The sequence below is a fragment of the Esox lucius genome, chromosome 9 (assembly GCF_011004845.1).
Source record: "Esox lucius isolate fEsoLuc1 chromosome 9, fEsoLuc1.pri, whole genome shotgun sequence".
Taxonomy (NCBI): domain Eukaryota; kingdom Metazoa; phylum Chordata; class Actinopteri; order Esociformes; family Esocidae; genus Esox; species Esox lucius.
In genome coordinates this window covers 1,736,404-1,855,170 of record NC_047577.1, presented here as the reverse complement: position 1 = coordinate 1,855,170, position 118,767 = coordinate 1,736,404, and the positions used below count along the sequence as shown (strand labels likewise).

The window sequence follows — 118,767 nt, the reverse complement described above, 5'->3', positions numbered from 1 at the left end:
ATCAATCATTCTCTGATTAATTTCAAACGATTTGTAGATTTTATTTAGAATTTTACTTAATGGACCTTTTTGTGTTGATCAGTGGCAAAAACTCCAAATGAACTCAATTTTGATTTCTTGTTGTAACAATAAAATGTGGAAATGTCCAAGATGTGAATACTTTTGTGAGCCACTGTATGAATAAAGGAACATCCAATTAGATGGATGACAATCAGAATGGAGGGTGAACAGATATGTTTCACAAACGCTGTCCCCTCTGCCATCTTGCAAATAATGTAACGTTGTTCTTGAGAGAAAAATGACAGTCAAAGAAATTCGCGGGGCAGTGAGTTTGGTGTCGCTGTGGCTGTCTCACATATCTTTTTGCTCGTGCATAAATAGTTTTGTTGTCCTTGACATCTTCGCGCCGGCGAGAAAACCACTTCATAGAACTTCCACTGGCATGATGACATTCAAATGCGTTGGGGAGGAGATTTTGGTTTTTTCGTGGCTACAACAGAACCAGGGAAATACACGTTCATAGTAACTGATAGTAACACTTGAAAACGCAACTAAATAACTAATTACTTGAATTGGAAAACTAACGCTTTTTTTTTTTACTCGTTACCGCAAAAATGTAATCTGAGTACACTAACAAGGTATTTTGTAACGCGTTACCCCCAACACTGGTTATGATTGATGTGTATCTATTTTATAGTATAGTCTTTTGTATCCTTTTATATATGATTTTTATAAATTAACTCTGTGACATCACACCAAGACGTACCGTAAATGTAATCAGAACTGTTATAATCTGATATTTTCTATGAATTAATTCTAGTCATGGAAATAGCATCCGTATAATAAGAAATACTGAAATCAGGTGTGACCTAGTTACTGATTACAAGTTACTGATTAGTGTCTGTAAGCTGCTTTGGAGCCGCATGTCTGCTGAATGACTAAAACTTCTCTTAGAGAAACTGGAAACCCATATTGGGCTACGTGGACATGTTCTAGCCTGGTTTAAATCGTATTTATCTGAAAGATATCAGTTTGTTAGTGTGGATGGCATATCCTCTGACAAGTCAAAGGTATGCTTTGGTGTTCCTCAAGGCTCGGTTCTCGGTCCATTATTGTTCTCACTATATATGCTCCCTCTGGGCGATGTAATTCGAAATCACAATGTAAACTTTCACTGTTACGCTGATGACACACAGTTATATATTTCAATAAAGCATGGAGAAGCCCCTAAATTAGCTACTTTGGAAGCATGCGTTTCAGATATTAGGAAGTGGATGACAGAGAATTTCTTGCTCTTAAACTCAAGGAAAACAGAAATGCTGGTTTTAGGACCCAAGAAACAAAGAGCGTTGTTATCAGATCTCACTGTGAACCTCGACAGCTGCAAGGTCGTATCCCAAAAAACTGTAAAAAACCTTAGCGTTACCCTTGACCCTGACCTCTCCTTTGAAGAACATATAAAATATTTTCATCTTCGAAACATTGCAAAACTTAGAAACTTTCTATCAAAAACTGATGCAGAAAAATCTATCCATGCTTTCGTTACTTCTAGACTAGATTACTGCAATGCTCTTCTCTCTGGTCAACCAGACAAATTAATAAACTTCAATTAGTGCTGCACACGGCTGCTAGAATCCTAACTAGAGCAAACACTGGCTGCCTGTTAGGGTTAGGGCTGATTTTAAGGTTTTACTCTTAACCTATAAATCAATACATGGACTTGCTCCTACTTACCTTGCTGAAATGATCCAGCCATACATACCTACACGTAACCTACGGTCGCAAGATGCAGGCCTTTTAATTGTACCTAGAATTTCTAAACAAACAGCTGGCGGCAGGGCCAGTCATGGATGTGTGGACAGTAAGGGATGTGTGGACAGTCATGGATGTGTGGACAGTCATGGATGTGTGGACAGTCATGGATGTTTGGACAGTAAGGGATGTGTGGACAGTCATGGATGTGTGGACAGTCATGGATGTGTGGACAGTCATGGATGTGTGGACAGTCATGGATGTTTGGACAGTAAGGGATGTGTGGACAGTCATGGATGTGTGGACAGTCATGGATGTGTGGACAGTCATGGATGTGTGGACAGTAAGGGATGTGTGGACAGTCATGGATGTGTGGACAGTAAGGGATGTGTGGACAGTCATGGATGTGTGGACAGTAAGGGATGTGTGGACAGTCATGGATGTGTGGACAGTCATGGATGTTTGGACAGTCATGGATGTGTGGACAGTCATGGATGTGTGGACAGTCATGGATGTGTGGACATGGCTGAACCGGCATTCTGATTGTGAGGACAGTGTTTTTTGGATAACCTATCAACATTCTGAGTTCTTAATATCAAGGTGTGCCAATGCTTTAAGGACGCTGGCAACATTGTGTGTGTGTGTATGCATTTATTGTGGCTTTGTGATATATTTCTAATAAAACAACCTATAGACATGCTAAAAGTTCTATCTTGGACATGAAAGCTTTCTTATCCAGGTGAAGATATTGACTTGAGAACAGAAGTGGCTTGAGCTTTGTGGCTTTGAAGTTCCAATCCAGATGAATTTTCTTTGTGTACAATGATGCATTGCATTTGTGTTATGGCATGTCAAGGGGCTTCCCGAGGCTGTGTATATGCCTTAGTCTTGGCAGAAAAATTATTGTATATGTTATTTTGACATAACTGGACAATTAGAATAATTATTTCATTCATATAGTAATGTATATTGATGCTTTTCTGTAGCATTCTTCAATCAGATCATTGCCATGATATGATTGTGCCTTTTAGCCAATAGTTTAGGGCATCTGGTCAAAATCGATGGAATTCTTAATGCTGATAAATATAAAAGGATTGTGATTCATCATGCTGGACCTGTGGGAAAATGACTGAATTACTATTCACGTAGTTGCAGATCTTCGTATGTCAACGTGGTGGACTCTGATACATGAATTCGACAGTCCAAGATGGAGCGACTACAAATCCTGTCACATTTCCTCTTAGCGTTGGCAGGTGAACGGAGCCTCAGAAAATCAACAGGTAACAAATGCAATGACAAAGGAAGGTACCTCTAATATCTGGTCACGCAGATAAGAAATTGATGATGAGATTAATATGTTATGAATATTTTTCGAAAAAACGTTACCCGTTCTAGTTTAGGTAGACCCTCTACCAAACAGATACCAACGGTAATCTCACAAGTGACGATTTGCGTGACGTATAATCTAGCGGACGGTACTCTGCTAGGCTGCCTACGCTTCAACAATTTATTCTATCACCTCGGTAACTTGCTAGCGAATGTAAAACACTGGACATCCTTGGACCGTTTGGTTAAAAACTCAGTGTTTTAAACCTTAACAAAATGTACCGGCTACCCAACTTTCAAACATATGTATATTGTTAATCAGGTAACTGGTTATAAGATAACCTTAGACTGATTTCAGGCGTTGATGCTAACTAGCTAGCTAAGCGGTCAGTATCCATAAAAATGAACTCACAAACTTACTCGACCTCAGCGAAAGAAGAGGTCTGCTGGAAGGCAAAAGAATCTCTGGGACTGAATATTGTCGTAAAAGAAGAATATGATGGTATCGTAGTGAAAGAAGAGAACGAGTTGACAGTCTTTATAAAAGAAAATAAAAATGAATCTCTCGGAAAAAACGTGGAGCAAGAGAATGCCATCACAACATTCAAAGATGTTACAGTGGAAGAAGAGGTAAAAGCTTTCGGAGTGAAAGACGAAGAGCACGTTACAGTTAAAAAGGAGCTAGAGGAAGAGAACCAGGGCACCGTTTTTGGAATAAAAGAGGAGGAGGAGGAGATCAGCATCACTGTCAAAGAAGAGAAAGACACATTCAGAGTAAAAGAGCCGGAGGATGTTTCAGTGATTGAGGGAGATCCCGTTTTTGAGATGAAAGAGGAGGAAACAGAGGATGAAGAGATTACTGTCCAAGTGAAAGAGGAGGAAGATGAGGATATAGAGGAGACTGGACATTTGGTTATCAACTGTGAGTATTATTCTGTACGGGTAGATTGTATTTCCCCCGTAGTACAGGATGACATACAATATAATCCCTACTAATCCCTAATTTAGTTGCCTATGATCTCAATGAGCCTCTGGGCTTGGTAGGTATTTGTCCTATAGTTGCCTTGGATGGTCTAGTGAGCTAATTCTCTGCCAACACGTACTGTAGCAGCATGGGTTGAAATCCATCCCATAGTTTTTTGTTTTCTTCAGGCATTTGTTATGCATAATTGAACAGAAAGCTGGTAAAAGATAAAGGTGAAAGGAGCAGGAGGTGAGATTCAATCCCGTACTGCAGCAGGGCAACAGCGAGGCTGTGGGAAGTAGGGGCGCCTGGGATCCTGCAGCCCCCGTCATAGACTCAGAAATCCCTCTGCTGTCCTGGACCAAACAGAGCTAGTTTGTTTTAATGGCCAGACAGTAATATTTTGTTTGCCAGGTAGCACCAAAGTTTAGAAACAGTTCTGTGGCTGGCAATTATGTTGACCATAACACAACCACATTGTAGACAGCCTCTCTATGAATTAGAGCACTAGCATCAATTGTCTTTATCATAAAAAATGTATTAGCTAAAAATGTACCACACAAGCAATTTGAGCAGGGAAGAGGGTTCAGTAGGCGATGTCACTATCGTAACGTTAAAAGTTATAACCCAAAAACGTTTGAAGTTTCTTGTCTAGATTAAACATCTCGGGAATATGTGAAATTTTTATTCAGGTCTCTGTCGAACTAATCATTCTTTTTATTTTTGACAGGTGGAAGACAAGTCTCAGAGGATCCAGACACATCCAAACCAGCAAGACCGCACCACTGCACCCACTGTGGAAAGAGTTTTACCAAATTAGGGAACCTTACAAGACATGAGAGGATACATTCCGGAGAGAAGCCTTACCACTGCTCCCAGTGTGGAAAACGTTTCACACAGTTAGGAAATCTGAAAAAGCATGAGAGAATACACACAGGAGAGAGATCAAAAGTAAACTCTGACATTAGGAAGAGACCTTCAAAGGAACCAGATCTAAAAACTGCAAAACCACCACAATGTTGTGGAAAGACATTAAGCCAGTCATGGCATCTCAGTGAAAATGAAAAAACACACACAGGAGAAAAGATTTTCCACTGCTCCCAGTGTGGAGTGAGTTTTAGGCGAATAGGAAACCTAAAAAGGCATGAAAGGACACACACAGGAGAAAAGCCTCATCACTGTTCTCAGTGTGACAAAAGTTTCACTGAGTTAGGGAACCTTAAAATTCATGAGAGAATACACACAGGAGAGAGGCCTTACAAATGCAGTCAATGTGGTATGAGTTTTGCTAAGTTAGGGTACCTAAAATCCCACCAGAGAACACATACAGGAGAGAAGCCTTTCCACTGCTCTCAGTGTGGAAAGGGTTTTACAGAGTTAGGCAATATGAAAAGGCATGAGAGGACCCACACAGGAGAGAAGCCTCATCACTGCTCTCAGTGTGGAAAGAATTTTACTGAATTAGGGAGCCTAAAAGTTCATAAGAGAATACACACAGGAGAGAAACCTCACCATTGCTCCCAATGTGGGAAAAGTTTTACAGAGTTAGGCCATTTAAAAAAACATGAGAGAACGCATACAGGAGACAAGCCTTTCCACTGCTCCCAATGTGGGAAGTGTTTTACTGCATTAGGGAGTCTTAAAATACATAACCGAATACACACTGGAGAGAAGCCATACCACTGCTTCCAGTGTGGAAAGAGTTTTACCAAAATTGGGAACCTGAAAATGCATGAAAGAATACACACAGGGGAGAAGCCTTACTTATGCTCACTATGTGGGAAGAACTTTACATCATTAAAGCAACTGAATGACCATGAAAGAATCCACACTAAGGAGAAACCTTATCAGTGCCCTTAATCTGGAATCATTTTTTTCCAGTTGGGGAACATGAGACCAGGTGGGAAATATGCTCGGAGTGTGGAATTAAATATTTACAAAATACTTAAAGTTTATGAGAGAACTCATACTGTTCCCTCACTTGACTGAGATTGTGTTTTTATGTCACATGAAATGCAGTTGTATTAAGTGTGTTTAAAAATACATTGGGATGTTTTTTTATATCAAGGCATGAAATTAATTGGGAATTTGCCAGTTTGAACGTACATGCTGTATGATTTTGGAACTGTGCTATCTGCTATTTCCCCCAATGTACGTTTGTGTTGGTGATTTGCAGAGTTTGACTAAGGAAACAGTACATTCACAACTGGCTTTAAAGAGAGAAGAGACTTCAAAGCTGTTATTGCAGCGAATGGTGTCTGTACCGGATATACACTCACCTAAAGGATTATTAGGAACACCTGTTCAATTTCTCATTAATGCAATTATCTAATCAACCAATCACATAGCAGTTGCTTAAATGCATTTAGGGGTGTGGTCCTGGTCAAGACAATCTCCTGAACTCCGGTCTGTATTTCACAATCTGCTCAGTTACTGGGATTTTCACGCACAACCATTTCTAGGGTTTACAAAGAATGGTGTGAAAAGGGAAAAACATCCAGTATGCGGCAGTCCTGTGGGCGAAAATGCCTTGTTGATGCTAGAGGTCAGAGGAGAATGGGCCGACTGATTCAAGCTGATAGAAGAGCAACTTTGACTGAAATAACCACTCGTTACAACCAAGGTATGCAGCAAAGCATTTGTGAAGCCACAACACGCACAACCTTGAGGCGGATGGGCTACAACAGCAGAAGACCCCACCGCGTACCACTCATCTCCACTACAAATAGGAAAAAAAGGCTACAATTTGCTCAAGCTCACCAAAATTGGACAGTTGAAGACTGGAAGAATATTGCCTGGTCTGATGAGTCTCGATTTCTGTCGAGACATTCAGATGGTAGAGTCAGAATTTGGCATAAACAGAATGAGAACATGGATCCATCATGCTATGTTACCACTGTGCAGGCTGGTGGTGGTGGTGTAATGGTGTGGGGGATGTTTTCTTGGCACACTTTAGGCCCCTTAGTGCCAATTAGGCATTGTTTAAATGCCACAGCCTACCTGAGCATTGTTTCTGACCATGTCCATCCCTTTATGACCACCATGTACCCATCCTCTGATGGCTACTTCCAGCAGGATAATGCACCATGTCACAAAGCTCGAATCATTTCAAATTGGTTTCTTGAACATGACAATGAGTTCACTGTACTGAAATGGCCCCCACAGTCACCAGATCTCAACCCAATAGAGCATCTTTGGGATGTGGTGGAACGGGAGCTTCGTGCCCTGGATGTGCATCCCACAAATCTCCATCAACTGCAAGATGCTATCCTATCAATATGGGCCAACATTTCTAAAGAATGCTTTCAGCACCTTGTTGAATCAATGCCACTTAGAATTAAGGCAGTTCTGAAGGCGAAAGGGGGTCAAACACAGTATTAGTATGGTGTTCCTAATAATCCTTTAGGTGAGTGTATATGAATTGGGGATTAAATATTTATGCATTTCTTTTCCTAAATACAGTGAGGGAAAAAAGTATTTGATCCCCTGCTGATTTTGTATGTTTGTCTACTGACAAAGAAATGATCCGTCTATAATTTTAATGGTAGGTTTATTTGAACAGTGAGAGACAGAATAACAATAACAAAAAATTGAAAAACACATGTCAAAATGTTTTACTTATTGCACTCATTTGCATTTTAATGAGTGAAATAAGTATTTGATCCCCTCTCAATCAAAGATTTCTGGCTCCCAGTTGTCTTTTATACAGGTAACGGGCTGAGATTAGGAGCACACTCTTAAAGGGAGTGCTCCTAATCTCAGTTTGTTACCTGTATAAAAGAAACCTGTCCACAGAAGAAATCTATCAGATTACAAACTCTCCACCATGGCCAAGACCAAAGAGCTGTCCAAGGATGTCAGAGACAAGGTTGTAGACCTACACAAGGCTGGAATGGGCTACAAGACCAGCGCCAAGCAGCTTGGTGAGGTGACAACAGTTGGTGCGATATTCGCAAATGGAAGAAACACAAAAGAACTGTCAATCTCCCTCAGTCTGGGGCTCAGACAAAGGAGTGGCTCAAGAAGAAGCACATTAAGGTCGTGGAGTGGCCTAGCCAGTCTCCAGACCTTAATCCAATAGGATATCTGTGGCGGGAGTTGAAGGTTGGAGTTGCCAAACGTCAACCTTGACACCTTAATGACTTGGAGAAGATCTGCAAAGAGGAGTGGGACAAAATCCCTCCTGAGATGTGTGCAAACCTGGTGGCCAACTACAAGAATCGTCTGACCTCTGTGATTGCCAACAAGGGTTTTGCCACCAGGTACTAAGGCATGTATTGCAGAGATATCAAATACTATTTTCACTCATTAAATAGCAAATCAATTTATGACATTTTTGACATGTGTTTTTCTGGATTTTTTTGTTGTTATTCTGTCTCTCACTGTTCAAATAAACCTACCATTAAAATGAGAGACTGATAATTTCTTTGTCAGTAGACAAACGTACAAAATCAGCAGGGGATGAAATACTTTTTTCCCTCACTGTATTTTCCAACATAAAACCAATATCACCTTACAAATATTTATATTTATTTTATTTCGATGTTTTAAAATAAAATATCAAAGAGGACTGTATATCTGTTTCTACAGATATATATTCATACAATAAGTAAAAGTCAACCTGGAAAATAATTTTTTCTTTATCTGCGTTAGCTGCTCTGATCACCCGACGGCGGTAGGCGCCTTTCAGGTAGATGCTCCAGCAAGACGTATAATCTAGTGGACGGAACAAAAGTTCCACAACAGTAGCCGCAACAGGTACAGTCAGTTGGCAGCGGGGCCAGCCATCTGTCGAAACGTCTCGTTATACTGTATGTCAACCACTGTGATTTAAGTAAACATCGAGTATCTACAAGTTACCACGTTTTGCACAGTATTTGCGTTGTTAGTAATTTGGCTGGTTAAATAAGCAGTAATAGGGCTAGAATGCTAACTAGCTAACATACAAGACCATGAGTTCCCTACGGTGCTACGTACCTCCTGCTAGACAACAGCTATGCTGGACAGAAAAGAAAACTGTCGTCAAAGAGGAGAAGGAAGAAGAGGCTATCACAGTAAAACACGAAGCAGAGGCTCTTACATTGAAAGAAGAGGACGACGCGTTAATCGAGGAGAAGGAAGTTCATTTGGAAGATGAAGTGGTGAAGGAAAATAAACGAGAAGATGCCACTGATGGAGTGACACAAGAGATAACTGTCAAATTAGAGGAGGAAGGGAAGACAGAAGATCAGAATAACACCAGTGACTGCGGGCTTAAAAATCAGGGTACAATCTCTGCAGGTGTTGAACTGATGTGTGGATTTTAAGTGGCGGTCTATCGAAGCGAATTCGTCTAAAGATGTACATTGAGTGTCTTTGAATTTAGAAAAATCTATTTTCTAAGTCAATCATGTTTTTTCCCTCAATGTTATCCAACTAATTATCTTAATCTATTTCTGACAACTGTCTGAATAAATGATACAGTTAATGTCAAACGTCCCAGTTGCTATGCCTCCATATTTAAAAACATATATACAGCTCTGGAAAAAATTAAGAAACCACTGCACCTTTTTCTTTCCCGAAAAAGTTGAAAAGGAAAGTTTTTAGTGAGGAACAGAAGCGTTCTATTTGCAGTGGTATCTTAATTCTAACCCTTCTGTTCCTCACTCAAAACCTTCCTTTTCGACTTTTTTGGAAAGGAAAGAAAAAGGTGCCGTGGTCTCTTAATTTTTTCCAGAGCTGTATATTAATGTTTATAACAGGATACATGAGGATAACCACACAACTCAACAAAGCTAATGAAATAAACAGAATTTGTTTAAAAAAAAAATTATGAGCATTTATTCTATTGACTAAAAAAAATATGTTATCCATTAATTTAAATAATTAAATCCGGAGAACCAAAAGCCTTGCGTATTTCCTCCCACTATGTTCCAATGTCCTTCTTAGCAGTTGCCTATAAAGGATAGAACATTGGTCTATCGTTTGTTCTGATTATAATTTTTTGTTCGGCACTATGAATTACGAGGGTTTTTTGTAGGTGTCTTGCAAAGCAGAGCTCTGTGGAACAACCCAGAATGTCATTCATAATTTTCGCACTAAAGTAAGTGTATAATGAAAAAGTATAAAAAACTAAATCTGTTATAAACCAAATTACTAAAAGCACTACGATACATTTACAGTGAATTTTAGTTGATGATTTGCATTGTGGTGCAGTGATTATAGTACTGTTAACAGGTGGTACTAGTAAATTGTAAATGCTTAATACAAAACAAAATACTAGCTTTTTAAATTTTTTACTTAACTCTTATCTTACCCCTTAAATTGACTGAGAACTTATAATATCTAGAGGAAAGAACCTCATGAGAAGACTTTTTCATTTTGGAAATTTCATTCAGGTTTCTGTATAAATAATTTCTCTGTCTTTGGCAGGAGAGAGACTAGAGTCTGACCCTCACAGCAAGAAGAGTCCTTCTGGGGAACCAGAGACGTCTAAACCAGCAAGACAACACAAGGACTTTCGCTATGGAAATTGATTATTTCAGTTAAGAAATGTGACATTTCCTGAGGGAACACACTCCATAGAGAAAGCTTTTCAATGCTATCATTGTGGAAAGAGTTTTCTGCAGTATTGGAGCCTGAAATCACATGAGCAAACACACTCTGTAGAGAAGCCTTTCCAATGCTCCAAATGTGGAAGTAGTTTTCCCAGGTTTGGCAGCCTCAAACGGCATGAGAGGACACACACAAGTGAAAAGCCCTACAAATGCTCTCACTGTTTACAGAGATTTACCCAGTCATCGTATTTGAAATATCATGAGAGAATTCACACGCAAGAAGAAACATTCCAGTGCTGTCAGTGCGGAAAGGGCTTTATCAGGTTTGCGAGCTTGAAACTGCACGAGAGAATACACTACATAGAGAAACCTTTCAAATGCTGTCAGTGTGGAAAGGGTTTTACTAGGTTTGGGAGCCTGAAACTGCATGAGAGAATACACACAGGGGAGAAACCATTCAAATGCTCCCAATGTGGAAAGAGTTTTGCCAGGTCAGCGATCCTGAAAAATCATGAAAGGACACACACTAGGGAAAAGCCCTACAACTGCATTCATTGTGGACAGAGATTTATACAGTTTTCTCATCTGAAATGTCATGAGAGAATACACATGCAAGAGAAACCATTTCACTGTTCTTAGTGTGGAATTGTTTTTACCAGGGTTGGGAGCCTGAAACTGCATAAAAGAACACACACAGGGGAGAAACCATTCATATGCTCAAAATGTGGAATGAACTTTGCCCAGTTAGGGAGCCTGAAAAAGCATGAGAAAAACAAACATGAGAAGCCATACTACTGTTCTTTGTGTGGAATGAGTTTTAGTCAGCTACAGAACCTTAAAGAACATGAGAGAATGCATGCAGTAGAGAAGGCCTACCACTGCTCTAATTGTGAAAAGATATTTCAAGCTTTGCTCTGAACTATGTTTTTGAATGAGAATTTAGGGTTTTATTAATGACTTATTAAATCACATTCGTATTTATGAATTAAAGCATGATACCAGAACCCCTAACATGTTGCATGTTTAGAATGTCTGTTTTTAATAGAAAAATGTTGGTATTGCAGCACAATTGTAAATACTCCGATCAGGTTAATTATTAGCAAAATGATTGCATTGATGGGATATTGCAAGATTATTGAATTTAAGCGTTAGTAGCTGTTTCTATTCAAGCCTTAGGCATAAAAAGCCTGTTTTGTGCAGCACTTGAGATAGAACTGAGTTTCCATTGAGTTTCCATTTTATTTATGTGTTTACTGAAAGTTTAAATGACAGGACCATCAGTACAGGTAAGTGTGTTTCCGAACGCACACAAAGTTCTGGAACCTTCCAGGGGCAGCCAGCAGGTCTGGGCCAGCCCCGCCCCCCCACAGCTGCACCCATTAGAAACCTCGTCTCGGGGGCATAATGCTGCCCTCACCGTGGCTCGGCCCCAGCCACACAGGAGCAGAGAAAGACAGGAGGAGGGCCGTTCCAGGCCCTGCTGCCCTCACCGTGGCTCGGCCCCAGCCACACAGGAGCAGAGAAAGACAGGAAGAGGATGAAGGGTGTAGGGGCCCATTCATCTCAATCTGCCGCAGGAGCGCGCCCCAAAGGTGGCTTGTTTTTTGGTGGATGATTTTCTTCCTTTAACCCCTCCCCTCATAATTATACAGGTGCTGGTCATAAAATTAGAATATCATAAAAAAGATGATTTATGTCAGTAATTCCATTCAAAAAGTGAAACTTGTATAATGTATACATTCATTCCACACAGACTGATATATTTCAAGTGTTTATTTCTTTTAATATTGATGATTATAAGTGACAACTAATGAAAACCCCAAATTCAGTATCTCAGAAAATTTGAATATTGTGAAAAGGTTCAATATTGAAGACACCTGGTGCCACACTCTAATCAGCTAATTAACTCAAAACACCTGCAAAGGCCTTTAAATGGTCTCTCAGTCTAGTTCTGTAGGTAACACAATCATGGGGAAGACTGCTGACTTGACAGCTGTCCAAAAGACGACCATTGACACCTTGCACAAGGAGGGCAAGACACAAAAGGTCATAGCTAATGAGGCTGGCTGTTCACAGAGCTGTGTCCAAGCACATTAATAGAGAGGCGAAGGGAAGGGAAAGATGTGGTAGAAAACCCTGGAGAGGATTGTGAAACAAAACCCATTCAAAAATGTGGGGGAGATTCACAAAGAGTGGACTGCAGCTGGAGTCAGTGCTTCAAGAACCACCACGCACAGACGTATGCAAGACATGGGTTTCATCTGTGGCATTCCTTGTGTCAAGCCACTCTTGAACAAGACACAGCGTCAAAAGCATCTTGCCTGGGCTAAAGACAAAAAGGACTGGACTGCTGCTGAGTTATGTTCTCTGATGAAAGTACATTTTGCATTTCCTTTGGAAATCAAGGTCCCAGAGTCTGGAGGAAGAGAGGAGAGGCACAGAATCCACGTTGCTGGAAGTCCAGTGTAAAGTTTCCACAGTCAGTGATGGTTTGGGGTACCATGTCATCTGCTGGTGTTGGTCCACTGTGTTTTCTGAGGTCCAAGGTCAACGTAGCCGTCTACCATGCTTCCTGCTGCTTACCAACTTTATGGAGATGCAGATTTCATTTTCCAACAGGACTTAGCACCTGCCCACAGTGCCAAAGCTACCAGTACCTGGTTTAAGGACCATGGTATCCCTGTTCTTAGTTGGCCAGCAAACTGGCCTGACCTTAACCCTATAGAAAATCTATGGGGTATTGTGAAGAGGAAGATGTGATATGCCAGACCCAACAATGCAGAAGAGCTGACGGCCACTATCAGAGCAACCTGGGCTCTCATAACACCTGAGCAGTGCCACAGACTGATCGACTCCATGCCACGCCGCATTGCTGCAGTAATTCAGGCAAAAGGAGCCCCAACTAAGTATTGATTGCTGTACATGCTCATACTTTACATGTTCATACTTTTCAGTTGGCCAACATTTCTAATAATCAATTTTTTGTATTGGTCTTATGTAATATTCTAATTTTCTCTCTCTCATCTTCATAGACGTTAGAAACTAAACGACACCTCTTCCTGAACTACGTTACCAACTCCAGGCAGCAGATGACACTAAACGAAAAGTCTTTCATGCGATGTGAGCGTTAGCGTGACGTATAATCGAGTTGACGGAACTCTTAAATAACAACAGCCTCTGAACTTGCGTAGAGCGTTAGGGAATATAACACCGACGTTATTTAGATCGAGAGTTTCAAGAACGTTTAGTATTGAAACGAACGAGTTTTACGTTGATGTTAGTCAGCTAGCTGGCTGGTTCATTTAGCAGTAGCCTAACAGCTAATAATTGCGTGTTAACGTTTTACACCATGACCTCAATGAGCTACTCCCCTGATAAAGAAGAGAAGGTCTTCTGGACGGAGAAAGTACCGCTTGTGAAAGAGGAGAATGAAGAGGAGGCTGTTACAGTTAAAAAAGAAATAGAAGGCGAGGCTGTTACAGTGAAGGAGAAAGAACTAAAAGTAGAACACGAACACGCCTTCAGAGTGAAGGAAGAGGAGAACGTTATTCTGAAGGAAACGGACGTTGTTGTGAAAGAAGAAAACAAGGAGGAGAAAGAGGAAGCCGTTGTTGCAGTGAAGGAGGAGGGAGAGATTACTGTCTCATTGACAGAAGAGGAGGACCAAGAGAAAGAGGAGAATGCAGGTTTTGAAGGGAAGGTGGGGGAGATCACTGTCACATTGACAGAAGAAAAAGAGGAGGAGAGTGAACATCTGATCGACATCAGTGAGTACCCTACTTGCTCTAGGTTTTGTGTCGCTCACTTAGTATGAGCATAGTGCTTGACACGCCAGGGTTGTGGGTTCAATTCCCACAGGGCTCAGTATGAAAATGGATGCACTGTTCAAGCCACCTAAATTAGGATTTTCTATGGTTCCGATCTGAGGCTGTCCCAGAAACGCTGAAATACCTCGCTAACCGGATGTCTGTCTCTGTCTGCTAGGGTTTCTCAACCTGGTCCCTGTCTGATTACTGATCATATGATCTGGTACACTTCTGCTCCATTATGTTAATTAGAGGATGGATGGTTGATGGGAGTCCATCTTTTGATGGGACAGATGTGTTGAGCTGTCTTTTGAGTTGACTTTTGAGTCATTAGAAAGACTCATTCAGAAACATTGATAATAATGCATTGTGAAGGCCTTGTATACTGCTGACGAAAGGCATTCAGTTTTCCTGACTAAATACTCTGTCTTTGGCAGGAGATAGGCCGTACTCCTTGAATCCGGGGCAGGAGACGTCCAATCCAGTGAGACCCAAACAGTGCTCCCACTGTGGAATGGGTTTCAGTCGGTTGCGCGACCTTAAAAGCCATGAGAGAACACACATTGGAGTGACCCCTCACCCCTGCTCTCAGTGTGGAAAGGCTTTCACCAATTTTGGGAACCTCAAAAATCATGAGCGAAAACACACCGAAGAGAGGAAGTCCTTTCACTGCTGTCAGTGTGGAAAAGGGTTCACCCAGTTAGGAAGCCTGAAAACGCATCAGAGGTTACACTCTGGAGAGACACCTTACCACTGCAACCAATGCGGAATGACATTCACCTGGCTAGGGAGCCTGAAATCACATGAGAGGACACACACAGGACAAAAGCCCTACCAATGTGACTTGTGTGGAAAGAGTTTTGCCCATTTAGGAAACCTGTCTTCTCATGAGAGAACTCACACAGGATGGGATAAGACGTATCACTGCTCCCAATGTGGGGAAAGCTTCATCCGGTTGAGGCACCTGCGTAAGCACGAGAGGATACATGCACAGGAGGAGGTGTACCACTGCTCTCATTGTGGAAAGATATTTTCCCGGTCAGAGGACCTGAAATCACATGAGAGAATAGAGAAGCTATGTTCTGACTTAAGTTTTTAACAATTTTCTTTTTTTAATGCAAAACAGTTATGACTGTTTACTACACTGCTCAAAAAAATTAAGGGAACACGTAATCATCACATGTATTTAGCAGTAACATGATGTCTCTGTAACATTTTGAGAAAGCCATTGAAAATGTAAAGTTTTAAATGCTTCTCTAATATGGTGTAGCTGCTTAACTGGGAAACCAAAGGCTGTGCAATGTGTGACCCTTCCTTCTGAAGTATACATCATTGATTTGAAGCATCTAGGTCATTTAATTAGACAGCTACTGAAATGTTAAACTGTACATTGTTTTAATGTGTTCATAGAAAATACATTTGTATCTATATTATCCATAAAAAAGTTTAGCAATCTATGAAGAGCAGTCCATTTTCCTTTCTTCCTGAACAGTTTAACATTAGTTTGAGGTTCATGGGTGATGTAGTCAAAGAGTTGTTGAGTTTTGAAAATGTCGATGATGCACTTTTTTGACGCTCTCTTTTGCGACGTGCTTTGGCTATGTGCAGACTGACTCCAATATTTGTATAAATGTCTCCGGCAATTTGAAAACGACCGTCGGAATCGAGAAAACCAGACCTCTTCAGTGTTGTCCAGCTTTTATTTTTTTTATTTTTTTTTAACCCGGGGTTTGTATCTTAAATTGTTTGCGAGCTTTTGAGATTTGAACGTCTGAAGGTCTGTCAAATATCAAACTTCAAACTATCTTAACACAGTCAAAGGATTTTTGCGTAATGAATTTTAATGTCCTCTGTCTCGTTTTGACCCGCATATGCTGCTGCGATTCTGTCTGCGTTCAGAACACCAACCTGATTATTGAAATCAGAGGAGTAACCACTAGTATCATTGACCTGTCAGTTTACAATTTGAATAAATCGCAGACTGTCAGCCATGCTTGATGACTCTCGAATATAACCTGCTCCGGAGCAGGTTAGGTGTGCAGCATAAGTTACCATGGCGATGTAACCCGGTAACAAGTGAAACACTGACAACCCAGGGTTCAATCTGAAGTTAGTTCGCTAACCCCAAATCCTGCTTCGTAGTACAGGCCTCGGGTCTCCCTGTTCTGTTGTCCCTGATGAATTCAATCACACAACACTGTCAGCCTGTGAGTTTATTAAAGGTATACACTGATTACATGGCAGTTTATAGAGCAACAGCTATTTTTCTGGATAGAGTAAATAACAGTAAAATAATCTGTGGTCACATGAAACACATGGATTATCATGTCAAAATGACCTTTTAAAGTCAATCATGTCATTGTGATATTGATTAACTTTACTTAATTATGGATTAACTGATTTGCATACAACACAATCTATAATATATCACAGCTGCACTAAGGACAATACTGTCACTCTAACACTTATCATTATCTGTGGTAAAAATAACATCACAACTATAACCTGGATTATAAACAATAACAGAAAACCTTAAACAAAATAACAGCACATCATCTGATAAAAACATCATCATGCAAAAATCAAGTAAAACTATGATTTCTTTAAAAAAAATTCTTGTTTGAATTAAATCTGATCATGAGTTATAAAAGTTATATAAGGTTATTGATTTCAGGTTGATTTCCTAATCAGCATGTAGGGTCACCAGGGTCATCCTACTCTTCTCCAGGCCCTTCTTCAGTTCTGGTTTCCATGGAGACGGTCTCGGTGACTTTGGATCTGACAGAAGATCCATGCTGGGAACCCTATTCACTCTCTCCTGCCCCCTGGTGGTCTAGAGAGATACCGCACCAAGAGTTAGACATTTACTGCTCTCCTCATTCTCTCTGTCACTCTATATTTTCAAAGACAAATGTCTGTTTGGAGAAATTACATAAAACCACAGGTACAGACATATTTCTCTGACTATAAAATTGAGTTTATGTCACAATTTTTTTTAATAAATTTGGCCCCGATTACAAATCAGGATATTGGTCAAATGACTTGTCTAAATAAATTTACTATGAATGACTTTACCTTAAACGCACAAGCAATAGGTATCTTTATTCATAGATTAAGTTAAACTTCAACCAACAATTTCTATACAGCAATATCAGACAAAATAAACGTTCTATAATCAGTGTTTTAAACTGACTTTCAAAATAAACTGTTTTTATGGTTCAATCTGTTTATTATTGGAAAATATTTGTAAGGTTGAAACAAAATAAATACATTGGAGCAGAATATAAACATCACTGTTCGTTTGTTTTGATATTATTAAGGAGTTCATGTCTGCTTAGCTCAGTGACTTTCATTGAAACACAAAAAAATTTAAAGCTTGAAGTCTCTCTCTTTCTGACGAAGCGGCCTGAGTTCTGCTGTAAACCAGGGTTTTTGTGTGGAAGGTTTGCTAGTGATAGAGAGGAAGTTTAATTAATTAAGCAAACCAATTGAACATAATTAGAATATATTGTAATTACCTGAGCAGACCACAGACAATGAAAACAAGTTCGTAGCCAACCGAGTGAGACAGTTCCTCAGTCGAGGCTCAGACCCAGAGCATTGACATCCAGTCCCATGAATTCTCTTTGCAGGTGGGGATATTGAAACAGTAGAACCACAACCCAACTGTCTACAAACTACAGCAGCTACTCGCTTCCTGAAACTGTTCATGTCCACAGTTCCCACAATCCTCCACTCTCCATGATAGTACCACTCCACTTCACCAGCACAGTGACTATCTCCACCCACCAGCCTCACATCATCAGTCCCTGAGAAAATAAAAGAAAGACACTAATATTAATATTTCCTCATGAAAACACACCTACTGTCTATTTCCTCTCATATTGTTAGTATTTTCCCCATTCTTATTCTTCCTTTGTTTGTTTGTTTCCTTCTCTCTTCCTGTCCATTATTTTCAGAGTGAACATCTTATCGACATCAGTGAGTACCCTACTTGCTCTAGGTTTTGTGTAGCTCACTTAGTATGAGCATAGTGCTTGACACGCCAGGGTTGTGGGTTCAATTCCCACAGGGCTCAGTATGAAAATGGATGTACTGTTCAAGCCACCCTAAATTAGGATTTTCTATGGTTCCGATCTGAGGCTGTCCCAGAAACGCTGAAATACCTCGCTAACCGGATGTCTGTCTCTGTCTGCTAGGGTTTCTCAACTTGGTCCCTGTCTGATTACCGATCATATGATCTGGTACACTTCTGCTCCGTTACGTTAATTAGAGGATGGATGGTTGATGGGAGTCCATCTGTTGATGGGACAGATGTGTTGAGCTGTCTTTTGAGTTGACTTTTGAGTCATTAGAAAGACTCATTCAGAAACATTGATAATAATGCATTGTGAAGGCCTTGTATACTGCTGACGAAAGGCATTCAGTTTTCCTGACTAAATACTCTGTCTTTGGCAGGAGATAGGCCGTACTCCTTGAATCCGGGGCAGGAGACGTCCAATCCAGTGAGACCCAAACAGTGCTCCCACTGTGGAATGGGTTTCAGTCGGTTGCGCGACCTTAAAAGCCATGAGAGAACACACATTGGAGTGACCCCTCACCCCTGCTCTCAGTGTGGAAAGGCTTTCACCAATTTTGGGAACCTCAAAAATCATGAGCGAAAACACACCGAAGAGAGGAAGTCCTTTCACTGCTGTCAGTGTGGAAAAGGGTTCACCCAGTTAGGAAGCCTGAAAACGCATCAGAGGTTACACTCCGGAGAGACACCTTACCACTGCAACCAATGCGGAATGACATTCACCTGGCTAGGGAGCCTGAAATCACATGAGAGGACACACACAGGACAAAAGCCCTACCAATGTGACTTGTGTGGAAAGAGTTTTGCCCATTTAGGAAACCTGTCTTCTCATGAGAGAACTCACACAGGATGGGATAGACGTATACTTCAGAAAGTATTCAGAACCCTTCATGTTCTCCACATTAGGTTTTGTTATCTAAATCATTTGTAATTTTCACATTTTATCAATCTACTCACAAATACCCCATAATGACAAATTGAAAACACATTTTATGAAAAACTTAAATATGTCTCTTACTAAGTATTCAGACCCTTTGCCATGACTCTCCAAAATGAGATCAGATTCATCCTGTTTGATAATGCATTTGATAATGCTTGGGACATCTGTAGAACGTGATCAGAGTCCAGATGAGAATGTGAATTTGTCAAATTCAAATTCAATCAGTTGGACTTGATTTAGAGAAGCACACTCCTGTCTATGTAAGGTCACACACTTCACAGTGCATTTCAGAACACAATCTCGGACATGCACAGTTTGTCAAGTTAGACAACTTCTCCTCCTCCACCCTGATCCTGAACACTGGTGTTCCACAAGGCTGTGTGCTGAGCCTCCTCCACCCTGATCCTGAACACTGGTGTTCCACAAGGCTGTGTGCTGAGCCTCCTCCACCCTGATCCTGAACACTGGTGTTCCACAAGGCTGTGTGCTGAGCCTCATCCACCCTGATCCTGAACACTGGTGTTCCACAAGGCTGTGTGCTGAGCCTCCTCCACCCTGATCCTGAACACTGGTGTTCCACAAGGCTGTGTGCTGAGCCTCCTCCACCCTGATCCTGAACACCCACGACTGCGTTCCTGTACACAGTTCCAACACCATCGTCAAGATTGCAGATGATACCACGGTGGTAGGCCTGATCAGTGACAATGACAAGTCAGTCTACAAGGAGGAGTTCAAGTGCCTGGTGGCATGGTGCACTGACAACAACCTGGCCCTCAACGCAAAGAAAACCAAGGAGCTCATTATAGATTACAGAAAGTCTAAAGGCTGCAGTCACGCCCCTGTTCTCATCGATGGCACTGAGGTGGAGCGTTTCCAGCTTCATATTCCTGGGTGTCCACATCTCCAAGCACATCTCCTGGTCCATCAACACCTCAGCCCTGATCAAAAAGGTGTGGTAGCGCCTGTATTTCTTGAGGAGGCTGAAGAAAGCTGCCTGTTTTCCAAGATCCTTGTGGACATCTAATGCACTATCGAGAGCATTCTGACTAACTGTGCCACAGTGTGGTTTAGTGGTTGCTCTTTGGCAGGCCGGATAGCCCTGCAATGGGTGGTGAAAACTTGTACTGTTCAATGACAATAAAGTTGAATCAAATCTAAATGAATCTAAAATAGCTATGACATCGAAAGAACTCTTCTAGACCTCTGAAAATTGTATCAAGATACAGATCTGAGGAGGTTTACAGAAAAGTGCTAAACCATTGAATGTTCCCAAGAATACAGTGGGCTACATCTTTGTGAAATGGAAGAAGTGTGGAACCAACTTCTTAGAGTTGGCCGTCTACCCTCACAAAGTTACCGGGCTAGAAGTGCCTTGGTCAGAGAAGTGACAAAGAACCTGATGGTCACTCTGACAGAGCTCCAGTGCAGGGATCACATCATTGTCTTCATGATGTATTATTTGTACAAACCAACTGTGGGACCTCCCAGAGACAACTGTGTCTTACCTGAAATTATGTGAAACACCTTCATTTCACACAGATGGACTCCATTAATCTAATTATGTGACTTTTGACCTTGGGTGGCACCACAGCACATTTTGGTTTGTCATAGCACAGGGGGTGAATACTTGTGCAATCAATAAATTTTTTGCTTAGTATAGGTAATACATTTACAACAATTTGCACATTTTATTTTTCACTATGACATTATGGATCAATGTCAAAAACTCCTGATTGAATACACTTTTATTTCAGGTATTAACAACATATAATATCAAAAGGGAGTGAATACTTTAGAAAGCCACTGTGGATCTGTATGAAAACTGTCAATGATATGGTTAAGTCTGGTTTATGTTTACTTACTTGTGACGGTGAGGAAGAGGAGCTGACTCTCACAGTAGAAGTTATGAGAGAAAACATAATTGTAATAAACACATCTGTAGTTTCCTTGGTGGGAGTCGTCTGCAGCAGAGAAGAGGAAGACAGCTGAGTGATTGACAGCTGGCTGGGTCTGGGTCTGGGTTCTGTTGGAGCCGATGAACGTGAGGAGGAAGGAGCCTCCTGGGTACTGTGGCTGAGTGGAGCAGGTGATGGTGAAGTTGGAGCCCCTGAACATCTCAGGCTCCTGGTGGCCCCTAAAGACCCCTCCCATTGAGTCAGTCAGGTAGATATCAGGCTGGACTGTAACAATAAAATAAAACAATAAAAACCTTGTGAAGTCATTTCCAATAGATAAAACGCCAGGCAAAGTCATTCCAACCCCTGACTAATTTTGTCATATTACAAGCACCTATCATACTCAGATATACCAGCAATGGATCTCTTCATTCATCAATTTAGTGCAACTTAAAATATTTCTTTATTGCCAAATCAGACAATATCAATGTTTCATTGTCAGTGTTTTAAACTGACCTTCAAAATCAATTATTATATTGTAAAATTGGTGTTATGTTGAGAAATATGGGTTAATAAAAATCCAAAAGGGATTAAAACAACATAAATCCATTGAATCAGACAGTAAGCATCACTGTAGTCTGAACCAATGATGGTTGGCACTCTAAAGACAGCTGACTCTGTTACAGTCAAATTATAAAGATCTTGGCCACTTAGCTCACTGACTTTTATTGAAAAACAAAAAGAGGGAGCTTGAGGTCTTGCTTCCTCTTCCATCTCTGCTCAACGCTCCACTACAGACAGGATTTGTGCAGCTTGGTGTAAACTATTAACTAGGGGATATGGGAGAGGATATTTACTGAACATCTTAAAACAGGAGGCATCTGAGGGGTCATGTGCCCCAGTTCCCCCAAAGGGCCTGATGTCTCTGATGTCACTGACATGAAACTGAGATAGGAAGCAGCAAAGATCCCTGAGATAACACTACAGTATGAAGCATTCTGGGATATTTACGTTGGATACGATTCCTATTGGTCTGAGAAATCCATTAAAAAAAGAGGATTACAAGCTAAAAATATGTAATGGGAGGAAGAGAGGACGTTAAAGAATTAAAGTAGGAAAATAGCAAAATAAAATGAGGTTATTACCTGAGCAGATAACTGTGAATGAAGACAAAGTAACATTTAGAATAGAATCCTTATCTATCCCACATTCCCTCAGTGCAGACTCAGTCCCAAAACAGGAAACTCCAGGCTCTCTAGTGGTGTTTCCAGGTATGACTGAAACACTGGAGCCACAACGCATCTGTCTACACACAACTGCAGATGCATCTGTCCTATAACTGTTATCGTCAGAAGTTCCCACAATCCTCCACTCTCCATGATAGTACCACTCCACTTCACCAGCACAACGACTGTCTCCGCCCACCAGCCTCACACCACCAGGCACTGAGAAGAAATAGACAAATGTATTCATATTTATTTTCTAAAGTGAGAAGGAAATGTTGATTGGGTGACAAACTGTTTCTTACTTGAGCAGAAGATTCCAACAGTTTCACAATAACTGCAGGTGCGGTTTTTTCTGTCTGAGGTTTCACAGTCCAGAAGACGGGTCTCATGGCCTTTACACTGGAACTCTTCATCCCAGGTCTGACCCTCACCTGCATAGAGCCCCCCCCATAGGAAGTGAGGAGCCCCACAGCCAAGCTCCCTACAGACCACCTCTGCATCCTGCTGGTCAAATTCAGCTTTGCACACTGAGACCCAGGTCTGATTGGACTTCACCTCCACCCTCCCAGAGCAGATAGTAAGTCCCGGCACAATCCTCACAGATTCTGGAGAAAAATATTTCTTTGATCATTTAGTCAGTTCTGTTGATGACTGTGTAAAGAGTTAAACTGCTGCACTAACTGTTTTATAAACAGAATGAAATTATATACAGCCATCATGACAGGTAGAAAGGAAGCTGAATTTAATTAATGATATTAGTTGAATATAATTAAAATGTGTTGTCATTACCCCGGCAGATCACTGTGAATGAATAGGAAATAACATCCTGTTGGATCAAACATTCTCTCAGTGCAGTCTCATGTCCTTTACAGGAAACAGCCGTCCCTCTAGTGGTGTTTCCAGGTATTACTGAATCAGTGGGCCACAACCCAACTGTCTACACACTACTGTGGATGCATCCTTCCTGAAACTTTTACTGTCAGTTACAGTTCCCACAATCCTCCACTCTCCCTGGTGGTACCACTCCACTCCACCAGCACACCGACTGGCTCCTCCCACCAGCCTGACATCACCAGGTTCTGAGAAATGAAAAAAAAGATACATTTAAATATTTCCTCATAAAACCACATCTATATTTCCTCTAATAGTCTAAACATTTCCCCGTTAATTTCTCCTTTTATTTCCCTTCTGTAGTCTTTTTTTCTTTATCTCTTCTTCATCTCTTCTTTCCCTCCCATTTGTTTTTATGCTTCCTTCTTTCCCTGAACCAACCAGAACAGCCGGTCCTCCACATCCAACCTCAGACATCCATTGTCTTATAGTCCAGTACCTGCAGCAGACTGGTTACATCTATACTCAAGTATTAAACTACTATCTACTAAACAAACGAAACCACCCTGATCCTACCTCTATTCCTACCTCTATTCCTACCTCTATTCCTACCTCCATTCCTACCTCCATCCCTACCTCTATTTCTACCTCTATTCCTACCTCTATTCCTACCTCAATTCCTACCTCCATTCCTACCTCCATTCCTACCTCTATTCCTACCTCTATTCCTACCTCTATTCCTACCTCCATTCCTACCTCCATTCCTACCTCCATTCTTACCTCCATTCCTACCTCCATTCTTACCTCCATTCCTACCTCCATTCCTACCTCTATTCCTACCTCTATTCCTACCTCCATTCCTACCTCCATTCCCACCTCTATTCCTACCTCTATTCCTACCTCCATTCCTACCTCCATTCCTACCTCCAATCCTACCTCTATTCCTACCTCCATTCCTACCTCTATTCCTACCTCTATTCCTACCTCCATTCCTACCTCCATTCCTACCTCCATTCCTACCTCTATTCCTACCTCCATTCCTACCTCCATTCCTACCTCCATTCCTACCTCTATTCCTACCTCCATTCCTACCTCCATTCCTACCTGCAGTAGACTGGGTACATCTATAATATACTGTTGTTTAGAATGGAACATATGGGCCCATTCAGTTTATTGAACTGCTATAATATCTGTAGATTTATACTCTACCACCCTGGGGAGTTGACACTTTGACTCTGGAGATCTGAAGAGACTGAAAGAGACAGAGAGGAGAGAGGAGAGAGGAGAGAGGAGAGAGAGAGAGAGAGAGGAGAAAGGAGAGAGAGAGAGAGAGAGGAGAAAGGAGAGAGAGAGGAGAGAGGAGAGAGGAGAAAGGAGAGAGGAGAGAGGAGAAAAAGAGAGAGAGAGGAGAAAGGAGAGAGAGAGGAGAGAGGAGAAAGGAGAGAAGAGACAGTTAGACAAAAATAATGACTTTCCAGAAAATATTCTAATAGCAGGAACATCAACAACATATGTAAACATAAAATCTACCCAGACACCACTGATCAAGAACAAATAACTACACTAACCTCAGTGTAAACATCAACAGCACTGGTTACTTTAACAAGGTTTTGAATTACATAACAGACAAGGCAGGAAGGGCCTTCTAACCATCAACAAGAACACAGAACTAGACATCCCAATTAGAATCTGGCTTAAACCCGTCCAGTCAGTCATAAAACGCATTGTCCTTTATGGACGTTAGGTCTGGTATTACCAGCCAGTAATTTACATTATGGGACAATCAGTCATAAAACCCATTGTCCTTTATGGACGTTAGGTCTGGTATTACCAGCCAGTAATTTACATTATGGGACAATCAGTCATGAAACCCATTGTCCTTTATGGACGTTAGGTCTGGTATTACCAGCCAGTAATTTACATTATGGGACAATCTGTCATAAAAAACATTGTCCTTTATGGCTGTTAGGTCTGGTATTACCAGCCAGTAATTTACATTATGGGACAATCAGTCATAAAACGCATCCCTCCAAAAACATACAAATAAAATTATACAGTAACTACAGCACATTGAAAGAGTATGGTAATAACTGTGGTTTAGGAGTTGTTTCTGTTTTTCAGGAAGGGGGTGTATTGATTGTAAAACCCAGGGCCCCGGAGGAACAAAACCCTGATCTACTATTTTAATGATTCAGAGGTATACTGTACACACAATGATCCCAATTAATCATGTAATAGGTTATGTGTAATAACAACATGGTAGATATATATGCCTTTGAGTCACACCAAATATTGTAAGGCACTGCTGGAAAGACAAGACTCTCAGCTTTCAGCAGACACCCTGGATACCCACATAGGCCCTACCGTTCTTGTATAAGACTGAATTTAATAAAGTAACAGAGTTACCCCAGTTCTGGGGTACATACAGTTGGTATAGAAAAGAATCACCCCCCTTTAAAATAATCACATTTTGTTGCTTTGCAGCCTGAAATGAAGACAGAGTTTTTGTTTCATTCAGCTGTATTTACTCAGTGCAACTTACAACATCCAAGTGAAAGATATAACACCAACATGTCAGAAAAAAAATATTAAAACATTATCACTGAGTTGGAAAAAGGATCACCCCCATGTGTCAGTATTTTGTTCAACCACATTTTGCTTTAATTACAGCCTTTAGTTTGATGGGATATGTCTAACTTTGCAAATCTTGGAGTTGCAATATTTGACCACTCTTCTTTGCAGAACTGCTCAAGTTCAGTTAAATTTGATGGTGACCGTTTGTGGACTGCTGTCATCAAGTCATTCCACAGATGTTCAATGGGGTTTAAGTCCGGGCTCTGACTAAGCCATGCAAGGACATTCACCTTTTTATCCTCCAACCACTGTGTGGTCAGTTTTACTGTGTGCTTTGGGTCATTGTCATGTTGGAAGGTAAATCTTCTTCCCATTGACAACTTTCTGGCTGAGAACAGCAGATTTTCCTCAAGAATTTGACAGTATTTTGCCCCATCCAGCTTTCTGGCAGAGAAATACAGTTAGGTCCAACAAAATCATGAGAGAACAAAAAAGAGAACCTTTACACAATGGCCAGCTAGACTTATAAACATAAACAATTTATCATAAAACTATTGTAAGTGTTAACTTTGCACTGAAAACGATTGAATAGAAAATGAATGTTATTATCGTTTGTCACTTTAAACTGCTTGCTTGACGAGCCAGATGATCCACTGAATCAAATGTATGACCACGGACATCCTGACTGACCACCCAGTAACCATAGCAACTCTAATGAATCAAATGAGCAATACAAGATTTTTGTCAAAAATGTTTCTTCGTGCAAGAATAGAATATTATCAATAAATGTATCAAACAATCGTTTTGGAGAAAATCAATGTTTTCTTGGAGCATCATTGTCTTACTATTGTGGTGTTTGGCAGGCCAGGGTAGAAGTATAGATGTAATAAAAGTATCCTAAGTATGAAATAAGTGGGTCTATTTGAAGAGTCCAGTCACACCTGGGTCCACTAACTGCTCTGTCTCCTTCTATTTGGGCTGCCTCCAGACATCAGTCTCCTGGAGGAGGTTACAGGGAGAAAGCAGCCGTTCCCTTTAAGACGACTTATCATATCTGGATATTGCTGCTGTTGCTGATTACTGATGGTCAGAGGCTTAGTTGTTTCCCTGTTGATCCACAGGCTTGAATAGGATGTTTACATTTGACTTTTGTATTTTTTGGATATAAATAGCTGTTTATACTTGTCGGGAGTCGATGTGAACAGAATAGAAAGCTTGGTTTTGTGCACCTGAATGTTCAAACCACCATAATACTTCTAGTTAATTAATACTTAAATAGTATTGAATTACTCTTTAGTGTAGTGAAGTTGAAGTTAGTCTTTGCAAAATAATACACTAAGTATTTTTTGTCCCAAGATGGATACCAAAGCCAATGTAAACAACTTTTAGAAGCGATCACTTTACTGGTCTGCTTTGAAATACAGTTTTACTGTCCACATCCAGTTGTATGTCACTAACACAAGTGTATATCAGTATAACATCATCCTACCTGTATTCCAGAAAAGAACGATCATCAGTATCACTGTAGGTTCCATATCTGTCTCTAACTGGAGATCCACTGAACTGAACAATCTACTGTAATGAAGAGTGGACTGAAGAGTGGAAAATACTGTTAGGTTCAATCACTTCTATCTTGTTACTTCCTGACAGCTATGCCACGAGTTTAACCTAGTAACTTGGATGAGTGGTTTAACCCAGCGATTTATAGTTAGCTGAACAGGAAACTGTTGTCATAGCAACAAATTTTCTCTTAGTGCTCTCAGAATAAACTCTGGAACTTGAGGACAGTTCTACTATGTCTTCTCATTCCAACTCTCTAATCAGGGTCTCACATTATCCTGGGACACCAGGTGGGGAATGATTAGGTAGAACAGAAAACCAGCAGGATCTGAACCTCGTAGGGTAAGAGTTCAATACCCTGCATGCACTGTAACATTTAATCAAACTAGGAAGTTAAGTCCTGATTTAGGACTAGTGAAGTTAAGTCCTGATTTAGGACTAGTGAAGTTAAGTCCTGATTTAGGACTATTGAAGTTAAGTACTGATTTAGGACTAGTGAAGTTAAGTCGTGACTTCAGATTGGTTTATACATTTTCATATTTTCATTTTTACCTTTTTTCAATTCAACAGAGACTTATTTCTCTTACAGCCAATACCTGAGTTACAACATGAAACCCCTTCAAATCCTGTGTCCATTACAATGGACATTACATAACAGTCCAATGTTCTTTGCTTCTGGAGCATTTCACTTCATTGAAAGCCTGAAGTCCATGAGATTGGACACTTGTAAACCAATGAAGTGGCAGTATGGCTCTGCATGTTGTAATTTGAAATACATCCACTACTGAAGAGAGGCATGGCAACACGTTGCTCCGGACACCGTAATAATTTACATTTTCAACAGTTTTCAACATAAAACATATTTATTGAAAAGAAACTCAAAGTGTAGACCAACAATTTGATGTTGGTATGTTGTTTGTGAAGTACAAATGTTTGGACCTGACATCCACTAAAATAGACCCAAAACAAATTATACAATTGAAGAGTTTAAATTTGTATTATTATTATTTGGTCTAATTTATGGATGCCTCATGAAAAACTATATTTTTTAGCAGTGGTACATAATTCAGGTCTGAAAGGGATAAAGCATTTCTAGAAAGGGAGAGATTAAATACACACATTGAGAAAAATAATCACGATTAACAATAGAAAATGAATTTATGTTGATCTGCAGGAAATTCCATGAGCGTGGGACATACATATGAGGTTTGAAGATTTACCCTGCGGTATCTCTAGAAAGTCTTGACAGCAAGCTTGATATTTTCTTTAATTCTGTACAAAAAAATGTCCATCTAAGATTGTTTTTCTTTCTAATGCTAAGTCCTACTACGCCCTGTTAGTCAGAAGTCTTGTTTCCTGTTTTTCACATATTGTTTTGCTTACATGGCAGGTATGATATCTGTTGAGTCTTTAATAAAGAGGGGAGTTCCGTGTTATTTCTTCAGGAAGTGTTGCAATGTAACTGTTGTTCTCATGCTGAATATATTCTGAATACTGACCATAAGAGTAGGGGTATTGACCCGATGTCAAGGACGTTTACAAACATGGCCACCTAATGATATCCCGGCTTCTAATTGGTTCATTCATTATCCCACACTTGTCCCCAGTCAGAGGCAACTCTGGGATGCTGGCCCTTTTCCCAATTTTCCTCTGTCCAGTGTCTGTGTTCTTTAGCCCAACTTAATATTTTCGTTGTATTGGCTAGTCTGAGGTATGACTTTTTCTTTGAAACTCTGCCTAGGTCAGCATTCTGTTAACATTGGGACTGGTGTTTTGCAGTTACTATTTAATCAAGCTGCCAGTTGAGGAGCAGTCCGGTGTCTGTTTCTCAAAATAGAGACTAATGTATTTGTCCTCTTGCTCAGTTGTGCATCGGGGCCTCCCACTCCTCTTTCTATTCTGGTTAGAGACAGTTTGCGCTGTTCTATGAAGGGAGTAGTACAAAGTGTTGTACGAGATCTTCAGTTTATTTTCTCACATGGAATAACCTTCATTTCTCAGACTGAGAATACACTGATGAGTTTCAGAAAAAAGTTCTGGTTTCTGGGCATTTTGAGCCTGTAATCGAACCCACAATTGCTGATGCATCAGAAATTAATCCAAAGAAAGACAGTTTTATTGCTTCTTTAATCTACACAACAGTTTTCAGCTGTGCTAAGATAATTGCAAAAATGATTTCTTATGATAACATAACCATTAAAATTCCAAAATCTGATTAGCAAACAAAATGTGCCATTGGATCACAGGGCTAATGGTTGCTGATAATGGGCCTATGTATGCCTATGTAGATATTCCATTAAATATCTGCCATTTCCAGGTAAAAAAAAGTAATTTACAACATAAAGAAAGTCTACACTGTTTTTCTGATCAATTTGATGTTATTTTAAAGGACAAATCAAATCTTTTCTTCTTTTAAAAACAAGGACATTTCTAAGTGACCCCAATCTTTTGAGCAGTAGTGTTTCTGTATATCCTACCGCACTCCCTGTTAGTCAAAAGTCTTGTTTCCTGTTTTTCACATTTTGTTTTGCTTACATGGCAGTTATGATATCTGTCTTGTTTCCTGTTTTTTATATTATTTAGAGTTTAGGGTCACTATTCATTGTTTCTTTTAGCTTAAATATTGTTACAAAACTCTGTTCCTTTATCTCTCCCGTCTCTCTGTCTTTCTTCATTTGTATGTCAGGTCTGGTCTGGTCCTACACTCTGATATAGTATCAACACCAAGTCCTGTTCAGTGTGTCTGGTCTGGTCCTACACTCTGATATAGTATCAACACCAAGCTGTCGTATAGATGATGTATAGGTGTTGTGTGTTTTCACTCTGACAATAAGGAGGTTTTTGTGTTGATCGGTGCCAAAAACTCTTAATCAAATATCGTATATATAATATCGTACAAGTGGGAGTGAATACTCTTCATAGCCACTGTATATAATATTTTAAAATGCAAAAAAACTACCTGCAATGAGTTGAAGGCTTTAGACAGACAAAAGATGATGTTTACATTCTAGAGGTCCTGGTCAGTGCGTCTTTCTGACTTAACTATATACCAGAGACAAAATGTCTTCTGTTATGATTGTTACCACTTACAACCATCATGTAGATGTTTTCACCAAAATAATTTTTCTGATGTTCTTTTGTTTTTACCTGCTTACCTTTTAACCTCTTTGATTTCTTTTTAGGAATATACTGTCTCTTTAACCCAGCTGGGCTACACTATTGTGCCAGTAAGACATGACAGAGTAATACATGACAGAGTAAGACATGACAGAATAAGACATGACAGAGTAAGACATGACAGAGTAAGACATGACAGAGTAAGACATGACAGAATAAGACATGACAGAATAAGACATGACAGAGTAAGACATGACAGAGTAAGACATGACAGAGTAAGACATGAAAGAGAAAGACATGACAGAATAAGACATGACAGAGTAAGACATGACAGAGTAAGACATGACAGAGTAAGACATGACAGAATAAGACATGACAGAATAAGACATGACAGAGTAAGACATGACAGAGTAAGACATGACAGAATAAGACATGACAGAGTAAGACATGACAGAGAAAGACATGACAGAATAAGACATGACAGAGTAAGACATGACAGAGTAAGACATGACAGAATAAGACATGACAGAGTAAGACATGAAAGAGAAAGACATAACAGAGAAAGACATGACAGAGTAAGACATGACAGAGTAAGACATGAAAGAGAAAGACATGACAGAATAAGACATGACAGAGTAAGACATGACAGAGAAAGACATGACAGAATAAGACATGACAGAGAAAGACATTACAGAGTAAGACATGACAGAGTAAGACATGACAGAGAAAGACATGACAGAATAAGACATGACAGAGAAAGACATGACAGAGTAAGACATGACAGAGTAAGACATGACAGAGAAAGACATGACAGAATAAGACATGACAGAGTAAGACATGAAAGAGAAAGACATGACAGAATAAGACATGACAGAGTAAGACATGAAAGAGAAAGACATAACAGAGAAAGACATGACAGAGTAAGACATGACAGAGTAAGACATGACAGAGTAAGACATGACAGAGTAAGACATGACAGAGAAAGACATGACAGAATAAGACATGACAGAGAAAGACATTACAGAGTAAGACATGACAGAGTAAGACATGACAGAGTAAGGCATTCTTAGCAGAATAGATTGATTGTGTTCAAGAAATCATTCATATAATTCACAGTAGCCTAGATGCTGGGAGATCCACTCAGGCCTTATTTATCGACTGTGCATACGCACAGTAAAATAAGGGAACTACTTCTCAAACACAGATTAATTAATGTAAATAATAGAGTGGATCTTTTTTGTATTTTATTTATTGTCCAAGTGAATTCATGCAATGTTCCTAAGCAGTTTTTCTTATAATTTGCCTACATCAATTGAGTTGTAATAATAATGTTAAATACAGTCACCTGTTAAATTGAATTAATGTGTAAAAACTTTGTTGAATTATTATAACTGACTGAGAAAAGGGGAAATTAAATGCTGGGCTGGGAAATTGTAAGCCTGCAAAGCTATCATTTTCATAGCCTTTCCAAACACTATTGCTCAATAGGGTCAGGGGAGTTTGTTTCTTATACAGCACAAAATTAGTCAAAGAATAGACAGCACCCAGAACAACATAGTAGTACCAGCTAGTATGTGAACAAAACCAACTTTCACTTAATTTGCAGGTGATACATAATGCATAAAAGATGCAGCAGATTCTGGTTGCAAAGCTGACTTGTTCATTCTCCAGAACCTCTGATTGCTTTTGTATCTCGGCAACATGAGGGAGCTGTTGGTCGTTGTAGAATATTGTAAACAACATATATCTGTATGCTGAAGACGCATCTCCTAATTCTCCTCTCTTTTGCAAACTTTACATTTTGCAAACTTTACATTTTGACTGAAAAACCGAGTGCGACCTGTCCCACCCATTAACTCAGTGTATCTAACTATTTTCCTGTTTGAATATGATGGACGGATTTCTTATAAAACAGATGTGAAGCAGTATAGCGTGTTTCTTATTAATAACTATACATTTTCACATGCGTTTTCTTGGCATGGCATGGCATCATCTACCGCTTATCCGGGGCCGGGTCGCGGGGGCAGCAGTCTAAGCAGGGATGCCCAGACCTCCCTCTCCCCAGACACTTCCTCCAGCTCTTCCGGGGGGACACCGAGGCGTTCCCAGGCCAGCCGGGAGACATAGTCCCTCCAGCGCGTCCTAGGTCTTCCCCGGGGTCTCCTCCCGGTGGGACGGGACCGGAACACCTTCCCAGGAAGGCGTTCCGGAGGCATCCGAAACAGATGCCCAAGCCACCTCAGCTGACCCCTCTGCGTTTTCTTATTACTCCAAAATGTAAATAAATGACTGAAAATATTTTTTTTCGCTGTCAGTAAAATATTTAGCCAGACTGCGATACCATTTTAGTCAGCAGGTGGCGAAGTGAATCGTACCGCTATTTCTGCCTCTGCTGAAGTGACGTATAATCTAGTGGACGGTTCTTCAACATACACAAACAACTGATCAGTACCTTCAGTACTTTTGTTTGCTAGTCAACATGGTTGTACAGTTTTAGCTCTTTATACTCTTGGTGTGCATTAACTATCTGTTTTAGTTAAGCACACAGTTGTCGTATAAACAGAACGGTGTTTATATTATATTTACGTTGTTAGCAAGCTAGTAGCCTGGTAGCGAATGGTTTACAGCTAGTCAACATCGAACATGAATTCACTAAACCCCTCTCCTTCTGCCAAAGAAAAGGAGGTACGCTGGACAGAAAAACAGGGTCTTTGGCTTAATATTGTGGTGAAAGAAGAGGAGGAAGAGGAGGCTGTTACGGTGAACGGAGACGACGAAGGGTTCAGAGTGAAAGAAGAGGATGCCGTTTTCGGGGTGGAGGAAGAAGACATTTCTGTTACATTGAAAGAGGAAGAAGAGGAGACTGAGAATCTTATTAACATCAGTGAGTACTAACATTAAAGCAGGAGCAAAAACTTTGCAGTTGTTGAGTTAATGTGTGATTTCAATGAAGCAATTAAGAATTTCTTACAAAAACAACAACATGGCCGCCATGACACTTAACTTGGTTAGGGAAACAGCGTATGAGGAGATGGTAACCAGGGCCCAATTGTACAAAAACGTTTAATCTAATAAAAGATGAAACTTATAAAGATTAAACAGATAAAAGAATGATCCATATTTGGAAATCTTGTGTTTTGCTATCCCATGAAATATTCTGTTTTTGCAGATGTGATATAGAATCAGTATGCTTTTTATGTGTTCCTGCAAAAGTTATTTTCATAAGAAAAGCCATTTCTATATTAACTGATTTGCCTCAGACCAAGATATCTGTTCTGTGTTCCCATTCCCAATGAGACCCTTCAGCGGACACTGTGGCCTCCAGATTACCAGTGCTCTAAATGGGACAACATATCTCAATGTAGGCTACTAGATATTTAAAGAACAACAGGTAGAATAGCCTTTAAGTTAGGGCGACCAGCGCTTACACGTGCGTGTGCATTAACTTAAGGTTACACAAGGGTCCCAGTTTGGGGGTTCACCCTACTTAGTGTTTTATTTGAAGAGTCAGAAAACCACACAATACAACAATACAAACATCCCCTTCCATTTTCGTTTTATTTTCAACAGTCAGACCCCTCATCTGACCCCCAGCAAATTAATAAAAACAAATAAACACTACATATCTAATCCAATTTTAGAATATTGTTCTGTTGAACAACCTGTTTTCTAGATTTGATCCAATCCGATAGTCGTAATCCGATAAGATTACTTCTGGACATCTGGAGCCAGTAGACAATGCCTTTGAATACACTGACTACAGGGGTTTGCTCACATCACAATTCAATTAATTCTCATCTATCTATTCAAATATATACAGTATACTGCAGGCTGAGGGAGCCTGAGGCAGGCTGAGGGAGCCTGAGGTAGGCTGAGGGAGCCTGAGGCAGGCTGAGGGAGCCTGAGGCAGGCTGAGGGAGCCTGAGGCAGGCTGAGGGAGCCTGAGGGAGGCTGAGGGAGGCTGAGGGAGGCTGAGGGAGCCTGAGGCAGGCTGAGGGAGCCTGAGGCAGGCTGAGGGAGCCTGAGGCAGGCTGAGGGAGCCTGAGGCAGGCTGAGGGAGCCTGAGGCAGGCTGAGGGAGCCTGAGGCAGGCTGAGGGAGCCTGAGGCAGGCTGAGGGAGCCTGAGGCAGGCTGAGGGAGCCTGAGGCAGGCTGAGGGAGCCTGAGGCAGGCTGAGGGAGCCTGAGGCAGGCTGAGGGAGCCTGAGGCAGGCTGAGGGAGCCTGAGGCAGGCTGAGGGAGCCTGAGGCAGGCTGAGGGAGCCTGAGGCAGGTGGAACTACTTGCCAACAGGAACCAGCCACAGCTTGAGGATGTTGTCGCAGTCCCTTTACAGAAGATGTACAGTCTGGCTGGCATCCCCAGAATGTCACTGCCATGCTCCCTGACTTAAATTAGCTAACACCGTAGGTGAAAATAAGGAGATCTTGGGCTTTGCTAGAAAGCCGGGCCAAGTAATCAAGCTAATGAAACAAAAAAAACATGTTGGAACGATAAATCAGTGTTTATTCAACATTGCAACAAGCACAGAGTTACTCTGTGGAACCAGTTTGACACATGTGCTAGAGAATTGAAGATAGTTTGTAATGAAGACTAAATAAAAAAACTAGTTTTAATGACCGTTACTTGAACTCCCACTATTTAATGACGTTTGTCATGTAAAGGTATGTTGATGAATATATTAAGATGGTTTTGGAAGTTACATTGTTTCCGTGATGCTCTTCATCTGTAACTGCCAGTCTGTAACAGGCCCAGCTGTGATTGAACAAAGTAGGATAGCATTCACAGCCTACCAGCAGTTCCCTGGGGTCCAGCATGGAGCAATGCAAATCACTTCCTGGTTGAAGGAGCAGCGGGATCTGTTTTTGGATCATCTATAAAAAACTGAACCTGGGCTAAATGAGTCTGAATTACTCATTAAAAAAAACAGATTTTTTATGTGGGTGTTTAATTTAAAGCTAATCTCTCTTTTTTGCTTTGGCAGGAGAGACACCTGAGGAGCCAGAGACGTCCGAACAGACGAGAAAACATCACTGTTCCCACTGTGGAAAGAGATTTAACCAGTTAGGGGACCTAAGAAAACATGAGAGAATACATACAGGAGAGAAGCCTCACCAATGCTCACAGTGTGGACAATTTTTTACCTGGTTACAGAATCTGAAACAGCATCAGAGAGTACATACAGGAGAGAAGCCTTACCAATGCTCTCAGTGTGAAAAGACTTTTACCAGGTTAGCACACCTGAAAGAACATAAAATCGTGCACACAGGAGAAAAGCCTTTTCACTGCCCCCAGTGCGGGAAGAGCTTTACTAGGTTAGGGATCCTTAAACAGCATGAGAGGACACACACAGAGGAAAAGCCCTATGACTGCTCCCAGTGTGGAAAGAGCTTTTCCTTAACAAAGTACCTGAAAGAGCATGAAAAAACACATACAGGTGAAAAACCTGGAGAGAAGATTTTCCTTTGCTCCCAGTGCGGAAAGAGTTTTACCCAATCAACACACTTAAAATCACATGAGAGAACGCATACAGGAGAAAAGCCCTACGAATGCTCCTTTTGCGGAAGAGGTTTCTCTCAATCAAGTTGTCTAAAGAAACATGAGAGAATACATACAGGAGAGAAGCCTTACAAATGTTCCCACTGTGGAAAGAGTTTTACTCGGTTAGATTACTTAAAATCACATAACAGAACACACGCAAGAAAGAAACTAAAGCAGAATAAAGAACGCTGTGACCAGTAATGTATTTCAGTGGTCTTCAGAATGAACTGGTTACATTGTTTGCTGTCTGATTTACATTAAAGTTTACAAAAAATATATATAAATATATATCTTGTGACATGAAGATAAAGTACATTTCTTTGAATGTAGTGTTGATTTGTACTCTGTGATTAAATTTGCCTTTATAAAACTACTGTGTTCATGTGTCTGTGTCTTGGAGGACTGCAGATAATCGTGTTTGTAAACTTCAGGGTCCAGTTAATCAGAAGTAATCTTGATTTTGATCAGTCTTGGTTTTGATCAGGATCCAACCTTCAGTATGGGTAGTTCAAAACATTTTAATAGGATTGGGATCCTGATCCCAGCCCAAGGGTGGATTTCAGGAACAAAATCTAATAAAACTTCTGTCAAAATTGGTCAAATAATATAGCATCTGTATCATGTAGTATATTTGCACTTAAATTATATTTATCAATATTAATGACAATGACTCAATCATCAGAGCTGAACCCGTCATTGAAGAAGGTGGATACTCACTAGTAGAGCCAGTAGTTACTGGTCATTAAGGAAGAAGGTGGATCCTCACTAGTAGAGCCAGTAGTTACTGGCCATTGAGGAAGAAGGTGGATCCTCACTAGTAGAGCCAGTTGTTACTGGTCATTGAGGAAGAAGGTTGATCCTCACTAGTAGAGCCAGTAGTTACTGGCCATTGAGGAAGAAGGTGGGTCCTCACTAGTAGAGCCAGTAGTTACTGGTCATTGAGGAAGAAGATGGATCCTCACTAGTAGAGCCAGTAGTTACTGGTCATTGAGGAAGAAGGTGGATCCTCACTAGTAGAGCCAGTAGTTACTGGTCATTGAGGAAGAAGGTGGATCCTCACTAGTAGAGCCAGTAGTTACTGGTCATTGAGGAAGAAGGTGGATCCTCACTAGTAGAGCCAGTAGTTACTGGTCATTGAGGAAGAAGGTGGGTCCTCACTAGTAGAGCCAGTAGTTACTGGTCATTGAGGAAGAAGGTGGATCCTCACCGGTATGAAGAACTCTGATCGTTTCATATTTTTTTAACTATTGGACTATTAAGCCTTTTTATGATTTCAAACGTGTTCAAAACGTCCAATATCACAAATATTTTTGCAAATAATGTTTATTTGTTTTTATTTATTTGTTGGGGGTCTGAGGAAGGGTCTGACTGTTACAAAGAAATAAAAAATGGAAGGGGATGTTTATATTGTTGTATTGTGCTGTTTTCTGTCTCTTTAGAATAAAAACACATAAAGTGACCCCCAAGTGACCCTATTCTACCTGTTGTTCTTTAAATATCTAGTAGTCTACTTTGAGATATGTTGTCCCATTTAGAGCACTGATAATCTGGATTTGGTAATCTTTAAATGTTTGTATCTGGATCAGGGGTCTCCAATCCAATGTTGCTTTGAAAAACTGGTACAAAAACAAGTTGGATTACCTGATCCTGTTTAATAGATACTGTTATACATTCTCACTCATAAGAATTGTCCATGTGACAGAAGGCCACAGTGTCCGCTGAAGGGTCTCATTGGGAATGGGAACACAGAACAGATATCTTGGTCTGAGGCAAATCAGTTAATATAGAAATGGCTATTCTTATGAATATAACTTAGCCGCAGACAACAAGAACCCATGAAAAGCATACTGATTCTATATCACATCTGCACAAACAGAATATTTCATGCTGACGCTGAAGGACAACATTCAATACTGCAGTGTTAACTATTTACGTATGAAACACACGCTGCAATTTCTTGGAAATAAGTGCATACACGGGGTCAGGTAAAAGGTAATACATCTATCAATCACATTTATTTATAAAGCCCTTTTTATATCAGTAGTTGTCACGGTGCTTTTATAAAACACTCGGCCTTAAATTGATTAATTATTGTTTGGTTAGAAAAAATTATTAAATCATTTTGAATTACGTGGCCATTGAGTTCCATAACAGCAAATGCCCGATCGTGTCCAGAACATACCAATCTATTTCGCGGAGAAGATAACCCATTACAAAATAATATACAGAAAAGCGGTGAAAGCTACCACAACTTTTTAACCCGTCATCGGATATACTTTTGAGATGGGAAAAATCTGGATAATTCTTAATGCTATGGGATATTAAACATGTCAATACTCCGTGCACTGTGTCACAAAATTTGTGGTCGTATATTGAGAGCCGTGGTCGCAAGTCTGACGCTCAAATCTGTCATTACGTTTTGCTAGCTTGTACATTTAGGTACGAACAAGGTTAAATTTAGTTTGTGTTGCAAGCTATATTTGACAAGCGTGTAGAATTAAGTTTGAACATATTTGACAAACTCGCAATTCTGTAACCAAACATTTGTATAAACTCAATTCGAACATCAAGCATATTTTATTTTCAGATTTATATAAGACCCTTTACCGCGACAACGTTTTTGCTGTGAGGCTCAAATGCACGAGCGGATCAGTCTTTGCGCGCTCTCGAAATGTTGGTACGTTTACAACGTGGACAAGTTGAACAATATTCGCACTACGCCCTTAGGTCTTCCGCGAAAAATGCACAATGGTTGAAAGACCAGGACAAATTTTGTGACACAGTGCACGGAGTATATTGACATGTTTAATATTCCATATAATGCCCATTGATTAAGTTAACCCGTAGACAATTGGCAGCATGGTGCATTTTTTGTAAGTTTGAGACAATGAGTAAATGGGTTGAAACTGAGGCACTAGCTAAAACCCCAGTTGATGATAATGTTATGTGACGATTAAGTAGTGTGACGCAGCATGACAGCCTTAAAGCGATTGGCCGACCATTAGCTGGGTGGGAGTTTTAAACATAATTATTGGGATCTCTTTCTATAAAATTTCTGTCGTCATTTCTTTCATGTACTGAATGTCTCGGTAAAATCGGGGACTAAAAACAAAATATTGAATCTCTTTGGAAAATGTTTGCTTATATGAATTTCAGCGTTTAAAAAACAATCCGGTTTACTTCTGGTGATGAACGACATGTCCATTTTGATTTTGCAAACGTGTTAAGATTGATAAGATAGCATTAGCTTAGTTGCTAATGGTCGCTAGATAACATCCCTGAAAATGAGCTTTCTAAACTCCCCTGTTAAAGAAGAGGTATGCGGGACGGAAAGAGAAAAGAAGAGGATATTACTGTGAAATTAGAGTAACATGCTTTCAGAATAAAAGAGGAGGAAGAAGAGGCCTCGGTCAGTGTCATAAAAGACACTGGAGAGGGTGTTACGCTGAAAGAAGAGAATGAACCTTCTGAAGTGAAGGAGGAGATTCAAATTAAAAAGGACGAGGAGGCCCTCAAAGTGAAAGAAGAATTGGAACCTTTTGGAATTAAAGAGGAAGAGAAGGCTGTCTCAATAAATAAGGACAACGTTTTATTGCGGAAAGAGGAGACAGATCTGAATCTAAAGAGTGAGTATTCCTGAGTAGTATTAGAAAACGTACTATATTACCCTATATTGTACTTTATTGCGGTGGACGATTCAGACGGGAATATGTATTTATTTTGACCCAGACAGAGCACTTACTCTACAGATGCGTTTTAGGCTATAGATGAGAAAGTTTCCCTATGTTTCCCTATGTTCATTAAAATGGCACCAAATGTAACCAAAATACACAAAGGCACCAAAATACACACAGGCCCTTCATGTGCACAACAGTAAGCTTTCTTTTGTTAGTATTTTCTGTACAGTTCCATTCATGACACTGAGCCTGTGGTTTCTGTACAATTTAATCCATAACAGTGACCCTCTTCCCCATTTAGCATCTGGTGAGAGCCAAAATTCATGGAGAGAGGAAAGTAAATGATGACACCTTCAAAGAAAAGGAAAGAATGGTTGAACCAACTCATCCCCATTCTCAGCCTCCAGGTCCAACCAGCTCATCCCATCCTCACCCTCCAGGTCCAACCAACTCCTCCCCATTCTCAGCCTCCAGGTCCAACCAACTCATCCCCATCCTCAGCCATTAGGTCCAACCAGCTCATCCCCATCCTCAGCCTCCAGGTCCAACCAACTCATCCCCATCCTCAGCCTCCAGGTCCAACCAACTCATCCCCATCCTCAGCCTCCAGGTCCAACCAACTCATCCCCATCCTCAGCCTCCAGGTCCAACCAACTCATCCCCATCCTCAGCCTTCAGTTTATTTATATAGTACAATTCATACACAGAAGCAATTCAGTGTGCTTTATAAAGAAAATAAAAATATAAAAATGCAATAGAATTTAAACAGTCAGATTGTTACAATTCTCTATCTCAGCTGTCTCCAGGGGGACTGCGTGAACTTCAACACCCGGGTATCTCAATCCTCACATTCCAGCGCTAGGAAGAACCCATCAGGCCTTTTTGTGAGATAATCATTGCATCAATGTCTTACTTGGCTCTCTCCAGGGGGACATTTATGTCATGTCTGTACATGCATTTTATATTAATCCTCAATGAAATACAGTTACCATAACTGTTTGCTGTACCACCCCGGTATCTCAAACCTCTCGCTTGTCAGTCCTTTTGTGAGATAATACCCTACATCGATGTCTAAACAGCAGCACAAGAACCTGCATTATCCATCATCAGCAGATTGTTACATTTACACAGAGGTTATTCCTCTGATAGCATCAGAACTTGCATTACAAACAACAATTGGTAAAATATGGCAAAATAGAAATATAATAATGAAATAAATCAAAGAAAGAGAAGTATAAAATACATCATAATAATCTAGCAATATGCTTTACAAAGAAAAATAAAAAATATAAAAATACATTAGCTTAAAAACAGATAAAACATAGAATAAGAAAATAGAAATAGAAAAACGGGATAAAAACATAGGAAGCTATAAAAGCTGTATGTCTAAACAGTGTGGTTAAGATTAGGCGCTCAGTCATCGAAAAAAGAAAAGAGAAATATTTTTAGAAATTGATACGTTTGGGGCACTTCTAAGATCTTTGGTAGTTCATTCCAGTTGTGTGCAGCATAACTGCTAAACACCGATTGACCATGTTTAGTTTGGAATCTGGGTTCCACTAGCTGACCTGAGTTCATGGATCTAAAAGCCCTGCTCGGTTTTTATTCTTCAAACATATCAGAAATGTATTCAGGGTCTAAACCATTCAGTGATTTATACACTAAAAGTACCTCTTAAAAATCTATAAAATCCACCTTAAAATCAATACCCGGTGCAGACCGTTTTATTTTAATGTCTGTTTTTATTAGGGTAACAGTTCATTACCAAGCTGTAATTGTTTTCAGTTAAAGTTGTTAGGGTCCTCATAGGTGGCAGAGCAATCTAGGGTGCTCTTTCATAACACAAAGCTGACCTCTACACTGTAGGTTAGGTTCAAGTCCTAGGATCAGGCTGTGGATTGGCTACTGAGTCCAATGCTCTCACCTGTAGCCCCTCCCTCAGCTGATTGCGGTTGTGAGGTGAGCAGGGGTCACGGGGTCATGCCCTCACACAGGTTGACACGCGTCCTGATTAGAGAAGTTTAATACAAAAACAACAAATCTGGTTATTTAACTGACTGGTCAAGGATGTTTGCTAGCACTGTCAGGTTCTACGCTCGCTTTGACTGGGACAACAAAGATCCAGCCATTAAAGCCCCCTTGGGTTATCCATCGTGGGCAAGGCTGCGGGTCCTGATGGCGTCCCCGGGCGTGTGCTCAGAGCATGTCCTGGGCAGCTGGTCTTTACTCACATCTTCAGCCTGTCACAGGCCCAGGCGGATGTCCCCATGTAACCATGGTGCCAGTGCCGAAGCAGTCAGCTGGGTCAAGCCTGAATGACTTCCGACCTGTCGCATTCACCCCCACAATCATGAAGGGCTTCGAAAGACTAGTTCTGGTCCTCCTTAAGTCCTGCCCCCCCCCCCCCCCCCCCAAACACTGGATTCCTACCAGTTTGACTACCAATCAAACAGGTCTACAGAGAACACCATCTCTACAGCTTTATACTCTGTCCTGATCCACCTGGACAAAACCAACACCTATGTGAGAATGCTGTTCATAGACTTTAGCTCAATATTCAACACGGTCATCCCCTCAAGGCTGGTCAACTAACTCCATGACCTGGGGATCAGCCCCTCTCTCTACAACTGGACTTTGGACTTCCTAACCAACAGACCCCAGTCTGTCAGGTTAGACAACCTCCTCCACCCTGATCCTGAACACTGGTGTTCCAGAAGGCTGCATGCTGAGCCCCCCCGTACTCCCTGTTCACCCATGACTGCGTTCCTATATACAGTTCCAACAGCATCGTCAAGTTCGTAGACGACACCGCGGTGGTAGACCTGATCAGTGACAATGATGAGTCAGCTTACAGGGAGGAGGTCAAGTGCCTGGTTGCATGCTGCGCTGACCACAACCTGGCCCTCAACACAAAGAAAACCAAGGAGGTCATTGTGAATTACAGGAAGTCAATCAATCAATCAAATGTATTTATAAAGCCCTTTTACAACAGCAGTTGACACAAAGTGCTTTTACAGAAACACCCGGCCTTAAACCCCAAGGAGCAAACAACAGTAGTGTTGAATTTCAGTGGCTAGGAAAAACTACCTAAGAAGGCCGAATTTTAGGAAGAAACCTAGAGAGGACCCAGGCTCAGAGGGGTGACCAGTCCTCTTCTGGCTGTGCTGGGTGAGATATTAAGAGTCTAATTGGAATAATTAATAAATGCATGTGGGCTAAATCCAGAGTCTATTTAAATTTAGACTAGGTCAGAAGTATGACCAGCTGGACAAGGACAGCAACAGGCTCGCTCATGCACATTCAGAATTTCAGTGACATTCTAGAGCATAGCATAGCATAGCATAGCATCATCTTCCGCTTATCCGGGGCCGGGTCGCGGGGGCAGCAGTCTAAGCAGGGATGCCCAGACTTCCCTCTCCCCAGACACTTCCTCCAGCTCTTTTGGGGGGACACCGAGGCGTTCCCAGGCCAGCCGGGAGACATAGTCCCTCCAGCGTGTCCTAGGTCTTCCCCGGGGTCTCTTCCCGGTGGGACGGGACCGGAACACCTTCCCAGGAAGGCGTTCCGGAGGCATCCGAAACAGATGCCCAAGCCACCTCAGCTGACCCCTCTCGATGTGGAGGAGCAGCGGCTCTACTCTGAGCTCCTCCCGGGTGACCAAGCTTCTCACCCTATCTCTAATGGATCGCCCAGCCACCCTGCGGAGAAAGCTCATTTCGGCCGCCTGTATCCGGGATCTTGTCCTTTCGGTCATGACCCAAAGCTCATGACCATAGGTGAGAGTAGGAACGTAGATTGACCGGTAAATCGAGAGCTTCGCCTTGCGGCTCAGCTTTTTCTTCACTACGACAGACCGATACATCGACCGCATTACTGCAGAAGCTGCACCGATCCGTCTGTCAATCTCCCGTTCCATCCTTCCCTCACTCGTGAACAGGACCCCTAGATACTTAAACTCCTCCACTTGAGGCAGGCACTCTCCACCAACCTGAAGTGGGCAAGCCACCCTTTTCCGACTGAGGACCATGGCCTCGGATTTGGAGGTACTGATTTTCATCCCCACCGCTTCACACTCGGCTGCAAACCGTCCAAGTGCATGCTGAAGGTCCTGGCTTGAAGGGGCCAACACGACAACATCATCCGCAAAGAGCAGAGACGAAATCGTGTGGTCCCCAAACCTGACACCCTCCGGCCCCTGGCTGCGCAGTGCAGTGTTTCCCAATCATGGGAAACGTTTTTGTTTTTGCCCAATCACTCACACGCCTGATTCAGATTAAAGGCTTGATGATAGGTTGATTACGTCAATCAAGTGTGTAAGTGGTAGGGCAACATTTGAATCAGGTGTGTGAGTGCTAGGGCAAAAACAAAAACGTGCAACCCTTTGGGTCCCGAGGACCAGGATTGGGAAGCACTGTTCTAGAGTGTCAGGAGTTTTTCCTGAGCGAAACACCTTTTCTGTGTTTCCCAGCACTAACCATACACACCCGCCCACCGCTTAGACTGGCCTCTCAGGGACCTTGTTGCAATACTCTCTTTGTACTACTGGCATTGCTTTGTACAGTCTGATAAGGATGTTTTCAGTTGTTACGGGTACATGTCTACCTCAGGAACCCTATTGCTGCTATCCCTGCATTTCAGTTACACATGATACCTTGCTTTCAATTTGCCTTCATTGCACATTGCTCATTTCCTTGCTTCACTTACATTTTCTCAATAAAGCTTAATCCAATCTAAAGTTGAATCGAATCTAAATGGGGAGGAGAAAACTAAAAACTTGCTGTTTGAGGTGTTTGGAACTCTTTCTTATCTGTCTATTAAACATTATTACACTGGTGATTTTGGGTCTCTTTAATCAATAACTGTTTGTATTTGACAGGAAGGAGATCATACTCACAGTCTGACAGCGGTAGGAGTACTTCAGAGGGACCAGACCCAGAGACATCCAAATCAGCAAGACAACACCACTGCTCCCAATGTGGAAAGAGTTTTTGTTGGTTAAACAGCCTGAAACGACATGTAAGAAAACACACAGGGAAGCCTTACAAATGCTCCAAGTGTGTGATGGGTTTTAATGAGTTAGGGCTTCTTAAAGACCATAGGGAAACACACAATGAAGAGAAGGCTTACCACTGCTCCCAGTGTGGGAAGAGATTTAACCGATTAAGGCATCTGAAAGACCACGAGAGATCACACACAGGGGAGAAACCTTATAACTGCTCCCAGTGTGAAAAATGTTTTAGACATTCAGGATCTCTAAAAGTGCATTCAATGACACACACAGGAGAGAAGTCACACCACTGCCCCCAATGTGGAAAGAGTTTTAGCCATTTGGGGAGCCTGAAAATGCATGAAAGAACACACACAGAGCAGAAGCCCTATCACTGCTCCATATGTAGAAGTAGTTTTAACCAGTTTGTGCACCTGAAATTACACCTGAGAATACATACTGGAGAAATGCCCTACCAATGCTCCCAATGTGAAAATAATTATTTCTCTTCAGGGGCACTTAAAAAGCATGAAAGAACACACTGTAGAGTTGTGGAAATACATTTTCATGATCAGGGAAATAATTGAGAAGCTTTGTTCTTGAATGTGTTTTTTGCTGTTGCCACATGGAATTAAAAAGTCCTGGTGAATTTCGAAATTAATGTGTATGTCTTATTAATGCACTGTATGTCTTATTAATGCACATGTCTATAACAATTTGAACTCAGATGTTACACTCTGCTCATATTTTGAGTAAAATCAAGCTGATATATGACAATTACGTTTGATAAACGACAGTTACAGGTACTGGTAGAGTCCTGACTGTTCCTTGTCCTAGTGCAGTTCTCTGTTGACAATAAAATGATAATGTATCATAGTTGACATCAACCCAAGGGGGCAGGGAATCATTATCTTTACACCACTTAATTTCTGCTTTAGGTTGACAATCTCTTAACCATTTCTAAATGGCTAATTTCCTTACAAAATGTAAGAGGTCTTGTCTATTCTTATCTATAGTAATTGCTGGTGATTTTACTGTGTATATACTCTTATATGTCATTTCTAATTCATTTTATTAAGTAATATTAAACCTTATCTGAGTTTACTCAGAACATTTGTTTTACAGTAAGGTGGTCTAAAATACTTGGATGTAAATATACAGGAGAAAGGGATTTACAAAGACTCTCATATGGACTTGAACGAACATTAGAGAATACATTGAGATGCACAGGAAAACCCGTACCTACCAATGATCCCAGTAAGTGTGAAAGACGGAACGTCTGCAATCACATGACAGAATAGAGAGGTTGTGTTCTGACGTGAGAATTTGGGGTTTTCATCATAAAATAAAATTGAAGTATTACAAGTGTTTTTCAACATCCGATCCCTGTTATTACCGTTCGTAAGTTACTGCAGTATTTCAATCAATCAATCAAATTAATTTATAAAGCCCTTTTCACATCAGCAGTTGTCACAAATTGCTTTTACAAAACACCGGCCTCATATTTCATAACAATGGAACTTTTATCATCCACTCTGTGTTTAACCGTTAGCTATACCATACATTTGTATCATTGGTTTGACGAGTTTCTGTTTCTTTGAATTCTTCTTTGTGCTGCTTGGTTTTATACATTATTTTGTTAGCTGTGCAATGCCATTGGGTATGTATATTTAAGAATATAATTTAGGTAGATTGTAATTGACCTCACACTCCGGCACAGTATGTGGCAGTGCATGCCCCATAAAGATGCTATCTGCCAACCTCAGAAGAGAAAAACGGTTGTCGCGGAGGAGTGACGCAAACAATGCAGTTTGGGCGTAAAAAAGTGACGCTTCGGGCCTAGGTCTGCTTGGGGAAAAACATTGGAGCTCTTTAAACGCTTTCGCTGACCATCACTTCGTTCAAAACACGTGTATACCTTATTAGCTGTTTAACCTAGTTAATATAGTCGTTACATTTTACTCATATAGCTAGCTGCTTCAGTTAGCTGTAACGCTTATGCCATCTAGCTACAATTCCCGGCGATGAGCTCAGTAAACAGCACTGTGACGGAAAATGAGATCTGCTGGACGAATAAAGAGGGCCTGTGGCTGAATATTGTCGTGAAAGAGGAGAATGAAGAGGACAAGGACAGAGTGAAAAGAGAGGAAGGAGAGTTAAGAGAGGAAGAGGAGGTGGAAGCTACTGTGAAAGAAGAGGTGGAAGATAAAGAGGAAGATGCGGTTTTTGGAGTGAAGGAGGAGGGGGAGATTACTGTCACTTTGAAAGATGAAGATGAAGAACAGGAGATCGGAGCTCTGATTAATACAAGTGAGTACTGACTTAAAAACTGAAACAATGTTCAACTGATGGGTGTAGATTTTAAAGGGGCGGTCCACGGTTCGAACAAAAACAAAATGGCTGCCCGTATTCGTGACTGTGGATACAACTTTTCTTTTCAGTAACTTGCTAAATATTCAGAAGATCATAAAGTATTAATACCTTTTTGGTTCAGCAGGTTGCATGTCAAATCCCAGAGTAGACCAGGCGAATAACCAGTCGGTTCGGACCCTGAGCAAGGCATTGAACCCCATGGTTGCTCCTAGGTCTCTGTCCGTAATTAGTTCTCAGTAATCTTACCTGGTAAAATTTTTTAATATTTAAAGACATATGACCCAAGGGAGCCAGAAATCAAGTCAATAAGAATAATAAATCAATCAAATGTACTTATAAAGCCCTTTTTACATCAGCAGATGTCACAAAGTGCTTTTACAAAACACCTGCCCTTAAATCCCAAGGAGCAAACAACAATAGTGTTGAATTTCAGTGGCAAGGAAAAACTCCCTAAGAATGCCAACATTTTGGAAGAAACCTAGAGAGGACCCAGGCTCAGAGGGGTGACCAGTCCTCTTCTGGCTGTGCCAGATGAACATATTAAGATTACAATTGTAATAATTAATAAATGCATGTGGGCTGAGTCTAGAGTCTATTTAAACTTAGTCCAGGTCGGAAGCATGACCAGATGGACAAGGACAGGGACAACACAGGGGAGGGGGGAGGTGTCACACTGTGACCCTATCTGGGGGAGGCCCCGGACAGGGCCCAACAGGCTGGAAATCAATCCACCCACATTGCCAAGCATCAACCAAAGGGTAACAACTCTTCCCAACCCATGTTACTGTCCTGGGGTTTCAGTTCAAGAACCACATTGGCCCTGTGTCAAAGTAGCATGTAATGAGGACATTGTGAAGATATAGGGACTGTACAGTGTACAGTCGCGGCCATCGCAAACCACGAACGCGGTTGTTGCGCGAGTTCCTTAAGCCATCCCAGCTGCGTTGATGTCAGCTCGCATCGGTTCCACTGTACGTGGTGCCACGTAGCTGGATCACAGGACACAGTAAATACAGTGTTAATACAATAAAAAGCAACATACAGTTTTGTCCAAAAGGTAATTCATATCTCATGAGATGACCTGGATGAAATGTCATGAAGTACAAGAGAGAAAATGCAGTGGGAGACCCAAAACGTTGTTTTCGTCTGAGGCCTTAAAGGTCACTTCCTTAAGTCTCAAAATGAAAGCACCAAAGCACATGGTTGTGCATAGAAGACTTTGTGAATTGTGACAGATTCTTAGCGCTAGCTAATGTGATACTAGCTATCTATTTGCAAATTTTCTGGCACCTTTCTTGTAATGTTTAATGTTTTGGATCATTGTAATATGATTTATCTGCCTCATGATGGCCAGCTTGATTTGTATTGACTCTTTGATCATCTTGTTGTCAGAAACCAGTTATAGACTCTGACAGCAAAGCATAAAAATGACATAGACAACTTTCTTGTTCAGAAATGATGCAAACGAACACCTGCCTAAAAAGAAGCTGTTGATTTTTCAGATACTTTTGGTATCCTAAAATGAGAGGACTATGTACTATACGTGCTGTGTTTTTTTCAATGATTAATTAGATTTATTAATCCTGACAGCCTGCACTTCAAGCCATTTTATCACTTCGATTTTCGAGTGTTGAAAGTGTTAAAAATGCCAACATCACTGTCCAAATATATATTTCAAATTTATCCTAATTTTTTAAAATCATGTGTAGGTTTATTCAGGTCTTAGCTATGTAGTTAATTAAATATGCGCTTGTCTTTGCCAGGAGAAACTCCACACTCCCCCTCTGACAGCAGAAAGAGTACATCAGGGGAACCAGATATGTCCAAACCAGCAAGACGGCATCACTGCTCCCAATGTGGAAAGAGTTTTATCTATTCATCACATTTGAAAGATCATGAGAAACTACATACAGGAGAGAAACCTCATCAATGTTCTGAATGTGGAAAGAGTTTTGCACTGTCATCGCATTTGAAGAAGCATGAGAAAACACACACAGGAGAGAAACCCTTTACATGTTCTGAGTGTGGAAAGAGATTTACCCAGTCTGTGCACCTGAAAAGGCATAAGACCACACATCTGGGAGAGAAGCCCTTTGAATGTTCCCAGTGTGGAAAGAGATTCACCCAGTTAGAGCACCTGAAAAGACACAAGACAACACACCTGGGACAGAAGACTTACCAATGCTCCCAGTGTGGAAAAAGAATAGATACAGGAGAGGCGCCTTACCATTGCACCCACTGCAGGAATACTTTTGAGTTACGATACCTGAAAGAGCAAAAGAGAACCGACACAGCAGAGAAGATTTATCACTGCTCCCAGTGTGGAAAGAGTTTTTCAGAGTTAGGGTCCCTAAAAAGGCATGCGAGAATACATACAGGAAATAAACCTTTCCATTGCTTGCAGTGTGGAAATTATTTTACCTGTTCAAGGAACCTGAAATCACATGAGAGAATACACACAGGAGAAAAGCCTTTTCACTGCTCACAGTGTGGAAAAGGATTTAGCTGTTTACAGACACTGAAAGTTCATGAGAGACTACACACAGGAGAAAAGCCTTACAACTGCTCTCAATGTGGAAAGCGATTCATCAGTTTAGGGACCCTGAAAAAGCATGAAATTATACACACAGGAGAGAAGCCCTACCATTGCACCCAGTGCGGAAAGAATTTTGCCCAGTCTGGACACTTAAAAAGGCATGAAAGGACACACACAGGAGAGAAGCCTTACAACTGCTCCCACTGTGGAAAGTGTTTTGCGGCACCAGGTTGCCTCAAAAAACATGAAAGGACACACACAGGAGAAAAGCCTTACAAGTGCTCCATGTGTGAAAAGACATTTACCCACTCAGGGAGCCGGAAAAAGCATGAGAGGCAACACACGGGAGAAAAGCCTTACAATTGCTCCCACTGTGGAAAGTCTTTTATCACTTCAGGGTGCCTGAGAAAACATGAGAGGACACACACTGGAGAAAAGCCTTATAAATGCTCCCAGTGTGAAAAGACATTTCCTAGATCAGGGAGTTTGAAAAAGCATGAGCGAACACACACTAAAAAATTAACCACTGTCCTGACTGTGGGGAGAAAAAGTAGGGGAAATGTAGGGAACCTGAAAACACAAGTACAGATGTAAGAGAAGCCTTCCCAGTTTTCACTGTGGTAATACCTTTACTGTGTTTTAGTTACTGGTATCATATTGTAAATTACAGTTGAAGTTGGAAGTTGACATACACCTTAGCCAAATACATTTAAACTAAATTGTTCAAAATTCCTGACATTTAATCCTAGTAAAGATTCCCTCTTAGGTCAGTAAGGATCACCACTTTTTTTTAAGTTGTCAAATGTCAGAATAATAGTGGAGAGTGATTGATTTTGTTTATTTCTTGGTTATGCTTTAAGTACTTTTATCAAATTTTCAGTGAGTCAGAAGTTTACATACACTCAAAAAAAGGTATTTCTTGGGTCAAACATTTCGGTAGCCTTCCACAAGCTTCCCACAATTATTTGGGTGAATTTTTGCCCATTCCTCCTGACAAAACTTGTGTAACTGAGTCAGGTTTTTAGGCCTCCTTGCGCACACACGCCTTTACAGTTCTTTGTGATGGTCACTTCAATTACTTGACTTTGTTGTCCTTAACCCATTTTGCCACAACTTTGAAAGTATGCTTGGTCATTGTCCATTTGGAAAACCCACTTGTGACCAAGATTGAACTTCCTGACTGGTGTCTTGATGTTGATTCAATTAATTCGCAAATTTTCCTTCCTCATGATGCCATCTATTTTTTGCACCAGTCCCTCCTGCAGCAAAGCACTCCCACAACATGATGCTTCACAGTTGGGATGATGTTCTTTGGCTTGTTCCCCCTTTTTCCTCCAAAAATAGCGATGGTCATTATGGCCAAACAGTTACATTTTGTTCCATCATACAAATGAACATTTCCCTAAAAAGTACAATAGGTCCTTTGCTGTTGTTCTGGAATTGATTCGTGCTTTTCGCACCAAAGTACGTTAATCTCCAGGAGACAGAACGCTTCTCCTACCTGAGCAGTATGACGGCTGCGTGTTCCCATGGTGTTTATACTTGCGTACTATTGTTTGTACAGTTGAACGTGGTACCTTCAGGCATTTGGAAATTGCTCCCAATGATGAATCAGACTGGTGGAGGTCTACACACTTTGAAATACATCCACAGGTACACCTCCAATTGACTCAAATGAAGTCAATTAGCCAGTCAGAAGCTTCTAAAGCCATGACCTAATTTTCTGGAATTTTTTTAGCTATTTAATGGCACAGTCAACTTATGTAAACTTCTGACCAACTATAATTGTGATATAGTGTATTGTATGTGAAATAATCTGTAAACAATTGTTGGAAAAATTACCTGTCATGCACCAAGTTGATGTCCTAACCCACTTGCCAAAACAATATTTTGTTAACATGAAATCTGTGGAGTGGTTGAAAAATAAGTTTTTGACTTCAACCCAAGTGTATGTAAACTTGCAACTTCAGCTGTAAATGAATAATTTATATTAAATCTATGTTTTAAAATCAACACTTCAAAGTATTAATTTCTGTTCTGTTATTTTAGCTAGACAATAAAAAATTAGAAAAAATCTTTCATAAATTGTACCTTTGTAAGAAGGGATTTCAGTTCATAATAATTTTCAACTCTTTTATTGGGTCCAAAGACGCCGCTCAGACCATAGCTCCGCTGTACACACCTCTATGCAGGCAATCTATAACACCAGACCAGGTACTTGGTATTTTGTATTGCGGATTGTTGGCTGCAATTAAAATTATGCATTTGGAATATGTTGCTTTTTTGAAAGACGTCCCTGTGCATGTTCAAATATCAATGGCATCTGGAGCCTTATGAACGCCCCCTGCTCAGGTACCAATACCTTCCCATGTTTCACCCACATTTTGTGAATGTATGTTGGCAATCAGCACCCGTCTTTGGAGGTCGAGCCTATACATTTTGTTAATCAAGTTAAATCTGTGATGGAGTTGCATAAATGTAGAATATGCAATCACATTCCAACCTACCATTTTGTTTGTCCTGCTTTTTTTAAAGCCTGTGGGTCAACTTTTGAAATTTGGTCCTAGTTGAGAACCACATTTGAGTGTCAATTAACGTAATATCACAATATTCACAAACCAGTTTTGGTTTCCTCATTAATTTTAAGTTTGTCCTGAAAATCCTGTTGCTCAGCCCCTCCCGACGAGCCTCTTATTTCTGTTTGAGTGTGTGCCTACACACAGGGAGCAGGTTGCAAAGCAGTGCATTCCTTTCATCATTAGGGTTTTTTATTCATACAATCTTACAGCTTCGTAGGTTAGTGTGAACATTTATGAACGCACGCCTTAACAGGGTGCGTTTACAAAGCCCTTGTAGGTTTGTGTGAACACTTCATATGAACTTGCCTCCACAGAGCCACAGAGAATCATTTAGGCCTTGACTCCTACACGATCAAGTGCCCCCTGGGAACTTTTCCAGAACCTGGGCCAATCACAGCTCTCCTCACGGGCAGCTTGATCTCAGGTTGTCCTAGGCCCTCTTAGTATCATTAGGAAAGGTAGAAATGTCAGCTGTTGGCATAGAGAACACTGAGGGTTTAAAGCTTATTTCCTGCTATACATTTTGCCACAGGGAACTAACCATTGTCAGGTCTGTTTGATGATGTATGTGATTGTGTTCAGTGTATTGTTTTGTGTGTCACATGTTGTATTGTGTTCTATGGTCACCCTGGCGTCTCCCTGGCAACATCTTGTCAGGTCTCCCTGATTGCAGAGGCTTTCAAGCTCAAGGGTCTAGTTGAATAAAGTTTAAATACATGTCTAATAAATCACTGTTTATTTAAGAAGGGCTGATCAGTGGAAAAAGTAGCCACCTCACAGTACAGCTGCAACGTTGTGGCCAGGCATTCAGGCCAGTCATTCAAGCCAAGCGTTCAGGTCAAGTGTTCAGGTCAGGTGTTCTGGTCCATGCATTGCTTGGGGGTCCAACACAGGGTGACACCAACTGGCCCACCCCTCCCTGTGGTGGATTTCCTGCTGAGGAGGATGCATTGCCCATCCAACCACCACCCAACAGATGTTGCAACTGGCCTAACTGGGCCTATTGAAGCGTGGATGATGGAACTCCTGTTGCTATGCATTATGAAAAGAGGAAAATTGCTACAGAATCTCCTGATATTTTTGGTTTACCTGGAAAGAGCTTTCATTCTTTTCTGAGGGCCATGCTGATTTATTAGTGTGTTAGGGATATTGTCGACCCATGAACGAATTCCCCAGTGTTGGCCACAAAGCTCTCAGACCTTTTACCTGCTCCATCGTCAGGTTTCGAGGTACATCCTGATCTCGGCAGGGTCTTGATGGTGCCACACCTTTAAAATACATGAATGTCTTTCCACACTTCTGTCCTTTAGTTGTTTTGTGTCCTAATTGAAATGTGTTTGCTATGCAATTCACTACGTAACAGGAATTCACTACGTAACAGGAAACCTACAGAGATTAATGAATTCACTATGTAACAGGAAACCTACAGAGACTAATGAATTCACCACGTAACAGGAAACCTACAGAAATTTATGAATTCACTATGTAACAGGAAACCTACAGAGACTAATGAATTCACTACCCAGCAGATGAAAACTACAGAGACTAATGAATTCACTACCCAGCAGAGGAAAACTACAGAGACTAATGAATTCACTACGTAACAGGAAACCTACAGAAATCTATGAATTCACTATGTAACAGGAAACCTACAGAAATTAATGAATTCACTACCCAGCAGAGGAAACCTACACAATAATGAATGTGTGAACCTCTGAGCCACTGAAGATGTTTTTGGGGTGAAGACATTAAATAGGCTTTATAACTATCTTCTGGTGTGTAAATGAGGAGTCCTATATTATTATTTTTTCTAACAAAGTTCAAATAAATGCATTTACTTAAATTTATATTGTTTTATTCTCAATAGTGTTTATTTTGTTGAATGTATATATTATTTATGTGGTTCTGTCCATGGTTTTGTCAAATTGTAATTGAATGCCTTTGATCAGACGCAATAAAATGCAATAGAATTTCATCAGAGCAACTCAATTAGTGTACAATTTTAAATAAAATATAGCTCATGTTTGTTTTATTATTTGTTTTGTTCATCTTAATCAGAGGTGATATAAAATAATAGAGAATATTTCAGTTAGGGAACGCGGACTGAACGTTCTGCGTCAACTTTCCTTGTAGGTATTCCACTCCTGGCCAGTGGGTGACAGTATGCATCCAATTTCGGTTCCCTTTGTAAAATCCAAAAAAGAAGAAAACTGACTGATTTCCGCTGTTTGCGGTTGATCGAAGGTTTGTTTGTTAGCTGACATGTTGGAGCATTTTAGGTGTTTTCTGTGTACATTAGTCGCTGTGTCTTAAATTCCACGGGCCTATCTACCCATTAATGTCGTATCTGCATTTTAGTCAGCTAGCTGACTAGTTTAGTTAGCTGTATAACTACGCTTATCTCTTCTGCTAACTAGCATCACCGGCCATGAGCTCAGCAAGCTACCCGCCTCCTGCTGAAGAACAGGAGGTCTGCTGGACGAACAGACAGGGCCTGTGGCTGAACATTGTCGTGAAAGAGGAGAAGGAAGAGGAGAACGTCACCGTAAAAGCAGAGGAAGGAGCGTTTGAAGTGAAAGAAGAGAAGGAAGAGAGACGGGAGGAAGCCGTTTTGGGGGTGAAGGAGGAGGGAGAGATTACCTTGACATTAAAAGAGGAGGAAGAACAGGAAGTGATTGGAGGTGTGAGCAACACCAGTGAGTACTATCGTAAGAACCACAAACAGCTAGTACAGTGTTACACGAATGTGTGGATTTGAGAGGTGAAATAATGCCCGAGAACTCTCTTTAACTACAGCGAAAAATGGCATGATAAATTAAAACGTAGGATGATAGAGATAACGGAGAGACAGAAAGGGAGCCGTGGGAGAGAAAGGAGAATAGAAAAGGTGAATATTTATAACTCCTTTTTTTAAATCAACAGATACCAGAAACCTAGCCTAAAGAGCAACATCAATACGTTGATGTATTGTGGTTAGGATGAACACATTTTAGTTAAATATTACATTGCAAAAATTGTCTCTGATTGGTTTATTGCCCTCTTAGTGGGCAGCTAGGCTGGCACTGATATAATGGGCAAAATGGCTGGCACTGACACCTCTTAGGTCCTACATGTAAATTAGGTCCTACAAATGAATAAAATATAGTTTGCTGTGTGTTACATTTACAATAGTTGTTTAGTTAATAATGTTTAGTAAATTATTGAGGTATCTAGTCTGGATTAACTTTCATAGGAAGACAGTTTTGTGATGTGTAGGTTTTATTCTGGTCTCTGCTTAGTAATTCATTAAATAGTCTGTGTCTTTGGCAGGAGAAGCACCAGACTCTAACTATGGGAAGAGTCCTTCAGGGGAACCAGACCCAGAGACCCAGAGACTCAAAACAGCAGGACAGCACCAATGCTCCCAGTGTGGAAAACAATTTATCTATTCATCACACCTGAAAGATCACGAGAAGTTACACACAGAAGTAAAGCCTTACCAATGCTCCCAGTGTGGAAAGAGGTTTGTGCTGCCATCAAATCTGAAAAGGCATGAGAAGACACACACAGGGGAGAAGCCGTTTGAATGTTCCCAATGTGGAAAGAGATTTGTTTTGTCATCACAACTGAAAAAGCATGAGAAGACACACACTGATGAGAAGCCTTATGAATGTGCCCAGTGTGGAAAGAGATTTACCCAGTCTTTGTACCTAAAACGACACCAGACATCACATATAGGCGAGAAGCCCTTCAAATGTTCCCAATGTGGAAAGAGATTTAAGGAGTTGGGGTCCCAGAGAAGGCATGAGAGAATACATACAGGTAAAAACACTTTCCATTGCTCCCAGTGTGGAAATGATTTTACCTGTTTAAGGAAGCTTAAGTCACATGAGAGTATACATACAGGAGAAAAGCCATTTCCCTGTTCCTACTGTGGTAAGAGGTTTATATTTTATTCACGTTTGAAAGATCATGAAAAACAACACACAGGAGAGAAGCCTCACAAATGTTCTGAGTGTGGAAAGAGGTTTGTATTGTCATCACAACTGAACAAGCATGAGAAGACACACACAGGAGAGAAGCCGTTTGAATGTTCCCAGTGTGGAAAGAGTTTTACTCAGTCATCACACCTGAAAAGACACCAGACAACTCACCTAGGAGAGAAGCCCTTTGAATGTTCTCAGTGTGGAAAGAGATTTACCCAATCAGTGCACCTGAAAATACATCAATCCACACATCTAGAAGAGAAGCCATTTGATTGCTCCCAGTGTGGAAAGAGTTTTAAAGAGTTGGGGTGCCTGAAAAGACATGAAAGAATCCACACAGGAGAAAAGCCTTTCCATTGCTCCCAATGTGGAAATTATTTCACTTGTTTAAGGAACCTGAAATCACATGAGAGAATACACACAGGAGAAAAGCCTTTTCACTGCTCCCTGTGTGGGAAAGGTTTAAGCTGTTTACAGACTATGAAAGCTCATGAACGCGTTCACACAGGAGAAAAGCCGTACAATTGCTCTCAATGTGGAAAGAGTTTTGCCGCGTCAGGGTACCTCAAGACGCATGAGAAGACGCACACGGGAGAGAAGCCTTACAAATGCTCCCAGTGTGAAAAAACATTTCCCCAATTAGCAAGACTGAAAAGGCATGCACAAACACATGATAAACAATAAACCCATGTTCTCTTTGTGAAAATAAGTTAGTAGGAATTTGTTTAACCTCAAACCACATGTGCAACCACACTCCAAAGGAACCAATCAATCATTCAAATTGACACAAAGTGCTTATACAGATGCCCAGTATAAAACCCCAAAGAGCAAGCAGCCACATGAAACTGAAGCACAGTGGCCTGGAAAACCTCCAAGTAGAGTTGGAACCTAGGAAGAAATCTAGAGAGGAACAGGACTCTAAGGGGTGGGCAGTCAGTTTCTGGATGTGCCGGGAATGATTATTAGAGTACATGACCTTTTTGTTCCAATATTTTGCATGTTTAGATGAGCAGCAGTTCAATAAATACAAATGGGCTGTGTCCAGAGTCTTTAGGCAGAATCCAGATCAGCTGCACAACCAGGTGGACAGGGACAACCAGTTGGACGAGGACAACCAGGTGGACAAGGACAGGGATGACCAGGTGGACAGGGATGACCAGGTAGGCTGTGGGCAGTGACCGCAGGAATCATCAAACAGAAGCTAGATCTGCAACACAACCAGGAGGATTCTGGATGGGTTTACCCAGGAATCGCCTGGCCCGGTAGTCTTAAGATCTGGTCCAGGTTGTCCTGGGGTGTGGTCCAGGTTGTCCTGGGGTGTGGTCCAGGTAGTCCTGGGGTGTGGTCCAGGTTGTCCTGGGGTGTGGTCCAGGTAGTCCTGGGGTTTGGTGTAAGAACTGGTACTCCTAAAATGTCTCTTAGTTTCTGTTAAAGTCTGACTCCATTCCAAAGCAGTTGAAGTTCTGGCAATGAGTCATTTAGGAAAGGGCTTTTTAGATGAGGCTGTGCATCGCCCACGTGCAGAGTGAGGTGTGCCTACTGAACTCACTGACCTGATGACCCTCATGATGTCAGACAGGTTAACAGTGATACAGACAGGAAGTCTTCCACTCGGCCAGATGACCTGGAGAGTTCACAGCCTTTGACTCAGTTGCCCATATTTTTTATGTGGCTTTGATCTCTGGAGACCTCCTAGTTAGCACCCTGATTCAAAATGATATTGTCCAACAAAGATTCTAGAATTATTGGTGAACATACAGCCACGCCCTTTCTGAACCCTTTCCAACTGAACATTCTATTTTGAAAATATGTCAGTCTGGGTTTGGACATGGCCAAAGCACTGTGATATTGGATGAGATGTTATTTTAGGACTATTCATGTGTGATAGAGCTCTGACTGGTGTGACTGAAGTGGTCAAATCTGAATTTCTGGACGTGCGTAATGGCATTCCCTCTGGTTCAAGCTGTATATAATTGACATGGAGAAATTCTGAAAGATTTTATAATTCATTTTAATGCAGACCATGAAGTACTATGTTCCATGGCACATTTTATAAACCAAACAATTGCATACTTTGACTACCAAGTCACTTTTAGATCTTAAATTAGTGCAAAATGCAAAACATTGCAAAATAAATGATATTCTGAAGTGCACTCAGATGCAAGTCCTCTACCTTGGACAGATCACAAATTGAATTGAGTCTTTGTGACAAGTTGTCGTTGCAAGCGCAACGTAAAGATACTGAAAATCAAGCGTCTATTACAGAAATAGAGACTGTCTGTCCCTTGATAGAAGAAACAAATGGATGCTTTTATGTCTGCTCATTTGGATTATGGGGATACAATCTACATGCAAGCAGCAGTTTTACACTTGAACCATTAGATTATGTATTTAAATGTCAATGCCAATGTTACAGAAGGAGATAAAACCGATGTTTTGGGGTTCACATGATATATTTTTAAACCGTGTTATGTGTTCTAATGACATAACGTTGGCATTGTGGGAACAATAGAAACAGATGGATGAGGTTGGACGACAGACCCACCATAGCAGGAGAGACCAGTTGGGGAGCAGCCAGGAAACATGTTTGTGTGTGTGATAAGACATTTTATTAAGGATGTGTATTCTATCTACACAGGGCTACAGTGTTGAGATCTGTGTGTAATAAACCTTTTATTGAGGATGTGTGTTATATATTTTCTGCCATTAAATTGCTATACCTGCACTGTCTAACTCTTGGCTTGGATTGATTTGTCACTGTATTTTCACTCTACACACTGGAGGATTTGTATTTGTGTATTTCAGATACAGACATGCATTGGTTGCATATATTTGACCTGGGAATATATTTTTAAAATATATCCATATATTAAAATAAACATTAATCATTGTTAATGTTTGGATAGTCTTTTGAATTAATCCTGAATGAAAACAGTTTTGTGACTGTATTACTAAAAGCTCACAGACTTATATTTTGCAATGTTACAAAAATGTGGTGACCGGGAAGTGTTTTTATAATGTTGCTCTCCAGACACTAATGCTGTGTTGTCAGCTAGGTTAGTTGTTTGTAAGCCAACATGCATTTGATTTTAAAGCACTATATTGTTTACTGCACAGTACTCACTGTGTTTAATACACTTCTGTTTTATTTGCCCTCATTTAAATTATTTGCTAGTTAGCTGCCTCACTGGTAGATGTAGCCCTAGGTTACAGGTAATGCTAAATAGCGTACATCCCTGACCATGCATTTACTATGCTACACCCACCCTGCCAGGGCTGGCCCTAGGCATAATCGAGATAGGAGATCGCTTAGGGACCCCGACCCGTACCACTAGGGGAGAGGAGGCCCCCAAATAAAATCTTGCTTAGGGCCCCCAAAAAGACTAGGGCCAGCACTGCCCCCGTGCTAAAGAAGATGAGGACTGCTGGACGAGGAAAGATGCTTGAATTGCTTGTATGAATGAATTGTGCTATATAAATAAACGTGCTTGCTTCACAGTTAAAAAACAAGTAAATGAGGCTGCTTACAGTGAAGGAAGAAAATAGAGAAGGGGAGGAGGATGTTACTGGGGAGGAAGAGGAGGACGTCACTGTGAAAGACAGAGGTATAACCTGAAGGTATAGACTACCTCTAATATTAACCTGGAGGTATAGACTACCTCTACGATTAACCTGGAGGTATAGACTACCTCTAATATTAACCTGGAGGTATAGACTACCTCAAAGATTAACCTGGAGGTATAGACTACCTCTAAGATTAACCTGGAGGGATAGACTACCTCAAAGATTAACCTGGAGGTATAGACTACCTCTAAGATTAACCTGGAGGTATAGACTACCTCTAATATTAACCTGGAGGTACAGACTACCTCAAAGATTAACCTGGAGGTATAGACTACCTCTAAGATTAACCTGGAGGTATGGACTACCTCTAAGATTAACCTGGAGGTATAGACTACCTTTAAGATTAACCTGGAGGTATAGACTACATTTAAGATTAACCTGGAGGTATAGACTACCTCTAATATAAACAGACAACCCTGTGAAGTGGTATAGATGTTGATGTGATCGTTTTCGTGTTTTAGTAATTCCTTATGACTGTGGGTTGTAATATTCAATTTGTAACCAAACCTGTTTTCTATGGAGATGTTAATGAAGGACTGTTCATGTCAATTGGCAGAATGATAGAACTATTAGACAGCTAGGTACCCCATGTCCACTATAAAGGAATGTTGTTTCCCTTTAAATATGCTTGTATCCTAAAATGCATTCTGGGATATATCTACATAACTGTCCATCAAAAGATCAGAGGTGTACAAAGAGGTTTTTCTCACAACTGCAGACAATGTTTTGGCTAGCTCCATTTCTCAAAGTGTTTGGGTATAAGATGCACTTGTTTCCTTTCATAGGCAGTTTTACCACTTTTTTTTTTAACTTCATCGTGGTAAGTGGTATATTTAGAGTCTTAGCTATTTATGTACCCAGGGCCTGATTTATGATGGACAGTAACTGTTTCTGTCTCAATTTGTCAGTTATTTACCTTTGTCACGGTGATACATGACAAATGGATTTTACATTGTTGTTAAGTACTTTTTTTTTTTATATACCACAGTGAAACAGGAAGCAGTGGAAGCCCTAGCGGTTCCTTGAGACTGAGATTAGTTTTATTTTTCCGTTATGGATAGCCTACTCTGACCATTCTTTTCAGCAAGCATTTCTAGGTGTTTAGACCTGACCTTTAGCCAGTCCAACTCCAGTCCAGTTGGTGGCGGTAATGCACCTTAAAGTTAGTTTTTTGAAGCGATAAAAAATTGAAAGAACAAAGCCGTCCGCGGTTAGATGGTTAGCGAACAAAACTGTAAAATTCGAGTTGTTTAGATACATTTGGTGTGCATTAGTTACTATGTTTTAAACACACCTGTCGCATCTACCCAATTTAATGTAATATTTACATATTAGTCAGCTAGCTGGCTGGTTAGATTTGCTGTAGGAATAGTCTAATCGCTTATGCTAACTAGCTAGCCAACATCCCCCGCCATGAGCTCTGTCAGCTACTCCCCTCCCGCTGAAGAAGAGGTCTGCTGGACGAATAAACAGGGCCTGTGGCTGAATATTGTCGTTAAAGACGAGAATAAAGAGGAGGATATCACAGTGAAACAAGAAGAAAAGGAGGATGTCACAGTGAAAATAGAGGAAGGAGCGTTTGAAGTGAAAGAGGAGAAAGAAGATATTTTGTATGATTCCGCGTTTGGACTGAAGGAGGAGGGAGAGATTACTTTGACATTAAAAGAAGAACAACAGGAGGAAATCGAAAATCGGATTACCACCAGTGAGTACTGTTTTTTTTTAATTGGGTTGTTGAGCTCTGGTGTGTTTGTTCTGCCAAACAGAACGTCCCCATTGCATAACATGACACTGGTAGGACCATGGAAAGAAAATATTCGTGGCAGTTTAAAATAGTACCTGGCATGTTGAAGTAAGGCACAAGGTCGTGTGGTGTGATATTAGGCCAAGGTATAACAGTTAAGACGTGGGGCTTGAAATCCGACCGCACGTATATGTGGTATATTCATAGACTGCACGAATTCGTCTGTCTTTGACGACATTCTCTCCGTGCTTGCAGCTACTGCAAACATTCTTTGTCAGACTAGTAATTTTATCCAAACTGCAACAAGAACAGGCAACACAAATGGCTGATGTTCTGTACATTATTTTAATAAATACTGTTTATTGTTTAAAGTTCCTTCAGTTGTATTCTATAAATAGAGATGTTGATGTGCCTTGTTGACAGTAGGTCCATCTTCTGTGCTGGTCGCTCATAATGGTTATTCGTTATTCCGTCAAATTTGTATTTACTACAAACTGGTTTCTGAAACATTGGTGCTTAATTTAGGTGCATCATGTCTAGCACATTATGCTACAGTTCAGTGAAACAAGCTAAGGCCACTGCATGCTTGAGCAGGGCAGGTAACTCAGATTGTTCCCAGGTTGTTGCTGAAACTGAGAATGTTTTCTATCATACCTGCATGGTCAGATACGTTTTTATGTTCATACATTGTGTTCTTTCAATTTGTTTCTTTCTTCCCAAATAAAACTCCTAGTATATTCTTGGTTAAAATCCCTCTACAGCTCATCTGAATGACATGATTTTATTTTTTTAAGTGATTGAGGAATCTATTCTGGATAGACCAGGGAAGGCAGTTTTATCATGTGCAGATATTATGTAGGTCTCTGCTTAATAGTTCATTAAATTCTCTGTATGTCTTTGGCAGGAGAAACACCAGACTCTCAATCTGAATGTGGGAGGAGTCCGTCAGGGCGACCAAACCCAGATACGTCACATGAGATACTACACTCTGGAGAGAAGCATCACCAATGTTCAGAGTGTGGAAAGAGATTTGTGCTGCTTTCGCTACTGAAGAAGCATGAGAAGACACACACAGGAGAGAAGCTTTTTGAATGCTCCAAGTGTGGAAAGAGATTTGCAGAGATTGGATTTCTAAGAAGGCATGAGGGAATACATACAGCAAAAAAAACGTTCCATTGCTTCCAGTGTGGAAATGATTTTACCTGTTCAAGAAATCTGAAATTACATGAGAGTATACATACAGGAGAAAAGCCGTTTCCCTGTTCTCATTGTGGGAAAAGGTTTATCAATTCATCGCGTTTGAAAGGTCACGAGAAACGACACTCTGGAGAAAAGCCTCACCAATGCTCCCAGTGCGGAAAGAGATTTCTTCTGTCATCACATCTGAAAATTCATGAGAGGACACACACAGATGAGAAACCCTTTGAATGTTCCCAGTGTGGAAAGAGTTTTACCCAGTCAGCCCATCTGAAAAGACATCAGACAACACACCTAGAAGAGAAGCCCTTTGAATGCTCTCAGTGTGGGAAGAGCTTTAAAGAGTTGGGGTCACTAAAAAGGCATGAGATAATCCACACAGGAAAAAAACCTTTCCATTGCACCCAGTGTGGAAAGGATTTTATGTGTTTAAGGAACCTGAAATCACATGAGAGAATACACACAGGAGAAAAACCGTTTCACTGCGCTCAATGTGGAAAAGGTTTTAGCTGTTTACAGACCCTTAAAGTTCATGAGCGACTACACACAGGCGAAAAGCCTTTTCGCTGCTCTCAGTGTGGAAAAGGTTTTCACTGTTTACAGACTATGAAAGTTCATGAGCGACTACACACAGGAGAAAAGTGCTACAACTGTTCTCAATGCGGAAAGAGATTTGTCAGTTTAGGGACCCTTAAAAAGCATGAAATTATACACACAGGAGAGAAACCCTTTCATTGCACCCATTGTGGAAAGAGTTTTTCCCAGGCAGGACAGCTGAAAAGGCATGAAAGGACACACACAGGAGAGAAGCCTTACAAATGCTCTCACTGTGGAAAGGGTTTCGCAGAATCAGGATGCCTGAAAAAACATGAGCGAGTGCACACAGGAGAAAAGCCTTACAATTGCTCTCACTGTGGAAAGGGTTTTGCTGCATCCGGGTACCTGAAAACACACGAGAGGACACACACAGGAGAAAAGCCTTACCACTGCTCCCAGTGTGAAAAGACATTTACCAATTCGGGTAGCCTGAAAAAACATGAGCAAACGCACAGTAAAAAATAAACCACTGTTCTCACTATGGGAGAAAATTGACATTAAGAGAGCCTAAAACACCTTGTGTAAAGACACCAGAGAAGCCTGTCTCATTTCCATGTCAAGACCCCTGTTATATTCAGGGGTGACACGTTTGATCGCAAATTACTGTTTTGAATGTTTGTTTTTGGGCTAGAGTCCAAATGAGCATTCTGCTCACTGCATCCTCAATGGGAGCTGATGAAGATTTGGTCTAAAGTTTATTACTAATGCAAATAGTAGCTAAACCTTTCATCATAATTCTAATGCCATCCATTCAAAGTACACTTATAATATTACAATATGATGAGAGCCAGTGTTTTTGACTAAAACTGTAATTAGCCCATTTAAGATCACTAGTTCAATGTCTGGTCATCCCTTTGACTACAGCATTTGTGGAATGTTGGTGACCATGGAAACGACGCAACCAACTGACTGAGGTGAAATCCCTAAATAGAAAAGGGTAGCCTTGTCATCCTCCCAGGATACATATTTATTTTGCTGGCAGTGTCAGCATATACAATACAATTTGGTTTTTGTACAGACACTGGTATAATGGAGGGATGTAATATGATTTATTGCTGGTGATATTGTATGTTAATGTGTTACATAAGGGTTTATTTAGAATGACACCCTAGTCTTAATGGTGACTTTTAAAAAAATGTGTTGAATAAGAATAAGTTGCGAAAGGAAACAATAACATGATAAAATACTGGGAAATTTGGGCTGACCTGGGGACAGTTTGGGTGGTATAGTAAGGACATTAACAGTGAAGAGTGGAGGTTATTGGGAATAATTATTACAATAATTGATGGTTTTAAAATGTAATATTTATTAGTTAGATTAAATTATATCTTGTATAAAGGATGTGTATTCCATATACACAAGGTTGTAGTTTTAAGGTGTGTCTAATAAGACCTTGTATTTAGGACAGTGTTGTGTGTGTAATAAAATAATCTTTCTGCCATTAAACACACTTTTTGTAACCTTTTTGGATTTGATGTTTTCTGAGATCCCTCTTGTACAATTGAGCAATTGTTTCTAGATTTGAACTTGATTTCCCATTATCTCTCCCTGATAAATGGTAGTTGAGGACAGCGTCCACTGACTGGGACACAAAGTGGAGATGAACCAAACACTGTTACCTACAATTATAAGCTCCCTTGATAAATATTAGCAAAAAAGGTGTATATAGTAAACTACGGTAATGAAATGTATATTGTAATTTTCCAACATGTGGGATATATTTAACTTAATGATTAAGTAATTAACTAAACTAACACGTCTCTGTATTTTTTTTCTCAGAAAGATATATTTCTATATACATTTATTTTTCAAAAAGGTTTAGAATTATTTAAGTGCTTGTTTTCAATAATTAATGTACTCACCCCTTGCAAGGGTATTGAAACTGAGCTTTTTAGTCAAAATGTTTCTAAGATTCAAAAACACTGTTCTAAAAGGGTGTTCTCACTTTGTCTGAAAGTGACATTGCCTTGTCTCAGACAGATCACCACCATTCACAGAGGTTCAGTAATTTAGCAGGTTATTTGAGAAGGGGGAGGCACTGGTTTCTATTTTAATTGACTAGAAGTAGTCAATCTTATTTTATCATCAAACATCCAACTTAAACATCCATTTAAATCCAAAACCCACTGTGGCAGAGCTTGGACAAAGGACATTTTTGGTGTTGTCTGGCTTTTGCACCAGATTCCAATTAAAGTGTTGATGCCATTTATGGAACTCCCGGAGCTCACATTACTTGATTGTTCTGAATAAGGACTTCTGGCAACATTTCATGCAAATTAATTTATTGCAATTGTATTTACATGAAACCTTTGAGGTGGCACTAAGTTTGAGACCTTGGAAATGAAAAAAAAATTCTCAGTTCATTTTTATTCAGTATTAAATGATATACTCCTCCCCTATTTTAGGGGGATAAAATATGACAAATTAGTTGTGTATAATTCATACCTTTTTGCCCTAATCTTTAACATTATGTTAATCATTTTGTAAGTCGCTGTGTAAATGGGGGAAATGCGTTATATGATAGCATTTTAGAGTCCTGATGTTTTTTTGCTCTTCTTTTTCAAAGGTGACATTATTATTATCCTGGATACCATTTTTCCTTCAGAGCCCTCATGCTCTTAACATTTCCCAAGACACTAAACATTGCCCGTGGCGGGTCCACACTCCACACCATTTAGTGGCAGCAGAGTATCTTAAATTTGGTTGCAACCATGTAAAGTCCAAAGAAGAGGAACACTCTCCCAATCTGCTGTTGCTCCCAGTTTCTCCAAGAATCAGAATCACAATCAGCTTTATTGGCCAGGTATCTGTACACATGCGAGGATTTTGTCTGTGGATTATACAGGCTCATGATGTGCTTACTCATAAAAAAAAAAACGAAAGGACACGCAACAAGAGTCACCAAGGAATTGAGTGTTAACCAACATATCTGTATAATTTGAGTTTTTTTATATATAGATATGTTCGGTTTACATTCGTCACTGCATTTTAAACACATCTGTCGTATCTACCCAAATTAATATTTACATATTAGTAAGCTAACTGATTCGTTTAGTGAGCTGTAGAAGGAGCCCTGTCACCTACGCTAACTCGCTTAACATCCCCGGTCATGAGCTTAGTTTTGCTGCTCCTGAAGATGAGATCCGCTGGACAAATAAAGAGGGCCTTTGGTTGAACATTGTCGTGAAAGAGGAGAATAACGAGGAGGAGGTCACAGTGAATGGAGGAGAAGAGGTTCATGTTATGATGAAAGCGGAGGAAGGAGTGTTTGAAGTGAAAGAGGAGATGGAAGAGAACAAGGAGGATTCAGTTTTGACACTGAAGGAGAAGGAGATTATTTTGACCTTCAAAAAAGAAAAGTCGGCGACTCTGCATCTGATAAGCATCAGTAAGTACTGTCCCATGTACGTTGTACATCCCATGTACATTTTAACCATGTACGACAATGAAAATAATTACATTGAACCAAAGTCAGGTAACTGAAATATAACATTGTATACCATACCATTGTTCTCAGTGTGGAAAAAGATTAATCCAGTCAGCACACCTAAAAAAGCACGAGAGGACACATATAGGAGAAAAGCTGTATGACTGCTCCCTGTGCGAAAAGAGTTTCACTGAGTTAGGCTCCCCGAAAATAAATGAGGTAATACACACAGGAAGAAAACCATTCCATTGCTCCCAGTGTGGAAAGGATTATAGCTCTTTAAGGAACCTGAAATAGCATGAGAGAATACGCACAGGAGAACTGCCATACTACTGTTCTGAATGTGGAAAGAGTTTTATATGTTTGGGGACCCTGAAGAAGCATACATGCACAGGAGAAAAGCCTTATTAAAGATCCCAGTGTGAAAAGAGATTTACAGGTGCCTGGAAAAAACATGAGCAAACTCACTAAAGGAAATGAATTGACTAACCTGCCACAGTTCTGAATAAAATTACTTGACTAACCTGCCACAGATCTGAATGAAATGACTTTACTAACCTGCCACAGATCTGGATGAAATGACTTGACTAACCTGCCACAGTTCTGAATGAAATGACTTGACTTACATGCCACAGTTCTGAATGAAATGACTTGACTAACCTGGCACAGTTCTGAATGAAATGACTTGACTAACATGCTACAGTTCTGAATGTGGAAGACGTTGAAGGAATTTAGGAACACAGATTGCTCCTTCAAACCCCTGTGTGTAAGATTCTGCTAAATTACTTTAAATGTTCAAACATTAAGTTCATAGGAGCACACCAAATGTGGAATGGAATGAAATCTAGGAGTATATGTTTGAGGAATTATGGTGTAAATACATTTTTTGTTTTGTTTTTTTGAATCCAGGAAGTATTGCAATTACATCCAAACAAAATGTTAAACTTTAAACCCTTGTTGACTAATATAAAAATATATATTTTTAATTACCCCAAAAACTAACCTCATTAATGAGAATACTGAATTGTAGATCTTCCTATTAAGTGTTTTTACCGATAACTGTTGTAATTCTTTAAAATCATTAACTAAATTACTGTAGTTGGATTGGTGAATGACAGTAGTCGCAAACCATAGGTGTCCTGTGTCATCCCTTCACTGATGAACTATCATTTCCAGATCACTTCTGCCTCACCATGTCTCACCATGTTTTCCCCACTCTGTCTCACTCTCTCTGTCCAGTTAACATCACCCGATGTCCATGGTTGCGGATAAGTTGTTTAAATGTGGTCAGTTCAAAATACAAGTGTAAACGTCAGAACCAGTTATAGACGTCAGATTTCATTAGAGTGAAGAAGAGCAAAATTTCTTAACGTAAGGATCGCTGACGCGTTGATGTCGGGAAAATTATTTAACTAATTACTGGAATGAATTTGGCTAAGCAACTGCGCACGCCGTTCCAGGGGAAACGTATATTATCTTTGTTCTTCGTGCCAGGACGTAATTAGTGATGTTCTGGTGAGATTTGACCAATCATTTTATACCAATTCAGTGCCAGCTGTCAGCACTAACGAGTCAGAATAAAAAACGATATATTGTATTTTTACTGCACCGTCATTCTTAATTTGTGGATAAAATAAATCGGAACTCATACGGGTGTTACTTTATGTCTTGTTGTTAACAGTATGTTGCTTACTTTGGTAACACTTGGAAGCATAATGTCAATTTCATGATAATGTAATAACTGTTATGAAACGTTTTGATCTATTGTGCCGTATACTGCGGGATTTCGTGCCTGGTCATAACATATTATATAACTGAAAATATCCAGTAACTTCGCACCACAAGTCACCGTTCGTATGGTGTAACCAGAAGGACATTCCAGAGTAATATCTAAACAACGGACCCTGAATATACAGGTGCTGGTCATATAATTAGAAAATCATCAAAAAGTGTATTTATTTCAGTAATTCCATTCAAAAAGTGAAACTTGCATAATGTATACATTCATTCCACACAGACTGATATTTTTCATGCGTTTATTTCTTTTAATTTTGATGATTATAACTGACAACTAATGAAAACCCCAAATTCAGTATCTCAGAAAATTTGAATATTTTAATCTATGGGGTATTGGGTTATCATATATAAATCTATGGGGTATTGTGAAGAGGAAGATGCGATACGCCAGACCCAACAATGCAGAAGAGCGGAAGGCCACTATCAGAGCAACATGGGCTCTCATAACACCTGAGCAGTGCCACAGACTGATCGACTCCATGCCACGCCGCATGGCTGCAGTAATTCAGGCAAAAGGAGCCCCAACTAAGTATTGAGTGCTGTACATGCTCAATACTTTTCATGTTCATACTTTACAGTTGGCCAACATTTCTAAAAATCTTTTTTTTTTATTGGTCTTAAGTAATATTCAAATTTTCTGAGATACTGAATTTCCGATTTTCATTAGTTGTCAGTTATAATCATCACAATTCAAATAAATAAACATTTGAAATATATCAGTAATGAATGAATATAATATACAAGTTTCACTTTTTGAATTGAATTACTGAAATAAATCAACTTTTTGATGATATTCAAATTGTATGACCAGCACCTGTATATATGGGGCTTCCCTTAATTAACGAGATGGGTCGCTAATTGTCGGTTCGGGCAGGTTCTCGGTTAAATCACAAGGTTAAGTGAAAAGCAGATTGGTTGATCCTACGACTGGCGCACAAGAATTTTTAAGATTGACCAAAAATATTTTAGTAGTGTGAAACAAGAAATAATTTTTACCCCCTACAACGATGATATGTTTTCTACAAACTATTTTAAATTATATTCTTAATTAGTTTCAATCTTCTGCTGGAACGTTTTTGCTACCGTGGGATTACAACTATAGAATACGTGTTTTGGCCATGTCCCTTTACTCAATTTACTGGCAGTTATTTTCACGCTTCCAGGCTTCGAACATGGCCTTTGCTGTAGCAGTGGAGCGCTGATTTTCGTGTTCAACTACAGTATTTTTTCTGTCAAAGCGACCTGCGTAACTTCCTCGTATTCCTGGGTGATTTGGTAAGCAAAGTGCTGTAAGTGTGACGTGTAATCTAGTGGACGCTTTTAACTAGTGGGCCGCTACTCATGTTGCTTTTTTGCGATCATACCCCAAACTCGTATGTTCTTTAGACGTGCACATTTGTCCCTGTGTTTTAACAATCTTATTGCATTGTATCGAACGTAGAGAACCAATTTGCTTAATTAGTTTCGTGTTAGCCTCGTCACTGATGCTAACTAGGTTGCTAGCTAACAACCCCGACAATGAGTTCTCCAAGCTTCTCCCCTCCTGTTAAAGAACAGGTCTGCTGGACGGAGAAAGAAACTATGGTGAAAGAGGAGAAGGAAGAGGGTTTCTCAAATAAAAACGTAAAAGATGAGACTTTTACCGTGAAAGAAGAAGACCGAGAAGTTAGCGTAAAATACGTTTTTACATTAATAAAGGAAGAGGTAACTGTGAAAGAAGAGAAGGACGTTGCTGTGAAAGAAGAGAAGGACGTTGCTGTGAAAGAAGAGAAGGACGTTGCTGTGAAAGAAGAGAAGGACGTTGCTGTGAAAGAAGAGAAGGACGTTGCTGTGAAAGAAGAAAATAAAGAAATGGATGATGTTTTTGGAGTGAAGGTGGAGAGCGACGTCTCATTAGAGGAAGAGGAGAAAGACAAGGCACGATGTCAGAATAACAACAGTAAGTATTTTTTGTAAACAGGATACCAATGTCTACACTTGTTCAGTGTAGCCTACACTTGAAAAACGTAGAAGTAGAGTTTTTCATTTCATCTTACTTCTTTAGGTATAGATTTCCTAGCACATCTGGTCCTGTTCTTAAGAATGATTAAATAATGAAGATAATTTAATAATGGGTGTTTCCTGTGTTTCAATTTACATTACAATGTTTTACATGTGTGTTGCTTTACTTTGAGGTGGTGCAAGCTGAAGTTCACAATACACAATCCAATATACTAGCTAGTTGAAAAACAGTATCTCAAGCAAGCTAGCAATATACTAATATATATTATACTAATATTTGATTGTATGCTCAATATTAACAAAATAACCCCAAATAAAGTAAAATAGTTCATACAGATAGCTATCTAACTACAGCTAATCACACTCCTAGCTATCTTCGCTAATTTATGACTATTCAGCATATTCAGTTGGAGGGCAGTGCTTGCAGCAAATTGAGTAGGTTTCCTTTCATCCCCAAGATTATTCCCAATAATCCCTTTGGAGAAATACTGTCCCAATAATGTAATCTTTGAGAATCTGATGGAAAATGAAAAGCAAATATAAAGAGCGTTCTTTTGCAGAAGTTACAGATGAAGACATGCATAGATTATGAAAAGCTCAAAAATAATATCCATTGCTTGGGTATCCCCAGTGTTGGATCAATAATTCGGAAGTGCAAACGGCATCACACCATCCAGACATTGCCATGAAAATGCTGTCCCTTCAAACCCAGCACTCTCACAGATTTGTGAGAGAAGCCACACAGAGGCCAACAATCACTTTGGAACTACAGTTCAATGGCTAGTGCACCAGGATGCTCTGCAATATACTGGCCTATATGAGAGGGTGCCATGAAAGAAGCTGTTACTCAAAAAGTACCATCTAAAACATTAGTGACCAAGCTGCAATTTGGGAGGTTATTGTGTTAGGTGACACCAACATAGCCAAAAATGAAAGTGTTGTGTTGCACAAACCTAATGCTGCCCATGCCTCAAGACATGCCACCTTTACTGTAAAGTATGGTGGTGGCAGCATCAAGTTGTGGGGATGCTTTTCATCAGCAGGACTTGATTTAGCAAAATACGGGGAAATAATGCAAGAGTATTTAATTCACTTTTGAGGAGGACAGTAATCCCTAGCACAAGGCCAAAACAAGTGTTTTTTTAAAATGGTAACTATCTGCCTGAATTATGTGTCATTCTGTGACTTGAGCAAATACACTAAAATATTCTGGTATCTTGACTTTTTTTTTTTGGGGGGGGGGGGGTCCTATTCTTTATTAAACATCATAGGAGGACAGTTTTATCATGTCAAGATCATATTTAAGTATCCCTGTATAATGTATCCCAGTATGAAACACATTGTTTGTCTTTGGCAGGAGAAACAGCTGACTCTCAATCTGACAGCGGGGAGCGTCCTTCAGGGGAACCAGATACAGAGATGTCCACACCAGCAAGACCATGCCAATGCTCACAGTGTGGGAAATGTTTTATGTGGTTATGTCACCTGAAAAGGCATGTGAGGACACACACTGGAGAGAAACCTTACAAGTGCTCCCATTGTGGAAAATGTTTTACAGAACCAGGGAATTTGAAATCTCATAAGACAACACACACAGGAGAGCATTATGACTGCTCCCATTGTGGAAAGAGTTTTAGATACTCAAGGAATCTAAAAGTACATGAAAGAAAACACACTGGAGAGAAGCCATATCAATGCTCTCAGTGTCAAAATACATTTATTTCTTCAGTGCACCTGAAATCACATGAACGAATACACACTGCAGAGTCTTACCACAGCTCCTGGTCTGAAAAGGATTTTAAACAATCAGGGAATCTAAGGGTGCATGAACAAAGTCACATGGGAGAGAAACCATATCAATGCTCCCAGTGTGAAAAAAGATTTGTTCAGTTACGGAGCCTAAGAGACCATAAGAGAACACACACTGGAGAGCGGCCGTATAAATGCTCTCAGTGTGGGAAGGGTTTTAGACAGTCAGGAGATCTAAAAACACATGAAAGAACACACACAGGTGAAAAACCATACAAATGCTTGCAGTGTGGAAATACATTCATTTCATCAGGGGGCCTGAAAAGGCATGGGAGGATACACACAGGAGATCGGCCATATAAATGCTCTCAGTGTGGAAAGGGTTTTAGTCACTCAGGTAATTTAAAAGTCCATGAAAGAAAACACACTGGAGAGAAGCCATATACATGCTTGCAGTGTGGAAATACATTTATTTCATCATGGGGCCTGAAAAAGCATAAGAGAACACACACAGGAGATCGGCCATATCAATGTCCTCAGTGTGGAATGGGTTTCAGACATTCAGCGGATTTAAAAGTACATGAAAGAAAACACACTGGAGAGAAGCCATACAAATGTTCTTACTGTGAAAATACATTTTACAAATTAGGAAATCTTAAAGAACATGAGCGCACACACTTTGCAGATAGGCCTTTCCACTGCTCTCAGTGTGGTAAGGGTTTTAAACGCTATGAGGGTCTAAAGAGGCATAGAAGAACACACACTGGAGAGAAACCATATCAATGCTCTCAGTGTGGAAAGGGGTTTATGCAGACAGGGAATCTAAAAGTACATAAAAGAATACATACTGGAGAGAAACCATATAAATGCTTGCAATGTGGAAATACTTATATCTCATCAGGGAGCCTGAAAAAGCATGAGAGAAGAACACACTGTATAGAGAAACCTTTCCCATGTTTTGTGTGTGGAAAGGGTTTTACTGAGAAAGGGAACCTGAATAAACATCAGAGAATACACACAGAAGAGGTCTCCACTGGTCCCATTGTGAAAAGGGTTTTAGTCCCTTAGAAGGCCTGAAGCAGACAGGTCAAAAATGTTGGGAAATTTGAAATATGGAGAAAAGGAATCGTCACACCAACTCATCCGACCATCATTAGAACCCACCCCCTTTCCGAGCATGTTTGGAACCCGCCCCCTGTCCAAACATGTTTAGAACCCACCCCCTATACAACCATGTTTAGAACCCACCCCCTTTCTAAGCATGTTTAGAACCCACCCCCTTTCCATTAATGTTTGGAACCCATGTTTAGAACCCACCCCCTTTCCAACCATGTTTAGAACCCACGCACTTTCCACACATGTTTGGAACCAAACCCTTGTCCAAACATGTTTAGAACTCACCCCCTATACAACCATGTTTAGAACCCTATTAAATTATATTAGCATGTAATTTAAATATAACATCAATAAAATAGTTGTATATATACAATATGTGCTATTCCATTGTAGCTTGTTGTTTATTATTCCTGCCTGTATTTTTTGTGAGAAGTAGGTTTCTGCAGATCAGCAAGTCTAATTATGGAAATTGATTTCAGCCCCGCAATAAACCTACTGTAAATCATTAATTATTAAAATGTTATGTTTTTCTCTAATCAATGAACACATGCTCATTTAGTATGTCTTGCCAGTGTGACGTATAATGTAGTGGACCGGACTAGGCATTCACCCGAGGCATACAATTTCTTATCTGGCAATTCGGTAGTCTGATAGCTTGCATTCCTGGCCCAATAATTAAAGTCTTTGGACCATTATAGTATATATTTGCCTCTGTGTTTTCGCCACTCTTCGTGGCATTTATTTAACTTTTTTCTTTGTTAGTAGTCAGCAAATTGGATCGCTAAATTAGACTAGTACTAACCTAGTCACTAATGCTAACTAGCTAGCTAACATCCCGACCATGCGCTAACTTTGTTCTCCTTCCCTGGCTAAAGAGGAAGTCTGCTGGATTGAGAAAGTAGCTTTCATGAAAGATTAGAAGGAAGAAGAGTTTTTAACAATCAAAAACAAAGTAGAAAGTGGAGCTGTAACAGTGAAAGAGGAGGGTTTTGTGAAAAAATAGGATGTTTTTATGAAAGAATAGTACGATATTACTGTGAGGGAAGAGAAGGATGTTATTGTGAAAGAAGATAAGATGGAGAAAGAAATTCAATAAATTTTTAAAGGAGTAAAGGAGAAGGTTATTGTCATGTTGGAGGAAGATGATGAGGATGAAGCAGATGAGGAGGAGGAAGCAGATGAGGAGGATGAAGCAGATGAGGAGGAGGAGGAAGAGACAGGAGATCTGATTAACAATGTATGCTGTTTGAGGGACTAGTCTGGATTAAAACTGTTAGGAACAAAGTGTTACTGAAACTTATGTTAAAATAACACTGTCTTTGGCAGGAGAGACTTCAGCCTTTCGCTCTGAAAGTGGGAGGAGTCCTTCCGGAGAACCAGACCCAGAGCAAAACCCAGCAAGACCACATCACTGCTCCCTATTTGGGAAGAGTTTTATCTTATGGTTTGAGCTGAAAATTTACAAAAAGAGTTTACACACAGGAGAAAAGCCATATGAGTGTTCCATGTGTGAAAGACGTTTTACCTATTCAGCGAATCTGAAAAAACATGAAAATGCATCCAGCTGAGAAGCCTTACCACTGTGTGTACTGCGGAAAGGGATATAGTAACCAGTGGTATGTAGAGGTTCATGAAAGAATACACACTGGAGAGAAACCTTATCAATGCTCTCAGTGTGGGAAGGGTTTTACCTATTCAGGGAATCTGAAAAAACATGAGAGAGTTACCACTGCTCCTATTGTGGAAAGGATCTTAAAACCCCAGAAAATGTAGAGATCCATGAAAGAACACACGCTGAGCAGGAGTCAAATAAATGCTTGCAGTGTGGAAAGGTTTATAAACATATAAGAAGTCTAAAAATGTATGAGAGAACGCACACTAGTGAAAAACCATATCAGTGCTCTCAGTGTGAAAAGAAATGTATCTCATCAGCATATCTGCTGTCCCATGAAAGGAGACATGTAGCAGTGAAGCCTTTCCAGTGCTCTCTATGTGAAAAGACATTTGTCACATAGTCAAGCCTGATAATACATGAGAAAACACACAAATCTGAGAAGCCTGTTTTTGTGGAAAGAGTTTTAGATACCGACGCAGTGTAAAGGAACATGAAATAAGACATACTACAGGTAATGCAAAGGTGTGTAACATATTGGAGACAACAAAGGAGCCTTACCACTGCTTCCAGTGTAAAAATACATTTAGAACCGTAAACATCCTAAAAAACCTCAAGAGAACCCATACAGGAGAGCCCTATAAATGTTTACTGTGTGGAAATAAATATTTTTCATACAGGAGCCTCAGAAACCACGAGAGAACACATTGTAGAGAAGCACATTTTTTTTTATGTTTAGGGAATTATACCCACACCATTGTCATTATTTTGAATTGTTTTAGGGAAATGTATTTTTTAAAAATTAAGCATTTCAGTTTTTGGGATGCATACATGATTACTGTGGTCATGTTTTGAGCATGATCATCTGTGCCTATTTGAAAATGAAATTGTTTTATGATCATTGAAATGCCAAAATGATAAATACGTTGCTATTTGATTTAACTATTGAGTACGAATTGTGACACAATAAAATGTAATAAAACAGGTAATTGTCCTGTTTTACAAACCAAAAATAATGACATTCTTATTATGTAACTATAATAATCATTCATATATTTTGTTAATACATTAAAAAATAAATGATCAGTTGTTTCATGGATATATACTATTTACATTTAAAAAAGGTATCTTTTCGGCTACAGTTGGAATTGGGAAACATATACTGTACAATTCAAACGTTTGGCCTCACCTAGATTGGATGTATCCAAATGTTCGCCAGGCACTCTTTATTTGGTACACAACATAAAAGATGTAAAATCTAATTTAGGTTACAGTGCAGAGGATACATTACAAAAACAGTGTCGATGGTTTTATTCAGAAGTCAGTCGTCGATCTCATGTCCAGCCATCAGAAGTCACGGTAATGTAGTCGTAAAAAACCTTAATAAAAAATAATAATACTTCCTCTTTTTAATGCAACAGCTGGTCAGCCACATCGGTAGGGACGACTTTCTTGTCATCATAGCCGAACCACTTCGGTCTTTAGTCGACAGATGGCAATGTACGTCTTTCAGGCTATGCTGCAAGTGTGACGTATAATCCAGTGGACCGGACCCTCAGAAGTAATTCAACAACGACGGGTCGCTTGCCGTCATAGTCGCGTAACTCAAAGTCTTCTGGCAATTTTCGTGAAAGTGAGCGTGTGGGTTTTAAACACTATACTGTGAACGTTTCGTTGTAGTAGTTGGTTTGATTGCTAAATGACCATTGTAATAGCCTGTCGCTAACGCTCACGAGCTTTGCTACCTAACATCCTCAACCATGACTAATTTACCCCACCTCAACCCTTCTAAACAAGAGGTCTGCTGGACGGAGAAAGAAACTCTAATTAAGGAGGAGAAAGAAGAAGAGGCTGTTACAGTTAAAAAAGAAGTTACAGAGAAAGAAGTTACAGTAAAATACATTTTCAGAGGGAAAAAGGAAGAGGTTACTGTGAAGGAAGAGAATGTTGCTGTAAAAGAAGAGGATTTCCCTATAAAAGATGTTACTGTAAAAGAAGAGGAGGCGAAATATACAAACATTGAAGCGGTTTTTGGACAGAAGGAAGAGGGTGAGATTGTCTGCGTGGAGAAGGAGGAAAAGGTCAATGGACTGGAGGGGGAGATTACAGTGAAACTGGAGGAGGAAGGAGATAAAGCGGCAGAAGTTTATTTGAAAAAAAGTGAGTACTGTCGTTCTGAAATACAAACCATTTGTTTGCTTTTTAACTAATGTGCGTTTTTAATTAGCATTTGTTGATGATTTAACTGGTTATCTGACTCTTTTCATCAGTGAAAATTGATTCTACGTTTAAAAATATGAAACACTATCACTACTATTATTTTGGTGGTGCAAATTTGCGGGAGGTATTGTACCTTCTTAAAGCGGGTCAGTCAGTTAAAACCATTTGTTTCGGCAAATGTTTTCTCCTAAAGGATACTTGGTAAGGAGGTGCATTTATTTTTGTTTCAGCCAAACAACAATACATGTATTTATTTTGGACATATTCAAGTCTATCTGTTCCTGATTTGCTGATTTGTTAAATTATACGAAACAGGTGTTTAATGTGTTTATCAACATTGAGACCTGGTCCAGAAGAACGCTACCCATCAGTTTAAAAAAAATAAAATATCCTGACTGTACCTGTCCCAGTTTGTTGTGCGCTCTGACTTCCAAGTTCTGTTTCTTTGACATAGACTTCCCATTTTCAGAGTTTAGAAGTTATCATATTTTTTGTTATCCACTTCCTTATGGCTGAAACACAGGCTTTCTTATAGGAAGACAGTTTAATCATGTAAATATCTTAATTGGGTATCTCTGTATGAATGAACTGTTTGTCTTTGCCAGCAGAGACACCAGATACTTGCTCTGACAGCGGGAAGATTACTACAGGAGAAACTGACCCAGCGATGTCAAAACCAGCAATACTACGCCCCTGCTCCCAGTGTGGGATGAATTTTAGGTGGTTATACAAACTGAAAAGGCATGAGAAGAGCGTCCACTCAGACAAAAAGCCTTATAAGTGCTCCATGTGTGGAATGGGTTTTAGATGGTTATATGAACTGAAAAGGCATGAAAAGAGCGTACACACAGAAGAAAAGTTTTACAAGTGCTCCAAATGTGGAATAGGTTTTAGGCAGTCACGGAGTCTAAAAGTGCATTACAAAACACACACTAGAGAGATGCCTTACCACTGCTTTCGGTGTGATAAAAGTTTTAACAAGTTAGAGCTGCTCAGGGTACATAAAATAACACACACAGCAGAGAAGCCACATGAATGCTGCCTGTGTGGAAAGAGATTTGCCTGGTTAGCAAGCCTAAATGTACATAAGAAAGAACACACAGGAGAGCATTCTTATTACTGCTCCCATTGTGGTAAGGGCTTTGGACATATAGGGAATCTAAAAGTCCATGAAAGAACACATACTGGAGAGAAGCCATATCAATGCTCTCAGTGTGGCAAGAAATGTATCTCGTCAGCATACCTCAAGTCTCATGAGAGAACACACTTAGCGAGGCCTTTCCAATGCAGTCAGTGTCAAAGTAGTTTTTTCTCATCATCACACCTGAAATCACATGAGAAAACTCACATGGCAGAAAAGCCTTACCGGTGCATCCAGTGTGGAAAGGGTTTTAGACACCCACGGAATGTAAAGGAGCATGAACGATTACACACTGGAGAGAAGCCATATCAATGCTCCCAGTGTGGAAAGCCCTTCAGCCACGTTGCAAGCCTTAAAATACATGAGAGAAAACATTCTGAAGAGAAGAGATATCAATGCCCTCAGTGTCAAAAGATGTTTTTCACATTAGGAAACCTGAAACAACATGAGAGATCACACATAGCAGATAGGCCTTTTCGCTGCTCCCATTGTGGAAAGGATTTTAAACACTCCAAATATCTAAAGAAGCACCAACTAAAACACCAGACAGAAAAGCTATATAAATGCTTAGAGTGTGGAAATGGATATAGTTTGTCAAGGGATCTGAAAATACACGAAAGAACACATACCGGACAAAAGGTATATAAATGCTCCCATTGTGGAAACGAATATTTCTCATCAAAGGGCCTGAAAGCCCATGAGAGAACACACTCAGTAGAGAAGTCATACTACTGCTCCCAGTGTGGAAAAAGTTTTCTGTGCTTAAGTTTACTAAAAATACATGAAAGGATACACACAGGAGAGAAGCCTTACCACTGTTCCCAGTGTGGAAGGAGATTTACTCGGTTAGATAACCTGAAACAACATATGACACGCACCCATGAAAAAAAACACATGCATGTTGCATGAGAGGACAAATAGAGAGAGGCCTTTGTGTTTATTTTTTTCTTAAAAATTATTTTCCAACATTGAGTTAGAATTGGCCACACCCTCAAGGGATTTTGCATTTAATTAAAATTATATGCCATTTAGTAATTTGCTGAATAAATTGACTATAAATAGACTTTGTAATGTAACTCAGATGTTCAACAGGATTTTTCTTTGCCATGTGATGGTTGATTGTTAACTTAAAGTGTTTCTTTCAAGTCATTTGGGTAATTATGAATTATTCTAGGTAACCCACAATATAATCTTATAAAATTTCCAGACCACTGTTATTATTTTATTTATTCTGGGGAAATTAAAAATGTCAGCCCTTTATGGTGTGGGTAACTAAACATTTTTACTATGGATATGTTTATGGAGGTTGCACACAAAGAAGTAGCGTCCTGTTTCTATTCATATAACTGAAGGTTTAGTGAACTTAAAAGGTGAGGTCTTTATGAATTGAACAATCTCATCATAAACTCTAGGAATAACAGATGATTAGCCACTGGCAAATGAAGTCTTGTGATTCAATATAAATTCCAAAATGAGCTGGGTTGGAACAACGTTTAACCATGGTCTTGTGGTTAGTGTCCCGTGTGCTGCCAGTCTGCTGCGGTGAGGACAACTCTGGCTTTATTCGGGAGTAGATGCTGATGGTGTCAGCTGTAGGTAGATGTGAGCTCTGCAAACCGGGCTCCGTTTCTTGTGACGGGTCTCTTCTGCATGACTGTCATCCTCAATGCCTGGCCTAGCTTGTAGAGTAATTAGTGACAATACGGGTTCACCGGCCTGGGCTCCAGCATCCTCACCGGCCTGGGCTCCACCATCCTCACCGGCCTGGGCTCCAGCATCCTCACCGGCCTGGGCTCCAGCATCCTCACCGGCCTGGGCTCCACCATCCTCCACCGGCCTCCCTCTCACCCTAGAAATAGACCATTCAGAACTCTCCCCTCTTGCAGAAGGTTGAGGTCTATCAGGACCAAAACCACTGGCCACAAGAAGTAATTCCTACAGCAGTAGGCCTCGTGAACATGCCCCAGAAGCCAAACTGACTATAACCCCTCCCCACATACACACACACAACCCCCAACTGGACAAATCTATAACCCCTCCCCACATACACACACAACCCTCAACTAGACAAATCTATAACCCCTCCCCACACTGAACAATTTTTGCACCTTACATAATTGTATATTTTTTTAGTATTGTATTAATGCTCAGTCTACAGTTTTTATGCTCAGTCCACTATTCTTTTTTGTTTTTTATTTCCTTTGTACCAGTTGCTCTACCAACGGACCACAACAAATTCCTAGTTTGTTGTGAAACTTACTTGCCAATAAAAAAAAAATCTGATTCTGATAGGTGGTCTGCATATTACTGTGTCGGCCTGGGGGCTGTGGGTTTGTCAAGATGCTTCTATTGAGTAGACGTTCTTTACTCGCCATGTTGTGTTTATGCTGTTTCTTACTCCTCCAACACCTCAAGCATTCCCAAAGTGTGGGCATATCTTTACTAATTCTTCTGTGGATACATATATTGTCTGGCAGTCTGATAAAGGATCTTGTATTTTGTTATATTGGAGATTGAAAGTGTTCTGTCTTATTCTGGCTATTCTGTTCTAGTATTTTTAAGCCTTCAGAAGAATGCATTATAAAGTTTACATGTATGCTTTTAAAACTTACTTACACTCACATACTTCACTATTTACATTTATTTAATGACACTGTTTTGTAATTAGTGAGACTACTCATCTACGAGTAGACTGTATTTAATAGAGACGTTTTTATTGTTACATTACACCCCCCAGTCAGCAGACGGCGATGCGAGTTTTTCTTGCTATGCTGCCAGTGTGACGTATAATCACAGGGACGTGATGACGTGATGCTATTTCAATAACAACTGCAGACCTTTCGGTTGCTTGCTACAATTCAAGATCTTTAAAACAATTCGGTGTGTATTCTCGGCTGTGTTTTATACAGGCTTCTGTTGAATTTACCTGTTACTCAGTTCACTTCATATACACCGTGTTGTTGTTAGTCTGTCGTCTGACTTTGCACATGCTTATTTGCTTATGTTAGCTACCATGAGCTCACTGAAATACTTAACTCAAGCTAAAGAAGAAGAGGTCTTCTGGACAGAAAAAGAAACTCTCGTAAAAGAGGAGAAGGAGGAAGAGGCTGTAACAGTTAAAATAGAAATACAAGGTGAGGTTGTTACAATGAAAGAAGAGAATGAAGCATTAGGTGTGAAAGAGGAGGAGGGTATTATTGTGAAAGAAGAGGAGATTAATGTAAAAGAGGAGGATGACGAAGTTATTGTAAAAGAGAAAGAGGAAGATGTTACTGTGAAAGAAGAGGAGGAAAATAACGCTGTTTATGAATTAAAGCCACAGGGGGTGAAAACGGTCACATTCAAACAGGAGGAAGATGAACTGAAGACAGGAGACCAAAACATCAGTAAGTTAAATCTTTTTTTTAATGTAAATGCCACAACTAAGCTTCATGTGCTTCCATATGAATGTTGTCTGCATAACACATTTGTAATATAAATCACAAACAAACTCATCTCCCCATCTGATAATGTACATCCATGTGTATTTGGATCGGGGGGCATTTGTTGCTTTGACTGTGCACTCCAAAATATTTTTGCCATCAGTCTTGTCTTGTGACATGCTTGGTTGGATTGAACTTCTGTGACTGACTTGGCAAGAACGTTCTACTTTTTGGAAACAATAATTGGATGGTTTAGTATTTTCTTAGAGGGTGATTGTTCTGCTGTGAAACCTGAGTGGATAAGATTTCTGAACCCTTCAGAACACATCCATTGCTAAGCTAACCAGTGATTTTTTTCTTAGTACTAAAAAGTTGATAGTGGCACATCTAATGTTTTGGTAATGTCTCTTGTCACTCCAAATTACAGTGTGCCAGAAGCTGTGAGGCGTGTCAAGGTGTTGTCGGGCATATTGTAACTAGGCTTGTTTGAGGCATTGGCGCAGTAAAGGCTTCTTTCTAGCAACTCGACAATATAACTCATTTTTGTACAAGTATTGTCGTATTGTGCTCCTTGAAACAACCACACTGTCTTATTCCAGAGGTTTTCCAGAGGTATTTCTCCTGAGGTTACCTTTGGGTTTTTCTTTGTATCCCAAACAATTCTTCTGGCAGTTTTGGCTGAAATCTTTCTTGGTCTACCTGACCTTTGCTTGGTGTCAAGAGATCCTCAAATTGTCCACTTCTTAATAAGTGATTGAACAGGACTGACTGGCTATTGCAAGGCTTTTGATATCCTTTTACACATTTATAAAGTTCCATTACCTTGTTATGCAGGTCATTTGACAGTTCTTTTCTGCTCTCCATGGCTCAGTATCTAGCCCGCTCAGTGCATCCATTGACTATTTATACATAGACACTAATTGCAATTTAAAAAGCCACAGGTTTGTGAAATTCACCTTTAATTGTCATTTTCACCTGTGTGTGTCACCTTGTGTGTCTGTAACAAGGCCAAACATTCAAGGGTATGTGAACTTTTGATCAGGGCCATTTGGGTGATTTCTGTTTTTATTATGATTAAAAAAGGAGCCAAACAACTATGTGATAATAAATGGCTTCATATGATCACTATCCTTACATTTTTGCATGATCCGTCATATTTTCAAAATCAATGCCAATATTTCACAATTTCTGCCAGGGTATGCAAACTTATGAGCACCACTCTTAAGTATTCAGACGTCTTCACTTAGTACTTTATTGAAGTTCCTTTGGCAGTGATTATATAGGATTGCCACAAAGCCAATCCTGTGATGTCTTGGCTGTGTGCTTCGGGTCATAGTCCTGTTGGAATGTGAACCTTTGCCCCAGTCTGAGGTCCTAAGAGCAGTTTTTTATCAAGGATCTGTGTCCTTTGCTCTTGCCTTTGATCCTGACTAGTCTCTCCTTTCCTGCCAATGAAAAACACTCCAACAGCATGATGCTGCCATCACCATGTTTCACTGTAGGGCTGGTTTTGTCCAGATGATGGACAATCTGGAGGACACCAGGAGATGGTGTCCTCCAGATATAATGCCTGGCATTCAGGCTAAAGTGGTCAATCTTGGTTTAATCAGACTGGCGAATCTTATTAGCTGCCTGTTGGAGTCCTTTAGCTACCTTTTGGCAAACTCCAAGCAGGTTGTCCTGTTCCTTCTACTGAGAAGTAGGAGCATTTCAAGGATGATCCATAGGAACAAGATGCACCTGAGCTCAATTTCGAATGTCAGCAAGCCCTGTTTCCCTGTTATTGTAATCAGAGCAATGCCCCTGCAGCTGCTAAATTGTATGAGGTCAGAGAAACGTAACTAGCTGTGTTTGTAATGTAACAAAATGTGGAAGAAGTGAAGGCGTCTGAATACTGAATGCACTGTAATTCGTTTTCAGATAAATTCAAATTATCCCCAGAAAATAGTAAGGTGTTTAGTGGGAAAATAATACCTATTTAAATGAAAATCTGAGACATTGACACAACAAAATGTGATAGTTAAAGGGGGAGTATATTTTCTATAGGCACTAAATTAGGGAGTTTGAACATTTCAAAGTTGGTTTTGTAGTGATGGTTCCTGTGTAAATCAAACACTGTTTGTCTTTGACAGGAGAGACACCAGACGCCCACTCTGAGAGTGGGAAGAGTGCTTCAGGGGAACCAAACTCAGAGACATCCACACCAGCAAGACCACGCCAATGCTCCCAGTGTGGGAAGAGTTTTATGTGGTTATGTCACTTGAAAAGGCATGTGAGGACACACACTGGAGAGAAGCCCTACAAGTGCTCCCATTGTGGAAAGAGCTTTACGCAATTAGGAGATATGAAAAAACACAAGGGAACGCACACCGGAGAAAAACGCTACCATTGCTCTCAGTGTGGAAAAGGTTTTCGACACTCATGGTATCTAAAGCTTCATGAAACAACACATACTGGTGAAAAGCCATTTAAGTGCTCCCAGTGTGATAAGAGTTATATCCGGTTAGGGCATCTGAAAGACCATGAGAGAACACACACAGGAGAGCATTCTTACTACTGCTCACAGTGTGGGAAGGGTTTTGGGCATGTAGGGTATCTGAAAGTGCATGAAAGAACACACACTGGAGAGAAGCCATACCAATGTTCTCAGTGTCAAAAGAAGTTTTTCACCTTAGGAAATCTGAATCAACATGAGAGAACACACATAGTAGATAGGCCTTTTCACTGCTCACATTGTGGAAAGGATTTTAAATGCTCCAAATATCTAAAAAGGCACAAGAGAAAACACACGACGGAAAAGGTATATAGATGCTTTCAGTGTGGAAATGAATATAGTTCATCAAGGGACCTGAAAATACATGAAAGAATACATACTGGAGAAAAGATACATAAATGCTCTCAGTGTGGGAATGAATATTTCTCGTCAAAGGTCCTGAAAGCCCATGAGAGAACACACTCCGTAGAGAAGTCTTACCACTGCTCCTCTTGCGGAAGGAGTTTTATGTGTTTAAGTATCCTGAAAAAGCATGAGATGACACATACAGGAGAGAAGCCTTACCACTGCTCCCACTGTGAAAAGAGATTTACCCGGTTTGATCACCTGAAACAACATATGACACGCACACATGAAAAAAAACACGCGCATGTTGCATGAGAGGACAAAGGTGAGAGGCCTTTCCAGCTTGTGTGTGGAAAGAGTTCTAAAATGCAGTTACATTCCAACATTGAATTGCAATTAGGGCTAGGCGATATTGCCCAAAAGTAATGTCTACTTTTTTCGGCGGGTGGGATTGTTTCTATGATTAATTACTTTTATCTCTGTCTTGTTATTCTCTTAAACGACAAAAAAAAGTTAATCAGTGTAACATATATATTTTATTTTTTACACATCTTTTCTTAATATTAGCTGCTAAAACCCTAATATAACCTTTGATGGTCCTGACTTAAATGTCCTTACCTGTCAAGATCTGCAATAGTTGTAGAGTAGTACCAAAGCCCAGCTCCACCACACACACTATTTTGGAATGTTTTGCCAGTCAATCTGGTATTTATTAACACATTTTAATCTTAAATGTATTTCTGTATTTCAATTAAACAATCATTCTTAACCATATCAGTTGGGGTGGCAAAGTATGACACATTAGCAAACATATTGGTGACTCAATCACATGTAGCAACATTGTCAAGGCACTGGTTCCTTTGCCAAATGTTTGCGGTTTCATAATTGATCGTTGGCATCAATTGTACAGTATTAAGTAGGTTTTGAAACCGGGCTTTCCACTATACAGATGGGAACCATGTGTTTGGCAAAGAGCATGTCACTATATCTGATTATTATAGTTATTTCAGTTACCAGTGGTTTGCCAAACGGGACCGACACATAGAGTAAAAAAATGATTGATTAGTACGATATGGACATTAAGCTGAATGGAGCCCTTTTTAGAATTGGCCAGACAGATAATGAATGCTGCATTTTTTTTTGAAAATTAAATGATCTAAATAACTCTGATCATGAACTGTATTTTTCTTTGCCATGTGATTATTGATCTTAATGTGTTCCATAAAAGAAAATTGGGGGCTTGAGTTCTATGTAACCCACAAGATGGTCTTAAAATATTTTCAGACCACTGTAATTAGTTACACCGATCAGCCATAATATTATGACCGCTGACAGGTGAAGTGAATAATACTGATAATTTCATTATAATGGCACCTGTCAGTGGGTGGGATATATTAGGCACCAAGTGAACATTCTGTCCTCAAAGTTGGGGAAAGCATAAGGATCTGAGCAACTTTGATAAGGGCCAAATTGTGATGGCCAGACGACTGGGTCAGAGCATCTCCAAAACTGCTGCCCTTGTGGGGTGTTCCCGGTCTGCAGCGGTCAGTACCTATCAAAGGTGGTCCAAGTAAGGAAAAGTGGTGAACTGGCAACAGGGTCATGGGCGTCAGGTTGCCCATGCTGACCCTTGTCACCTACAATGGGCACGTGAGCATCAGAACTGGACCACAAAGCAATGGAAGAAGGTGGCCTGGTCTGATGAATCACGTTTTCTTTTAGATTATGTGGATGACTGGGTTTGTGTGCATCACTTACCTGGAGAACACATGGCACCAGGATGCACTATGGGAAGGAGGCAAGCCGGCGGAGGCAGTGTGATGCTTTGGGCAATGTTCTGCTGGGAAACCTTGGGTCCTGCCACTCATGTGGATGTTACTTTGCCATGTACCACCTACCTGAGCATTGTTGCAGACCATGTGCACCCTTTCATGATAACGGTATTCCCTGATGGCATTGGCCTTTTTCAGCGGACTAATGCGCCCTTCCACAAAACAAAAATGGTTCAGGAATGGTTTGAGGAACACAACAACGAGTTCAAGGTGTTGACTTGGCCTCTAATTCCCCTGATCTCAATCCAATTCAACCATCTCTGGGATGTGCTGGACAAACAGGTCCGATCCATGGAAGCCCCACCTCACAACTTACAGGAGTTAAAGGATCTGCTGCTAACGTCTTGGTACCAGATACCACAGTGCACCTTCAGAGGTCTACTGAACAGCCAGGGCTTGACGGGTTGGCTGTTTTGGTGGCAAAAGGGGCACCTACACAATAATAGGCAGGTCGTCATAATGTTATGGCTGATTGGTGTTTATTTACAACCCTGTTTCCAAAAAAGTTGTGACGCTACATAAAATGCAAATAAAAACTGAATGTAATGATGTGATGTGCAAATCGTTTATTCCTATATTAAATTGAAAATTGTACAAAGGCAACATATAAAGTATTGAAACTGAGAAATATTTTTGTTTTGTAAAAATACATTTTGAATTTGATGCCAGCAAAACATTTCAAAGATATCGGGATGGGGATGTTTACCACTGTGTTGCCTCGCCTCTTTTAACAACACTCCGTAAGCGTTTGGGAACTGAGGAGACCAATTGCTGTTGTTTTGAAAGTAAAATGTTTTCCCACTCTTGCTTGATTTAGGATTTCAGCTGCTCAACAGTTTGGGGTCTCCTTTGTCGTATGTTTTGATAAAGTGGGTGACAGGTTTGGACTGCAGGCAGGCCAGTTTAGCACCCAGACTCTTCCACTACAGTGCCACGCTGCAGAATGTGGTTTGGCATTGTCCTGCTGAAATAAGCAAGGCCTTCCCTGAAAAAGACATCTGGATGGCAGCATATGTTGCTCCAAAACTGTATATATTGTTCAGCATTAATGGTGCCTTCACAGATGTGCAAGTCACCCATACCATGTGCACTAATGCACCCCCATACCATCACAGATGCTGTCTTTTGAAATATGCGCTGATAAAAAGCTGGATGCTCCCTCTCCAGTCTGGAGGACGCGGCGCCCATTAGTGATGGCCATACAAGGCTTCACTGCCATTCTTCTAACAGCAGGATATAATGCTGGCAGCACTCAGATTTTCTTTAGCACATTAAAAGCCATATAGATAATCTAGTCTGTAAAAAAGAACAGACAAGAACAGTATTGGAAAGGACATTAAATATAAAATGTACAGACTAGATTTTTAAGCGTCCATGATTCCCAAAAATAATAAGAAATGTTGATTCAGCAGACCACAGGACAGTATTTCATTTCACCTCAGACATCTTAAATGAGCTTGGGCCCAGAGTTCCAGAAATGGCAGCATTTCTGGATCTTGTTTATATATGGTTTCTTCTTTGCATGGTAGAGTTTTAACTTGCATTTGTGGATGCAGTGACATAACGTGTTTACAGACAGTGGTTTTCAGAAGTGTTCCTGAGCCCATGCAGTGATTTCCACTACAGAATTGTCGGTTTTTAATGAAGTCCTGTCAATCAATCAATCAAATGTATTTATAAAGCCCTTTTTACAACAACAGTTGTCACAAAGTGTTTTACAGAGACACCCGGCCTTAAACCCCAAGGAGCAAAAAACAGTAGTGTTGGATTTCAGTGGCTAGGAAAATCTCCCTAAGAAGGCTGAATTTTAGGAAGAAACCTAGAGAGGACCCTGGCTCAGAGGGGTGACCAGTCCTCTTCTGGCTGTGCTGGGTGAGATATTAAGAGTCCAATTGGAATAATTAATACATTTCTCTGGGCTAAATCCAGAGTCTATTTGATTTTAGACTAGTATTAGTATTCCCTTCACCACAAAGCTTTTCTGTAGAACAGAGGGAGAAGTGTCCTAACCCTAACTTTTTATTTACAAGATGAAAAGATTGAATTTAGCTTACACAATTTAAGATAAGCAGTGCTTTCCCTAAGTATTCAAACCCCTGACCAATTCACTACTTTTAATTAAAATAAGAAATGGTACACTGTCATTTTCCTTTATTTGATATTTCATAACAAAAACAGTCAAAATCAATTATTGTAAGATGACATTGGTTTTATTTTGGGAAATATGTGTAAAAGAAAGAGAATTGCCCAAACAAGAACACAATTACCTCCACATTGCACAGGCAACATTGCACTGTTTTCTAAAAACACTTTTCCTTTGTCACTAAATGATCTGAGTACTGATTCTGATAGTACTGATGAGCAATTTGGTTACATCAAAACAGATTACTGATGAAACCGAAAGCTTAAGGCTAACGCTGCAATTAGCTTGCAGATTTTTATACCAGCTAGCAGCCTACCATAGTTCCAGTAGCCAGGCTAGACTGGGGCATCCAACCTCTCTGCATAGGGAGACCAGCCCAAAGCTGCTGTTGGTGAAGCTTTGAGTGGCATTCCCGTAGAACGTGGATACTCACGGACGAAAGCCACCTTCTAGCGTTGGCCAGTCCTTTTCTGCATGGAGATGATTGGAGCAGTGAATTCAGGAGACTTCATCATTCCAGCTGTGACTATACCAGGGTTGTTACATCCTTTCCAGTGGCAAATAAAGAGAAACCCAACACACTGAACTGTTTGGTGTTTTGAAAACCGGTCAAATGTTATCCTCTGGATAACAACCAAATATTTCCCTGAATATATTAAATCTACTTCCTGGTGTTTCCTTACTGAACGTAGAGAAACATGTACGTATAGACCACTTTCTGTTCATAGACCACTTCCTGTGCATGCAGACCACCTCCTGTGCGCATAGACCACCTCCTGGGAACGTTGACGACCTCTTGGGCGCGTAGACGACCTCCTGGGCACGTAGATGACTAATATGTGTAGGTGACCATTGGATGAACACATGCAGGTGTGAACAACTGGGCTTCAGCCTGTGATGTAGTCATTTAATAATTTCCTTCTTTACTAAAATTCTGCCTTCTGCTAGGCTTTGGCCAATCCCCCCTCTCTTCTCTTGGATGTGTTACGTAATGTGCTTTAAGGCCACCAGTTGAAGTGAATGCTTTTCCACACAGAGAGCATTTATATGGTTTCTCTCCAGTGTGTGTTCTTATATGTGCTTTCAAGTAATCGCCACGTTTAAAACCTTTTCCACACTGAGCACACTGGAAACGACTTAAGTGTGTTCTCTTATGTTGTTTTAGATTTTCTAATGAGAAAAAAATATTTTTACACCAAAAACATTTATATGGGTTCTGTTCAGTGTGTTTTTTTTTATGTTCTCTCAGGCTGCTTGAGTAGATAAATGTCTTTTCACACTGAGAACATTTATAGGACTTCTCTCCAGTGTGTGTTTTTTTATGTTCTCTCAGGCTACTTGAGTAGATAAATCTCTTTTCACACTGAGAGCATTTATATGGCTTCTCTCCAGTGTGTGTTCTTTCATGCACTTGCAAATTCCGTGATGTTTTATAACCCTTTCCACAGTGGGAGCAGTGGTAAGGCTTTTCTGCTCTGTGTGTTTTCTCATGATTTTTCAGATGCCCTGAATAGGTAAAACTCCTTTCACACTGGGAGCATTTGTAAGGCTTCTTTCCAGTGTGTGTTATCTTATGTTCTTTCAGTTGCCCTTGCAGGGTAAAATGCTGTCCACACTTGGAACACTTATAGGGCTTCTCTCTTGTGTGTGTGTTCTCATGTTTTCTTAGTTCATATTTCCACATATAACTTTCTCCACACAGCGTGCAGTGGTGTGATCTTGCTGGTTTGGTGGTCTCTGGGTCTGGTTCTCCTGAAGAGTCTGTATTCTCCCCTGACAAATACAAAATTTTTTTGTTAAAGCAGGAATACAATCTTCAGATGATAAAAAGGGTATTTCTATGAGGTTTAATCCAGACTTAATCCCTCAAAAGACATACATTTGGATTAAAAGAATCATGTTAAAATAATCATGAGTCTAACAGAATCAGAATCACACTTGATTGTTGATTGTTTAAAAAGGAAAAGTTAAAATAAAATAAAATGACAAATACAGCAAAATATACCCTGAACTGTTGAGCAGCTGAAATCCTATATCAAGAGAATACTATATCATCAGAATGGGACAACCTTCTACAACAGTTGGTCTCCTCAGTTCCCAAACGCTTACAGTGTTGTTAAAAGAACAGGTGATACAACACAGTGTTAAATATGCCCTTGTCCCATCCCTCTCTAGTTGAATATAAAACATGTGGCATTCCAGGGAAGCCAGTGAGACTGTAAATCCTTGTAGACAAAACTGAAATTAGAAACCTTAGCGGAACATAAGTTTTTTTAGGCTAAGTACATCAACTTTCCATTGACTCTAAGAGCTCAGCCAACGGACAATTAACTTTTGTTTTCTGGTAGGGTTGATTGAGGATAGGGTGGGACTGAACCTCCAATGTATTTAAAAAGAAACGACCTCTTTAAAAATCGCACATTAAGTCAACAGAGTTTGTATATTTCAGGCAGAACGTAATTAACACTTAACTTTACTCAAAATTAAAATGTATTTTATAAAGCCAATTTTACATTAGTCGGTGTCAAAAGGTGCTTTTACAGATACCCAGCCTGAAAGCCCAAAGAACAAGCAACAACAGATCTACTGTCTCTTCACCTTCCTTCTCCAACATGACTGTAATCTCCCCCTCCACTCCATAAACCTCTGTCTCCTCTTCCTCCTCCTTCAGTCCAAAAACGGCATCAATTTGTATCTCTTTCTCTTCTTCTTTCACCGTAGCATCCACGCCATCTAATTCTTTTTTAACTGTCACAGCTTCTTCATTCCCGAGTTTTTTGGCAGGGGAGAAGTGGTTTAGCGAGCTCATTGTCGAGGATACTAGGCAGTTTAGCATTAATGACTAAGCTAGCAATTTAGCAATCCAATAAGCTGACTACTGACAACGAAAAGTTCGTTGAATTGCGACAGCGAAATATACATCGAACTTGTCAAAAGAGGTCGAATGCTGGATCGGCAACGACGGAAAGCAAATTGATCCAAACGGACTGTTTGACTAGCTGTTGTTGTACGCGTCCCGTCCCCCACATTATACGTCATAATTTCGGCATCGCCTTGAACGACGACCATCGCCATCTGACCCATTTACCGAGGAGTAGATTGCTCAAATAAGGTCATTCACAGATGCTATCTCGTTAAATCATTTCTTGTCAGATTTAAAAATGATATTGACGTACATTTAACTTTTTGTGAAATATACCCAGAGACTATCCTCTATTTGTTTCTGGCACTGTGAATTTACTCGTAAAATGGGCAGGATGTCTGTCGTTTTTATATCGGACAATGTTCATGCTGGATTTGAACTTTTGACTGAGAACATACAATGATCAGCCATAACATGATGACCACCTGCCTAATATTGTGTAGGTCGCCCTTTGCTGTGGTATCTGGCACCAAGACTTTAGCAACAGATGCTTTAAGACCTATTGTCTATAATAATTCACACGTTCCCTAAATGTTGTCAAAGTAAAAAACGCCCTCATCAATGGAACGCAAATAACATGATTCACCAAGGCTACAGGAGATAAAGGGCTGAAACCGCCTACTTCTCCTGAGCGGAGTTAGAAATATTATTGAATGTATATGCAGAATATGTGGATATATTCAAGAAAACAGGCAATACAGTAGCACTAGCAAAAGAGCATGAGCTGGTATGGCAGAAAAATGAGGACAGGGAAAATGGCAGACCAAGTCAATACATTGGTATTAATTGATTTTTTTTTAAAAGTTTCATCTCAAGTGTTTATATATTGTGTGTGTGTATGTATTGTGTGTGTGTGTAATATTCATGCAGGTCCAACCCAACGGGCACTAAATGTACTTGGCAGCAGCTGAAGATTAAATATAAAAATATACTTCAAACAGATTAAGTATAATATCAGTACAAGCAATTGATGTTGTTTAGCCTCCCCTACCTAATAAAACACCTTTCAGTGGCAGCTTTCAATATGTGATATATTTAAAGTAGTACATTTCTAAGAGAGTGTGTAGTTTCGATATTTCTGGAAAATCAAGGGGCACTAGGTATCCCTTAAGCTACACTGTGGCCAGTGGTACGGGCGGAGTAAAATGCCAGCAACAATTGCAAATACATAGTGCCCCTTGATCTTTTTAGCATGTAATCGTTCTATTTTATGTCCGTTTTTAAGTAATACGTTGGCCTCCTTTATTTTGAAAGTTTCCTAATTTTCGTGACCCGGAAGTGTTTCTTTAATGTTGCTCACAAGACGCAGATCAGATGCTAGTAACGCTGATTAGCGTCATGCAGGCAACATTAGAGATTCCGTAGCAACAATAAGACTTCCGGTTTTCGGATTTTGCCTTCAAAATAGAAGTCCGCGGTAAAACGCGATTTTAATAATATTAAATTTATCTATTTTGACACTTTGCTTAGTGTATATTGTAAAAATGTACTCTAGGAAATGTTCAGGAGACTCTATAGAATAATTATATGCAAAGAAATCAAGGGGCACTATGTATTTGCAATTGTTGCTGGTGTTTTACTCCACCCATCCTAGATCCTATTGGCCACAATGTAACTCAATGGATATGAAATATATATTGGCCTATAAAAAAAAAACTATTCTACACGCCGCGGTGAATGTATTGTAGGAAATGTTCAGGAGACTCTATAGAATGATTATATGCAAAGAAATCAAGGGGCACTCTGTATTTGCAATTGTTGCTGGTGTTTTACTCCACCCATCCTAGATCCTATTGGCCACAATGTAACTCAATGGATATGAAATACATATTGGCCTATAAAAAAAAAACTATTCTACACGCCGCGGTGAATGTATTGTAGGAAATGTCAAGGAAGGTGGATAGAGTAATTATATGCAAAGAAATCAAGGGGCACTCTGTATTTGCAATTGTTGCTGGTGTTTTACTCCACCCATTCCATTGGCCACAATGCAACTCAATGGATATGAAATACATATTGGCCTATAAAAAAAAAACTATTCTACACGCCGCGGTGAATGTATTGTAGGAAATGTTCAGGAGACTCTATAGAATGATTATATGCAAAGAAATCAAGGGGCACTCTGTATTTGCAATTGTTGCTGGTGTTTTACTCCACCCATTGCATTGGCCACAATGCAACTCAATGGATATGAAATACATATTGGCCTATAAAAAAAAAACTATTCTACACGCCGCGGTGAATGTATTGTAGGAAATGTCAAGGAAGGTGGATAGAGTAATTATATGCAAAGAAATCAAGGGGCACTCTGTATTTGCAATTGTTGCTGGTGTTTTACTCCACCCATTCCATTGGCCACATTCCAAATAGCTGAATAGCCTTTAGATCCATTTTTCCTTTTGTTAATGGAGGTGATTATCACCACTTGGTGATTACCTAACAATTCAGCCAATGATCTAATGTTGTTGTCAATGACATATTAACTGGTCATTAACCTGTTGTACCACCTTTAGAGATGTAGGGGAGTCCAAAAGACCATTTACAGTTTTATACCTTTTAGATTAGCAAACACATTTTTACAACAGAGTCAAATCATAACCAATATCCAACTATTACGTACTAGAATAAGTCAACTTATTAGAAGGATATATGTTATTGCAACTACATTCCAGCCTTAGCTTAATTTGTAAAAAGAATATGTATTTGTCCTTATATTGAAAGATACATGTTTTAAATGAGACAGTGAGGAAAGAAAATATTTCATCCCCTGCTGATTTTGTACAAAAGACACCTGTCCACAGAAGCAATCAATCATTCAGATTCCAAACTCTCCCCCATGGCCAAGACCAAAGAGCTGTCCAAGGATGTCAGGGACAAGATTGTAGACCTACTCAAGGCTGGAATGGGCTACAAGACCATCACCAAGCAGCTTGGTGTGGAAGGTGACAACAGTTGGTGCGATTATTCGCAAATGGAAGAAACACAAAAGAACTGTCAATCTCCCTCAGTCTAGGGCTCCATGCAAGATATCACCTCGTGGAGTTGCAATGATCAGGAGAACAGTGAGGAATCAGCCCAGAACTACACGGGAGGATCTTGTCAATGATCTCAAGGCAGCTGGGACCATAGTCACCAAGAAAACAATTGGTAACACACTACGCCGTGTAGAACTGAAATCCTGCAGCGACCCCAAGGTCCCCCTGCTCAAGAAAGCATATGTACAAGCCTGTCTGAAGTGTGCCATTGAACATCTGAATGTTTCAGAGGAGAACTGGGTGAAAGTGTTGTGGTCAGATGAGACCAAAATCGAGCTCTTTGGCATCAACTCAACTTGCCGTGTTTGGAGGAGGAGGAATGTTGCCTATGACCCCAAAACACCATCCCCATCATCAAACGTGGATGTGGAAAACTTATGTTTTGGGGGTGTTTTTCTGCTAAGGGAACAGGATAACTAATTCGCATCAAAGGGACGATGGATGGGGCCATGTACCGTCAAATCATGGGTGAGAACCTCCTTCTCTCAGCCAGGGCATTGAAAATGGGTTTTGGCTGGGTATTCCAGCCTGACAATTACCCAAAACAAATGGCCAAGGCAACAAAGGAGTGGCTCAAGAAAAAGCACATTAAGGTCCTGGAGTGACCTAGTCAGTCTCCAGACCTTAATCCCATAGAAAATCTGTGAAAGGAGCCGAAGGTTTGAGTTGCCAAATGTCAGCCTCGAAACCTTAATGACTTGGAGAAGATCTGCAAAGAGGAGTTTGAATCCCTGCACAAAAAGGTCTAGTTGAATCGATTACCTGTATTTCCTTAAACAAAGTGTCCTTGATCAGGGTAGCCATAATTGGCATCTCAAAATCATTGCTCAAATGAATCTTTTTAGCCACTGCTCATAGGGCCTGGAAGGCCCTGGACGTCTCCAATCCGTAAGTCACATCCAGATCCCATGCTTGGGTTTCATACTCCAGGGCCAGCAGTTCTTGGTAATTGCCTGGGAGATGGATGGGCTGGCTTCAAGGTTGTTACCAGGAATGATCAGACATACTATGACTGGGACAAGGCCTCTGGGTAACACCTCCCCACGAACATCTGCCATCAGATGTGAAACTCTTGCTCCAGGAGTGGACATGAAGCCAAAAGCCATGGTAGATCGACCAGTGGAATCAATCTGATTTGGCATGGGGACAATGTTTTCCACTAAGGCACGAAGATGAGAATTACCAATGACCAGGACAAATTAAAAGGAAAGAAAGTTAGAGATTTATCCCAATAATTCATTTTTTTTTAAAATATATATATAATTATTTGAAAATATGTGCATCCTAAAACCTTCAAAGTAAATTCTGAATGTGGGCTGTTAGGTTTTATCTAAATACAACTGATATGGGGCATTACAACTCCAAACTTACATCAAACAACATGCAATATAAAAGATGATGTACTAAATCATAACAGGATAGGGTACACAGTACATATAGTTAATCAAACCAGTTACTCAACTTTCTACCCAAGTTGATCTCCTTCCATCTTGGCTGTCTTTGAGTTTATGATGCTTAGGATGGGCATTGTATTACGAATGTGGCCAATTCTTTGCGGTCATGACATTTCTGTCATGACTGAAAAGTCAATATTATTTCTGACTGGCTAGAACGAGAACATTTGCTTGGAGACAAATATACTACAGGACTGCAAAATGTTGGTCCTGGAAGGGCAAAACACTTTTCTGTTTTGTTTCTTAAAGGAAGTTAGCACTCAGACCAACTCAACTGTACTCAGATGGTATCCCCGGTCAAAATAAGTCAGTAAAGTGAGAATGAAGACCTGGGTTTTGGCCCTATGCGACCAACATTCAGGGCAGCCATATGCTATAAATTTGTTAACATAGATATGTCCATGGTGCTTTAAAGACCTCTCTGGGAATATTGCTATGAATACTTTTTAAGAGTTTTATTTTAAATAATCTAAATAAGCCAATAAAGAGAAGCTGTGTGTATTGATTTTCTGTCTCTACATTTGGCTATAAAAATCCTTCAATCAATCAGAATTTTGCTCAGGCAAATAAAATTAACAACATATGCATACCAACATGAATCAAACAGCAAAACCAACAAACTGAGAAGAAATTGCCAACCTGATGAAGAAACAAAGCCTCTTAAAAAAAAATAACAGTGATTCAGAACAAATGTAAGCTGATCCAAGCAGAGTCCAAACAAAGACAGCAGGCTAATGACCAGTTAATATATGTCATTGACAACAACATTAGATCATTGGCTGAATTTTTAGGTAATCACCAAGTGGTGATAATCACCTCCATTAACAAAAGGAAAAATGGATCTAAAGGCTATTCAGCTATTTGGAATGTGGCCAATGGAATGGGTGGAGTAAAACACCAGCAACAATTGCAAATACAGAGTGCCCCTTGATTTCTTTGCATATAATCATTCTATAGAGTCTCCTGAACATTTCCTACAATACATTCACCGCGGCGTATAGAACAGTTTTTTTTTATAGGCCAATATATATTTCATATCCATTGAGTTACATTGTGGCCAATAGGATCTAGGATGGGTGGAGTAAAACACCAGCAACAATTGCAAATACATAGTGCCCCTTGATTTCTTTGCATATAATTACTCTATCCACCTTCCTTGACATTTCCTACAATACATTCACCGTGGCGTGTAGAATAGTTTTTTTTTATAGGCCAATATGTATTTCATATCCATTGAGTTGCATTGTGGCCAATGGGGTGGGTGGAGTAAAACACCAGCAACAATTGCAAATACAGAGTGCCCCTTGATTTCTTTGCATATAATTACTCTATCCACCTTCCTTGACATTTCCTACAATACATTCACCGTGGCGTGTAGAATAGTTTTTTTTTTATAGGCCAATATGTATTTCATATCCATTGAGTTGCATTGTGGCCAATGGAATGGGTGGAGTAAAACACCAGCAACAATTGCAAATACAGAGTGCCCCTTGATTTCTTTGCATATAATTACTCTATCCACCTTCCTTGACATTTCCTACAATACATTCACCGCGGCGTGTAGAATAGTTTTTTTTTTATAGGCCAATATGTATTTCATATCCATTGAGTTGCATTGTGGCCAATGGGGTGGGTGGAGTAAAACACCAGCAACAATTGCAAATACAGAGTGCCCCTTGATTTCTTTGCATATAATTACTCTATCCACCTTCCTTGACATTTCCTACAATACATTCACCGCGGCGTGTAGAATAGTTTTTTTTTTATAGGCCAATATGTATTTCATATCCATTGAGTTGCATTGTGGCCCATGGGGTGGGTGGAGTAAAACACCAGCAACAATTGCAAATACATAGTGCCCCTTGATTTCTTTGCATATAATCATTCTATAGAGTCTCCTGAACATTTCCTACAATACATTCACCGCGGCGTGTAGAATAGTTTTTTTTTTATAGGCCAATATATATTTCATATCCATTGAGTTGCATTGTGGCCAATGGGGTGGGTGGAGTAAAACACCAGCAACAATTGCAAATACAGAGTGCCCCTTGATTTCTTTGCATATAATTACTCTATCCACCTTCCTTGACATTTCCTACAATACATTCACCGCGGCGTGTAGAATAGTTTTTTTTTTATAGGCCAATATGTATTTCATATCCATTGAGTTGCATTGTGGAAAAAGAGGGTGTGGAAATATTGTGTTGCTAGATGTAGCACACTGTTCCCCATGATTAGACAGGTTTGTCTTACTCTACACATTCTCCTGGACATTTCCTACACTGCTTTCTCTGTGGAATATTGAATAGTTTATTAGTTATGAGGCAATATGTATTCCATATTCTGTCATTGGCATTGTCTGAATTTTACCCTTGGAACGTGTTTTAACACCCACTAACACCCACTTTTTATCGAAATTACTCTTAAATATGATCATATGTGAATTGTTGTCAATGTTTTGAGAGTTACATGTTCTCAAACAAAAAATAAACTCAATTTATCTCCGTTTTGAAGTAATTCGTTGGTCTCTTTTATTTTGAAAAATTCCAGATTTTCGTGACCCGGAAGTGTTTCTTTAATGTTGCTCACAAGACGCAGATGTAACGCTGATCTCATATTGGTTAGTCATCTCAGTAGTTTACTAGCAAACAGGTTAAGCATTGTAGCTCTTTGGTGTTTTAAACGTAAAATCTGTTGTACATGGTATTCGCTAACTATCCCATTTATTTTCATATTTACGTTGTTAGCTTACTAGTCAGCCACCTGGCTGATTAAATTGGCTCTCAGCTAGTTGCTTGTGCTAACATCACCCACCATGAGTTCAATTAGCAACTACCCCCCTGCTGAAGAGGTGAAGGTTTGCTGGACGGAGAAAGAGGGTCTGTGGCTTAATATAGTCGTAAAGGAAGAGGAGGAGGAGGAGGCTGTCACTGAGAAAGGAGACGAAGAAGTGTTCAGAGTGAAACTGGAAGAGGAGGATGCCGTTTTAGAAGTGGCTGAAGAAGAGATTACCGTCACTTTGAAAGAGGATGAGAAGTGTGGAGATCGGATTAGCACCAGTGAGTTCTGTCATTCTTAAACAGGAACACAGACGCGGCAGTTGTGGAACTGACTCGTTATATTTAAACATATAGCTTCAAAAAGCGGCAACCGTAACGCGTGTTTTGGCAAACAGCTGAGAGATGGGGGCTGGACACTGATAAGAGGATGCAGGCGAACAGAGGGCCTGGCGTAGTGTTGGTGCAGTAAAGCATTTGTTGTTATTTTGGTTTTGTACTTCAAAAGTTCTGGTTTAAAATCAATTGCTATGTGGTTAACGTTTTATTTCCTATGTATTTACTAGAGGACGTGTGTACCAAAAGCGTTGGGGCTTTGGTGCCCCGAAATAACTGAAAGGTGTATATATATCTGGAGATTGATTTGGCCAGTCCAGATGTTTCCACTTTATGGCTTTGAAAAATCCCCTAGTTGCTATAGCAGTATATTTTGGTGTTGTGGTTTTGTTGTATGGTAAAGTGCCGTCCAGTGGCTTTGGAGGCCTTTACTGGTAGTTTAACAGACCTGTGGTAAATGGCCACCCGTTGCCACAAAATGCCCTGTGACTCGTGACTATCAGACAACCTAAATGTCTTCAAGCCAAGTAGCAGTGAATCATGCTTGAGAGCTACTGGTGTTCCAGGTGTCTGGGGAACTGGTGTTCCAAGTGTCCATGTGATCTCGCTATTGTGAGTGAAACAAGTTGGAATAACAGCTGTAAGATGTCTTAATGGAAATGTTCAACCTCTTTCTTAGTAAATACCAGTTGGCTTCAACCAGACCACTGAAGTCACAGTACCCAAGAACACAAAGGCATCCTGTTTAAAGGACTACTCTCCAGTAGATGTTGACTCACATCTACTGGAGTGACTTTTTCATCCCACAAAATTTATAGAAAGCAAATGTGCTAAATTTGGTCTCACTTGGATGCCGTAGCCATCCTACCAACACAACTGAACTGTTAATTTCTGTTAACTATTAGCTGGCTTACTCAGGTGTAAAATTATAAAGCATTGGCTAAACATATAGATGCTTCCTACCAGTGGATATTAACTTGATTAATTGCCTGACTGGCCCCAAATATTGGATGAGATAATAAAAAATTGAATGAACTGTTGAAAGGCATTACCAAGCATATTACTGTGAATAGCTAAAAGCCTTCAAGGACGCCCTGAATCCAGGACCAAAATGTACCCTTTTAAATGTCTAGTTGTGGAGGTTTCATTTAGATCTCCCAGTTTAACCAAATATTTTTTGTCTTTGGCAGGAGAGACACCAGACTCTCACTCTCACAGCAGAAAGCGTCCTACTGATCAAGAGACATCCAAACCACTCAGACGACACAAATGTTCCCATTGTGAAAAGATATTTGTCCAGTCATCACATCTGAAACGACATGAGATAACACACACAGGAGAAAAACGCTTCCAATGTGCCCAGTGTGGGAAGGGTTTTACACGGCTAGTGCAGCTGGAAGATCATAAAAGAATACATACAGGTGAAAAACCTTTCCAATGCTCCCAGTGTGAAAAGACATTTACTCGGTTATCCAACCTGAAAAAACATGAAATAATACACTCGGGAGTAAAGCCTTACCACTGCTCCCAGTGTGGAAAGAATTATAGGTGGTTAGAGAACTTTAAAGAACATGAAAGAATGCACACCGGAGAAAAGCCTTTCCAATGTTCCCAGTGTAAAAAGAATTTCATTGCTTTAAGTTCTCTGAAGAGACACGAGAGAACACACACTGGAGAGAAACCCTACCAGTGTTCCCAGTGCGGAAATTGTTTTACCCAGTTGGGGAGCTTGAACATACATAAGAAAATACACACTGGAGAGAAGCCTTTCAATTGCTCCAAGTGTGGAAAGTGTTTTACCCTGTTACAGCAACTGAAATCTCATGAAAGGATTCACACAGCAGAAAGAACATAACTCTGCCTTCAGTCTGGAAAGAGTTGTACCCATTTGGGGCATCTAAAATCAAATCACAAGACATATACAGAAAGATTTGACCACTGCTCTCATCATGGAAATGATTGTAGTCTCTTAGGTATCGTCAGAGTGCATAACATAGCTGTGGATCTAACTTTTCCCTGACATTTTGGAAATTAAGACTGAAAATCCCAAAGCTTCTGTAAAATTTTTGTTGCCGGACATTAAAATTAAAATTTTTCTCTGTCTGTTGTATGTAATTAGTCTACCGGTGAAACGGCAGTAGTTTCATGCATTGAGGTTATGTTGTGTAAAAGGGGGTCATTGTCGTTGAGTTACAGTATTCATTGTAACACTGGAATGATCAATGTTAACCAACTGAACCATTATGGACTCCTTGTTTGCTTTGTGTGGTGTTGCGCTTCTGAGTTTTGGCCTCACGAGAAGATGTTTCATTATTGAGTTAACACTATGCTATTATATTTTTGTTTTGTTTAAAATATTGACATTGGGGTTTATCAAACATTGATTCCATTCGGACTAACTCAATGCCAGAGACTATAGTGAATATTCAAAGAAGCTTTAGGATCTTTAGTCAGGAATCTTTTAGTCTCGTTTTACAGAAAAAACAACCTTTAGTCTGAATGTATTTATTGACCCCAAAAGGCAATCCATTTCTAGAAACCCTAACCTAGTGAATGCCTGTGTATTATCAGTGGCAAAAATTAAAAATGTTCGCTATGATTTATCTTCTGGTCCGTCTGTGTCCTGTCTTCTAAATCTGTCATTTCTGAGGCATCGTAGTTTTACAGTGTAATCCATGTAAAGCTACATTTAACTACTCTAAAACAATCAGCTGTACCCCCGGTTGCCAAATCAGTGGGGAGAACAAGCATTTGATGCACTGCCGATTTTGCAGGTTCACTTCAACTATGAGTGACGGAATGAAGAAAAAAAAATAATCACATTGAATGATTTTAATGTAATTAATTTGCATTTTATTGCATGACATAAGTATTTGATACATCAGAAAAGCAGAACTTAATATTTGGTACAGAAACCTTTGTTTGCAATTACAGAGATCATACGTTTCCTGTAGTATTTTTATTTGATCACCTACCAACCAGTAAGAATTCCATCTCTCAAAGACCTGTTAGTTTTTCTTTAAGAGGCCCTCCTGTTCTCCACTCATTACCTGTTTTAACTGCACCTGTTTGAACTCATTACCTGTATAAAAGACACCTGTCCACACAATCAAACAGACTCCAACCTCTCCACAATGACCAAGACCAGAGAGCTGTGTAAGGACATCAGGGATCAAATTGTAGACCTGCACAAGGCTGGGATAGGCTACAGGCCAATAGGCAAGCAGCTTGGTGAGAAGGCAACAACTGTTGGCATAATTATTAGAAAATGGAAGAAGTTCTAGATGACAGTTCTCTCACCTCGTGGGGCATCAATGATCATGAGGAAGGTGACGGATCAGCCCAGAACTACACAGCAAGACCTGGTCAATGATTTGAAGAGAGCTGGGACCACAGTCTCAAAGAAAACCATTAGTAACACACTACGGCGTCATGGATTAAAATCCTGCAGCGCACGTAAGGGCCCCCTGCTCAAGCCAGCGCATGTCCAGGCCCGTCTGAAGTTTGCCAATGACCATCTGGATGATCCAGAGGAGGAATGGGAGACAGAAATAGATCTTTTTGGTCTAAACTCCACTTGGTCTAAACTCGTGTTTGGAGGAAGAAGAAGGATGAGTACAAACCCAAGAACACCATCCCAACCGTGAAGCATGGAGGTGGAAACATCATCCTTTGGGGCTGCTTTTCTGCAAAGGGGACAGGACGACTGCATCGTATTGAGAGGATGATGGATGGAGCCATGTATCGTGAGATCTTGGCCAACAACCTCCTTCCCTCAGTAAGAGCATTGGAGATGGGTCGTGGCTGGTTCTTCCAGCATGACAACGACCTGATACACACAGCCAAGGCAACTAAGGAGTGGCTCCGTAAGAAGCATCTCAAGGTCCTGGAGTGGCCTAGCCAGTCTCCAGACCTGAAACCAATAGAAAATCTGAAAGTCTGTATTGCCCAGCGACAGCCCCAAAACCTGAAGGATCTGGAGAAGGTCTGTATGGAGGAGTGGGCCAAAATCCATGCTGCAGTGTGTGCAAACCTGGTCAAGAACTACAGGAAACGTATGATCTCTGTAATTGCAAGCAAAGCTTTCTGTACCAAATATTAAGTTCTGCTTTTCTGATGTATCAAATACTTATGTCATGCAATAAAATGCAAATTAATTATAAAAAAATCATACAATGTGATTTTCTGGATTTTTGTTTTAGATTCCGTCTCTCAATGTTGAAGTGTACCTATGATAAAAATTACAGACTTCTACATGCTTTGTAAGTAGGAAAACCTGCAAAATCGGCAGAGTATCAAATACTTGTTCTCCCCACTGTATATATGTGAGTGTGTGTGTGTATATATATATATGTGTATATACACTAACCTAAAGGATTATTAGGAACTGTGACGGCTTCGGATGGGAAAGGAGGAGCAGGAGAACGAGGCGATACTTATTAGTGGTTTCTTTTAATATAAGAAAGAACAATTGGCAAAAGCGCAACAACGCTCTTCTTGACAGCGAGACAATAACACACAAAGACAGGGGAATCAGAGGGAACATATATACTGGACGGAATGATGAGGATGAGGAACAGGTGTGCTAAACAAGACACAGGTGAAATGCATAATGAGATGGGCGTTGGTGTCAGAAGGCCGGTGTTGTTGAACGCTGGAGCCCGTCTGCTGCAGGGGGAGGTGAAGCAGCAGAGGGCGCAGTTGTCACAGGAACACCATACAAATACTGTAACCCCCTTTCGCCTTCAGAACTGCCTTAATTCTATGTGGCATTGATTCAACAAGGTGCTGAAAACATTCTTTAGAAATGTTGGCCCATATTGATAGGATAGCATCTTGCAGTTAATGGAAATTTGTGGGATGCACATCCAGGGCACGAAGCTCCCGTTCCACCACATCTCAAAGATGCTCTATTGGGTTGAGATCTGGTGACTGTGGGGGCCATTTCAGTACAGTGAACTCATTGTCATGTTCAAGAAACCAATTTGAAATGATTCGAGCTTTGTGACATGGTGCATTATCCTGCTGGAAGTAGCCATCAGAGGATGAGTACATGGTGGTCATAAAGGGATGGACATGGTCAGAAACAATGTTCAGGTAGGCCATGGCATTTAAACGATGCCCAGTTGGCACTAAGGGGCCTAAAGTGTGCCAAGAAAACATCCCCCACACCATTACACCACCACCACCAGCCTGCACAGTGGTAACAAGGCATGATGGATCCATGTTCTCATTCTGTTTACGCCAAATTCTGACTCTACCATCTGAATGTCTCAACAGATATCGAGACTCATCAGACCAGGCAACATTCTTCCAGTCATCAACTGTCCAATTTTGGTGAGCTTGTGCAAATTGTAGCCTCTTTTTCCTATTTGTAGTGGAGATGAGTGGTACCCGGTGGGGTCTTCTGCTGTTGTAGCCCATCCTCCTCAAGGTTGTGCGTGTTGTGGCTTCACAAATGCTTCGCTACATACCTCGGTTGTAACGAGTGGTTATTTCAGTCAAAGTTGCTCTTCTATCAGCTTGAATCAGTTGGCCCATTCTCCTCTGACCTCTAGCATGAACAAGGCATTTTCTCCCACAGGACGGCCGCATACTGGATGTTTTTCCCTTTTCACACCATTCTTTGTAAACATTGGATATGGTTGTGTGTCAAAATCCCAGTAACTGAGCAGATTGTGAAATACTCAGACCGGCCCGTCTGGCACCAACAACCATGCCACGCTCAAAATTGCTTAAATCACCTTTCTTTCCCATTCTGACATTCAGTTTGGAGTTCAGGAGATGGTCTTGACCAGGACCACACCCCCAAATGCATTGAAGCAACTGCCATGTGATTGGTTGATTAGATAATTGCATTAATGAGAAATTGAACAGGTGTTCCTAATAATCCTTTAGGTGAGTGTATATATGTGTGTTTAGATTCCACTGATCCTAGATCAGGAGTAAACCTCACTTGTCCTCATCCCTCTAAGGTTTCTATTCCTCCTTTCTCCTTCTCTCCTTTTCCCTCCATCATATTCTATCCTCACTTAGTGTTTGAAGTGAACTGGAATAAGTTCCAATACTGATTTGGGGTTTTAACAGGCCTTTCTTTGCGAGGTTGATTAATATCTTGCATATTTAGTGTTGTCAAGACACTGGCATCCTGTAGAGATCAGTTTGCTGTAAATAGCCAGCTCTAAACACAGATTCAAGATAATGTTGCTAGGATGTTTAAATCTCACATCATATCAGTAGGGAAGTAATGAGATAGAAGTGATATAGCCTAGCAGTATTTTCCACTCATCAGTCCACTCTTCATGACAGTAGATTTGTTCAGTTCAGTGGATCTCCAGTTAGAGACAGATATGAAACCTACAGTGATACTGATGATGGTTCTTCTCTGGAACACAGGTAGGATGATGTTATACTGATATACACTTGTGTTAGTGACATATAATTTAAAATGGATGGACAGTACTGTCCAACAAACTAGCATACAGTTAATGTATTCGTACCGACCAACAATCCAAACAATGTTTGTTCTTGAAGTTGCGAGAGTATACAAACTACTGGCATGTCTTAACCTCAATATTGGGTCAAAAATGGCAAACAAAAGAATCAGTTTTCTCTAGAAACTCGTCAGTTAATCATTGTTTTAAGGAATGAAGGCTGTTTAAGACATTGCCAAAAAACTAAAGATTTAATACAGAGTTGTACACTACAGTCTTCCAAGACAAAGAACAACTGGATCTAACAAGGACAGAAAGACATGTGGAAGTCCCAGATGTACAACAACACAAGAAGACAAGTACATCAGTACATCTCTAGTTTGAGAAATATACACCTCATTAAAGGAGTAAGAAAAAAGACAAAACTCTCTTGGCACAATTTAACCATTTATTAATATTTGCAAATAAGAGAGACGCGTCAAACGCTTACAAACATAATCGTCCAAGGAGTCTCTAACATAATACAGGTTAATCAACAGTATTTAAAGAGAGAAAAGGGGTGTGGTAAAATCCTTCACAACTGCCCCAACTCAACAGGACACATTCCCTTTGTTCTATTACAACCTAAGCTTCACACAAAGGACAAACTGTCCTTCCCCCCATAGGTAACTTCTTCAATTCTAAGAGTTCCAACCGAACCCGGACAGACAATAGATGCCCTGATGAGTCATACAGATGCGCAGATTAATGAGTACCCTTATAACCAGCTGATACCAGTCAATGATGCCCCCTAGGCAAATACCTGATCCCCCACATTCCTTTTCTAATGTGAATAAGGGGCTCTCAGTCCTTTAATCAGTGAGAATACATTGAGACAAATTTCCACAACAACTCTCTTATCATCCTTCTCTCTCCTTGCTCCACTATCCTTCTGCCTCCTCCTGTTCATACTTTCTGTCAGATGGCCAGTCCCTCCTACTCTATGCCAGTTGACCAGTCCTTCCTTTCTCAGTGAACTGGACTGAAATAGGGGAATTTAGTAATGTTCCATCTTAACAGGCTAATTTAGTTTCTTACAGTATTATAACACAGACAATGTCAAAGTTTGTTTTCATGACAGTGGTTTCCTGTAGGGCTTTTTAAATACAGATTAGTTTGCTGAAGCATCAAAATCACTGATGTAAGTTAAGATATTAGGACCTTTAATTGACACCACAGAAGTCAGGAAGTAACAAGATAGAAGTGATATAGCCTAGCAGTATTTTCCACTCTTCAGTCCACTCTTCATTACAGTAGATTGTTTAGTTCAGTGGATCTCCAGTTAGAGACAGATATGAAACCTACAGTGATACTGATGATGGTTCTTCTCTGGAACACAGGTAGGATGATGTTATACTGATATACACTTGTGTTAGTGACATACAACTGGATGTGGACAGTAAAAATATATAGGCCAGTAAAGTTTAATTGCACTTTACTGTAGCCTATATGTTCAACTAAGGACAGGAATTAGGTTGAAATGTAATGGTGTTGTAGTATAAAACGTTTCTGCTTAGTATATCCTGAGGGGATGTGTAGGAAATTGTTAGTAAATATCCATTATCATAGGTAACCATAACATGCACTTCAGATTAAATAAAGTAAGCATGTCTTTACTTAATTGAGTAAATGAATAGAAGTGAACGAAACAATTAGCCATATATTATAATGGACCTGTGGTCCGGGCCCAAACAATTACCCAGATATTATAATTGTGTCATCAGTAGGTCCACCTCACCTTGCCCACCACAATGAAAACAAAGAAACCAACATTCACACAAGTATTCAATTAGCCCCATCCAGAGCTAGACATCTGTAGTATGTCTCTTATAAACAGGATAGTTTGTATCCTGAATGCGTATTGGCTGTTACCCGTGGTATATAAGACCATACACATCACAGGTATGACATCACTTAACGTTTTACTGCTCTAATTGCTGGTCTATCTCATTCTATCTTTCTCTCTCCCTTCCCCTGCCTCCCTGATCTGTCCTCTGTCTCTCTCTTTCTCCTCAGATCTTCAGGGTCAAAGTGTCAGCCCACCAGGTTGGTAGAGAATAAATCTACAGTGATTATAACAGTTGAATATTGGTCAACGTTATTATCCCACATGGAGAACTGAACTCTTAGAATTACAGAAACACTGTCATAATCTGTCCTCACCACTGTGTTTTCCTCTCTACTGTTTACAGATGAACTCTCAGTCAGACTGGTGAATGGGACCAGTTCCTGTTCTGGGACAGTGGAAGTCTTTCATAATGAACAGTGGTCAGCTGTGTGTAAATGGGAGTATGGGGGTTACACAGGGTGGAAGATGATCAATGCTTATCAAGTGTGTAGAGAGCTGGGCTGTGGGAATGTTTTTACTGTATTAACAACACCTTGGTCTGGAGAGAGAAGAGGAGTCATAGTCGGTGGTTGCACTGGAGACGAATCTTCTCTTAGAAATTGTATGACAGGACGTTCTAGTGACTGTGATGGTGGACATTATTATCATGTGACCTGTTCAGGTAAGATGCTAATAATACTGTTGGATTATAGGAGGAGGTGAATGGGGGTAGACTGGTAATACTGTTGGATTATAGGAGGAGGTGTATGGGGGTAGACTGGTAATACTGTTGGATTATAGGAGGAGGTGAATGGGGGTAGACTGGTAATACTGTTGGATTATAGGAGGAGGTGTATGGGGGTAGACTGGTAATACTGTTGGATTATAGGAGGAGGTGTATGGAGTTAGACTGGTAATAATGTTGGATTATAGGAGGAGGTGTATGGGGGTAGACTGGTAATACTGTTGGATTATAGGAGGAGGTGTATGGGGGTAGACTGGTAATACTGTTGGATTATAGGAGGAGGTGTATGGGGGTAGACTGGTAATACTGTTGGATTATAGGAGGAGGTGTATGGGGGTAGACTGGTAATACTGTTGGATTATAGGAGGAGGTGTATGGGGTAGACTGGTAATACTGTTGGATTATAGGAGGAGGTGTATGGGGGTAGACTGGTAATACTGTTGGATTATAGGAGGAGGTGTATGGGGTAGACTGGTAATACTGTTGGATTATAGGAGGAGGTGTATGGGGGTAGACTGGTAATACTGTTGGATTATAGGAGGAGGTGTATGGGGGTAGACTGGTAATACTGTTGGATTATAGGAGGAGGTGTATGGGGGTAGACTGGTAAAACTGTTGGATTATAGGAGGAGGTGTATGGGGGTAGACTGGTAATACTGTTGGATTATAGGAGGAGGTGTATGGGGGTAGACTGGTAATACTGTTGGATTATAGGAGGAGGTGTATGGGGGTAGACTGGTAATACTGTTGGATTAAAGGAGGGGGTGTATGGGGGTAGACTGGTAATACTGTTGGATTATAGGAGGAGGTGTATGGGGGTAGACTGGTAATACTGTTGGATTATAGGAGGAGGTGTATGGGGGTAGACTGGTAATACTGTTGGATTATAGGAGGTGGTGTATGGGGGTAGACTGGTAATATGTGGGCAACCCGGGTTCGAAACTCAAGATGCCAACACTTTTTATTGCAGGCAGCTGAATTTGGCTTGCCAGGTTTCTTGTTTATAGTTATAAATACTATAATATATTGTCTGATTGCAATATTGGGGCTGATGGTTGGCTGAATGCAATATTGGCTGAAGTAATAAAAAATGGCCAAATCAATCAGGAACTAAAATGAATAAACAATCCGATATTCTAAGTAAACTTTACACACATTTTTATTATAATGCACTTATGCACAGTGTTTTCCCTATCCCTGTCACCATATTGTATAGTTCTCAGTCCTTATCCTGAGTAACTAAAACACCTTGTCAGCCTTGGTCAGTTATCAAAATGACCAAACTACAATCTTTTATTTACCAAATGTGGAATTCATTCTTGGAAGTATAATCAAGAAAACTAACTGATTTTTCAACCAACACTTCTCCAGAATCTATACAGCTTGTTGATGGAGCTGGTTTCTGCTCTGGGAGGTTGGAGGTGAAGTCCAGTCAGACCTGGGTCTCAGTGTGTGAATCTGACTTTGACCAGCAGGATGCAGAGGTGGTCTGTAGGGAGCTTGGCTGTGGGGTTCCTGTAGATCTACAGGGGGGGCTCTATGGAGAAGGTAAGGGTCAGATCTGGGATAAAGAGTTCCAGTGTAAAGGAAATGAGACCCGCCTTCTGGACTGTGACACCTCAGAAAGAAAAAACAACACCTGTCTACATGGTCATACTGTTGCACTCACCTGCTCAGGTAAGAAACAGTTTGTCACTAAATCAATATTGTTTCTCATCTGGAGTAAATAACATGAAAGGAAATATAGGTCAGGTTTTCAATGTTATCTTGTTTTCTCAGAGCCTGATAATGTGAGGCTGGTGGGAGAAGCCAGTCGCTGTGCTGGTGGAGTGGAGTTGTACTACCAGCAAGAGTGGAGGACTGTGGGAACTGATGACAAGGACAATTATAGGAAAAATATAGCTAAAGTTGTGTGTAGACAGCTGGGTTGTGGTTCCAATGTTTCTGTAGTACCTGTTAATACCACTACAGGGACTGGTTTGTACTGTACTGGGTCTGAGCCTGGACTGAGAGAATGTGCAACTTGGATGTATGTTATACCCCATTTATTCACAGTGATCTGCTCAGGTAATAACAAAGCCTTCTCATTCTTCTGATTTACATAATTCAAACAAAGTTCTCTGTACTTCTCATGATGGCTGTTAAGTTTGTATGTCCCTCAATCCATTAGGAGTCAAATACAATCAACATTTTCCAGAATTCTTCATGTTGTAAAGTTGTTTCTGAGCAAACATCACTACTAGCGCTGTTACAAAACAATGTTATTATTATTTCAATTAGGAAAGTAGTTAAGTAGCTATGTTTTTTTCTTTCTTGACCCAGATGTCCTCTTGAAGTCAAATATAGACATATGTTTTCTCTGTGACTGTAGGTCCACTACTCATATTCTCTGTGAGAGAGGTCAGCTAGCACTGTTGCATAATGATGTTATGGTCTTCAATGGGTAACCAGTTTTGGACAGGGTGTTTATTTATTTATTTTGTATTGTTCCAGATCTCCTGGTCCAGCCTGATATCTACCTGACTGACTCAATGGGAGGGGTCTTTAGGGGCCACCAGGGACCTGAGATGTTCAAGGGCTACAACTTCACCATCACCTGCTCCACTCAGCCACAGTACCCAGGAGGCTCCTTCCTCTTCACGTTCACCGGCTCCAACAGAACCCAGACCCAGACTCAGCCAGCTGTCAATCACTCAGCTGTCTTCCTCTTCTCTGCTGCAGACGACTCCCACCAAGGAAACTACAGATGTGTTTATAACAATTATGTTTTCTCTCATAACTTCTCCTCTGAGAGTCAGCTCCTCTTCCTAACCATCACAGGTAACTGAACATGAACCAGACTTGTAACTTTATCATTGACAGTTTTCCTACAGATCTATCTGATGATGATCAGTTCCCTGATGAAAGGTGTTTCTGTTTCCAGCCTCTCCTCATCCAGCCTTCATCATCAGACACGTCATAGTGCTGCTCATTCTACTGACCGTCATCATCACCTCCTGCCTGAACTACAAGGTAAAGACATTTATTTAGATGTGACTAGTCATGGCAACAAAATGGTTTTATTTGTTGTTGAGGTGCCAATTTACCCCTAATCTTCATTGTTTTGTTTAATGACAGACTGTATTCATTTGTAAATTAGTATGTATCTTTGGGTTTATGTAATGTTGTGGATGTTTTTTCTTGACAGAGACAGAGATAAAGAGAGAGTTAGGGGAAAGAAAGAGAGAGTTAGGGGAAAGCGAGAGAGGTTAGGGGAAAGAGAGAGAGGTTAGGGGAAAGAGAGAGAGGTTAGGGGAAAGAGAGAGAGGTTAGGGAAAAGAGAGAGAGTTTGGGGAAAGAGAGAGAGGTTAGGGGAAAGTGAGAGAGGTTAGGGGAAAGAGAGGGGAAGAAAGATCTGTAAATGTGTAACTCTTAGTGTTGTATCTCTCTAGTCCATCAGGGGGCAGAAGAGAGTGAACAGGGTGACCAGCATGGATCTTCATGTCAGTACCAATGTCATAGAGATGGTCTCTCTGGACTCCAGAACTGATGCCGGGCCGGGAGAGGAGACAGCAGTCCAGGAGACAGAGTAGGAGTATGAGGAGTACCAGCTGATGTTGGTCAGTTTTGTGTTTAAAAACAATCTACAGCCCAGAACTGCTGGATAAGATGTAGTTGCCTCTAATTCTAATGAAACAACTTCAGAAATCTCTGTTCTATAATCTCAGAAAGAACCCATGAAGAGTTCAACCACCAGTATCTCTTTCTGGAGTGTTTGTTCTCAACACCACAGGGTTTACATTATAGAGACATTAACTCATTTCAAGGTTTTGCATTCCAACATTTATTATTTTTTTACTTTGTCTTCCATTCGTTATAATTATTTTGTATATTAGATGATTTTCTTTGTACAAATGACCTTTTACCATCTGTTCATCCTTTGGCTTCATCCTTTGGCAATAATATGATTGACTTTGATCTTAGGTTTTTCATGAAAACCCATGTGTATTGTGAGCCCAGATTATTTTACTGTAATTTTGTATTCCCTGTCCAGATAAACATGTGTTGCTCTTTAAACTGCCATGTAATCATTGTATTCTTTTAATAAACTCAGAGGCTGACACTCAGTTCCAAGGTGTTACGCTGCTATATTATTGTGCTGGGGGATATGAGGAATGCACTTCTAACTTTTCTCAGTTTCCTCCAGTTTTAAATTTTAGGAGGAGATGAGGTCCTGGTCAACACCTGCGGATTACCTGGTTTGGGGGGCCCGTTGCTGTCCCTGTCCTTGTCCACCTGGTCATACTTCTGACCTAGTCTACAATCAAATAGCCTCTGGATTAAGCCCAGAGAAATGTATTAATTATTCCAATTGGACTCTTAATATCTCACCCGGCACAGCCAGAAGAGGACTGGTCACCCCTCTGAGCCTGGGTCCTCTCTAGGTTTCTTCCTAAAATTCAGGCTTCTTAGGGAGTATTTCCTAGCCACTGAAATTCAACACTACTGTTGTTTGCTCCTTGGGGTTTAAGGCCGGGTGTCTCTGTAAAGCACTTTGTGACAACTTCTGTTGTAAAAAGGGCTTTATAAAAAAATTTGATTGAAATTGATTGACTCTTGTGTGATATCAGTTCTCTATTTTACAACAGTCCAGTGATTACTGATGGTGAACGATTCCACATTGAAACAACTGTCATATTACAAAGATATAAAAACAGGTGCAGGAAATCCTGCTTTTCCTCAACTGACCACTAGAGGGAGTAAGAGGAGAACCATGTCTGAAGAAGTCATGGTCACAGAGGAGGCCAACACCACATCATTACATCACAGAGAGAAGGATGACAACACCACATCATTACATCACAGAGAGAAGGATGACAACACCACATCATTACATCACAAAGAGAAGGATGACAACACCACATCATTACATCACAGAGAGAAGGATGACAACACCACATCATTACATCACAGAGAGAAGGATGACAACACCACATCATTACATCACAGAGAGAAGGATGACAACACCACATCATTTCATCACAGAGAGAAGGATGACAACACCACATCATTACATCACAGAGAGAAGGATGACAACACCACATCATTTCATCACAGAGAGAAGGATGACAACACCACATCATTACATCACAGAGAGAAGGGTAATGTTACATTACCATGTCAAAAATAAACATGACACATGACCTTTCACCTGGTCGTCTGGACGTGTAATGAACAATGTCCTTAAAGGTCAAGTACCCTTATTAGATCCATTCAGAGCCTGGTTCCTCTCTAGGTTTCTTTCTCGGTTGGAACCGGACCAGGGTGTTGTTCCAAGCCACTGTGCCTTATCATTGTATTGCCTGGCTCCTCTCTAGGTTTCTTCTTCGGTTCTAACCGGACCAGGGTGTTGTTCCAAGCCACTGTGCCTTATCATCGTATTGCTCTTTAGATTTGATAGATATTTGACACATTTCTATGTTTCTCTGTCTCCGTTCCCCTACACTTTCTACTGCCTCTAGTCCCTCTTTCCAACTCCCCCTGTGTCCCTCTCTCCCTTCTCTCCCCTTTTCCTCCATCTACCTCCCTTTTTCAATTCTCCCTCACACCTTGTCTCTCCTCCCCCCTCTCTTTCCATCAAGGTCTCAGAGACAATATTCAACTCTTCACCTCTGCTCCCCTCTCTCCTCCTTTCCCCTCCTTCTTTCTTCCTCTCTCCTCCTTTCCCCTCCTTCTTTCTCCCTCTCTCCTCCTTTCCCCTCCTTCTTTCTCCCTCAGTGCTCCTTTCTACGTTTCCATTCTTTAAAATGTTTTCCTGTTCTTTCACTCTTTGTTCTCTATTCTCTATTCATGCTTGAAACAATTTTTTTTTATGGCAAATGATATATAGCATATGATATGTGGTTGTCATGACAGCAGTTTCCTGATGTTCTTTTTCACGAGATCAAAAAATAAGTTAAAGACACATTTAATTCATGTCATATGAGTCCAGAAGTAATGAGATGAGTGATACAGCCTAACAGAATTGTCCACTCTTCAGTCTATAAATATGAAACCTACAGTGATACTGATGATGGACCTTTTCTGGAACAGAGGTAGGATGATGTAATCTGAGATTGCAATTCCATCGATCGACACTCTTAAAGGAGTAAGAAAAGAGACAAAACTCTCTTGGCACAATTTAACCATTTATTATTATTTGCAAATAAGAGAGACGCGTCAAACGCTTACAAACATAATTGTCAGAGGAGTCTCTAACATAATACAGGTCAATCAACAGTATTTAAAGAGAGAAAAGGGGTGTGGTAAAATCCTTCACAACTGCCCCAACTCAACAGGACACATTCCCTTTGTTCTATTACAACCTAAGCTTCACACAAAGGACAAACTGTCCTTCCCCCCATAGGTAACTTCTTCAATTCTAAGAGTTCCAACCGAACCCGGACAGACAATAGATGCCCTGATGAGTCATACAGATGCACAGATTAATGAGTACCCTTATAACCAGCTGATACCAGTCAATGATGCCCCCTAGGCAAATACCTGATCCCCCACATTCCTTTTCTAATGTGAATAAGGGGCTCTCAGTCCTTTAATCAGTGAGAATACATTGAGACAAATTTCCACAACAACTCTCTTATCATCCTTCTCTCTCCTTGCTCCACTATCCTTCTGCCTCCTCCTGTTCATACTTTCTGTCAGATGGCCAGTCCCTCCTACTCTATGCCAGTTGGCAGGTCCCTCCTACTTTGTCAGATGGCCACTCCCTCCTTCTCAGTCAGTTGGAAGGTCCCTCCTACTCTATGCCAGTTGGAAGGTCCCTCCTACTCTATGCCAGTTGGCAGGTCCCTCTTACTCTATGTCAGATGGCAGGTCCCTCCTACTCTATGCCAGTTGGCAGGTCCCTCCTACTTTGTCAGTTGGCCACTCCCTCCTTCTCTGTCAGTTGACCAGTCCTTCCTTTCTCAGTGAACTGGACTGAAATAGGGGAATTTAGTAATGTTCCATCTTAACAGGCTAATTTAGTTTCTTACAGTATTATAACACAGACAATGTCAAAGTTTGTTGTCATGACAGTGGTTTCCTGTAGGGCTTTTTAAATACAGATTAGTTTTCTGAAACATCAAAATCACTGATGTCAGTTAAGATATTAGGATGTTTTATTCACACCACATGAGTCAGGAAGTAACAAGATAGAAGTGATATAGCCTAGCAGTATTTTCCACTCTTCAGTCCACTCTTCATGACAGTAGACTTGTTTAGTTCAGTGGATCTCCAGTTAGAGACAGATATGAAACCTACAGTGATACTGATGATGTTTATTTTCTGAAACACAGGTAGGATGATGTTATACTGATATACACTTGTGTTAGTGACCTACAACTGGATGTGGACAGTAAAAATATATAGGCCAGTAAAGTTTAATTGCACTTTACTGTAGCCTATATGTTCAACTAAGGACAGGAATTAGGTTGAAATGTAATGGTGTTGTAGTATAAAACGTTTCTGCTTAGTATATCCTGAGGAGATGTGTAGGAAATTGTTTGTAAATATCCGTTGTCATAGGTAACCATAACATACACTTCAGATTAAATAAAGTAAGCATGTCTTTACTTCAAAACCAAGACATATAATGGACATATAGTCAGGGCCAAAACAACTACCCAGATATTATAATGGACATGTGGTCTGGGCCAAAACAACTACCAAGATATTATAATGGACATGTGGTCTGGGCCAAAACAAGTACACAGATATTATAATGGACATGTGGTCCAGGACCTAGCAATTACCCAAGTATTATAATGGACATGTGGTCCAGGCCCTAGCAATTAGCCATATATTGTAATGGACATGTGGTCCGGGCCCAAACAATTACCCAGATATTATAATTGTGTCATCAGTAGGTCCACCTCACCTTGGCCACCATAATGAAAACAAAGAAACCAACATTCACACAAGTATTCAATTAGCCCCATCCACAGCTAGACATCCGTAGTATGTCTCTGATAAACAGGATGGTTTGTATCCTGAATGCGGATTGGCTGTTAGCCGTGGTATATAAGACCATACACATCACAGGTATGACATCACTTAACGTTTTACTGCTCTAATTACTGATCTCGTTCTATCTTTCTCTCTCCCTTCCCCTGCCTCCCTGATCTGTCCTCTGTCTCTCTCTTTCTCCTCAGATCTTCAGGGTCAAAGTGTCAGCCCACCAGGTTGGTAGAGTATACATCTACAGTGATTATAACAGTTGAATATTGGTCAACGTTATAATCCCACATGGAGAACTGAACTCTTAGAATTACAGAAACACTGTCATTATCTGTCCTCACCACTGTGTTTTCCTCTCTACTGTTTACAGATGAACTCTCAGTCAGACTGGTGAATGGGACCAGTTCCTGTTCTGGGACAGTGGAAGTCTTTCATAATGAACAGTGGTCAGCTGTGTGTGAATGGGAGTATAGGGTTTACAGAGGGTGGAAGATGATTAATACTTATCAAGTGTGTAGAGAGCTGGGCTGTGGGAATGTTTTTATTGTATTAACAACACCTTGGTCTGGAGAAAGAAGAGGAGTCATAGTCGTTGGTTGCACTGGAGACAAATCTTCTCTTAGAATGTGTATGACAGGACGTTCTAGTGACTGTGATGGTGGACATTATTATCATGTGACCTGTTCAGGTAAGATGCTAAAAATACTGTTGGATTATAGGAGGAAGTGAATGGGGGTAGACTGGTAATACTGTTGGATTATAGGAGGAGGTGTATGGGGGTAGACTGGTAATACTGTTGGATTATAGGAGGAGGTTTATGGGGGTAGACTGGTAATACTGTTGGATTATAGGAGGAGGTGTATGGGGGTAGACTGGTAAAACTGTTGGATTATAGGAGGAGGTGTATGGGGGTAGACTGGTAATACTGTTGGATTATAGGAGGAGGTGTATGGGGGTAGACTGGTAATACTGTTGGATTATAGGAGGAGGTGTATGGGGGTAGACTGGTAATACTGTTGGATTATAGGAGGAGGTGTATGGGGGTAGACTGGTAATACTGTTGGATTATATGAGGAGGTGTATGGGGGTAGACTGGTAATACTGTTGGATTATAGGAGGAGGGGTATGGGGGTAGACTGGTAATACTGTTGGATTGTAGGAGGAGGTGTATGGGGGTAGACTGGTAATACTGTTGGATTATAGGAGGAGGTGTATGGGGGTAGACTGGTAATACTGTTGGATTATAGGAGGAGGTGTTTGGGGGTAGACTGGTAATACTGTTGGTTTATAGGAGGAGGTGTATGGGGGTAGACTGTTAATACTGTTGGATTATAGGAGGAGGTGTATGGGGGTAGACTGGTAATACTGTTGGATTATAGGAGGAGGTGTATGGGGGTAGACTGGTAATACTGTTGGATTATAGGAGGAGGTGTATGGGGGTAGACTGGTAATACTGTTGGATTGTAGGAGGAGGTGTATGGGGGTAGACTGGTAATACTGTTGGATTATAGGAGGAGGTGTATGGGGTAGACTGGTAATACTGTTGGATTATAGGAGGAGGTGTATGGGGGTAGACTGGTAATACTGTTGGATTATAGGAGGAGGTGTATGGGGGTAGACTGGTAATACTGTTGGATTATAGGAGGAGGTGTATGGGGGTAGACTGGTAATACTGTTGGATTATAGGAGGAGGTGTATGGGGGTAGACTGGTAATACTGTTGGATTGTAGGAGGTGTATGGGGGTAGACTGGTAATACTGTTGGATTATAGGAGGAGGTGTATGGGGGTAGACTGGTAATACTGTTGGATTATAGGAGGAGGTGTATGGGGGTAGACTGGTAATAACCTTTCATGTGGGCTTCCCGGGTTCGAAACTCGGGATGGGCTACAGGACAATAGGCAAGCAGCATGGTGAGAAGGAAACAAACAGTCTCCAACCTCTCCACAATGACCAAGACCAGAGAGCTGTGTAAGGACATCAGGTATAAAATTGTAGACCTGCACAAGGCTGGGATGGGCTACAGGACAATAGGCAAGCAGCTTGGTGAGAAGGTAACAACTGTTGGCATAATTATTAGAAAATGGAAGAAGTTCTAGATGACAGTTCTCTCACCTCGTGGGGCATCAATGATCATGAGGAAGGTGACGGATCAGCCCAGAACTACACAGCAAGACCTGGTCAATGATTTGAAGAGAGCTGGGACCACAGTCTCAAAGAAAACCATTAGTAACACACTACGGCGTCATGGATTAAAATCCTGCAGCGCACGTAAGGTCCCCCTGCTCAAGCCAGCGCATGTCCAGGCCTGTCTGAAGTTTGCCAATGACCATCTGGATGATCCAGAGGAGTAATGGGAGACAAAAATAGATCTTTTTGGTCTAAACTCCACTTGTTTGGAGGAAGAAGAAGGATGAGTACAAACCCAAGAACACCATCCCAACCGTGAAGCATGGAGGTGGAAACATCATCCTTTGGGGATGCTTTTCTGCAAAGGGG

The 118,767-nt window shown here is 40.5% G+C and overlaps 13 protein-coding genes across 17 annotated transcripts; 11 read left to right on the top strand and 2 right to left on the bottom strand.

The window, feature by feature from the left end:
• The first annotated feature begins 3,250 nt into the window (after nt 1-3,250).
• LOC105006306 (zinc finger protein 883-like) lies at nt 3,251-6,103 on the top strand. The gene is made up of 2 exons (XM_010864764.5): nt 3,251-4,000; nt 4,773-6,103. The coding sequence occupies exons 1-2, from the start codon at nt 3,481-3,483 to the stop codon at nt 5,900-5,902; spliced, it is 1,650 nt and encodes a 549-aa protein (XP_010863066.4). The 5' UTR covers nt 3,251-3,480; the 3' UTR covers nt 5,903-6,103.
• A 4,454-nt stretch (nt 6,104-10,557) lies between these two features.
• Nucleotides 10,558-11,589, top strand: LOC105006318 (zinc finger protein 239-like; the record flags this gene model as incomplete). The annotated part of the gene is made up of 1 exon (XM_029122180.2): nt 10,558-11,589. A coding segment is annotated over one exon (660 nt), but the record flags the coding sequence as incomplete, so codon positions are not given.
• A 2,172-nt stretch (nt 11,590-13,761) lies between these two features.
• On the top strand, nt 13,762-15,841 carry LOC114839786 (zinc finger protein 691-like). The gene is made up of 2 exons (XM_029122155.2): nt 13,762-14,345; nt 14,822-15,841. Exons 1-2 carry the CDS (start codon nt 13,928-13,930, stop codon nt 15,481-15,483), a joined length of 1,080 nt encoding a protein of 359 aa, XP_028977988.1. The 5' UTR covers nt 13,762-13,927; the 3' UTR covers nt 15,484-15,841.
• Nucleotides 15,842-16,584: 743 nt separating this feature from the next.
• LOC105006308 (CD5 antigen-like) lies at nt 16,585-27,598 on the bottom strand. Of its 2 annotated transcripts, XM_020044104.3 has the most exons (8): nt 27,418-27,598; nt 24,567-24,606; nt 23,313-23,602; nt 22,826-23,128; nt 22,443-22,742; nt 21,265-21,582; nt 17,903-18,193; nt 16,585-17,217 (listed from the first exon to the last, which is right to left on the bottom strand). In XM_020044104.3, coding segments are annotated over exons 4-8 (939 nt in total). In that variant the 5' UTR covers nt 22,827-23,128; nt 23,313-23,602; nt 24,567-24,606; nt 27,418-27,598; the 3' UTR covers nt 16,585-17,188. The 2 variants fall into 2 exon arrangements, with proteins under 2 accessions (XP_019899663.2, XP_010863069.2); XM_010864767.4 differs by lacking the exons at nt 24,567-24,606; nt 27,418-27,598 and having other exon boundaries at nt 23,313-24,001.
• A 5,430-nt stretch (nt 27,599-33,028) lies between these two features.
• LOC105006319 (zinc finger protein 436-like) lies at nt 33,029-36,470 on the top strand. Its single transcript, XM_020044103.3, has 2 exons — nt 33,029-33,489; nt 35,587-36,470. Exons 1-2 carry the CDS (start codon nt 33,249-33,251, stop codon nt 36,342-36,344), a joined length of 999 nt encoding a protein of 332 aa, XP_019899662.1. The 5' UTR covers nt 33,029-33,248; the 3' UTR covers nt 36,345-36,470.
• Nucleotides 36,471-38,814: 2,344 nt separating this feature from the next.
• LOC105006320 (zinc finger protein 79-like) lies at nt 38,815-45,394 on the top strand. The gene is made up of 3 exons (XM_034294435.1): nt 38,815-38,820; nt 40,329-40,464; nt 44,697-45,394. Exons 1-3 carry the CDS (start codon nt 38,815-38,817, stop codon nt 45,392-45,394), a joined length of 840 nt encoding a protein of 279 aa, XP_034150326.1.
• Nucleotides 45,395-46,609: 1,215 nt separating this feature from the next.
• LOC109615240 (zinc finger protein 135-like) lies at nt 46,610-52,077 on the top strand. The gene is made up of 2 exons (XM_020044098.2): nt 46,610-47,117; nt 48,944-52,077. Exons 1-2 carry the CDS (start codon nt 46,832-46,834, stop codon nt 50,308-50,310), a joined length of 1,653 nt encoding a protein of 550 aa, XP_019899657.2. The 5' UTR covers nt 46,610-46,831; the 3' UTR covers nt 50,311-52,077.
• An 8,976-nt stretch (nt 52,078-61,053) lies between these two features.
• Nucleotides 61,054-64,854, top strand: LOC105006310 (gastrula zinc finger protein XlCGF26.1-like). Its single transcript, XM_010864770.3, has 2 exons — nt 61,054-61,589; nt 62,533-64,854. Exons 1-2 carry the CDS (start codon nt 61,298-61,300, stop codon nt 63,885-63,887), a joined length of 1,647 nt encoding a protein of 548 aa, XP_010863072.2. The 5' UTR covers nt 61,054-61,297; the 3' UTR covers nt 63,888-64,854.
• Nucleotides 64,855-69,555: 4,701 nt separating this feature from the next.
• LOC105006312 (zinc finger protein 709-like) lies at nt 69,556-76,073 on the top strand. 3 transcript variants are annotated; one of them, XM_010864776.4, is made up of 3 exons: nt 69,558-70,585; nt 72,005-72,140; nt 74,839-76,073. In XM_010864776.4, the coding sequence occupies exons 1-3, from the start codon at nt 70,165-70,167 to the stop codon at nt 74,861-74,863; spliced, it is 582 nt and encodes a 193-aa protein (XP_010863078.2). In that variant the 5' UTR covers nt 69,558-70,164; the 3' UTR covers nt 74,864-76,073. The 3 variants fall into 3 exon arrangements, with proteins under 3 accessions (XP_010863076.2, XP_010863078.2, XP_010863077.2); XM_010864774.5 differs by lacking the exon at nt 74,839-76,073 and having other exon boundaries at nt 69,556-70,585; nt 72,005-74,647; XM_010864775.5 differs by lacking the exon at nt 74,839-76,073 and having other exon boundaries at nt 70,503-70,570; nt 72,005-74,647.
• Nucleotides 76,074-76,694: 621 nt separating this feature from the next.
• On the top strand, nt 76,695-80,774 carry LOC105006314 (zinc finger protein 883-like). 2 transcript variants are annotated; one of them, XM_029122098.2, is made up of 2 exons: nt 76,695-77,284; nt 77,953-80,774. In XM_029122098.2, the coding sequence occupies exons 1-2, from the start codon at nt 76,885-76,887 to the stop codon at nt 79,392-79,394; spliced, it is 1,842 nt and encodes a 613-aa protein (XP_028977931.2). In that variant the 5' UTR covers nt 76,695-76,884; the 3' UTR covers nt 79,395-80,774. The 2 variants fall into 2 exon arrangements, with proteins under 2 accessions (XP_028977931.2, XP_028977930.2); XM_029122097.2 differs by having other exon boundaries at nt 77,950-80,774.
• Nucleotides 80,775-81,304: 530 nt separating this feature from the next.
• Nucleotides 81,305-86,086, top strand: LOC105006315 (zinc finger protein 135-like). The gene is made up of 3 exons (XM_010864779.4): nt 81,305-81,365; nt 81,494-81,871; nt 84,040-86,086. Exons 2-3 carry the CDS (start codon nt 81,499-81,501, stop codon nt 85,059-85,061), a joined length of 1,395 nt encoding a protein of 464 aa, XP_010863081.1. The 5' UTR covers nt 81,305-81,365; nt 81,494-81,498; the 3' UTR covers nt 85,062-86,086.
• Nucleotides 86,087-88,786: 2,700 nt separating this feature from the next.
• LOC105006316 (zinc finger protein 239-like) lies at nt 88,787-91,788 on the bottom strand. The gene is made up of 2 exons (XM_010864782.4): nt 91,320-91,788; nt 88,787-90,494 (listed from the first exon to the last, which is right to left on the bottom strand). The coding sequence occupies exons 1-2, from the start codon at nt 91,555-91,557 to the stop codon at nt 89,629-89,631; spliced, it is 1,104 nt and encodes a 367-aa protein (XP_010863084.1). The 5' UTR covers nt 91,558-91,788; the 3' UTR covers nt 88,787-89,628.
• A 6,944-nt stretch (nt 91,789-98,732) lies between these two features.
• On the top strand, nt 98,733-117,043 carry LOC105010320 (deleted in malignant brain tumors 1 protein). The gene is made up of 11 exons (XM_034294042.1): nt 98,733-99,192; nt 100,437-100,667; nt 107,736-107,765; nt 107,912-108,229; nt 109,664-109,969; nt 110,072-110,359; nt 110,786-111,112; nt 111,216-111,304; nt 111,724-111,891; nt 116,464-116,493; nt 116,640-117,043. The coding sequence occupies exons 1-9, from the start codon at nt 98,949-98,951 to the stop codon at nt 111,862-111,864; spliced, it is 1,974 nt and encodes a 657-aa protein (XP_034149933.1). The 5' UTR covers nt 98,733-98,948; the 3' UTR covers nt 111,865-111,891; nt 116,464-116,493; nt 116,640-117,043.
• Nucleotides 117,044-118,767: the final 1,724 nt, after the last annotated feature.

Bases quoted from the DNA above. Each gene is read 5' to 3' on its own strand.
- LOC105006306 (XM_010864764.5), top strand. From the start codon at position 3,481: ATGAACTCACAAACTTACTCGACCTCAGCGAAAGAAGAGGTCTGCTGG. The intron at 4,001-4,772 runs GTGAGTATTATT...TATTTTTGACAG, and splicing joins TGGACATTTGGTTATCAACT to GTGGAAGACAAGTCTCAGAG.
- LOC114839786 (XM_029122155.2), top strand. From the start codon at position 13,928: ATGACCTCAATGAGCTACTCCCCTGATAAAGAAGAGAAGGTCTTCTGG. The intron at 14,346-14,821 runs GTGAGTACCCTA...TGTCTTTGGCAG, and splicing joins TGAACATCTGATCGACATCA to GAGATAGGCCGTACTCCTTG.
- LOC105006308 (XM_020044104.3), bottom strand. The intron at 18,194-21,264 runs GTAAGTAAACAT...TTATTTTCTCAG, and splicing joins CCTCTTCCTCACCGTCACAA to GGACTGATGATGTGAGGCTG. The intron at 17,218-17,902 runs GTAATTACAATA...GTATCTCTCTAG, and splicing joins ATTGTCTGTGGTCTGCTCAG to ACCACCAGGGGGCAGGAGAG.
- LOC105006319 (XM_020044103.3), top strand. From the start codon at position 33,249: ATGAATTCACTAAACCCCTCTCCTTCTGCCAAAGAAAAGGAGGTACGC. The intron at 33,490-35,586 runs GTGAGTACTAAC...TTGCTTTGGCAG, and splicing joins TGAGAATCTTATTAACATCA to GAGAGACACCTGAGGAGCCA.
- LOC105006320 (XM_034294435.1), top strand. The intron at 40,465-44,696 runs GTCCAACCAACT...TGTATTTGACAG, and splicing joins TCCCCATCCTCAGCCTCCAG to GAAGGAGATCATACTCACAG.
- LOC109615240 (XM_020044098.2), top strand. From the start codon at position 46,832: ATGAGCTCAGTAAACAGCACTGTGACGGAAAATGAGATCTGCTGGACG. The intron at 47,118-48,943 runs GTGAGTACTGAC...TGTCTTTGCCAG, and splicing joins CGGAGCTCTGATTAATACAA to GAGAAACTCCACACTCCCCC.
- LOC105006310 (XM_010864770.3), top strand. From the start codon at position 61,298: ATGAGCTCTGTCAGCTACTCCCCTCCCGCTGAAGAAGAGGTCTGCTGG. The intron at 61,590-62,532 runs GTGAGTACTGTT...TGTCTTTGGCAG, and splicing joins CGAAAATCGGATTACCACCA to GAGAAACACCAGACTCTCAA.
- LOC105006312 (XM_010864774.5), top strand. From the start codon at position 70,165: ATGAGTTCTCCAAGCTTCTCCCCTCCTGTTAAAGAACAGGTCTGCTGG. The intron at 70,586-72,004 runs GTAAGTATTTTT...TGTCTTTGGCAG, and splicing joins ACGATGTCAGAATAACAACA to GAGAAACAGCTGACTCTCAA.
- LOC105006314 (XM_029122097.2), top strand. From the start codon at position 76,885: ATGACTAATTTACCCCACCTCAACCCTTCTAAACAAGAGGTCTGCTGG. The intron at 77,285-77,949 runs GTGAGTACTGTC...TGTCTTTGCCAG, and splicing joins AGAAGTTTATTTGAAAAAAA to CAGAGACACCAGATACTTGC.
- LOC105006315 (XM_010864779.4), top strand. From the start codon at position 81,499: ATGAGCTCACTGAAATACTTAACTCAAGCTAAAGAAGAAGAGGTCTTC. The intron at 81,872-84,039 runs GTAAGTTAAATC...TGTCTTTGACAG, and splicing joins GACAGGAGACCAAAACATCA to GAGAGACACCAGACGCCCAC.
- LOC105006316 (XM_010864782.4), bottom strand. From the start codon at position 91,557: ATGCTAAACTGCCTAGTATCCTCGACAATGAGCTCGCTAAACCACTTC. The intron at 90,495-91,319 runs GTGAAGAGACAG...TGTATTTGTCAG, and splicing joins AGTCATGTTGGAGAAGGAAG to GGGAGAATACAGACTCTTCA.
- LOC105010320 (XM_034294042.1), top strand. From the start codon at position 98,949: ATGAGTTCAATTAGCAACTACCCCCCTGCTGAAGAGGTGAAGGTTTGC. The intron at 108,230-109,663 runs GTAAGATGCTAA...ACACTTCTCCAG, and splicing joins TTATCATGTGACCTGTTCAG to AATCTATACAGCTTGTTGAT. The intron at 109,970-110,071 runs GTAAGAAACAGT...TTGTTTTCTCAG, and splicing joins TGTTGCACTCACCTGCTCAG to AGCCTGATAATGTGAGGCTG.